This window comes from Brassica napus, chromosome C5, assembly GCF_020379485.1.
Source record: "Brassica napus cultivar Da-Ae chromosome C5, Da-Ae, whole genome shotgun sequence".
Taxonomy (NCBI): Eukaryota; Viridiplantae; Streptophyta; class Magnoliopsida; order Brassicales; family Brassicaceae; genus Brassica; species Brassica napus.
The window spans coordinates 15025812-15169990 of NC_063448.1; the positions used below are offsets into that span (position 1 = coordinate 15025812).

The window sequence follows — 144179 nt, forward strand, 5'->3', positions numbered from 1 at the left end:
TCCCCGCTCGTCGACTAAGTCTATCGCTGTTTAACTGATTCATCCAAGAAACCTGCAAAAACGTTTCGCGACTAGAACTCGGTGAAATAACCTTTGGTAAAACTCCATGAGTGACTCAAAGAAAGTTTCACCGAAGAATTGAAACAAAAGCGGAAACGTTTCTCAAAAATCTGCGGAAACATCGTTATTTTGACATCTCCATACGTCGCGTCAATTTAATAAATTCGTAAAAACCGGTCGCCCATTACTTACGCAAAAATCCTTCGTATATCAGATCATGTCATACGAAGTAACTTTCAAAAGTAAACGTAACAGGTTTTACGAAAAAGTACTTTCCTTATAGCAAAAACCTAGCTGTATGATCCGACATTGGAGGACCAATATAAACTTTACTTCCTCGCACCACGATCTGAAGGTCTCATTCTTTAGCCCCGCGACTCACTGGCATCCGCTCTCATTCCGCTTGGTCACGTCCGAACAGGAAATCACCCCGCAACTGACCCTGCACGGGCTCTGTATCAAGCTTCTTAGGCTTTATCTCCCTCGGAAACAAAGGAAATAACTTCTATACGAATAAAGGAAACATTATACGAAACTTTCATCGTATAAATTAACCCTAAAGTGGAAAAACTTTTTCTACCACCATGGGCATACTCGGCCTATCAATCTCGATAAATGCCATTCGTCACTCGCCCAATTACGCCTTTCCTTCGAAGCCGAACTAGGTTACAGCATCCCCTTTAAGGACAATTCTAACCGACTTGACCTTATTGACAACAAGAAAGTGTCATGGTCTAATCCTTTGGCAACAACGTCTTTGGCTATAAAATTGAGCACAACCTTCTTTTTTTTTTTTTTTTTTTTGAAAGAATTTTAAATTTATTCATCTCAAAAAAACTTTTGTACAGAGAACTCCTATGTTTCTTTAATAAACAAAAAAAATCAAACTTTACTCCTATACTTATTCTCTTCCAAACCAAACCTCCATTGCCTTTTCATACTTAGCTCCATTTTTTTTCCTAAGGGAAGTTACTCTGTTTCTCACCAGCTTATCCATTCTAGCAATGAGCACAGCCTTCATGCAAAGCCAAAACAATTGAGCAACCACCGCTCCAATAACTTGACGGCTAAACGGTAATCTGGAATTTGTCTTGAAACGCCAAGTAACAATTACACAAACAATTATCGTACCACCCAAAAACGGGAATCATACGGTAAATTCGTCATAACAAAACTCAGTCCTAACAACCAAACAGTTAACGGAAAGGTTCCACTTGTCAAAAATCGACCCAGTTCCATATACTACGATTCACTTTAAGCCCGCTGTGTTTTACTCGTAAAATGCGGCATGTAAGGAAAACTCGTAACAGAGCTCCTATAGCTATACGGAACATCCTCAAATAGACACGAAAGAAATTTCGGAAGGCCAACACCACACAAAGCATGGTATAGGAGGATGCCTCTTTCCGGGAAAAATTTACGCGACCCCTTGGTCCTAACTTCTCGATCGCAAATCAAATCCAAACAGGAACAACAATTCTGGCTGCAAACATTCGTAGTCAAACCAGAATGTTTCCCAAACACAGGGCTAAGACTAATCACTTGCAACATCGCGAAACATCTTCAAGCCCGCGAACATTTCAAGCACGAAACACGGCATACGAAAGAATAACAAATCTTCAGCATCGCGAGACGTCGAAGATGCCTGAAGATTCGTTCTTTGACGAAATTTCTTTCCTCGATAAAAACACTTTCTTGGAAGACCAGACAGTCATACGCACTAACATCTTCTCAAAACATATCCTTCGCGAAGACTCAAAACGGTAATTTTAACCATTAAGTTTGTTGCTGATCACAACAAACTCTTAACGTCCTAAACAGACTTAGCCATCTCTTAGAGATGACTCTAGTACATCCGACACAAGGATAATAGCGCTATAAATGAAACCCAAAATTTTTGGTCAGCACTTCCAGGAGGCTTAAAAATTGTCCTTGGAGAGATGCTTGGTTCCAACCATACAAGTCGTATAAGCCGAGAACCTATCGCGGACTTTAAATCGGTATGGAATCAGGATGAAACTGAAACAGGATACGTAAGTCGAATTAGTCATCGCACCCTCTAAAACCATGAGTAAACCTAGGTCTTGCCCTAAACCCAGCGCACTGGTCTCTAACATCTCTAGGCATAGTTTCAAAAACCTTGATACGAGATCCCAAAATTTGTCTCTTTGCCAATATTCGAGCGTCTTCAGAAATCCCGCAAGTTTACACACTGCGGAAAACTCTCGAAACAGATCACGAATATAGCAGTTCACACAGAGTTAGATAACGAGATGACAACTCGTAGTCTTCCTTCTACACCCATATAAAATGCCATCGGCAGCAACACGCCTGATAACCTCTACATAAAAACCAGACCGTAAAGGTCTCGCTGGAAAACTAGTCATACGAACCTTAACTCCAAGACGAACTACGAAAGGCTTGATCCCTTCGACAAGGGTACGTAGGCAGCCGTCATAAGGCGCAACCGTCATAAGGCGTAGCCCCAATATTATCGTGTTCTACTTTTAGAAGAGCGAGAAGACCACTTACCACAGACCTTTTCGACCATTAATTCCGCCTAACTCATCTAACTTGCCAAGCCACTCGCTAAAACCTCACGCTAGAAGCTCATGGTTCTAACGAGCTGGAGGGCTAACTGTTGGGGTCAAAATCGGTCACGACGGAATCAATGTCTGAAAGTCCGTAAAAATCGGCATGAACGTTTTTACGAAAAAGAAATCTTAGAAAAAGATTTATTTTTACGAAGAATCTTGCGGACAAAACACATTCATGAAAAATCGGAGAAAGACTCGAACAAGGTTGCCGCGTAGCAACCAACGCAAAAGCTTGTCGCTACGTAGCGACCGAGCTCTCACCGAAGCTCGGTCACTACGTAGCAACCGAGCACGTACACGGCTCGGTCGCTACGTAGCGACCGAGCACGTACATGGCTCGGTCGCTATGTAGCTACCGAGCACGCACACGACTCGGTCGCTACTTAGCGACCGTGCTTTCTTAAAAATCGATACGACACGAATCCATGCATTCTCGTCTACTCTTTAATGCTATCTCCCAAATATCGTAGCCAACCCATTTCATGTTTCTCGTCATTTGAAGTCATCAATCGAACTTTACGATAAAAACCGCGGAAAGTTTGTTTTTATCGAAAGAAGCCGTAATAAACGTTTCGAGTCAAACAACGGCCCAAAGAGACCTAAGACGTGACTCGAAACCTACTTACGATTTCTTAACAAAAGTCCATAAACGCTTGGTTCGCAAGGAAAGATAAATGTCAAGTTTCCGCGGATAAATACGAAGTATTCGAAGATAATTAGAAAAATCGGGAAAAACGGAATATCTCCATTTTTAAGTTATGACGGCTTAAGGGCAGAAGAGGAAAAAGCGTAAACCGACCTAGAAGCGAGTATATAAGGAGTCCTAGGCGAGAGGCACGGGGGACAACTTTTTAGACTCAGAACTCTCGGCACTTAGAAACTCTGAGGCATTATTCTCGACATGCTCTGTTTCCATGACTGGCACCCGATTAGTAGACGAACGCGCACAAGCAGTTCGATCACTTAGAAACTACGTTCAGCTTGATCCTCGAAAGGGGTACGTAGGCAGCCTTTCATAAGGTTCAGTCCGAAATCAATCAAAAACATTTTTTGTATTTTCTTCGTCTTTTGTTATCGAACTGATACTCAACTAGGTTTGAGCTTTTAGGCCTCTAGAACTAGGTTACTCGCTGACAGCATTTGCGGCCAAAGCTTTTATGATCCCTTGTAATGATCGCAACGCTCTTACACAGACTCGAAAAAGATCTACTGTTTTCTCTAAACTCATTTGTTATCTTTTCACGATTTCCGCGTATATTTGGTCACTTGCCGTTGGCTCTCGCAGAGATCCGGGACCTCTGGGAAATTAGGGTTTTCCTAGTTTCCTAATTTAAACGTAAATGGACAGTGCGAATTTCGGTTCCCACAATAGCTCTTAGGCTACTCAGTCAGAGACTTAACCCGTTTGAGAGAAGTTGCGTAACTTGCGTTCTTGAATCAAAGTGTGTCTCTGGCGTTGAATTTTTTTAAGAAAATGTGAGAATGATAGTATTTATTCAAATTGTAAGTTAGAAAACACAATAAATAGGATGATTGTCATTAGGCCAAGTACACAAAAGCGAGACAAAATCTAATCTATTAAAAGGGAATTACATTTTGTACTTAACTAAGTTTTCTACAAAAATTACTTTCGCCACATGTACTAAACACAGTAGTTTTATAATTTAACAAATCTTGCATAAACTTAATTGTCTTTGTAACGCAAAGATCATTTATTTATTAAAAAAAAACTCTCTCGACGAAAACCTAGCCGTCAGAGGTTTCCCCTTGCTCTCCTCCTCTCTCACCATGGATTTCGGTCAGTCGTCGGAGCCTGACTCTCCAGAACGTCCCGACCAACCCTCATCTCCCGTTAGACCTTCCTCTTCCGACAGATCTTATACCCCTTCAAACTTTTCACCTTCTCCAAATCTTATTTCATCAAAGGAGCTTCAATCTCAAACATTACCATTGTTTTTTCTTCGATTTTCCATCTTCTCTCATCTCCTCTTAGTGTCCTCTTCACCAGAATCATTCCTAAGGCTACATCTAGACCTGAGATTTTCTCAAACTTCACTGTACTCTGTCCCATAAGTTTTTGGCCTTCTATTCTCTCTCCTTTTCAAGCAAAAGGAACTCTTCTCGTGCAATCTCGGTGGATTCGTTGGTGCTTGGTTTTGGGTCTTCCAGTGACCTTATTACAATAGGCAGTTTCTTCTCCTGTGTTTTATCATTTTCAGTTCATATCTATTAGATCTATGCATTTTTGTCCCACAGCCGTCACTACATGTACGAGTTGCTCAACCTCATCACCACCTCATACCGTCCAATTTCATGCGAAACACTAAAAAGACCTAATATAAATATATTATGATGGACTTGGCTACATTCTTCGTATGCTCAACAACTACAAAAATTAGAACTTTCATAGTTAAACGATGTAAATATCCATCTAATATGTTTTTTTTTTAAATGGGACTTAGCTACGGATTGATACCTAAAACAAAGATTGGTCTCAAATTACAAAAGATTATGTCGAGTATAACATAACATTTTCATCAGATAACTAGATTTAGCCTTTTTTTGGCTCGTCACCGGAACTTGCCTTTTTTATTGGAGTGTGTTTTGGTTGGGTTTTGCTTCTCCTTTTTACGGTGGTGGGCCGGTTTCAATTAGAGTTTAATACTAAATTTCGAGGCTTCCTTTTTTATTGTTTGGTATCTCTAATATTTCCTTTGTGGCTCCGCTGTTTCTTTTTTTCACTAATCTCAGCTCTTCTCCAGTCCCCGTTTCCTTTTCTGGGTCTCCTTGATTGCTCTGTATTTCCTTAAGTCTCATGTATTCTCTTCGAATAATCTCAGAATATTACCTTATTAATGGCAATTATTGCTCATTAAGTGCTGATTTGGCTCCTAAACTCTCTTTACGCTACACCCGTAATTCCATCTCTGGACGTCCGCCACCGCTTTCAATGTCGGACAATCTTCACGAAGCTATTGGGGCCATGAGTATTCGTGATGATGATCCCATCGATTTACCTGACAATCCATGTTTCTCGGTCTTTGAGGAGAACGCCACGAGTCTTCTGGGTCGTCTGCTTAACCCGTCTTGTCAGCCAATGGATGAGATGATAGAGACGATGCCTCGGGTTTGGAGGGTCTACAACAGAGTCAGAGGTATAGCTCTATCTAACGAACGCTTCCAGTTCATGTTCCAAAGGGAGGAGGATTTGGTAACGGTGCTAAACGACAGACCATGGTCCTTTAACCATTGGATGATGCTGTTGGATCGTTGGGTTCCAATTCCTCTGAAAGATTTCCTGACAACAGTGGACGTCTGGGTTCGGATCAGTCGGATACCAATGAATCATTATAGGTTGGAAACGATGGATTTCTTAGCTAGCAAGGTGGGAAAGGTTCTTGAAATTACGTATGACCCGAAGTGATCACAAAAAGAGGCTTTCATAAGAGCTCAAGTGAGATTGGATATCACCCGGCCAGCTTTGGAGAAGAAGGTTCTAAATCTTCCATCAGGGGGGCAAGCCGTGATTGAGTTTGAGTATGAAAAGTTGAGGAAACGTTGCTTTCACTGTCTTCGGTTGACTCATGAGAGACCCAACTGCCCTTACCTTCGGGAGAAAGTGAAACCAGTGTTTAAAGAGGTGGTAGTGTCCTCTAATGGCGGAGCCTCTAACCTGAAAGACCTTGTTGGGACTGTTCCTCCACCAGGACCTGCGGTGCCGCCTGGTTTCTCTCCTATGTTTCCACAATTGGCGGAGGAGGAACGTAATGCGGCATTGTAGTATGTTTCTCATAGTGATCCTACAGAGCGTTAGGCCCGGATCATGCGTGTGCAACAATCTATCATGGATAAGGGTGCAGTAGGAGCTAGGCATATGCCATTGATTTCGCATAATCTTGAGAAGGGTAAAGGCCATGTTTTTGGATATGAGAGACAGAGGAAGATTGGTGGAGACGAATTTTGCTCAAGTAAGTTTATGCCTTTCAAGCTGACTACTGGTCTGGTTGTTAGTTGTGGAGCAGACGATCTCGAGGTGTCCTCATCTTCCTCTCCTGTTGGTCCTACGGTCTTCAGGATTGGTTCATCTACTATTAACCATCCTACCGGGACCAAGAGTGATGGGAAAAGTCGAGGAGACGTCCGCAGAGGTGGAAGAGGTTGAGTCAGACGAAAGCTTGTGTTGTTGGTGATGGTGATGGTCTTGTTGGAACTGATGATGCCCTAAAGAAGTCAGTTTTGGTTATTCATGGTGAAGATACAGTTGCTTCCGCTGGTTTTTCCAAAAGGAAAGCGGTCTCGTGTGTTGGCGATCACTCTACAAAATCTCCAAAAATCAATACAGAAACGGTGGCTTCTGCTTTGAAGCTGCTGCCTCTCCAATGAGTATATTGAGCTGGAACTGTCGAGGAGCTGGAAGCACTGAGACAGTTCGCTACCTCCGGAAGCTACGCAAGATGTATTTTCTGGATTTTTTATTTTTAATGGAGACTAAGCAACGATTTCAGTATATGATGGGTGTGAAGAAAAAATTGGGGTATAATAATTTAGTCACTATGGAGCCTGTTGGCTTGAGTGGTGGCTTGGCGGTTCTGTGGAAGAAAAGTTACAAGGTGAATGTTCTGTTTCGAGATAAGAGAGTGATTGATATAAAAGTGGAGGTGGGTTCTCTCAGCTTTTTCCTGACTTGTGTCTACGGTGACCCTATGGTGGCAAGGAGGAAAGTTGTATGGGACCATTTAGCTAATATAGCAGTAAGGAGAGATGAGGCATGGATTCTTACTGGTGATTTTAACGAATTGATGAGCAATGAGGAAAAATTAGGTGGTGCGGTGAGGAGTAAAGCATCTTTCTGGGATTTCAGGAACATGGCTTCTACTTGCAAAATTCGTGAACTAAGAAGCTCTGGGAACCGGTTGTCTTGCGCAGGTGTTCGAGATAGAGTTTGCGTTCAATGCAGACTGGATAGGAGCTTTGGAAATGATGAGTGGTTTAACTTGTTTCCAAGAGCTCACGTTGAATACCTTAAGATGTGGGCTTCAGATCATCGTCCCTTATTGATTAGTTTCTCTCTAGAGAACGAGGATTCTAGTTGGGGTAGATTCTATTTTGATAAGCGCATGATAGGAAAGGCTGGGTTTGAAGACGCGGTCAGAATAGGCTGGCAAGTAAGCGATAGTTCTGCTGATATTGGTATTTTGGAAAGAATTGCAAGCTGCAGGAAGGAGATGGCAAAATGGAAGAAGTCAGCTGGAGTGAACTCAAGAGATAATATCTCTCGGCTTTCAAACTCCTTGGAGGCAGAGATCGCTCTGTTGGACCCTGATGCCAACAGAATGAAACAGTTGAGGTGTGAACTGTCGATGGCTCTTGGAGAGGAGGAGTTGTTGTGGCGCCAGAAGAGTAGAGAAGAATGGCTTCGTGCTGGTGATTTGAACACGTCCTTCTTCCATAACAGTGTGAAAGGCAGGAAGATTAAGAACATAGTACTTATGCTACTGGATGAGGATGGTGTTGAACATTTTTCGGAAGGGGCTAAAGGTCATATAGCGACAGAGTTCTTTCGTGACCTTTTTATGAGTTCGAATCCTCATGACCTTGATTCACTCTTTGAAGGTTTCCACGAAAGGGTGTCTGAAGAGATGAATATTTCTCTGGTTCGTCAAGTCACAGATGAGAAGATAAAGAGGGCAGCATTTGCGGTTAAAGGCAATAGTGCACCAGGGGAAGATGGTTTAACTGGAGTGTTTTACCAGAAGTTTTGGCACATAGTTGGACCAAAACTTTCAGATGAGATTCATGAATTCTTTCGCTCTTCAGTTCTTCCATCTGGATGGAACCACACGCAGATCAGTCTCCTTCCAAAGGTTTCGAATCCAACCTGCATGAAAGATATGAGGCCTATCAGTCTATGCTCGGTCCAATACAAGATCATCTCTAAAATCTTATCGTAAAGACTGAAGGTTTGCTTGTCGGAGGTGGTATCAGACACACATGGTGCCTTTGTTGGTGGGCGTTTGATCACTGACAATGTGATAATAGCTCATGAGCTGGTACATGGGTTGCGGACTAATGCTTCGATCGCCAAGGACTTTATGGCTGTGAAAACTGATATGTCTAAGGCATACGATCAAGTAGACTGGAGCTTTATGGAGACTTTATTGGAGAAGTTGGGCTTTGATAGGATTTGGATCCGTTGGGTGATGGCTTGCATCTCGACTGTGTCCTATACAGTTCTTCTTAATGGTCGTCCTCACGGGTTCATCAAACCGGAACGTGGAATCCGTCAAGGGGATCCTTTGTCGCCCTTCTTGTTTATCCTCTGTGCGGAAGCCTTAGTTGGGACTCTTAACCAGTCTGAAGCGGCTGGTAAACTTCAAGGTATCAGATTATGCGTTGGTAGTCCTGCGGTCCATCATCTATTATTCGCAGATGACAGTCTCTTGCTTTGTCGAGCTAATGTTGCTGATAGTGAGGAGCTGGTAAAGTGCTTGGAACGGTATGGTGATGCGTCTGGTCAGCTCATTAATCCAGCCAAGTCCTCCATTATCTTTGGAGCACAAGTACCGGAGGAGGTCAAAGATGAGATAAAGGTGGTGTTAGGGATTGAGAAAGAAGGCGGTGAGGGTACTTATTTGGGATTGCCAGAGTGTTTCAAAGGCTCAAAAATTGAGTTACTTAACTTCATCAAAGAGAGGTTACAGGCGCGGCTACTTGGGTGGTTTTCAAAGGCTCTATCTCAAGGCGGGAAAGAAGTTTTGATCAAATCTATTTGTATGGCTTTGCCTATTTACGCAATGTCTGTCTTCAGGTTACCGAATACTTTATGTGAGAAGCTCACTAGTGTCATGTGTGAATTCTGGTGGAGTAGTAGAGAATTAAGGCGTAGGATATCATGGGTTTCCTGGCAGAATCTGTGTAAAAGTAAAGAGGAGGGTGGCCTTGGGTTCCATGATATAGAAAGATTTAATCAAGCCCTTTTGGCTAAACAAGCTTGGCGGGTGTGGTCTAGACCAGACTCTCTTGTCTCTAGAGTCTTGAAGAGTAGGTATTTCAAAAACGGTTCCTTTCTGGAGTGTGGTCTGGGATCACGTCCCTCATATGCGTGGCGAAGCCTTCTTCATGGGCGTGAACTCTTGAAAGAGGGGATGGTTAGAGAGATAGGAAATGGCAGAGACACGAATGTGTGGGCAGAGAAGTGGATTATGGATAAAGTTCCAAAATATCCCTTGTATAGAGATGATAGTACCATAGACCTCACGCTGACGGTTGCTGATCTTTTGTTACCAGGATCTTCCTCGTGGAATGAGGCTCTAGTGCGTCGCACTTTCATTTCTACTGATGTTGAGATTATTCTAAAGATCAGGCCTAACTTACAGAAGCAAGACAGTCTTAAATGGGGACTTACTAGAAATGGATGCTATTCTTCTCAGAGTGGATATAGATTCTTGGATACCATGCGCATTCTCAATGGTTTGCAACAAGGTCTTCCTCCGGTGGAGAAACAAGTGTGGAAGAAAATATGGAAAATTGGAGCTCCTAGGAAGATTAAGCAATTCTTATGGAGAGCTTTATCTGGTGCCCTTCCAGTGAAGGAAAGGCTTAGGTCCCGAGGTATTCATTTAGACACGACATGTTCTGTTTGTTCTAATACGGCTGAAACTGTTTGTCATGCCTTATTTACTTGCCCTCGGGCTCAAGAGGTATGAGTCAAGTCTAATATAAGACTACCTACTAGAGGTTTTTCCAGAAAATCTGTTTTCTTGAACCTGCATCATCTGGCTGTCTCTAATGGTGGTTCTCGGAACACTGCGCTTAATGGTACTTTCCCATGGATTATTTGGGAAATTTGGAAGGCAAGAAATGCTCTTGAGTATGAAAAGAAACAAACAGGTTCAGAAACGGTGCTTAGTATGGCTATTGAAGCTGCGGAGGAATGGAGACATGCTAACATTAGAGACCCTTCAACGTCATCAGAGCCACCTGTGTCATCGTTCGAAAATAGGTCCAGTCAGAGTTGGCAACCTCCACCTTCTGGAGTCCTTAAGTGTAATATTGGTGTGTCGTGGAACGAAGCTCAGTCTATTAGTGGTGCGTCTTGGCTTCTACGTGACCACAATGGAGCCATTCTTTTGCACAGTCGTCGTGCTTTTTCTGGGGTTTCCTCGCACATGGAAGCTGATTTGTTGGGTTTTCATTTTGCAGTTGAAAGTATGAGATCAACTCATCAGCGGAATATTATCTTTGAATCTCATTACACCCTTGCCCATGATGCGCTACTCAACCCTTCAATGTTTCCGAGATTGCGCTTGGTGATAAATGAGGTTTTATCGTTCCTTCCTTGTCTACAAACCTGGCAAATGACTTATGCATGTGAAGCACAGAATCGTCCTGCAACAAAGATAGCTGAAAGTGTGGTTTGTGACAGGAGATTCTCCTCTTATATTGCGAGAGGTGGGCCTAGTTGGCTACTAGCACATTTGAATGCTGAAGCGGTGAGTAACTGAAGTCGCAGGGTGGAGTTTGGTCGTTTATCAAGGGTTCTATACCTTTGCATCCTCTCCATTATGCTTTTGACTCTTTCCTGGATGGGCATCTACTGATTGCCTACTTCATTTTGTTCTTTTATCCCTGTGTTGTGTCATATTTTTCTCGTTTTCTCTAATTTTCTTAAAAGTGCTCCTCCTACCTGTGTGGGAATTTACTTGATACAATCGGTTATGTGCTTTCAATAGAAATAAAAGTCCAGTGTTAAAAAAAAAGATTGATCTTTTTTTCTTTCTTAAATCCACTTATAGATCTCATAGATCAATAAGTTTTCAGGCCAGTGACATGTTTAGAATATAACAGAGAGACTTTCAAATTCAATAGATATAATATAAGATTAAAAGATTCCATTTGAGCATTTCCTTGAGCATTCCAGTACCATCTGAAAGTTTTCACTGTCAGCCATTTTCTACTTTCTGCAAACAAACAATAAACATACACACCGATTTGACATAAACAAGAATAAATTAAAAGCAATCAAATGATCTTTTTATCATATTATATGCTAACAAACCAGTGAGAATATATATCTCTCTGTCAACAAAAAAATCAAATTTGTATAAATAATAATAAATATGTTTTATATATTTTTCACGTTTTGATTGATTTTCTTGTATAAAACGTAATTAGAAAAATAGACATTTGCAAATTAATATTTTCAAACAATAATACATTTGCTTAAAGAAAGATGTTTTTCTGATTATTTATGCAAAAACACTAATTTAGAAGATTTATAAACAAATATAACACATGAATGACCTAAATACAATAACAATGTTATGTAACCATATGTTATATAAAAATATGGAAAATGTATTTTATATCTATATATTAAATATATATAAATTATAAATTTTATAAAAAAATAAATCCGCGCGGACGCGCGGATCAAAAGCTAATAATTATTATCACATTAAATTACGCCAGAATATTCTAACAGAATATGAAAATATATCTCTTTTGGTTCTTGTAACAATTTTCCTTAGGCCTGGACATAAAATCAATAATCCGAAATCCGAACCGAACTCGAACCGAAAAACTCGATTCGTACCCGGTCTGAAATGTAAAAAATACCCGAATGGATCTCGTAAGGTGGTACAAAACATATCCGAACCCGAAGTGTTATTAACCGAACCCGAACGGGTAATCCGAACGGGTAACCCAAAAACCCGAAAAAACCAAAAATCCGAAAAGATATCCAAAGAAACCGGTTTAAATGTCCAAACTAATATACAATGTAATTATATGAAACATGAATATATACTTCAAATATTCAATTTCATATTTATTTTTATATGGTATCTAACAATAAGTATTTAAAATTTAAATAACTACTTTAAATACTTAATTATATATAAATAAGTATATATTTCTTATGTTTTGCTTTTAAATTTTAGATTTTATTTCGGGTATATCCGAACCGATCCGATATAACCCGAATTCGAATGATATATGGTTACTTTATGGGTTCTATGATGTGATACAAAACCGATCCGAACCCGATGTGTTATATCCGAACCCGATCCGTACTTGCAAATTTACTAGAATGAGATTTAGGAGGTGTTATAAAAAAGAACCGAAATCCGAAAAACCCGAAGCGGACGCCAACGGGTACCCGAACGCCCAGGACTAATTTTCCTATGGGCTAGAATTTTGATCCAATTGTAGTTGACAAAAAAAAGGAAACATTTTGGAATGTTACGCAAGGAAAAAGTAAATGCATAGATCCAAAATTCAACGGCTGAGATTTCTTATGACTGTAAAACTGTAAAAGAGTTTTTTTTTTTTTTTTAAAGTAAAAAGGAGAGAAACGTTCCACTTCACTCGGTGGTTGGGCCAAGGTGAAAAAGAGAGGAGCCACACGTGTCACTGTCTCGTTTAGCTTGAGCAAACTTCTTTGCGTCGATCATACTCTCTCTCTCCGAAACAGCTATATATCATCATCACTCTCGTCTTTCTTCTCAACCTCTCCAGTCACTAATCGAAATCTGATCTTCTTCTTCTTCACCTCAAAGAAGGGATATGGTGTTCAAGGTCTCTCTCGTCTCAACCTCCCCTATCGATGGCCAGAAACCTGGCACCTCTGGTCTCCGTAAGAAGGTTCGTCCATCCAAAATCTTCGATCTGGATCCGATCCTCCTGACTAGATTTTAACAGAGATTAGCATTTCGTTTTAGATTTGAATTTTTTTTTCCGCAATCCGATTTAGATTTGATCTGTGCATTGATCCCATATGATTTATGAAGATAGCTGAATGATTGTCAAAAGCTTGCGTAAATCTTTAGGATTGGTTTTCTGAAAATTGTTTATTTGGATCAAACGTGGAAAGTATGTTTAAATATGAATCGATGAGGCTGGGTTTTCAGATCTTTAATTGATCTTTTGGATGGATAAGCAAAGCCATCGTCAAAGCTTTTAGCATCTTTTTGGTATCTCTGATTGTCTAACTGTTGTTTGTAGGTGAAAGTGTTCAAGCAACCCAATTACCTACAGAACTTTGTCCAATCAACTTTTAATGCTCTTACTCCAGCGAAAGTCAAAGGTTAGATTTTTTTTTTTCTAATTTGAGTGGCTGCTTGTAACGTAGCTAGATATCTGCTCATTTCAATGAGTATTCGTTTTAATGTACAGGTGCCACACTAGTGGTTTCTGGTGATGGCCGTTATTACTCAAATGATGCTGTTCAGGTTCATTACTCGTCTTCCAAATTTTGGTTGTATGTTGTCGGTGGGATATATTTATTTGTGTATTGATGTTCCTGTATTTACAATACTTTTTGAAGGAACTCACGTGTTACGTTGCTACTTGCCATTGGATAGTGAACCTTAATTTATCAACAAAAACGATATCTTTGTGTCTATCTACAAATTTGCATTAGAATGAACTAGAGAGCGTAGGTGCAATGCTTCTGTTTGTCTTGGAAGATTATCTCTGAAATTTGCTTGGAGGCTTTTTCTTTCTTTTTGACATGTTCCTGTTAAAATCCTGTTCCTGCTATTCCAGATTATTCATACAAATTGATTTCCTATCTGAACAGATCATTATTAAGATGGCAGCAGCTAACGGTGTGCGACGTGTGTGGGTTGGTAAAAACACTCTCTTATCAACTCCTGCCGTATCGGCTGTGATTCGTGAAAGATCAGGAGCTGATGTGAGATTTCTTTCTCTGATCTCATTTTTATAGTGATCTTTGGATTTATTTTTTTCATTGTTTTGCCTGAGCGAAAAATGAAATGATGGTGATGAGACACTAACCTCAGTCCCCGGTTACAGGGATCGAAAGCAACGGGAGGATTTATTTTAACAGCAAGTCACAATCCTGGTGGCCCTACTGAGGTCCGTCCTGTTCTTGTTCTGTATCTTTTGTCAGCTGCCCCTTTCAGTTGAGATAAGACTAATAGTTGATTCCGGGATACAGGATTTTGGAATCAAATACAATATGGGAAACGGGGGACCTGCTCCTGAATCAATCACTGATAAGATTTACGAGAACACTAAGACGATCAAGGAGTACCCAATAGCAGAAGATCTACCCATTGTAACTAACATTCTGAAGAATCCGCTTACTTAGACAACATTTATTCCATCAACTGTTTTTTCATTGAATCGTAACTGTGATTAACTGAAACAGGTTGATATATCTGCCATTGGCGTATCCAGTTTTGAAGGACCTGGAGGAAAGTTTGATGTTGAAGTTTTTGATTCCGCGGATGACTACGTTAAACTAATGAAGTGAGTGCTTCCTAAATTTGAGAGCATGATTCCCTCTGTGGTCTATGTGCAATCTCTGTGATCTTTCTAAAAATATTTTCTCACTCCTTTAAGGTCCATCTTCGACTTTGAATCCATCCGGAAGTTGCTTTCATCTCCAAAGTTTTCATTCTGGTATGTAGCTTGAACTGGTTCCTTAACCTTTTCTACTGGAGTTAACTTCAGTATAATATTTTCCATCGCTCTAATGTTATATTTTACCCTGTTCTGTGAAGCTATGATGCAATGCATGGAGTTGCTGGAGCCTATGCCCATCGGATCTTTGTCGAAGAACTCGGTTCGCAAGAAAGTTCTCTATTGAACTGCGTACCCAAGGTTTTATTTTTGTCCAACCAATAAATGCTATTCTTAAAATGTTTGCAAATACATCTACAGCCTCATATTTACCGCTATACAACATTTTGTAGGAGGACTTTGGTGGAGGTCATCCCGATCCCAATCTGACCTATGCTAAGGAGCTTGTGGCACGAATGGGATTAGGTAAATCTGACACCGGAGTTGAACCTCCAGAGTTTGGTGCTGCTGCTGATGGTGATGCAGACCGTAACATGATCCTTGGTAAAAGGTAGCTTGCTAATGCTCTTTTTAAGTTAGATACATACATGGAACGGTTATATCAAGTAGTGTTGAACTTTAAGCATCTCTCCTCTTTTGCAGGTTCTTTGTAACTCCATCTGATTCGGTTGCTATAATTGCTGCAAATGCTGTTGGGGCCATACCTTACTTCAGCACTGGTTTGAAAGGTGTTGCAAGGTATTTATACACTCGGAAGCTTTCTTTAGTTTTTGCAGAATTCTGTGTATATAGCGCTTTTATTACTTACTTTTGGCTCAATTGTTAACTTCCGTTTCTTATTGTAGGAGCATGCCGACCTCAGCAGCTCTTGATGTCGTTGCAAAGAGCTTGAATTTGAAGTTCTTTGAGGTACATGTCACCGTGCAACTTCCATCCAGATCATTTTCCTCCTAACTCCATCAATCATCAATTCACGCCTCTTATAAAATCGAATATCAGGTTCCAACAGGCTGGAAGTTTTTTGGTAATCTGATGGATGCTGGAATGTGTTCTGTTTGTGGGGAAGAAAGTTTTGGAACTGGTTAGTTTCTCATTTCACACTCACGCATCTGGTATTAACTTAACAACAACAGATACAGTTCTGAAAGATTTGATATTTTTACAGGGTCGGATCATATCCGTGAGAAAGATGGGATTTGGGCAGTTCTTGCGTGGCTGTCTATACTTGCTCACAAGAACAAGGAAACTCTTGATGGTGACGCTGAATTGGTGACGGTTGAAGACATTGTCCGCAAACACTGGGCTACCTATGGCCGTCACTATTACACTCGTTACGACTATGAGGTAAAAAGTTGCCAAGTTTGGTGATTGTAATATGCGGAACAACAAGCAAGCACCCTTTTGTGATATCTTGAAATTCTTGTCTCCCAAAAGAATGTAGATGCAGGTAAAGCTAAGGAACTGATGGAGCATTTGGTCAAATTGCAATCTTCAATCCCTGAAGTCAACAAGTACACACACTTCCACTTCTCTGAAATCCCTTTCACTCAGCAGTTTGGTACTCTGTTTTCATGACATCTTCCTCTGTCGATTTTATTCAGGATGGTGAAAGGAATTCGCTCGGACGTGTCGAATGTATCCAGTGCCGATGAATTCGAGTACAAAGATCCAGTTGATGGCTCCATCTCCAAGCACCAGGGAATCCGTTACCTGTTTGAAGATGGATCACGACTTGTAAGTCACACTTACTTCTTCGTTCTTTTATGAGCCTTTAGGCATATCAGCTAAAGCAAAGTGATAGAGATATACAACAAAGCATGTGGATACTGTATTAAACATGAAAATCAAAAAAGTAAGTAATCCTCTCTTCTATATAGGTTTTCCGTCTGTCTGGAACTGGCTCGGAAGGAGCAACCATCCGACTCTACATTGAACAGTACGAGAAGGATGCTTCTAAAACCGGACGAGAGTCCCATGAAGCTCTGTCTCCTCTGGTCAGATGTTTAAGAAAACCCTTCAAAACTACTAATACTTAAAAAAGAGTAAGGTTTCATCAAATACTAAATTGTTGTTTGATTTGTGTGATTCACAGGTGGACGTAGCTCTGAAACTGTCCAAGATGGAGGAGTTCACGGGCCGATCAGCCCCCACCGTCATAACATAAAAAGGCGGGTCAAGTTCAACGGTCTCAAATCATACACTTCTTTGGGACGCTTTGTTTCTTCTCATTTAAATGAAACTATGAATAATTAAGAGTCTCGGGGAGGCTTTCATATTTCATGAGTTATCGTGAAGCTTATACTTGGATTTGTCTTTCTCGGTTTTGTTATTTTACATGTATTACGTACATGATTAAGATTTGTTATTGCAGTTCAATGATTTTGCAAGTTCCGTATCTTAACATCTAACAACTTTATTGATAACTCAACGTGTTAAGATTGGTTATGCTTTAAGCTTCTTTATATGGATGCGATCCACTGACAAAAATCTCATAGTTTTATTTAATAAAATAATATTATTGTAACCAAGAGGAATAAATCCATACAAGTATACAACACAATCTAAATCGTTCAATTGGTTATCTAGAATGGTGGTTGACCAGCGTCTCTGCATGCTTTTATTATACCACAATCTATGGACAACCCCATTTGTACTTTCAAGTTTCAAATAGCAAAAAAATATAAGGAGAGACGTCGATCTTAAAGTCGAGAGGGAGTAAAGGATCTGAAAGAGAAGACGAATCATTCAAAACATATCTGAGTTGCTTTCGTAATGAATATAGAAAAATTGAATAAGGAAACCTTACGATTGGTAGAGTCGTACAAAACCCGAATTCTCCTACCGGACCTTCCATATTTAGAATGCAGCTTCTGCCACCTTTCGACTCCACTTAAGGACACCATCCATTTTATTTCCTTTTGAGTATATCTTTCTTACGATCCATTTTCTCTTTTTTTTTTTTTTTTAAGTATCAAATATAGATAATTAAATTATCCAATATTTCAGAATTCAGAGCCAAATTACTCAAACATTCTCAGATACGACTTGAAAATAATTGAGTGGACGTGCATACACATGACCATGATAAAGAAAACTGGACTACAGTCAGTACAAATCTGTTATATGATCCACATGAAAACGAAACATAGTGACCATATACAGCAATTACATAGCGATTGCTCTCTACAAAGATTTAATAGTACTTTTCACGATAAAAAGCAATGCATATGAAAAGGCTAGCTAGTGAGAGTCTGAGAGAGTTAACATATTTTCTTGATAAGTCCAAAAGAAAACACCAAACTCATCTAACGAACTACCACTACCACCACCCGCACTACTGTCTATCACATTCATAAACACACGATAAGCAACACACAAAGCCTTTTGTCTCAAAGCCGCTTCTTATCATTAATCATATAAAAAGTAAATTTCGTCGGTTTCTACGTAACAAACCATTCGACCTGACTGAAGACAAACTCCCGCTCCCAATAGTACCTTCCTGATCTATCATCTCTATATACGTGCGTCATGTCGGTAAATATAGTTTTCGGTATATATGATCTATTTTCTCTTAAAATAGCATATTTTATAGTCACTTTTCTGGTTCCTAGACAAAACTTTCGTAATATCTATGTAAAAATTGTAGTTCATTCACTTTCGTTTTCAACAATCTCCTTCGTATTTAAAATCGATTTGGATATCTTTGAATATACCACCCAATCTTTGACAAGTTACGTAAATAAACTCTTTGTACAAAAAAATATGATGGACGACCAAACAACAAGTTCTACCGCCATCTATCACTTTTGTATTTTAATTAGGGACAGATTATTTCCATTAGTGTGTCGTTTTTCTTTTCTTGTGCACGTATGACCATAATTAGATATGAAATGTGACATAATCATTGGACTATAACTGTCTTCCATTGGCACTAAATGTTCGTAAGCTGTGTACCTAATGTAGAATCATCATCTAATTTCCACGCTTATGTGATATGTTGTGAATAAACAACAAACGCCAACTAACTTTCAATAAAGCAATCGAACTTAAGAGCAAAACGCTATTAAACCAAATATATTTTTTAAGGTTTTTATTGATCAGGTAAATGAAAAAAAGATTTATAATCCTTCAGACATATATTAATATATAGTAGTCTTAAAACTCGATTTTTTTTTTCATTTTAGGAAGCATTCTTATTCTAGTAAAGGTAATTTTTCTAATTATAAAAAGTATACCGTACCGCGGAAAACCCTCGATCCCTGCAGCCTCAAGATGTTGATTTTGATTGCGAGTAAGAGATTTAAGACACTTCCAAAATTAACACGATAGAACTTTGAATTTCTAAATGCTTAACACTACAGAAAGGCATTTCATCGACTTTAGTTATTTTTGTTACAAAAATGTATGTATGTTATATACCTATATATACATACTTTCTTTTTATTCTTTTTACTGTCAACAATGTATGTTAGAATTTAAAAACTTGTCATATTTATATGACTTCCATAGTTTCTTTTGGAGTTAAACGCATGACTAATTGTTATGATTTAGCTACGTGACAGAAAATTGCAGATCAAAGTGTCGTTTTTATAGACCTAAACACATTAATTAAAGGATAAAGTAAGAAAACTTGTAACAACGAGGAAACAAATGATTTCCACAAAAGACGGATTGAATCAACTTTCGAATACTTTAATTTGGTCAAGCTCACACGAAACTCATGTGAGTGATCAGAGTCTGAAAGCCTTCGACCTCTGATTTGGATATGTACTTAAAACACTTTCTGAGAAACACCCTAACGCTTGGTTGGTGGATTTCACATCATAACAATTTTAGATTTTTTATTGGTGATATGTGGTTTTGTGGTTGGAGAAGCAGAGTTCTAATAACTTTATTTCATCATTATTCACGCAAAATTGTATTGTACCAGTATAGGCATTCTCTTAGAAAATACAAATATATAATTTAATATGCAATTTAATGGTGTAACGAACACACGAAAATTTAGCTTTTTTAGAAGTTAACAAATCATGTTATATACAATAGTCAAAACTTTGCTAATTATCATATAGTTTCACATCATTTTCCAATACTTTTATACTTATTACGCTAAATTTTTGTAGGAATTTTTTGATTATTTAGGTTGCATCTCATTTTTAATATAGAATTTCTAAACCGTTTTTTTTCCTTCTTTTCATCATCTTTTCTAACCATTCATCTTTACAGTCTCTTATTATATATGACTAGATTTTTTACTCGCGCTACGCGCGAGTCTGCTTTAATAATTTAATTTAATTTTACAATATTTTTTAAGAAAAAGATGAATTTCGTAAAAATATTTTTATTAATATTATTAAAATATTATTTGATTTCCTATTTACATTGTTTTTATAAATTTGTTATTTTTGAACTTAGCTGTTTATTTGTTTGTATTATAAAAGTAAAATTACTGTTATTAAAGTATTTATAGTTTCTTATAAGTACATAATTTTAATATCACATAGATTTCTCAGTACATATACACTACTATACTATGCTATACACTACTATGAATACTTTATTAATAATTAGTTTTATTTTTTAATAATATTAAGATAATATAATAGAAAATTGTTTTATATACATTTTTCTATGAAATTTATTTAAAGTGTGCTTTATTATTTTTCATAGTTAAGTTTTTAGATTTAAATAACTAATATTTAGATATCAGTTTGTTTGTATACGTAAATGTATAAATGTATTTATAAACATGTGTATATTGTTTCTTAATAAAAAAATTAAAAGCGTCATATAGATTGTTCCATGCTTATTAACTAATACAACACTATTATAAATATTTTATTATAATTTTATATGTATTTCTATTTGAATGACATAAAAGATTAATCCTTATGCAATATATCTAACTTTTTTTTATTTACCAAATTTTTAGAATGAATGTATTATTATATACTTATTTTATGCATATTTGTATTTAAAATACTCTTATTTAATTCTTTTAAATGCATATCTAATAGTTTTATATGTTTACTTAGGTCTAAATCATAATAAATATTTTGATGAAATTTAAATAATAGTAACTATATGTTTGTTAGATATAAGAAAAGGAGAATATATATATATATATATATATAATTTATGCTAATATTAAATAATATTTTATTTATTAAAATAAAAAAATAAAAATCTAAAAAATTAAATATATCTCCTACTTGATATAGTTACAATATAAATTAGTGGTGGGATTATGATGTTTTAACGGTTCACAAAATGTTTTCCCCGATTGAGAAGTTACTTTTCTCGGAAAAAGGTTACCATATACTTCGGTTTATTATTATTAGTGACCAAATTTAAAAAAAAAATATTTTAGATAATAAAAAAAATTTAGGTATGTTTCATAAAAACATGTTTGGTTAGTTAAATGAATATTTGGATTATGACTTTTTAAAAATAATTGTCTCAAAATTTATTAAAATCTAATTGTTGATGAGTAAATAACTATGTTAATTTATTTAATTGATAAAAGGCAATTCAAAAGCATATAAACAAACTGTTTAATCAATAATATGTGTATTAATTGTGGATTATTCTTACCACATTTTATTTTTAATAGAACTTTGTAAGCTTATTATAAGCCAAAACTGAATTGGCCCGGTAAGAAAGAAACGAAAATTGACCAATGTTTTTAAGAACCTTTTATAATCTATTATAAAATTAGATGATTTTGTAGCCAACACCAATATAAAAATACTAAAAATTTATTTTTTACTTATTTGATTAGGTTAATTATTTTAATATTAATTATATATTTTATTTTTATGTATATGCTATTTTATGTTTTGACATACTTTATGAATTTTTTAAATAAATTTTAGTGTTATGTTTTAAGATAGTTAGCATATATATCAAGTTAGTTAATTTTAGTTCATATTTTGAAATTAATTTATAGATTTACTTTAGAAATATTAAGATTTATAAAAATATTAAACAATGATACTGATTTGGAATATTTTTCGTATTTTTATTTATATATGAATATTTTTAATAGTATATAGCCCTTATCGTAATATTGGTTGTGGACATAATTTGTTTTTTTCTTGTTAAACTCTTTTTATGTTAAGTTTTCAAGAATTTAGTATAAATACCAATCTAAATTTTAAGATAATTAATACATTAGTTAATTTATCATTTTTGTAATTTTGTATTTATTTTTATTTTACTTTCACATACATGATTATTAGATTTATGTTGATTTCTTTTTTAAAATGTTATTTTTGTTCGATAAAATTTTATTTTTAATTTTCAAATATTTAGTTTAAAAATAAAGTTAATTATTTCTGGCAAAAAAATTTAAACTTATTTAATTTTATTTTGAGAGAAATAAAATATCTGAAATTTTATATTTAAAAATATCAAATTAACATTTTGAGGATCCATATTATTAATAATAATTTTAGCTTCTATGTGACCACTTTAAATAACATATAGCCTCAATTTTAAAATTCATATGTGCTTTAGATTCATATTTTCTTTATTATTTCAAATTCTTTTATTTTTTAATATTATATTTTGTACGTAAAATTTATGATATTCTTCCAAATATTTAGTTTATATATCAATATGATTCCTTTAATGATTTTGGCTTTTTCTAAATTTTACATTGATTATGAAAGAAACAATTTTTGAAAGTTCTATAAGTAATATATAAAATGGTGATTAACATATTTTTCTTGGTGCTTCAAGATAATATATGGATATTGTCAATAATTTACGGCATCAAATTATATATAGTATATGTTATTTGTGAATATTTTCAGTTATTTCTGTTTTTTAAAGCATATAGTCCATATCATATTAAAGGTTACATACATAATTATATTTTTAGTAATAATATGCGATCAATACCAATTCCTATAAGGTACGTGAACAATCTCTTATTATATTAACTTTTCAATAATTAGCTACAAATATCAATCTAACTTTAAAGATAAGTTTTACAAATTTTAATTTATCTTTTTATAGTTTTGTGCTGATTTTTATTTATTTTTACATACGTGATTATTTATAAATATGTTTTTTAAAACTTTGTTTCTTTTTGAATATTTTTATTTTTGTTAATTTTTTTGTTTAATTTCAAATATATAATTATTTTATATATCAAGTTAATTATCTTTAATAATAATTTTATTTACTTTATCAAATTAAGATGCTGACTTTTATATTATTATAATGATATTTTTAAGTTCTATGTGAACACCTAAATAATATATATCCTCAAATTTGAAATCATATGTTATTTAGATTCATATGTAATGAAAAAGTGATTTAGATTTACATTGTCTTTATTATTTTAAATCCTTATATTTTTAAGATTATTTTTGTTACTTAATTTTATGTTGATCTTCCAAACATTTATTTCTTATAATAAACTGATTCTTTTAGTTATTTGGCAATTTTGCGTACAAAATTTATTATTGATATTTTTTTGAAAGAAATAGCTTCCATTTTGAAATCATATTTTGTTAGATTCATATGTAATGAAAAGTGCTTTAGATTCATATTGTTTTTATTATTTTAAAATCTTGTATTCTTTAAGATTTTTTTTGTTAGTTGATTTTATGTTGGTCTTTCAAAGGTTTACTTTATATATCAAATTGATTCCTTTAATAATTTTGCATTTTCACTAAATTGAATAGTAGTTTCCTTTTTTATTTTGAAATAAACATTTTTTGAAAATCTTGAAATTTTAAAATAATAATTAAAATGGTAATTTGACATATTTTGGTGCTTTAAAATAATATGTGGATATTCTCAATGATTTATTGCATAAAATTACATATAGTACATATTTTTGTTGAATATTTTCAGCAGTATATAACCTAAATTTTGTAAATCATGTGTTTTAGATTTATATAGTAATAATTGTTTGAAAGTATTGCATTTTTAAATTAACTATTATATTTGTTTGTTATTTTTATGTTAATTTTCGAAACTTTATTTTATATAGTATAGATTTGTACATGATGTTTTTAACTTTGTAAGTTTAACTTATTTGATAATTATTTATATTTTATTTTGAAATAAAAAATTTCGTAATATTAACATTTTTAGAAATACCAAATTGAAAAACGATTTGGTATATTTTTGGTGCTTTAAAATAATATGTGAACACTCTCAATGATTTATAATATCAACTTATATATAGTATATCTTAGTTTGAATATTTTCAATAGTATATAACCTAAACTTTGAAAATCATGAGTTTAAATTTAGATTTATATAGTTATACTTGTTTGAAAGTCTTGTATTTTTAAATTAATTATTCTTTTCGTTATTTATTTTTTAATTTTCGAAAAATATTAAACATTATGTTAACTTAATATAGTATTTATATTTTTATAAATTTACCTTATTCGATATTGATTTATATTTTAGTTTGAAATAAACATTTTTTTGGTAATATTAACATTTTTAAAAATAGTAAACTTAAATAATAATTGTCATACTACGATTGGTCGTTTAAATCCTACGTGGACGCTTTCGATGGCTTATAGCCTCAACTTTTATATAGATCATCGAAAACCAAAAAAGTAGCAGAAGCGACCATATCTCTTTTCTCTTTTCAATATCTCTCTCTTTCTCAATGTAAAATCTTGAAAAATTTTAGAACTTTAGACAATTATTTATAGTCACCCAATACTTCATACATTAGAAAGTTTCTTATTTTATGTATTAAGTGAATTTCCCTTTTAGATGTTTTAGTTTATTGTTATTCAACTACTTTAACATCAGTTTTCCATTTTTTGTATTTTTGTAGTATTTCTGTTTTGCTTATAATTTTCATATATAAAGGCAATATAGTATTTAAGGATATTTTATTACTTTTTTAATTTTGATTTTTAAATCTAATAATTATATATCGACACTAAATATTTAAACTTCTATTTTATGTTAATATTCATAAATTTGGAAAGCTGACAAAAAAAGTTGACCAAAAAAATACATAAATTTGGAAATCATGACATTTTTAAAACTAATAATTATCTTTTATTAGCCTACTTAATTATTTAATAGATTTTTTAAACTATTTATTTAAGGATATTTTTTACTTTTTAAAGTTTTATTTTTAAATCTAATAATTATATATCGACATTAAAAATTAAAACTTATATTTTATGTTAATATACATAAATTTGGAAAGCTGACAAAAAAAACTCACCAAAAAATACATAAATTTGGAAATCATGACATTTTTAAAATTAATAATTATTTTTATTAGCCTACTTAATTATATAATTTTTTTTAAAAAAACTATTTTTTGGAAACATTAACATATTAAAAAAATGATGTGTCATAATCCAATTGGTGGTTTTAAATCCTACGTGGACGTTTTCGATGGCTTATAGCCTCAACTTTTATATAGTATAGATTAGTTTATTTACGCACTTTATTTACTTCGTCTGTTCCTTTCTATATATTAAATTTGTTTCATAATAATCGAATTTCTATCACCATTTGAAGTCTCAGGTTTTGTGACATTTGGCATTACGGGAAAGGTCCCATGTATCTCAAACTTCTTACACATGTGGCAAACCATCAGCCTCGTGCATTTGTAAAATCAAAAAAGTTAGTTTATTTACATGGTTTGTGTGATATTTGAGCTTCCTTTCCTACGTAGTCGCTTGTGTTAAGTTCAAACCAATGGCCATAGCTAACTTGGATTCTTCAAATATCTTCTTACTTCATACATATGTCTAACATTGTTGTTTCATCTTATAAGTTATTAACTAACCACGTAAAAATGTTTCTACATTGTATTATAACAAAATAAACCATAACAATGTGAGGATACAAATTAAAGTTACAAGTTTTCCTCAAAATTCAATCATACATCACACACTCTTACGTGGTTGCATACGTGTATATGCATTTATGAGAGCTAACGAGTATCCATTCATTTGCATATACTTTCATACGTTTATATATAACTCTTACTTCCTTATGAAACCACAATATACACTTTCAAATCCCCAAATGGATCACAAACCTCCCAGATGTTTATACACCAAATACATTATACCAGTGATTTACGTCCTATCAATCTCTCATACCAACGCCTATTTCATCACTTCATGCAAACAAACTCCATACCCTAACGTCTGCGCCCACCACATATCTAATTCACCTCTCAACACTTTAGACTACCAAACCGATGGGCTCGCTTTCCACGACCTTGTGGTTAGCTCGACCATGGACCAGGCCGTTCACCTACACCGCCTCGTCTCTAAGGTGAAACGGCGTCGTTCTTTCCACAAACATGCCAAGTCAGCTTTGCTCGACTGCTTGGAGCTTTACGAAGACACCATAGACCAACTCAACCACTCTCGGAGATCATATGATCTTAACTTTTCAGCGCATGATAGACAAACCTCGTTAAGCGCTGCCATAGCTAATCAAGACACTTGCAAAAACGGGTTTAAAGATTTTAATCTAACGTCTTCCTATTCAAAATATTTCCCTATACACGTTCACCGAAACCTCACTAAATCGATAAGCAACTCTCTGGCGGTTTCAAAGGCCGCGGCTGAGGCGGTTGCCGAGAAACATCCAGCGACAGCGTTCACAAAATTCAACAAGCAAGGAAGTAGCGGAGGAGGAGGTGGTGGTGGTGGTCGGAGATTGATGTTTTGGGACAACCAGTTTCCTTCGTGGATCCCTCTTACCGACCGTAAACTTCTGGAAGGTTCAGTAACCACGGCTAAACCCGATCTTGTGGTAGCTAAAGACGGTTCGGGTCACTACACAAGTATTCAACAGGCGATAAACGCAGCAGCCAAACTTCCTAGGAGAAACAAGAGACTTGTGATATACGTTAAAGCCGGCGTTTACCGAGAAAACGTGGAGATCAAGAAATCAGTCAAGAACGTGATGGTTATCGGTGACGGCATCGACTCTACCGTCGTCACCGGTAGTAGGAACGTTAAAGATGGCACGACGACGTTTCGGTCCGCAACTTTTGGTACGTCGTCCGTGCTAAATATCAAAAATACCTTTTTTAAGTAGTCTTTATTGCTAACTATATCGATTGTTCACACATATACATAATTTTTTTTATATAAAAAATATTATTATAAACTTTTACTACTAAATAAAATTACTTTTAATCATGAAATAGCTACTAGTTAATAACTTTTCGCCAAGTATTATTTCATAACTTTTCAATAATTTTTTATTTTCAAAGTATAATTTCTTCTGCCAAAAATATGTTTTTTAATATGTTAATATTTTGCTCTCTTTTTTAACGTCTAAACACATAATTTACCCTTTAGATATAACTCTTGAATTTTGAACCAAAAATATATAAATGTATATAACTCTTGAACTATTATTTAGCAACATGATATATTTTTTGTTTGGTAAAACAAATGATATATTTTATTTCTTTTAACCGGTCAACAGCTGTTGCCGGCAGCGGTTTTATCGCACGAGACATAACATTCGAGAACACTGCGGGACCGCAGAAACACCAAGCGGTGGCTCTCCGGTCAGGCTCAGATTTCGCCGTCTTCTACGGCTGTTCTTTCAAAGGCTACCAAGACACTCTCTACCTTCACTCCCGCCGTCAGTTCTTGAAAAACTGCAACGTCTACGGAACCGTCGACTTCGTCTTCGGAGACGCAACCGCAGTCCTCCAAAACTGCAACATCTACGCTCGTAAACCCATGAGCGGACAAAAAAACACTGTCACGGCTCAGTCCCGCAAAGACCCTAACGAGAACACAGGTTTCGTCATCCAGAGCTCGACGGTGTCTACAGCGGCGGAGACTTACTTAGGAAGGCCGTGGAAGCAGTATTCTAGGACGGTTTTCATGAAATGCAGTCTGGGAGAGATGGTGAATCCAGCGGGGTGGTTGCCTTGGAGTGGTGACTTTGCTTTGAGGACTCTTTATTACGCAGAATATGGTAACACCGGCGCCGGAGCAAGTGTCTCCGGTAGAGTTAAGTGGCCAGGTTATCATGTTTTGAAGGCGGCGACTGAGGCGGGAAAGTTCACGGTGGAGAATTTCTTGGACGGGAATTATTGGATTACTGCTGCGGGAGTGCCGGTCAATGCTGGTCTTTGACTTTGCGTTTCATTAATGTTGACTTTGCTTGTGGAGACTTTGGTTTTTGTTGGCGTGTTGATGTTTATATGATATAGTTTTATTGTCCATGTGGATTGGATATGGATCGTTTTGAACACAGAATAAGAAAATCAATGTAATGTGGGGTTTGGTCGGAGGAATTGGTATACTATACATGTATGTTATCCTAGGTAATAATCCGCGTCTTGCGTGGAATGTGATTATTAGTTTCGTTATTTTTTAATAAAGAGACATTAATCTGTTTAATCTGGATATCAATTCGGTTTTAGGTTGTTTTTTTGTTTTTAATCTCCTAAAATATAACTATTATTTTAAATCAATATTTATTTGGTTTATTCGGTTAAAATGTTTGATTTTTTGGTTTTTTTTTTCCTGTGATAATAAAAAATTACTATTATTTGTTTGTTTTCATGTTATGAATCTTAGATAGCCGTGATGTCGAACCAATGGTTTCATATTATAGTTTCTAAACGGATAATAGTTAAAAAGAAAAAAAATTATTAAGACAAATCATTTTACTAAAATTTAGAAGCATTAAGAAAAATAATATTTTAACTTCCAAAAAAATTAGATATTTCAGTTGTGGTAAATACTTAGTTATAAGGTGCTCACGTCGATGTGCACATGTATGTGTATGTAAAAGTATATAAAGATGGTTGATAAATATATAAAGATACTGTTAATTAATATTAAATAACATTTTTTAAAAATAATACATGAAAAAAAAATTCTTAAAATGAACCAAAAATAATCCGGGTTGGGTTAATGGTAAAACCCAACTAAAATCGAACCAGTTAAAAACTACTATCGAACCGTCGAAAACCCAGGAACCGGCGACCCAATGAACCGGCCAAACCCCGGTTCGTATATAAGCCAAAATTTTGTTAATGAAACAATTAATTTTTCTTCTATTTAAGTAAAAATAAGATTTATCAAAGATTAATAAAGTATTGTCTCTCGCCTTTTTCTTTTGTCGTCTCTACAACTCATAAATTACAAGAATCACAAAGTTTAATATTCACGTCAAGATATTGTTTTTGTCTACTTCTCACTTTTTAAAAAAATTTCTTCCATGATCACTTCTTTTGAAGACTTTAAATAATTGAAACATTTTCGTTTCTGAAATTTGTATTTCAAAATATAACTTTTACCTAATGTGTATATAATTTTTCTTAAAGGTGATGAAAATTTAGAGTTTAAAATCTGTGAATAACATTTAAATGTGCTTTTCATATTGATTTTAGATTTTAATTGTTATTTTTAAGTTTTTCTACACATTATGGATATTAATTTAAAATTTTTATTTGATATGATCTATTATTTTTTAAAATATACATATTATTTATAAAATATCATTAAATTTAGTTTAATCTAAGTAAACCCATCGAACCCGGTTCAGACCCGGTCGAACCACAATGACCCATGACCCAAAAACTTTTCGGTTCGCTGGCCGGTCCGGTTTTAAAAATACTGCATTTAATATATAAGGGATAAGCTTTGAAAGTTGAAATTGCAATTGTCATTAATTAATTAGATCATGGTTAGCTTTAGTATATTAAGTTAGTCTCATTGTGATTTTAGATGGATCTATGGTGCTTAAACGCTTAATTATGTAGACTTTGTAACAGTTAAATTAAGTTTGAAAAAAATTCTATATATATGTGGATACTATGCTCTAGGTAATGAGATAGCACTCCTGATTTTCTTTTTAGTGTTTACTTTGTTTTTAAAAAAAAACTTTATGGAGGACTTGAACACTTATATACATATATTATACTGTAAAAAACAATAAATGTAAACTTAGAAAACTACATTATATTTATGTTTGCTTGATAATCAACATCGCAGGTTATTTTAGAGCGTTCGTTGTCCAATATAGAAATATGGGAGGGTTAGAGATGCTCTAATCCACCTCTATTTTAGAGATAAAAATATGGGAGGGTTGGAGATGCTCTAAGAAAGTAAACTAAAAACATTTTCACAAGATGAACACGTGTCAATCAGTAAGCAATAAATTACAGGTATATCCACAGAGATAGGCCCTTGGGACTGCGACAAGAAACCGAAAGGACTGTTGTCTCAGTGCGTCTCGTGAATCATTTCTTCCCTAAGGCTTCGAATGGTAAAAACAAATCAAGCGGGACAGATCAAGCAGATCATGCAGATCAAGCAGGACAAGTGCAGATCAAGCAGGACAAGTGCAGATCAAGCGGATCATGCAGGAGAGAACCAGATCAAACCGATCAAATAATTTATTATAACTTATAAATGACAAAATCATTTAAAAACTATATATCATATATTAAAACAATAAAAATGACACCTAGATATCTAAACAAATATCTTAGATGTTATAGTATCGCCCGAAATACCTGTAAATGTTTTATAAGATGCTTATACTTCTTTTATTTTCTTATTCAAAAAATTAAAAATTATTTGACAAAAAATAATAAGTAGAAAATAATAATTTTGTATTGTTAAAGTTGTAAATAAAATAAAAATATTATATTCATAAAATTAGATAAATATATTTTTAAAGTTATGTGTTGTAACAAAGTTATTTATTGACCAAACAAAAAAAAAAGCAGATCAACACTACCAAATGTTGGCGGGTGAGATCTGCATGCAGATCTCCTGCTTTTTCCACAAAAAGACAAAAAATATTGAACTGCATGCAGATCTCCCGCTTGAACTGCTTTTACAAACAGAAAAGAGTGAACGGTAAATGCAGTGCGGGAGAACTGCACTTGTCCCGCTCCTCCATTCGGACACTAATTCCGATACCTATTTTCTCTTGTGGTTTTCTTATTTTTCTCTACTTTTTCTCCCTCAATGGTAGATACTACGACGACACTTTGACTCTTTTTTTTTTTTAAACCATTCAAAATTATTTCATGCTTTGGATCTAGGTTTCGAATGGTAAAAGCAGTTCAAGCAGGACAGATCAAGCAGGTCATGCAGATCAAGCAGGACAAGTGCAGATCAAGCAGGACAAATGCAGATCAAGCGGATCATGCAGGAGAGAACCATATCAAATAATTTATTGTAACTTATGAATGACAAAATCAGTTCAAAACTATAGATCATATATTAAAACAATAAAAATGACACTTAGATATCTAAACAAATATCTTAGATGTTATAGGATCGGCCGAAATGCCTGTAAATGTTTTATAAGATACTTATACTTCTTTTATTTTCTTATTTATAAAAATTAAATATTATATGACAAAAAATAATAGGTAGAGAATGATAATTTTGTATTGTTAAAGTTGTTAATAAAATAAAATAAAAATATTGTATTCATAAAAGTAGATATATATATTTTTAAATTTATGTGTTGTAACAAAGTTATTTATTGACAATAAAAAAAACAGATCAACACTACCAAATGTTGGTGGATGAGATCTGCATGCAGATCTCCTGCTTTTTTCACGAAAAGACAAAAAATATTGAACTGCATGCAGATCTCCCGCTTGAACTGCTTTTACAAACAGAAAATGGTGAATGGTGAATGCAGTGCGGGAGAACTGCCTGTGCAGGAGAACTGCACTTGTCCCACTCCTCCATTCGGACACCTAGAGTGTGAATGGTGAGGCAGATCGTTAGCAGATGTCCTGCACATTAGTATTTTTTTTACTGCCACAGCCAATCACAGTTTTTAACTTTTCCAGAAAAGAAAAGCAGGATACCTGTCCAATGGTAACTTTTTTTGTCTTTATCTGTGTAAAAGCAGATGATCTGCATGTCCTTCTACCCTCTCAACTTTTGATGCAGTTCACGGATTCCACCATTTTTTCATCCAATAGAATTTTTTAGTAAAATTAAATTAATTCTGAAAATATTAATAATTCACCACTTATAAATAAAGAGAGTAAGAACATACGTAGTTCCATACTTCTTCGATTAAAAGAGGTTCTAGACAACAAAAAAAATTATGTGCACTACCATTCTTAGAAAAAAAAGTGTTGTAGTTCTTTTATACTAGTACTGTCGTAAGCTTCATTCATTCTTACAGTAAGTTTCATTCATATATATTAATTTGATCACATATATAATACATATATTAATAATTCAAAATATAGTATAGTTAATTGGAAAAAGAATCTTGTGTTGTAGGGTGGGAGATAAAAAACGAAGGTGCAGTAACTTTGTGATGTCTTGTGCCTCAATCATTATTTTCAGCTTAAGGTAAAAATAATTTTAATAATTTTTAATTTTTAATTTAGTTTTATTATATTTACGTAATTATATAAATATAAATATATATATACATATATGTATTAGTTTTTGTCAAATATAATATATTAAAATTGAAAATATAGTATATGAAATTCGAAAACTCTATATGTCTGATATAAATTTTATAGTTTTTTGAACATTTATATTTTAGAGTTTTAATCTATAAAATATGCATGTAAATAAATAATAATTATAATTGAAAATATAGTATAGTTAATTGGAAAAAATTCTTGTGTTGTAGGGTGGAAGATAAAAAAGGTGCTGTAACTTTGTGTTGTCTTGTGTTGTACCTCAATCATTACGAATTACTAGTTCTCACACATACGGTCACCCAAAAAAAATTTTTTAGACAATAAAAATGAAACTCTCGTGTTGTGTTCTGTATTGTGGAAATTAAAACAAAAGTGCAGTAGTTTGTGTTGTGTGTACTGGTTAGGCTGTGTTGTGCAATATTCATTTTGTCTAGCTTAAGGTTATATTATCTTTTATGGAGATCATATGACAAACATTAGAGACAACATTGCCGATATGTTATGGGCAAATCATTAAATTATTTTACCTTTGTTTATGTATTTTTTATTATGTGTTTTGATATTTTGGTGTAATCTTTATTGTTTCAATAAATGATCTGCACTTTTGAACTGCTTTTGCCATTCATAACTTTGAAACATAACTTGTTCTGCTTGATCTGCATCTCTCCTGCATGATCCGCTTGGTCTGCACTTGTCCTGTTTGATCTGCATGATCTGCACCGCTTGATCTGCTTTTACCATTCGGAACCCCAGGCTTCGAATGGTAAAAGCAGTTCAAGCGGGACAGATCAAGCAGATCATGCAGATCAAGCAGGACAAGTGCAGATCAAGCAGGACAAGTGCATATCAAGCAGGACAAGTGCAGATCAAGCGGATCATGCAGGAGAGAACCAGATCAAACCGATCAAATAATTTATTATAACTTATGAATGACAAAATCATTTAAAAACTATATATCATATATTAAAACAATAAAAATGACACCTAGATATCTAAACTATATATCAAATATCTTAGATGTTATAGTATCGCCCGAAATACCTATAAATGTTTTATAAGATGCTTATACTTCTTTTATTTTCTTATTTAAAAAAAAATAAAAATTATATGACAAAAAATAATAAGTAGAAAATAATAATTTTGTATTGTTAAAGTTGTAAATAAAATAAAAATATTATATTCATAAAATTAGATAAATATATTTTTAAAGTTATGTGTTGTAACAAAGTTATTTATTGACCAAACAAAAAAAAAACAGATCAACACTACCAAATGTTGGCGGGAAAGTTATGGAAAAAGCAGGAGATCTGCATGCAGATCTCACCCGCCAACATTTGGTAGTGTTGATCTGTTTTTTTTTGTTTGGTCAATAAATAACTTTGTTAAAACACATAACTTTAAAAATATATTTATCTAATTTTATGAATATAATATTTTTATTTTATTTACAACTTTAACAATACAAAATTATTATTCTCTACTTATTATTTTTTGTCATATAATTTTTAATTTTTTTAAATAAGAAAATAAAAGAAGTATAAGTATCTTATAAAATATTTACAGGTATTTCAGGCGATACTATAACATCTAAGATATTTGTTTAGATATCTAGGTGTCATTTTTATTGTTTTAATATATGATATATAGTTTTTAAATGATTTTGTCATTCATAAGTTATAATAAATTATTTGATCGGTTTGATCTGGTTCTCTCCTGCATGATCCGTTTGATCTGCACTTGTCCTGCTTGATCTGCAATTGTCCTACTTGATCTGCATGATCTGTCCCGCTTGAACTGTTTTTACCATTTGAAGCCTTAGAGTAATCTTATGTTTTCTTATAAACCTATAATCTACTAAAAACTTTATGCATATTATTTATATTCTTGTAAAGAAAAAAATATTTTTTTGAGTTAAAAGGTAAAAAAAATTCTTATAAGAAATATGTACTTGGTTTTATGGTTATGTACTACTTATATCACTGGGAATCTTTGAAAATTTTAATACCAATTAAAATTGTATTCATGATATTTTATGGGAATTTGATGGCATGTTCTACCAAACGAACATTATTATTCAGTGTAGCTTATATAGAACTGCGTAGTTAGATATGAATGCTTTACAATAGACGTGACTTATGTGGTTGAACAATATATTAATCGTTATCTTATAAATTGGAATAGCATGAGACCTAAGTCGGCCAAGTGTGACAGAGTTTCTATTGTGTCCTGTGTGCTATAGCGACAAAGAAATGAGATTGTGGTCAATTTTAGAGGGATCACGGGTTCTTGTTTCATTAACACATACTTCCAACTAAATATAAATGTGTGTATAACTTTGGTTTCTATAATGAATTTCCTTTTTAAAAATGGACCATACGTTTGGGGTTCATATATACTGTACGGCAGCGTAAACAAATTAACTAAAGAACGCAGCGAAATGAAGAAAATGAATGCAGAATAACAATTAATCAAAGAGTGATGGTTCACTTTCTATTTTCTTGTTTAAATATAACCGTGTTGGACGCATAGTCATCTAAAGAGTGCATGAACAGCTAAACTATCGGTTTATAAGATTCATTGCTTTACTAACTAAATTCTCAGCCGTAGGTGCCACTAGTCTCCATGAAACTCAGATCATTATATAATTAAGCCATGAACCAAAACGTATCATTTATTGCTTTTGAGTTTGAATTCATAAACTTTGATACTACTATATATGTTAATGAAGATCTTCCCACAATCATATATATGTACTATTATTGATAATATGCATAAAAGCACTTACGGTTGGTGTATGAAAATTATGAATAATCATATGTACACGAATCTGCGTTTGGTGAACCAAACACTATATTTTATGAACCAAACACTATATTTTATCATTTATATTCTCACACTTGATTGGAAATATATACATGTACTTACGGTAGTGACACAAATATAAATAAAATAAATTCAAAATGGGAGAAAAAAGGTAAGCATATGCATGTGTAACGCATATACATGTTGTAACCCATTGCAATAGCTCTATAGATTGTCGGCCATTGACATATAACGTCCGCGTAGTAGTGGCGGAGTTACAGCGCATGCATACATTCGCCATATTGTATACTTATTTTTGTATCATTACCATTAGATATCAATAATATGCGACTTATTGATTGCTTCAAACTATATATCCAAAACATATATCGTGTGATATAGGTTTAGCTGGTAACTGCTGACTTGCGTTTGAAACCAATCAATTGTGTTTTTAACTCGTTTTAACTTGTTTATTTTCCTAGCATTATTGAAAATCTCTTTTGCCCAGATTCTTCTAAATTCTTGTATTTTTTTCAATATTTTGTTATCAACATTTAAACCACACAATGTCAAATACTTATGTTATCTACCACTGAATTTAAATTGAGATAAAGGCAAATTTATTTTTCAGTTCATATAGTTTTGTACCTTAGAAGTTCTGAAACGATTTATATTTGGTAAAAAGACAAATTAATATAATAAAATTAATCGACTTCTGTAAAATAAAATAATAGACTACTAATAATTTCCACACTTTATTTTAGTAATTTCCACTAACGAAAAGCGTTAACAAGAAGTTATATTCAGCCAATAACAAACAGAATTATCTTATTATACATCTCTATCATGCACGCGTGAGAAACAAAAGCAAAAACAAACCAATAATTTATTTTAAAAGTAAAAAAAAAAGAAGTATATTTGATTAATAATAATCAATGTATCGCGTTATCAACACATCGATTAACTAGGGCCAGCGCATTACTAGTCAACTTCTTGACGCCATCGACCCGAGCGCACACCTCATCTTTCCTTGGCTCATCTTGAACGTCTTTAAACCCGTCTGTACAAGTCTCCTCATTGGTTAAAGCCGCACTAAGCCAAGTCTGCACGTTACTCATCTGAAACCTGAAAGACTCGAGCGAGCCAGTGGTGACCAAATCCCTCATCTGTTTCATAGAGTCTCTCATTTCATCGACTGCGTCTTTGAGGGTCTCGAAGCAGTCATGAAAAACAGCGGCTGCGGTTGGGTGGGGGACACCATCTTCGTGGATTTCAAGGAGAGTAGAGACGTTGGAGAGGTATTTGCCTAACTCGAGAGCCTTGGAGAGAGTGACGGAGATTGCGGCTCGAGCCAAGAGTGCTGGGTCGTTGTGGACGTAGGTTGAGAAGTTTGAGAGAGAGGAGACGCAGACGTCAGGGTATAACGTGGTGTTGCAACTCCTCTGGATGAAATCTGAGTCGTCTGATGGGGATGGGGATGGGGATGGTGATGGTGATGGGGATGGAGAGGGTTGAGAATGGACGGTCAGGATTAGTGGGAGAAGGGTTGCTAAGAAGAAGAAGAAGAGAATTGGTTGATGAAGAGAAGGTTTCTTCATGATTTCTTCTGTTATATGTGTGTTTCTTTTCTGTGACATTGAAGTGTCTCTCTTTTGGGTTGTGGATTTTGTGACTTCAAGTTGATATTTATAGAGAGAAGGTAACACAAATAGCCATCCCTTTTGTGCCGTAAAGCGAAATAACGATTTGACGTTAATACCTAGGGGTGTTAAATCCGGATATCGGTTCGGTTTAGGTTCGTTTTTTTTCGGTTTTCGGTATTTCGGTTAGTAAAATATAACTACCATTCTAAATCTATATTTACTTCGGTTCGGTTCGGTTTATATACCATCGGTTTTCGGTTTATTCGGTTTTATACCAAAAAATAATTATTTAGTTTGATATCATATTATATGAATTTTAGAGTCATATTGTCAACACAGTCATTTATTAAAAATATATTACATGTTCAAATAAATGAATAAAAAAGTAAAAATGCTTCTACCATCAAATAAAATAATCAAATCTATAACTAAAATCAAATCTTGAAATTTTGAAAATAAAAATATGAAACAAAACAGACACATGAAAGAAAAGTTTTACCACTCTTCTATATTTAGTGTTCATTAAAGTTATGCTTTTTCAATTGAACACGAAACTCTGTTTGTTTACAGATAAGAAAAAAGTTGTGAAAATTTTTCATTAATTATTGTCCATGAAATTTATAATCTTCGTATTAATTTAGTGAAGACTAAAATAAAGAAAAAAAATCAAAAGAAGACTTAGAAAATAAGATGTTTGAATTGCGATGTATTGTTATTTAATTATAGTTCAAGTGTTTTACAAATTAATGTTCTTTATTACTATAAAATTATAGTAATAGTTATTAACACAAATTTAACTTATGTAACAAATAGATTTTCATGTATTGTTATAAAATAGATACATATTTACATGTTTCTACTGTTAATCGGTTTTGTTCGGTTTATTCGGTTTAATCGGTTATATACCAAACCATATCCAAATCCTACGGTTTTTATAAAATTATATCCATTCGGTTTATATGGTATATACCAAAACCAAACCATATTGTCTATTTCGGTCCGGTTCGGTTCGGTCCGGTTCGGTTTTACCATATTGAACAGCCCTATTAATACCTTATGAATTTTTTTGATGGGTTTTGGAAAAAGTTGATATTTGTGGCTGTGTCCATATGCATAATGGGCCAGGCTGAAATTGTGTGTATTGCTTTTGTTTGTGAAATAAAAATGCAAGCTCTCTTAAATGGGACGAAAGCTATGAGTAGCATCTAACTTTGTGTTAAACAATTCCGGAGCAAAGATACATACAAACGAGAAAACGACAATGTGTGGATACCAACTGTTCTAGCTAACGGAAATTTATTGGTAATATTCCGGAGAATTCGATCGATATTTTATTTCTTAAAGTAAAGGTTCCAACTTAGAATGTACTGATGATAGATGGCCACCTTTACAAGTTTTCATTGGATGCTTGATATTGCTTGAGATATCTAAGAACCATTGATCTAGCATCCGATGGGTACATAGCCGAATAAGCATATCTAACTGATCTACTTCAGCTATAACTAATAAACTAATATGGAATTAGTGGAATAAAAATAAATGGAATGATACGAATGAAATACAGTAAAAAAATAGAATGAAATTCATGAACGAATTGGTTACATAATAGTTATCTTTGTATTTTATCTAATTATTTTTGGAATTGGTAGAATGACCATTCCATTCTATTCATAGTAAATAGCAAACCTACTATGAAGCAAACCTACAAGCAAGAGGCATGATGACTAACACCAACTGCCCTCACTGCGGAGGCACTGAAACAGGAGTCCATCTTGTCTTCGAATGTCCTTTTGCCCAACAAGTATGGGCCCTAGCCCCCATCAAACCGAACCCGGACTTCACCAGCTCTACCTCAGTTCACAGCGCCCTCACCGCAGCCTCGAGACTGGTCTGTCTTCCCTGGTCTGTCTTCCCCCTTCGGGTATTGCATCTGATTTCTTCTCTTGGCTATGCTGGAATATCTGGACTGCTAGGAATCGGCTTCTCTTCGAGAACAGAACATCGCCAGCCATCTCTATTGTAACAAACGCCTTATGCAATGCGAGGGAATGGATGCTGGCTCAGGATAAAAAACCCGACTCTCCACCACGAGCTTCTTCCTACCTACCATCTATATCCTTTCCACTGGAGACAGCGCTCTGTAACTCTGACGCAGCTTGGACTACAACCACTAAGCGGGCAGGCCTGGGATGGATTCTAGGCAACACCACTACCTCGCCACAAGTGTCGGGCTCCTCTGCTTCTTCTTTTGTCTCGTCACCACTCCTCGCAGAGGCCTTGGCCCTACGGGAAGCAATCCGTGCAGCACACGCTGCTAACCTCCCCAACGTCTGGATGCGATCCGACTCTCAAGTGCTCGTTAGAGCAGTCAACTCGAAGAAATTTCCAATGGAGCTCTATGGAGTTTTAATGGATATCGAGTATCTATCTTCCCGTTTTATGTTTTTTCTGCTTTCCTTTATTCCGCGAGAGCAGAACTCTGCGGCTGACTCGCTAGCTAAATTTGCACTTTGTATTGAACCGGCCACTCTTCAGGCCTGAACCAACCTTCTAATATAAAGTTTGTTGTTGATAAAAAAAAAAGTAAATAGCAAAAAAATATGTGAAATGAATAGAATCAACCATTCCACATCATTGCATTCCAAAAAAATTGGAATACAGTTACAATCTTCATGTCTACCATGATTGTGTCGTATTGATATATACTTATAGGCTGTAACTGGTAAAATAATAAGGAATTGGTGGAATTAAAATAAATAGAATTATAAGAATGGAATACATCAAAAAATGGAATGAAATTCATTATATTCATTCAGAACCAAATTTTTTATGGGATCATTCATCTTTGCATTTTACTTATTTTATTGTGGAATTGATGGAATGAGTATTCTATTTCATTTATGTCAAATGGTGATTTTTTTTTGGAATTAATGAAATAAGTCATTACATTCCAAAAATTAGGTCTGGGTATTCGGGTCATCGGATCGGGTTCAGGTCAGATTTTGTCGGGTCCGGGTCCTTTGGATCTTAGATATTTAGAACCAATAGGTGATTAAAATTTGTCGGTTCGGGTTTGGTTCGGGTCATGTCGGGTCCGGGCCGGTTATGGTCTTAGATAGTTGGACTCAATAGGATAATTAGAAGTTTTCGGTTCGGGTTCGGTTTGGGTCAAGTCTAGAAAAATCCAAAAACACAAAAAAAAACTGAAAATATTTAAATACCCGAAAAATATCTGAAATTTTACCCAAAATCTGACCCGAAGACATGAAAAGTACCCAAAATTTTATCTGATTATCTGAATTATATTTTCTAAAATCTAAAAGTTTACTTGAAACCCATAACCATGCCCCAAAACCCAAATCCAAACCTTAAAAAAATACCCATACTCTAAAAATATACTGAAACGCCCATATATACCTAATATATACTAGAAGTTTTGGGTATTCTGGGTACCCATCAGGTTTTGGATTCGGTTTGGATCGGGTCCAAGACCCGCAGGTCCTCCACAACAAGACCCAGTAGGATAAAAATAGCAGTTCGGTTCCTACCCGAACCGGGATTTTTCGGGTCGGTTTTGGATTGAATCTTCGGATCCGGATAAAATGTCCAGGCCTACTAAAAATCAACAATCCAGTTGCAGTCTTAGATCTCATGGTTTTCAAAATCAGACTTTATAGCTTTTTCAAGTATCACTAAAAACTAACTCGGAAGATCTAGCAATAAATTCCCCTTATCTAAATATGCTGATTCTCTAGCACCCAGTTTCATAATGTAAAATTGCAAATCTATAATAATAAAGGGGACTTTTTTTCTCTCCTTATGAAGCCACATCAACAAAGTGCATAGGGCAAAAGGGGACACCTGTCATCTATTATTTTCGTTGAACAAACATCATTCTTTCTATATGGGCTCAGCACTTCTGTATTTTTATTTGTGTGTTTGTTGGGTTTTTCCATAAAATATCACATGGCCCATCTTTTATTAGGGCTATTCTTATTCTGATCACATACAAACTCCGCTTTTCCTCCTTCACTCTTCGTCTCCTTAACACTCCGGCCATCTTATGTAACTTCAGCCGTTTTGGTGTTACATCCCTTTAATCTCACATTTATTTTGAATCCACTACTCATCCCACTATCTATTAATTAAACATGTTATTACCAGTAAAGGTAACCGTTTGAAGCTCAATAGTATAAATGTGTTTCTTCTATGCGATGAAAAGCCACACTGCTAAGAAATCTCAATCTCCAGACATAGTAAAGCTTCGATTCCAGATTCAGGTTTTGTACTTACCCTAGCATTTCCTCTCACTCATACAAAAAATAAAAAAAAACTCATGGGGTCTCAGAGAGTTATCATCACTTCTCCGTTCATCTTCCGCCAGATCTGCCGCCAGATTCGTAAGCCGACCCTGGGCTCCCGTCTCCTTCCCCAGGTCGATGCGCTGCTTTTTTTTGGGGACATCCTCGGTCGCGTCGCAGGAAATTCAACCTCTTCATCGGCTGCGTAATCGTCTGCTCCAGCTAAAGATGAGGCGAAGAAGACATATGATTGCGGTGGCAAAGGTGTGATCGGAAAGGTTTGTCAGGTCAATGGTGTCATTTTTTATGTGAGATTCGAAGATCAGGAGGGATTACCTCCGATCATGACTTCTCTGGAGGTGCAGGATCATCCCACGAGATTGTTGCCTGAGGTGTCACATCACTCGGGTCAGAATGTCGTCAGGACTATTACCGGCATTAGGAACTTGAGCATCTGAAAATGCATTTAGAGTTCATTGTGCAGCGTTGTTGTAGATGAATATTAACATTTGGAACTTAATTTACACTAAATTGTTCTCCACCACTTGCTGCTTTATTAGCCAATCAAGCTTTTATGGCAGCAGCAGCCATCTGTTCTAAATAATATGTTGATGGTACAAAATATTTCTTACTTTATGTATCAGTCACCAGAAGAGTCAATTGGTTAATCAGATTTTTTTTATGCACCTGTCGATTAGAGTTCTTCACGCTGCATTGTAGGAAAGTAGTCAGTTAGATATATTAATTACTAGTGGTATTCCGGCGCTACGCGCCGGATTCATATGTGTTATTTTCAGATGAATTTACAATTTATTTATGGTCTTAGTAAAGAAAATATGCTCAAAATATGAAAATAAAAATATGTTGAAAGAAAATGATATTTTTTGATCAATTTGATATTGGTTAGCGACCGTAGTATATTATTCTGTTTTGAAGTTGCTTAATTCAAACTAGAATATAATAAGTGGTTGTGACTAATTGTCTGGTGAGAGAACTCATAAGAAAGAAGCATATCGTTATTCATTATTTGGTTGTTTGTGTGAGTTCAAAGTTGTAAGCAGCGTAAGGTGTTATACCTATGTTTTATAGATGGTGAGTTTAAGTTATAAATTTTCTTGGCTTCTTGTAATATTTTGTTTAAAAGACCATTTATTTCAGAAGTGTTTGATTTATTGAATCAATGGTTTGTGATGAATTGATTGTTTGCTTACGTTAGATTTTTAATTTTTATCAAGATTATCTATAAATATTTATATTTTGTGTGGATTTGTAAGAGAGCATCATAATTTTGAATTAGTATTTTACTTATTATGTATGAATCATTATTCTTGTTTATTTATCATGACTTCTTTCTATTGAAATTGTTTGATGGTAAAATATTTAACTTTATTTTGTTGAGTCAAGTTAAATTTCCTAATGAGGTTGTTAAGATGGCTTAATAGAGCTATGTTCTTTTTTTGCTGGATTAGTCTTTAATATATTTTCTGTTAAGTCATCTACTTTTATTTATATTTTATGTGTTTCTTGTCAAAAAAAATTATAATGTGGTTTTCCGTTTAGACTCTGCATATATGTACTATTTTATATAAATATTAAATTTATGCTTGAAATTTTTTAAAAAAATCACATTTATTTTGTGTGTTATATATTTTTTTTTTATTATATCATATTTTATTTTATTTTCTCAACTTTGAATTTTTTAATTTTTTTTGTTATAATTATGTGTTAATTTTGGGTTTTGGGTTGAATCATTTTCTTGTTAATTTTATTTAAACTCGATGAAACTAAAAAGACAATATCATAAACAAATTTTCCACCCTTTTGTTTTTATAAAAGTTTATTTTATTATTGGAATTTTTACATTATTGAATTATATTATGTATTGTCACTAAATTATTATTTGTTGGCTAATTATATATTTTTAAAACTCTGTTGACTAATTTTGCATTAACCTTTTTGTTCTTATAAGAAAAATCAACTCAGTATATATCAATGAACTCTTATTGTTTTAACTTAGATACAAAATTAAAATTATAGTGCTCTCAATTGCATTTAATTATTGTTGTAAATATATAAGGTCGAAATACTGGTTTTGTCCATCATGATGTCACATCTAATATTGTGAAAAATTATACACTTGTTTAGCATAATATTTCTGCCAAAAAATTATATATATTTGTGCCAAAAATACTACAGATATATATTAATCATACAAATAAAATTCTTTTGTGTGATTTTAAATTATACACTTTATTATTATTATTATTATTATTTTGCTAAAAAAATATAACACTTTATTATTTTATGTAATACCAATATAAATAATTATTAATTACAAATATGATTTATTTACATATATAATATTATAATAAAAATAATGAGAAATTCCCTAGGATATACCTAAAAAGGTTTTTGTCAGAAATATAGACCTCAAAAATAAAAATGACCAAAATAGACTTAAATGTTTTATCAAAAGAAGTAAATATACACTTATACTCCTAGGGTTAATTAATCTACACATTAGGGTTTGGAGTTAAGGGGGTGGAGTTTAGGGTTTAAAAATAAAAAAAAATGTTAAAATTTTCAAAATAAAAAATGCTATTTTGGTCATTTTAGTTTTTGAGGTCTATTTTTGTGACAAAACTTTAAAAAAATCTATTTAAGATAATTGCCCAAAAATAATTTTCTATTAAATATTTCTTGATCTGTGAGCAATCTCAGGCTTTCTTTTCCTTGATAAACTGTAATGCAAGATTTATAAGAGATAAAGAACAAAGCAATAGTTTGTAGCTGAAGGCGAGAAGAGTTTTGTAGAAGTTGGAATCTTGTTGATGTGTGTGTTCTCAAGACCGTCAGTGAAGATGAGTGTAGTTGGCGGTTGTTTGTTTTGTTAATGATCATCGTTAAATAACATAAATGTGGTGTTATAAGCTGACGGGAATTTAAATCATTAGAATCATAAGTTACATCGAGTCTAAAGCAGCCAAATGAAAGGAAAAAAGTGAGCTCATATGTTATTACAGAACCAAAAATCATTATCGCAGAAAGCAGAAGAGATCGATTACTAATACTTGTAAAGAAAATCAAGACTGCCAGAGATCTGTGATTCTAAACCCAGCAACTCCACCAGGCCCTCCCATTGCTGCATGTTAAAGTATGAACTAAAAAGGGCAAATACATAAGAAAATATGTTTGGAGTATGACTTGGAGAATATATACTTTGAGACTTTTATTGGACACTGATTTTCCAACATAACAAAACAGCTTTTGACAACCATCACTTTTAGATAGTGCTCGGCCCGGGCTTGCTGAAGCCGAAAAATCCCTGACCCTTTCTCCACATGTTTTCAATGATGCACTTCAGAGATCTAAGCATCATAACTTAGTTTTTTCAGCAACTTTTGAGATAAGAAAACACAAGTGTAAAATATATTTTGAACATGTCAATACTGTTATAAGTTTAGAGTTGGCATTACTAAATTCATATAGATTGCAAATCTCTAGACTCTGCATCAGGAGAAACGTAATAACCATGTGAAGCCTTCAGACAAGATCTTAAGAATTAAAGCAACAATAGAGAATGGTAATAGGTGTAACTTAAATAAGCAACTGATTTTCTTTACCTGGCTGCCAACAGAACAACAGCTCTGATAAGCGTAATCCATGTTTCTCGCAAGATGGTAGATAAGCAGGAGTTATCTGAAAAAATCCAAACATAAAGAATACACAACAGGTACCAACATGGATAAGTTCTCTGCAACTTTAGATTGATATTTTTACAGGAAGAAGGTACATGATAAGTGATAAAAGAAACGGTACCTGACAAGTCAAAGAATGAGAAGAAAGACTTGATCATAGACAACTCTATGGAGCTCTTCCATGTTATTTCCCCCAAATTCGCTGCTAATCATGTGTAAGAACTTCTGCTTCATCGCTTCCATATGTGAATAAGTTCATCATGTGTGACAAAAAGTATTGCCATGGATCCGATAAACAATATTGCATTCTCAACTGAATCAACAACCGCCTTGCCTAGCCGGACTCTTTGAAACACACTGCTAGCGCAACTTGCATCGCTTCATTACACAATGCCAAATTGCTGAGAAAGTTACAGCTTTGGTTAGGATTAAAATCCAATGGCCTCAACTTCACAAAATACGACGACATGTAATCACCACGGAGCTTCTGCTCCGCCTCCTCTGAAACTCCTCTCCGCCTTGGAGTCTGTAATCCGCCATCTTGATTGAATCCTGTCAACATATGAAAACTAAACCGAAGGTATATCAAATGTCTAGATCTCTTAGACTTTATAACTGTTTCTTACGATCTGAATTTTGATTCATTCTTCTGCGTTTGATACTAATTGCTGATCGTCTCGGATGTACAGTAACTGGTTGTTAGAACAAACTATTCTTCTCGATCTCGTTTGAGTTGTGGTGGCCATCGTCGCACCTTGTAACCTTCAGCCTGTTACTGTGGGATGGAAGAGGTCGTTTTAGACGTTACGGGGAGGTGAAAGCCATCTCGAAAGTTTAGTCCGTAAGAAGAAGAGGAACCAGAGGAAAAGGAAACCTAAATATTGACGTCTTTTTCCATTTTGTTTAAGTCCATCTGCAATAAAAAAATTTGTTTACAAAGTCCATCGGCAACAGAAAGCCTAGTACAAACATTGGGAACAAAACGCAATTTCAGCTTGTGTTTAAGAGTGACACGTGTCCAAAAATGTCTCCTCCTCTTTGCTGACGTGGCGGCACGTGGAGAGAGGCAAGTCAACTTTATTTATAAAGATCTTCACTAACAATTCAACCGTAAGGGTTTTTTACCTCTCTCCAACACCCCACCTCTAACCAAAAATCATGAGAAGATATCTAAATCAATTTCACTTCTTTCCTTATGGTTTTAAGAAGGAAACAACACCTGGATGCACATTAGTTTTCTGATCTGAACCCTCAGCTGCCGTGAACGTCTAAGACATTCAGTTATACTTTCAGCATCAAACGGCAACCAAATTGTATTCTACAAACAACCAATAATATTAGGTTGACTGAAAACTGTTAACTAAATTTCAGTGTGTGGTTAACAGTTAACTGATACAAGTAAAATTCTTTCACAGCTTTTACCGGCATTGCAACAAAAGAATTCAAATAACTTGCATGGTTAAGCAGGGAAACGATAGAACAAGCAGCATATATGAACTTTGTTCCCCCATCGAGCAGAAGCTCTCTATACTGATACAATCATTGTAAACATACTCTTCGGATAAAAATTTTGTAACTCATTTTGAAAATTCTAATTAGTTCTTTTCGGTTAACATGATTTATCGATCTTCAAATATGACAATATATACATACTCTATATATATATATATATATATATTCAAACAGTAATGATCAAAAAGTATTAGATTTTTATGTGTGTACCTAACTTAAAATATTTTTTTATTACAGTGAATCGGATATATCATATAAATCAACAATTTAAATAAAAATGTATAAAATAAAAAGTATAACAAACATATAAAAGGAAAAATAACATAAACTAACACAATCAACCGCAATTGTTTTTTTTAATATTATTCTTATTATCATAGTCAAATTAGAAAACCATTTAAAAAAATAAAACAAATTCATTTTCATGAAAAACATTAATGGTCGAACAAGTATATAATCCCTAAATGGAATAATAAAATAGATAGTAATTTAAAAAAACAGTAATATTTAATACTATTTAAACTAAAATTTCAAAAATTTGTTAGATTTGATTATTTGTTCACCCGTAGGACGGGCTACACCCTAGTATATAATAATCTAAATGTTACAAATCATAATACACTAAAAGTATAAAACTCATCATGTCTAAAACATGGTGAAGAGCTCAGGGACGCAAATACTTTTTTTTCGGTCGGGCCAATCGTTCTCTATTGTGTGTATGAGTTCGAAATTAGATATGCTTCTTTAAGATTTTTCATTGTTACCAAGCGGGCATGAGTTTTGGTGCTTTTAGCATTTTGCTGGATCTTATATTTTAAATGATTCCAAGTGGCAATCGTTTCACTCCTTTGATCGTCTCTCTTTCTCCTAGTGTTGGAGATTTGAAGGCTTAAATTATTGTCTTGAAGGACCAAAAGTTAAGAGACACATAGATGATGGAATGTAAACTACTTCCGATGATGGAAACTTTAACTACTTCCACTGACATTAAACCCAAATTAAATTAAAGGCCCTTAGTTAAATTAAACCAAAGTTTAGCAATTTCTTCTTTTCAAACGAATGAAAGGGAGAAAACAAAACGTAATTTTGTCAAAAAGTTTAGCAATTGGTTATACTTTGCTTGCATGAGAAATATTCTCTTTATGTTTTTGAATATTGTAATTTGTTTCCGTACATTGTTGATTTCCCTTAGTTCTAATTTGTTGACCAACATCTATGAATTAGGAAGCACTTTACTTCAAAATATTGCACTAAAAGAAACACACAATTTGACTTTTTATATTCACATCAAAAATTAACAAACTGTAATTATGGATGTATATAGGTCTATAAACAACATGTTTCACCAAATCTAAACTTGCGTAAGGTCTATAACCTTTACTTTTGCTCTCTACTAATAAAACAAACTTTCCATCTGTCTTATGTTTCAGAGCTTCTATTTTGCCTATGGCCTGCATGATTGGACCAGCTTTGATTCATACGTCACTCATTCCGTTGGAGGTTTCATATATTTCAAGATCAACAATATTTATGTTCTTCTATTAAAGACTGCTGTAGAATCTTTAGATCACTAATGAGAAAAATGATCCACAAAAGGATAAAGAGCATTTTCAATTAGCCCCCCTCCCTTTCGAATTTCTCTGTCCTTGTCATGTATTCACACCCTATATTTCAATGTGTTTATATACAGTAAAACATATATAAATTAATACTCGATAAATTAATATTTCTATAAATTAATAAATTTCGCCGGTCCTAACTTAGACCAGTTCAAAATTTGACACAAATCAATAAAACAATAAGATAATATTTAAAAAAAACAAAATACTACGTAAATATATGGTCCCATTAAAATTATAAATTAATAATTTATATGTATACATATTTTATATAAGTAAAAACTTATTATTATAGTATTTATTTTATATTCAAAATTGAATTATATTTATAGTTTCTTAACACTTAATATATTTTTGATTAGATTTAGTAGTATTATTTCTAAAACACACATTTAAGTTCTATGCAATATATATTATATACACCAAATAATATAATGAAATGAATATAAATGTCAAATTTGAAAAATAACAATTATCTTAGAATAAATATATATTAAAATAATAAATCTAAATAAAGAAATTTTTTTAAATTATATTTCTATAAATTAATAAAATTTTAAAATTCTAACATTGTTAATTTATAAAGTTTCTGCTGTGTTTGACAACATCTTCAATTAGCCCCCTTCCCTTTTTTCCGTATTTTTTTTTTTTTTTGAAACATAAAAGACCGTATATTAATTTGTTGACTTCCCAATAAATTTGGCTCTACATTTCTTTTCGGGAAAATGAAAAAAGAAAACAATGTGGAAAATATTGAATGGCGCATTGAACAAGGAAGATTTAAATGCGCCGGCTTTGTAGTTTGTGCAAGTTGCAACATCCCGCGCGTTCCAAGTCAACCTCGTATTCCACGCAAATCGTATCTTAATCAATATGGCTATCTCGTCTCATTTATTCTCTCTCTTCTCGAAAGTAAGATGTTTTAATTTTTTTCCATAAATATAAATTTTCTATATGTTTAAAATATTTTTTTATACTTTTAAAAAACATTAAATAAAAATATTTGAATTGATTAAATTTCATTGGTGAAAAGTTATTAGAAAATGTATAATAAAGTAAAAAAAAAATTAAATTATAAACATTTATTGAATTCTTAATAAACGTGAACACTTTAGAAAATCTTACGTTTAGGAACAGACGTAGTATACTATATGTCAAATTGTCAACGTTTCTTCTCTTCTGTCTCAAATTTATAACATTCCCACTCTTTCATTATAACGGCATTTTTATGGTCATGTAAGTTTGTATGACTCAAGTTTAGACTCTTTTTTTTTGTTGGATTTCAAAAATGTAGGAACAAAGTTATACATATTTGTTTGGATTAAAATAATTTCAATAATTCGATAAAAAATATATGACAATATTACGGAATAACATTTTTGAAGTTAAACATTAAGTTTTGGTTTAAATCATATGTGTTTGAATTCTAATTAGTTTTCTGATTGTTTAAGCTATATGATGATTGGTTAGCGGAGTTGAATTCGGCACATTACTCCAAGTATAATGAATACATGCATTATATACATTTAATCATATATAGCGTATGTTTGAGTTGAACCGGTTCAATGATATGACCAACATAAGTTTTGAAAATTGCTATAAACAACTAGTATATCAAGACGTAACTCTTGGTTTAACTTGTCATGGATAGGGCAATACGGAAAAATCTTTACGTATACCCTAAAAAGCCTAAATTACTGGGAATCGCTCGTCAATCACGGGTCACAACCCGACCCGATCAACCGTATCTACCCAACATGGTCCACCTTCGTCCAATCAATTAAATCCACGTAGGAACTATCCATTGTCACTTGTCTCGTGGAATCCCAAATGACTCTTTCTTTTTCGAGTATAAAAGAGCCTACGCACAACGAGTCTTTCATATCTCTCCCGCTATATATTACAAATACAAATAAAAAAAGAACAGAACCAAACTCAAGAGTTATAAAAATGGCGGGAAAATCGTTAACTTTGTCGGGACTGGCGGCGGCGATTATTCTCGTTATGCTTCTACTTTCACCGGAGATCTGCACCGGACATGACTATCGCGACGCTCTCAAGAAGAGCATCCTTTTCTTCGAAGGTCAACGCTCCGGCAAGCTGCCACCAGATCAACGCCTCAAGTGGCGCCGTGACTCCGCATTACGAGACGGTTCCTCCGCCGGCGTACGTCCACCGTCTTCAAAACCCTCTCTTTATTAATAACTCGCAATCTTTTACTGATATTTGTTTTTTTTATTTTCAGGTGGACTTGACCGGAGGCTACTACGACGCCGGAGACAACGTGAAGTTCGGTTTCCCGATGGCCTTCACGACGACCATGATGTCATGGAGCGTCATAGACTTCGGGAAAACGATGGGACCGGAGTTAGAAAACGCCGTGAAAGCGATCAAATGGGGAACGGACTACCTCCTCAAAGCGACTGCGATTCCCAGCGTCGTGTTCGTACAAGTCGGAGACGCTTACTCCGACCACAACTGCTGGGAACGTCCTGAGGACATGGACACGCTACGAACGGTTTACAAAGTCGACAAGGATCATCCTGGTTCTGAAGTCGCTGGCGAGACTGCCGCCGCTTTAGCCGCCGCGTCGATCGTGTTTGCGAAACGCGATCCAGCATACTCCAAACGCCTGCTGGACCGTGCAGCAAGGGTACTCTACTTTAATTTTACTTTAACGTTCTTAATTTTCTTCTTTTTTAACAAAAATTGCATGCTTTGTCCAAAAGTTTAAACAGATAATTATGCTTTGCTTGCGTGATTAATGCTCTCTTTTATGTTTTATTATCCGTACACTTTTGATTTCTTGTTCTAACAAATTTTGACAAACATGCAATTTACGCTACTGTTAACTATAAAGCACTTCACTTTAAAATAAATAAATAAATAAAAACCACAAAATCTGACTTTGTTTTTATTTATTTGTTTGTTTTGGTCAACATCTGGCTTTCTTTAATGACTTTCAAAATGTTAATTCATTAAATCATGGATGTAGGTGTTTGCGTTCGCTAATAAGTACAGAGGAGCGTACAGTGATAGTCTTCGCCAAGCAGTATGTCCTTTTTACTGCAATTTCAACGGTTACGAGGTAACTAAAGGTTTTAATTACCACAATTAGATCTCATAATCAAAAGAAGTAAAACGTTAACCAGATGAGTGTGCGTGCAGGATGAGTTGCTCTGGGGAGCGGCATGGCTACACAAAGCTTCGAAGAAACGAGTATATAGATTGTATATTGTGAAGAACAAAGAGATTCTTAGAGCTGGAGAAACTATTCACGAGTTTGGTTGGGATAACAAACATGCTGGGATTAATGTCTTAATCTCCAAAATGGTCTTAATGGGAAAAGCAGATTATTTTCAGAGCTTTAAGCAAAACGCTGACGAGTTTATCTGTTCTTTATTGCCTGGGATTTCTCACCCTCAAGTGGAATACTCACTAGGTAAAATAAAAAAAGTTTTAATTAACTAGTTTCTCTTGTTTCAAAAAAATAAAAATAAAAATAAACTAGTTTCTCTAGTGACTTTATTTGTACTCATCATGTTTGATTTTTACTGGGTAATTTAACACAAACACAGGAGGATTACTAGTGAAAAGTGGAGGGAGTAACATGCAGCATGTAACATCTTTGTCATTTCTATTATTAACATATTCTAATTACCTAAGTCACGCCAAGAAGGTGGTGCCTTGTGGCCAATTCTCAGCTTCTCCAGCTCTTCTCCGTCAAGTAGCCAAGCGACAGGTAACTAATTAACATTCTTACATTTCCCTGTTTCAGCACCGAGATGGAGTGAACATAATAGTATTTTCTGTGCTTGTGTCGTACGTTAATGTAGGTGGACTACATACTAGGAGATAATCCAATGAAAATGTCGTACATGGTTGGGTATGGTTCGAGGTTTCCACAGAGGATTCACCATCGTGGAAGCTCGGTTCCTTCGGTCGTGGATCATCCTGCTCGCATAGGGTGCAAAGAAGGATCTCGTTATTTCCTCAGCCCGAACCCTAACCCTAACTTGTTAATTGGCGCTGTCGTTGGTGGGCCTAATGTCACTGACGATTTTCCTGATTCAAGGCCGTACTTTCAGCTGACTGAGCCCACGACTTACATCAACGCACCTCTACTGGGCCTTCTTAGTTACTTTTCGGCCCATGCTTAATATTCCCAAAGCATAATGATGAATAGTAGTCTGCTTGTCAAGATTTTGTCTAGAGGTGTGCTGATAACTCGTCACCACCCTAAACTACCAGATGTTGAATGTTTATTAGTTTTCTACACCAAGAGAATTCAGCCGATAGGGGAATTACTCACAAAACATTATTTTTACTATACATGTTTATGTAGCACACAAATGATCAATTGTAATTTGGAATTAAATAGTAGCTGAAATGCCTTGCTTTATGGATGATACATGTCCGTACTTCTTATTTTTTTAGATAGCATTTTATTTAAATTGCAAGGAAGAAGAAATTACAAGGTTATGAGTCATCTAGTTCAAGAGAATAGTTTGGGGAACACAATTGCTCATTTGAGATATTTACTATTTTGAACCACAACTATATCTTAACTTTAAATTCGGTCTGAAGGTGTTTCTCGTAGATTTGAATGACATAATCTAAATGATTTTTAGCAGTGTGCTGACCCATAAAAAAATCATCTATATTATTAAAAAGAAGTACCCGAAAATATTCTTACTTCATTAATTAAACTCTTTTTTTTTTGTCTTTTCCAGTTGCATTTATGAAATATCATAAAACGAATAAAACTGTCTAATTTATTACTTGTCTTTTCAGTTACATTAATGAAATATGCTTAAATGAATTTAAACTTCCTATTTTATTGTTTGTCTTTTTCAGTTACCTTAATGAAATATCCTTAAATAAATTTGGGCATAATGTCATTTAATCAACCAAAAAAATTCATGAGTTATCCTTACCTGCATAATTTTAATAATGGAGATTTTAAAAAACGTGCATCATTAAAATATTACCTAAAACATGCAGCACTAATATATAACATGCATCAATAAAACTAGAATTTGATTCACACAATTGTACGGATATTATTTTCAGTTGATTAAATTTAAAAATAATTATTTATTCAAAAAATATTTAATAATGGCTATGTTTTTAAAAATTATATGGTATTATTTGCTCATAATTCATTTGTCATTTGCTAAATTGTTAGAAAGAAAAATTTAACATAATATAACTCAGTTGTCATTTGATAAATTTATGGTTTTTATTTATATTTTTTATTATTTAATTATAATATTTTCATTTTATATTTGAAAGATAAATGAATTTTCTTTCAAACAATATTTTTGTAAAGGGCAAATCTCCAAAATAGCACATTTCTAAGTTTATATCACAAAAATAGCACTCAAAAACTAAAATGACCAAAATAGCACATTTCTAAGTTTATCCATTGAAAATTTTAATTTTTTTATTTTTCAAAATTTGAAATCTTATCCCCAAAACCTCATTTCTCAACTCTAAACCCTAAACCCTAAACTCTAAACCCTAAACCCTAAACCCTAAACCATAAACCCTAAACCCTAAACTCTAAACCCTAAACTCTAAACCCTAAACCCTAAACCCTAAACCCTAAAATCTAAACCCTAAAACCTAAAATCTAAACCCTAAACCCTAAACCATAAATCCTAAACCCCACCATTTAACTCTAAACCCTAAGTTTGTGACTTTTGATAAAACACTAAGTGCTATTTTTGTGACTTTTGACCTTGAGTGCTAGTTTGAGAACATAAACTTGATTTAGTGCTATTTTTGTCTTTTTCTCTTTTGTAAATGCATTTTAAAAAAATAATCAATTTAAATTGTTATTATCATTGAATATAATTATTTTTGACATAATTTGAGTTTTCGTTTACACCAAAATTTATCATATTTTAGGATAATTTTAATTTAAAATGTAATTTTCATATTTTTCAAAAAAAATCTTAAAATTTTTTTTAAATATTTTGTTATAATTTTTTAAAAAATATTGAGTAAATATTGAGTTACATTTCAAATAAAAAGGTAAAGATATTAAAAATATTCTAACTAAAATATGTAAAATTTAATATAGTTTTAAGGAAATGGTCAAAATAAAAAAAAATTACGCATAAAAAATCATGATTTTTGTTAACTAGACGGATCATTATTTATATGATATCGCACACGAAAGAAAAATTTCTGTTTTTACAATTATCTAATTAACTCTATATACTCATTTTTTTATATTTTTTATATGATATCACACATTCGTAAAAAAATAGATAGTTTAAGATGCAAAAAAAAAAATTACTTAACAAATATAATATGAACGAATATTACAAATACATCATTTAATAAAATAAATAATTAAAAACTGAAAATTTATACCTGCACTAGTGCGCGAGTCAGGGACTAGTTTTATTTAAGAGAATAGTTTGAAAGAGAATAGTTCATTTGAAAAAAAAAGTTCATTTGAGTTTTTTACTATTGTGGACTACCAACAACTCTGAAAATGCTTTACATAGATTTGAATGCATATAATCTTAATAGTGTATTGGTCCGCAAAGAAATTCACTGTGTCTTTCCATTGGTGTAAATCTTCACAAAATTTGAAATTTGAAACTTTGCTAAGAATATTTTAAAGTAAAATTTTATAAATTTTGTGATTACTCTTTTTATTTTTAGATCATAAAAATTTAAAATATATTTTATAGATGCTTACAATAAAAATGTGAGGAGGTTTTTTCTATCAAAGAAATGTGAGAAGGTTAAGTTTGCGCAGATTTTTATATTACTATAATAATAATAGTGCAGATTTTTATTTATTAGAGTTAATCAATATTAACTTTGTGTCAATTATAAAATAAAAAATGTAAAATACTGGAGTTTTGCATATGGTTAAACGTTCGGTTTAGTTTGTTTTACTAAATTTTTATTTATTTATTTTAGTTTCAATTTGTGAAAAATTACTTAGCTAAAAAATAATTCAAAGACATGTTTTGTGAATAAAATAATAACTTAAATCAAAATAATAAAAATGTATTACATTTATTATCACTTAATTTTTTTACTCTATATAATTATTTTACTAAATAATAAACTCTTTTTGTTTCACTTAATTTAGTCAAACACATATAAATAGTCTTTTTATTAGTTTATAAAATCAGTTAGACATGAACATTGACTATTCATTTAGGTACGAGTTGTTCTTTCGGGTATCATTTTTTTTTATATTAAGTCCGCTTGAATATTATAAATTTATGTGTGTGTTTTGAGTTGGGTCATTATGGGTCTGGATGAATTCGGTTTTGATTTATAAAAATCTAAAAATATCTAAATAACAAATGTATATAAAACGGGTTTAGATATTTATACCAAAAATAACCATATTACTCGATTCGATCTATATCTTTTGAATACAATTAGTTATATTACGACTCATCTAAAATATATAATACTAATTATGAAAAACAAATATCAATGTATAAAATTGTAAGAACTAATATCCGCGCAGATGCCCGGATCATTCTCTAATTTTATTTAAGAGAATAGTTTGAAATAGAATAGTTCATTTGAGTTTTTTACTATTGTGGACTACAAACAGCTCTGAAAATTCTTTCCATAGATTTGAATGCATGTAATCAATATAACTCTTAATAGTGTATTGGTCCGCAAAGAAATTCATTGTGTCTTTCCATTGGTGAAAATCTTCACAAAATTTGAAATTTGAAACTTTGCTAACTACAAAGAAAATTTTCTTGACCAGTAACTCCATTATTTTTTGGCTTATAAATAATTGAGAAACTTATCCAATAATTTGTTCGAATGGAATATTTTAAAAGTGAAATTTTATAACTTTTGTGGTGAGAAGGTTAGCTCCGACAAAATCTAACTATCTAAGAGAAGGCAGGAAAAGGGTAATAATTAATTTGAAGACCAAAGACCAAGGTGTAGAATTATGAACTTGTCTTTGGTCGGCTGGTTTACGCTAACACAAGAACGCTATTTTGTCCTACTCTCTCTTTCTCAAAAAGATCATTCCTTTTTTCTTCATTATCTCTCTCTCTCTCTCTCAGACATTTTTGTCAAACAGATGGTGCTCGCTTAACGAACTAACTAGCCCTCCGGGACTCTCTCTAGCTTTGGTTTTCTTCTCCGATTTAGAAAGGAGGAAAAAAGCGAAAACGAGATCCTAATGCAAGTAGAGCGAGTGACATGGAAGGAGTAGAGCTGGAACTAGAGAGAAGAAGCAAGTTCTTGAACAGCTTGATACAGCAGAAGAAGAAGGGTAAAGAGCAGCATGACCTTAAAGACGAGTTCAATGTACGTGTTAGAGCTTCCGATATGCCTCTGGTTATGCAGAACAGGGCCTTCGGTTTGTCGCGTGAGGTCTTGAACGCCACTCCTGGAAAGGCCGACAACAAAAGACTCGCTCTCTCCCTTAAAAAGGTCACACATCTTTTCTTTCTTTTTTTTTGTTTCTCTCTTCTGATTTCTCTGTTTATCTCTTTAAAAATCGCATATTTTATTGAAAATTTGTAGTGTACTGCTTTTGGGTCCCTATAGGGCTACCGTCTCAAGTCGCATGCTTTCTGTAGATTGTGTTACTGTCTTCTCGATCTTGCTTGACTTGACGAATCTGGAATCTTTTCCGTTTAGGATTTGGGGGGGGGGGGGGGGGGGGGGGGGGGGGGGGAATAAAGCATGAGTCTCTTTGTAACTAGTCTTGAAACTGGATGTGTTATATTTGCTTATTTGAGATGGTTTTTTTTTTTGAGCTGACTAAGGAAGGCCATGACTTATGAGACCATTTAATATCCTGGATTTTATAGAAGCTTCTTTTTCTCTTCTGTTAGTGTTAGATGGCTACTGGTCATGATAAATCTGTAGCAGGAGCCCTGTCCAAATGGAAACTTCTTTCTTCTGATAGAGACCGGTCAGGCGTTACTACCACCATATATAGAACTTTTGTACATGGGCTCAGGGTCTAATGATGGACACTTCTAAAATCTGGGGATATTGTTCCTACGTAGAGAGCATTGATTGTTAGCTTTTGAATTTGTAAAATTCCTCATATTTGACTTGAGGTATGTCAGATATTTTTATTAGAGCTTGAATTGTGGATCCAAGTCTGAGTTTACATTGGTGGTTGAGATAAAAAAAAAGCCAGTATTTACTTTACTTGTATAGTCTTTTAATAATGGCGGCCATTCTTAGGTTTTATGTTTGGCATGCGATTCAGAATCTGCTGTTTTGCCTTCTTGTTCTGATAATGGATCTCTTCTCTCCGGATAGACCTTCATATATATATTTCTCATCTCTTTGAAATTTTCCTAACTTGTTGCATAGAATTTAAACTTGCATCAAAATGTATATAAACTTTCCATCTGATCTTTACTGTTTTTCAGGATTTTGATTCAGCCTATGGCCCTGCATGGCACTGCATCGTTGGGACCAGTTTTGGTTCATACGTCACACATTCCATTGGAGGATTCATATATTTCCAGATCGACAAGGTTTATGTTCTTCTTTTCAAGACTGCAGTGGAGCCCCTCACCAATGAGTAAATGTTGATCCATCTAAAAAAGACCATCTTCAACTAGCCCCCCTTCCTTTCTGTTTTCTCTGTCTCTTATTATTCACACGCTATTTAATTTTGAGTTTGATGCAAATCAACAACAGGTTTTTAACTCGTGGCGTATAAATTTTCTTCTCCTGTGAATTGTTTCAAACTTCACAAATGCAACTTGAAATCGCCTTGAGAAAATTTCTCTTTTTCAGTATCCATCCGAAGTAAGGAGTTTCAAGCACATGCGTATGTTTGGGTTGGTGAAAGAATGTAGCAGAAGCCTATTCGGAGATTGATAAGTCTTTTCTGAGCTGTGATATTTTTTTTTTGTCAAACAACTACTTGCATTTCAGTCTACAATAATAAGTCGATCAAGGCCCTGATCTTGCCAAAGAGTCGGCCTGATAGTTTTCTAAACGAGGAACAAAAAAAACATAGGATAGTGGGACAGAAGAGAGTGGCAGATTAGCCAAGAAACGATTGAAAAACCTGTGAATCGGTTTAACTACAAAACTAAATTATACTCTCTCCGTTTCACAATGATAGACTTTCCAGCGTTTTCACGCATATAAAAAAAATACATTAAATCATTATAATAAATGTATAGTTTTCTGCAATTTTCAATTTTCAATATCTTTTAACCAATAGTAATTCAATAAAATCAATTAATTTTTTTGAAGTTTACAATTTTTTTCATAGAAAACACAAAATATATATCTTTGTGAAACAATTTTTTTTTTCTAAAACATATATCTTTTTGAAACGGAGAGAGTATTGTTTTATTTGGTTTAAAATGGTTTCTAACATTTTTTATAGCTTATTTATATTTTGCTTAACTTATATGTTTGTAATTTTCCCTTAAGAGTATCTCCAAAAGAAATTTTATAATATTAAATATAGAATTTATTAATTTCTAAAAAAAAATTTTAAAACTTCAAAATTTTGCCAGTCAAGTTTCACTACTCAAAACTTCAAATTTGAAATTTCATCTTTTTATTTACATTTTGATCCTTATAATAAATTAGACTTCACATTTATGATTCTTACGTATTTTCTCATTTATCATTTTAATACTTAAAATTTTTATATATCAAAAATATTTCAATTTTGTTCTTATAAATTCGAATATAATAAATAAAATTAAAATTAAATTAAATAAATTTTAAAATATTTTAAAACTAGAATTAGACAACAAAAATACTACAAAAGAAACTTAATAAAAAAACTTTTCAAAAAGATACATGAAGACATAATTATTACACAAATTTAAATATTACAACAACACTAATAGTCTGGTAAATTTACTTCGGAACCTCCAAAATTTCTAAAATATATTTCAAATAAATTTGTGTAACAGAATTTATGGAATAGTGTAATATTTTGGTTTTAGTTAAATATTTAATTATGTATTTCTATTTATAATTTTATATTTAAGTGTAATATTTTATTAATTAATATTACTATAATATTTTAATATTATTATAATATAATATTATTATAATATTTATATATATGTGCCAGTTATTTATAAAAGTTTTATGAATTTATATTAGTTATAATAAATATAAGGACTATAGTGTACAATACAAATAATTTTGAAGTTAAGTTTGAAGTTTTGCTTTTGGAGATGGACACCTTTAAATTTCAAATATAGAGTTTTATAAATTCTAAATTTGTGAATCTTTTTTTTGAGGTGCTCTAACTACAAGATTTTTGGTCATATACTCTTTTCCGTTTCACATGATTTATATTTTAGAATTTTCAGACATATTAAAAAATTACAAAAATATATATTTTATAAATTTTCACTAACCAAAATTTAAGAAACACAATTAATATTTTTGAATTCTAAAATTTACGTAATAAAAATGTATTGAAATATATAAAAAACTAGGTGTTTTGTCCGCACCAGCGAACGTAATTATTTTTAAAATATTTATAAATAGATGCATTATCAAATAAAAAATCATTAAAATAAGTTTATATTCATGCTTTTAAAATATTCTATAATAATGAAAAATAAATCTTTATATAGAACAATCATCACACGATATATTGTTATTACGTAAAATAAATTTGAAAACACTCATGTGTTTAAAATATTTTTAAAAAATTAAATATCGAATTTTGACAAAGTTTTTCATTCTAAGAAATTATTTTTATTGCAAAAATTAAACTTAAAACATTAATGTAACATACAATTATATACAATTTATATAGGGATTTATCTTTCTTTTTATTGTTTTAAAAAAAATTATGATGTAAAATTATTTTTTGGATAACACAATATAAACTATTTTTAAATAATTATAATTATTAAATTACTGAAATTCGTTTTAAATTTATGGTTAACTTTATTAACAAAGCTAATTATTTCTTAAGGGTTTATCTTTTAAAAAAAATTAAAAAAAATTATGATGTAAAATATTTGTTAGATAGACACAATATAAACTATTTTCAGATAATGATGATAACAAATTACTGAAATTCGTTTTTGATTTATAATCATGTATTAACAAATCTAATTATTCATTAAAAATATCATTGACTTTCGTCATTCTAACTCTTTCAACGTGGGAGTTTGATTGCCAATAATCACTTCGCAAATAACAATAACAGTATAGATATGTCTTTTGGAAATAAATTATTTTTCTAAAAATAGATCATCTCGGAAAAGAGGGATTAAGTCAGCGAAAGATTTTCCTAAAAATCCTTCTCTCCTAACAGCCAAAGCTTGTATGGAGAGTTTAGTTGACAAAGCTTTGTTTGTTCTTTGTGTTCTGCTGAACATTCTTGTCTCTGTCTAAAGCAAAAAAAAAAAAAAAAAAGAGATACCGTTTAAACCGAAAAACCTGAGAAAGATCACAAACGAACAAAGTGACAGAGAGAGCAAATGGATCAATCGCAGCAGGAGCGCACAGTCGGTGCTCCTTCATCTTCTCGATCGTATCAGTTCCATCCAGCTCGTGCTGCAATCGTCGATCTCTTCAACCTCTACTTAGGGGTATATTATATACAATCTCTTCCTCCATCTCCGACTTCTCGAATTTCAATTTCGCTGCTGATTTCACCTTTTTATTTCACAGAGAGGAAACCTTCAAAAGCCCGATGAGCCCATACGAGATCCTCCGTATGTTTCCACGATCCTCCTTACCTTCTTCAATTAGACAAATAAAAATCTAATCTTTTTGTTCACAGGAACAAATCACAGAAGCGTGTTCATGCTCCTGTTAGAGACTTACCACCTAGAAACGACCAATTCATTGTTGATTTCGAGAAGCTTCAGACCCAATTCAATGTAAAGCTTCCACCTTTTTCATCTCCTCCTCTTGTGGGTTCTGTTACATAATTGGTTTTTGCTGATTATATACAGGACCCGGATCAGTTGAGGGCAATCACGGAGTCTGTTGTGATATCTATGGTGTTGCAGTGTAGCAATCACGCACCTAGGGCTGAGTTTCTTCTCTTTGCCCTGCGTACATTGTGTAGAATTGGTTGCGTTAACTGGGATACCTTCTTACCTTCCCTTCTCTCTTCCGTCTCCGCTGCTGAGGCTTCACTAAGCCAAGCAGCAACTGCTGCTGCTACTCCTTCACAGTCTTTAGTTCCTGTTGGTGTTGGCTCTCCAGGAAACGAACCAACTGCTTTGTCAAAATCTTTAGACGTCTCCGCGAATGTGCAGCAGATTGATATGAGGAATAATAGTCAACGTGTAAAAGCTGCAGCTATAAACAGTCTGCGTCAGCTCAGCTGCAAGATCATCTTGATCGGCGTTGAGTTCAATCTCAAACCCGCCACTCACGCCGAGATCTTCCAGTGTATGATGAGCTGGCTTGTGAACTGGGACAAGAGTGATGACTCTCCCGGGAAGACGTGGAGATCTGAGAAGAGTTTAGCTGAATGGTTGAGGAGCTGTTTGGAAGTGATATGGCTGTTGGTAGATGTGGGAAAATTTAAGATTCCGTTTTATGAGTTGCTGCGGAGTGGTCTCCAGTTTATAGAGAACATACCTGATGACGAAGCCTTGTTCGCTCTTGTCATGGAGATACACCGGAGGAGAGATGCCATGGCGATGCACATGCTCATGTTGGACCAGCATCTTCACTGTCCGACGTTTGGTACTCATCGTATATCGTCTCCAACAACTGCTAATGTTTCAGCAGAAGCTGTGGCTCACCTTCGCTATTCTCCGATTACGTATCCAAGTGTGCTTGGTGAACCTTTATCTGGAGAGGTGAATAGTTTTTCGTAGCTAGGCAGACAATTTGTGTGTGTTTTAATCTCTCTTTTTTTTTTTTTTTTTAAAAAAACTGGTAGGATTTGGCAATGTCTGTTCCACAAGGAAGCTTAGATTGGGAAAGAGCAGTGCGTTGCATTAAACATGCGATTCGCACTACTCCGTCGCCAGAATGGTGGAAGCGTGTTCTGGTTGTGGCCCCTTGTTATAGGCCTTCTGCACAAGCGGGGCCCATCCCTGGTGCTGTTTTCACTTCTGAGATGATTTGTGAGGCAATCATTGACAGGATTGTTGAGCTTCTCAAGCTCACCAACTCAGGTAACGTTTAAGTGTTGAGATAACCACTATTGACTATACTAGGATGATTGTTTTGGTATTAACTTGGTATATGTTGCTTCTCTCTGTGCAGATGCAAATTGCTGGCAAGAGTGGCTTGTTTTCTCAGATATATTCTTCTTTCTAATCAAGAGTGGGTGTACTGACTTTGTTGATTTCATTGATAAGCTGGTCTTACGCCTTAACGGTGATGATAACCATATTCTTCGAACGAATCATGTGACGTGGTTGCTTGCACAAATAATACGCGTGGAGCTTGTGATGACTGCTTTGAACTCCGATCCTAGAAAGGTATTTGCACCTGCAATTCAATTACTTTTCTATGAGCTTGACATCTTGAGTTTTCTTTCAGGCGGAGACGACTAGGAAGATCTTATCATTTCACAGGGAAGATAGAGCTGATCCCAATAATCCCCAGAGCGTGTTGCTTGACTTCGTGAGCAGTTGTCAGAATCTACGGATTTGGTCACTAAGCGCAACAACTAGGGCATACCTAAACAATGAACAGCTGTTGAAGGGGAAACAGATTGATGAGTGGTGGAGAAGCAAAGGTGGAGTAGATTACTGACAACTCCTTACCGATTATGAGAACTACTCCCTTTCTCTCTCTCTCTCTCTCTCTCAATTCTGTTTCTTGTTTCAGGAGAGCGGATGATGGATTATATGAATTTGGATGATAGGTCGATTGGCATGTTCTGGGTTGTCTCCTATACCATGGCGCAACCGGCTTGCGAAACGGTTATAAACTGGTTGTCTTCAGCTGGCGTGGCTGAGTTGTTGCCTGGAGTACCACCAAACGAGAGAACGATGATGATGCAGGAAGTGAGCCCGTTGCCCATGTCATTGTTATCTGGCTTTTCCATGAACTTGTGCTTGAAGTTGGCCCTTCAGATGGAAGAAGCCTTGTTTGTTAACCAGGTTTGTTTAGTACTTTGTCTCAAAATGTTAGGCTGTAGCAAGTCTGTTAGCTTTAATTTACATCTATAGCTATAAAATTCACCAAGCTTTATTTAGTTTTTAAGGCTAAACCCAAAAAATAAAGAAATAGTTGTAGAAAGCTTTATTTTCTGTACTAAGCTGTAGGAAAAAATATTTGCTGTAGGAATATCTTTTTTTTATTTTCTTTCTCGTTTAGTTTTTACGACCACATCATATACAATTAAAGAAGGACTAAATTCTACAGTAACATTTGGACAGCTACAACCCAACTAATCATCCACATTATATATGTTAAGTGATGCAGTGGTCTATGTTGCTTTACTTAGTGACCTGTTTTCTCCACGGTCGATTGTTCAGAAATGTTATAGTAGATTTTAAAATCCTAAGTAAAATGAATTTATGTCATATTAAAACATATGGCAGCTGGTTGTTCCTAGCATTGCAATGGTAGAGACATACACAAGATTGCTGCTAATTTCCCCTCACTCTATGTTCCGTTCTCATTTCACTGTAAGCTAGTTGGTTCTTTTTTATTCCCTCATCACCTTTGTATATATTACTGTTTTTTTAAAAATAAAATTAATCATAAAGCGATTCATGAGATTGCCTAACTTTCTGTAGCAAATTGCCCAGAGAAATGCTTCTCTGCTAAGCAAGCCTCCCGTGACTTTGCTTGTTCTTGAGATTCTCAACTATCGTCTGCTTCCGTTATACAGGTAAAAAATGAACAAAAAAGTTCTCAAGTTGAAGTAGATCCTTTTATACTGACCTCACTAAATGCACCTTTTTGCAGATACCAAGGAAAAACCAAAAGTTTAATGTATGATGTTACTAAAATACTCTCTGCACTGAAAGTAAAACGTAGCGACCACCGTGTATTCAGACTAGCCGAAAATTTATGCATGAATCTCATTTTATCACTCAGAGACTTCTTTTCTGTAAAACGTGATCAAAAAGTAAGTGCGTGTGTGTGTGTTTTTTTTTTAATTTGGTGTCAGGATTAATAATTGTTCTTATGTTACCTATCACTAGGGGCCAACTGACTTCACCGAAACACTAAGCCGCATAACCATCATGACTCTAGCCATCACAATCAAAACACGTGGCATCGCAGATGCTGATCACCTGGTTTATCTGCAAACCATGTTGGAACAAGTCCTGGCGACGAGTCAGCATACCTGGTCCGAGAAGACGCTTCGCCATTTCCCATCTCTTCTCCGTGACGCTTTGATCGGACGGGTAGACAAGAGGGGCCTATCGATTCAGGCGTGGCAACAGGCTGAAACAACTGTGTTGAACCAGTGCACACAGCTTCTCTCGCCTGCTGCTGAACCCTCTTACGTTATGACGTACCTCAGTCACAGTTTTCCTCAACATCGTCAGTATCTATGTGCTGGTGCTTGTCTGCTTATGCAAGGCAACCCTGATAAGATCAACAGCGCAAATCTGGTTTGTTTTGCTTACTCTCTCTATCATGCTTCTAAAAATCCTTTTCAAGGTATCAACTCGGTTCTAGCCGAAACGATTTTATTAAACTCCGATTTATATGCTTCAAATCGGTTTATATAGGTTAAAATTGATCTAAATTAGTCGAAATCTGTTAAATTAAGCTGTTAGTACAAATCCACAAATTTATCTTTTTTTGTACATTGAATTTTGATAATTCATCATAGTTATTTTATAACTAAACTCAAAAACTAAAATATCTTATATAAATGTAATATATATATATATAACAAATCAATAATATGTTAAGGTCTAGGAGTCCCCGAATAGTTTGCCTAGGCACTAGTCCTAGCAATTTTTTGAACCTTGGTCTCTATTCAAACTTGTGAACAGATTTTTATTTGATAGTGGTATGATTTTCTCTTTGAAACGATTACCAGGCACGGGTGCTGAGAGAGGTTACTCCTGACGAAGTCACTGCTAACATATACACTTTCGTGGATGTCTTGCTTCACAACGTTCATGTAGACCTTCAGCGAGGACACGGTTTAGAGGTTCTTCTTCTCTTTGTCTGAAAAGATCGACCTCACTTTTTGTTCCTTCTTGTTAAATTTTATCCTAATATTTTGTTTCTCAGGAGATTCTAAACAAGAACGATGCAAATCTTGCATTTTTCTTCTGGACACATGAAATGCTTCCTCTCGACATTTTTCTTCTAGCGCTCATTGACCGTGATGATGATCCGCACGCCTTGATAATTGCAGTATGTTCCTCATGCTTTTACCTGAAATAAGCGTAAAGATCATATTAAAGTTTACAGATTTCTTTTCTTTTTTCCTACAGAAAAGGATACTCGAAAGGCCAGAGCTTCTACAGAGGATTAATGTGTTCTGCGTAAACCGTGGGAATCCTGAGCACTGGCTTTGCACGCAGGTGTTCAAACGCAATGAACTCCAAAAGGCCCTTGGTAACCATCTTTCTTGGAAGGACAACTGGTAATGATGTGTCTTAGACCATTTTCATGAGAACTTGGCAAACTTGTGTGTGGCATTTTTCTGCTTTTTTTTTGGCTATTTTGTGTCGCACTCTGTTAAAATTTGGGATTGTTTTGATTGCTAGGTATCCAACGTTCTTTGATGATATTGCGGCACGTTTGCTTCCAGTTATCCCACTAGTGGTGTACAGGCTCATCGAGAACAATGCGATGGATACAGCTGATAAAATTTTGACTGCATACTCGAATTTTCTGGCGTACCATCCTTTCAGATTCACGTTTGTCCGTGATATACTCGCCTATTTCTATGGTCATCTCCCCGGGCAGCTTGTTGTGAAGATTCTTAGAGTGCTTGGTCTCAGCAAGGTAATTGAAAAACACCACCAATCTTTCTTTGATTCTGAAAATCATTGAGAAATCATTTTCCATTTTTCACTGCAGATTCCATTCTCTGAATCATTCCCGCAGTACATCACACACACCGGTCCTGCCACGTGCCCACCTTTGGATTACTTTGCCAACCTCCTACTTAACCTCGTAAACTACGTTATACCTCCACTCAGCAGCAGCAGCAGCCACTGTAGCTCAAGGTCTGGCTCAATGGCCGACATCTTAAACACCTCATCGAGACCTCCTCACGGTAAAACACCAGGAGCATCCCAGCCCGGACCAGCAAACGCCTCCGAGGGACAGAAAGCATTCTACCAGATCCAGGACCCAGGAACCTACACTCAACTGGTTCTCGAAACAGCCGTGATCGAGATCCTCTCTCTACCCGTCTCCCCCGCTCAGATCATCTCTTCTCTTGTCCAGATCATCGTCAACATTCAGTCCACACTTATTCATTCTGGCAACGGCTTCCACGGCGCTGCAAACGGGGTTGGGCAGGGCTCGTCAGTACTGCCTACGTCTCCCTCGGGAGGGAGCACGGACTCCATGAGCGCGAGCCGGTCCAGCTGTATGAACACGGCGAGCTTTGTCTCTAGAAGCGGTTATACGTGCCAGCAGCTGTCGTGTCTGTTGATTCAAGCTTGCGGGCTTCTCTTGGCGCAGCTCCCTCCGGAGTTTCACACGCAGCTTTACGTTGAGGCTTCGCGTGTGACGAGGGAGACATGGTGGCTTAGCGACGGGAAGAGATCGCAAGGTGAAGTGGACTCTGCTGTTGGCTATGCTCTGATGGATCCTACATGGGCTGCTCAGGATAACACCTCCACCGCCATAGGTAACAACACTATATAGCTTCTGAATCCTTAGGTGAATGGTTCTTTGTATTTTTTGAACATGTTAGATTGTTGTGTGTGCTTCCAGGAAATGTAGTCGCCTTGCTTCATGCTTTCTTCAGCAATCTCCCACAAGAATGGCTTGATGGCACCCATCTCATCATCAAGAACCTCCGGCCTGTGACATCTGTCGCAATGCTCAGAGTCGCGTTCCGTATAATGGGGCCACTTCTCCCGAGGCTTGCTAACACACATGCACTCTTTAACAAGGTACTCTAATGAACCTCTGACTATATGTTTCTTTATTGTCAAATTTTTTTACTTTGTTATTCTTTTCTGCTCCTCAACAGACTCTAGCCCTTCTCCTGAGCACAATGGTGGATGTTTTCGGAAAGAACTCGCAGACACCGGTCCCTGTTGAAGCATCCCAGATTGCAGATCTTATTGATTTCCTGTAAGCTTCTTCTTAATTACCATACCTATAGATTCATTTGTCTCTTTATCCCAATAACAATCATATAATTGTTCAAATGACTTAACTGTGTAACACTTTCTTTAATGGAGTTTCTTTTTGTGTCGTTTTGTAACGGTTGCAGACACCATGTTGTTCACTATGAGGGACAAGGAGGAGCAGTGCAAAGTAGCAGCAAGCCGAGACCAGACACTTTGGCATTAATCGGAAGAGCAGCAGATTCTCTCCGACCAGATGTACAACACCTTCTCTCTCACCTCAGAACCGATCCCAATTCGTCTATATATGCAGCTGCTCATCAGAATACCGCGAAGACCAACACCTCTTAGAAAAAATAAGATCAGATAATATTGGTTGTATGACTTGTATCAGTGGTGGATGCAAAGTTGGTAGAGCGATAGAAAGAAGCACCGAAGCTGATACATCTAGCAACTTATTCACTGGTAAATTTGGTTTGTGGTCACAACTAATTTTATGTGTACCTGTATATTATTATCAATGATAACGTTTTGTTTATCATTGAAGCATAAGGATGAGAAAGTGCAAGTCCACAACTATTCTAATGTCACTTTCCTTTTAATAGTACAGATAGCAACCATTTCTTCAGTACACGGTACTATCAATTAGAACCTATTTACTCAAACTTCCTATTTATTAACTAACAAAAGCAAAAACTAGCTCCCTTTTTCACAACAATTAAAGCATCCAAGCAGAGGATACTGTTAAATTTACACCAGTTAATAGAACAACTTAAGAACTCGTACACGAATTGAGAATTAAGAAGAGAGTAAGTTTATTAGGATCATTATCACCTGTTTTTGGTGGACATATATATATATAATCTCAAACAACACTATAACATTAAGTTGCAGGCAATTTCCAAAAGCTTCAAATGATGTTTTATATACATTGTCCTTTATATTAATACAAATTGTTGACAGCCTCAACCTCTCTCTTCACATCACACAGCATTTAGCTGGTCCCTTTGGATCTGCCCTAGCTTCCTCGGTACCTGGATAAAAAAAAGACTTTGATTAGAAGCCTATTGGTCCTAAGACTTATCATAAGCAAACACACACAATCCAATAAAAAAACAGCTATTGTCAAAGTTTGTCTTTATCATAGAAGGATTGTAAACCGAGTTTGGTTCTGCTAATATAGAAATTACTTGCCTTCCGGGGGCTGAGCTAACTTCCGGTTATGAGAAGTCATCATTTCTTTTTTCAGTTTAACCAGAATGTCCTCCATTGTGTATTCTCGCCGCCAGTTAGTGAGCATAGGGAAGAGACTCGGTTCAACCTGAGATCATACAATTCCTTGTTATAATAAACTGATACACATATACATAAAAAACCAACAATATTCCACTCATGAGATGTCACAGAGCTTACCACTCCAGTCTCAGGGTTAACGCAGGCCATGTTTATCCTGGTCTGGAACTTCACACTTGGTGGACTTTCTGGGTACTCCTTACCACAGAACAACTTCAGCTGGAAGATCTTCCCTTCGTATGCAGTCTGATATTTAGTCATATCACCAAACAAACATCATCACAATCTTCTCAAAACCAAAACAATTTATTTCTTTATTTCTGTCCACCCCTCAAAAGTGGTAAGAAAATGTAGCTGAAATAACCATCTGGAGTAAAGCGGCGTAAACTAAAATTAATGGATCATTTGCAGTAAAAGGTAATTACTTTAGGGCACAAGGATATTACCCAAAACATAGGGACAAAAAAAGACATGATTTTTATTTTGTTTAGAGCACTTAAAAGCTTATCTTCTACAAGTTATTTAAACTTTGCATGTTAATCACTCAAACAAAGAGAATGTAAACAAGCTAATTACTTTAGGGCACAGAGACATTACCCGAGAACATGATTTTTAATTTTGTTAGAACAGTAAAAAAGCTTATATTGTTAATTCAGCTAATTACTTTAGGGCACAGAGACATTACCCGAGAACATGATTTTTAATTTTGTTAGAACAGTAAAAAAGCTTATATTGTTAATTCAGACAGAGAATGTAAAACAAGGGTTGTGAGGAGAATACATTATGAGGGCCGAGAATGGTGCCAGTCCAGGATTGCATATAGATATCATCAGCGTCGTCCATTCCATAGCTCACCGTACCATCTCCGATACCTTTCTCACCTCTCTCTAGCTCTTCCAACAATCTAAAGTTCCTTGGCACTACAAAAACAAAATTAATTAGAAAACTTTTTTTTTTGCCTAACCAATTTTTTTCCAGATCAGAAACGTGGATCCGGTCACATTCTGTTGATTAGGAAACCCTAGATCCCAAATTCAATAGCAATGATTAAAATAGAAGGGAAACGGATCGGACATACCAACGACTTTGGCTTCCTCCGAGCTCATCGTAGACGGAATCGAGATAAGATGATAAGGCAAAGGAACAATCAGAGAGAGAGAGAGAGAGAGAGTTGGAGTTTAGAAGAGAAAAGATTGGAAGAGGTGAAAAGTTTCTGGTAGAGGGGACTCCAATTATTACCCGGATCCAGGATCCGCTTCCATAACACTCGGATCTACCACTGTAGAATTTTAAATTTAATTTATTTAATTTTGGGTATCCATGATCAAATTTATAAGTATTTATACATAAAATAACTTCTAAAACAACTTTATTATTTTATTATATTTTAAATTTTATTTTATTCGTGTTAGTATTATTTTCTTTATTTTTTAATTTTTTTAATAAATTTCGATTTGAATATTCACAAATATTTCAATGTTTGATATCCAAATTTTAAATATTCACGAAACAATAGATTTATATTGGGATAATTAAAACATGGATCCAAATAGAGGTTTGAATAACATCAAATGTATGAAAATGTATTTTCATCTATGCTCCAACTTGACATGTAGAGTCAAAACTTTCATTGCAGCAATATTATTCTTGTATTAAGACTATGGCAGAAAGTGTTCCAGCTACCTTGTAGAAAATTAACATCTTATGTATAAAGTTAGGTTTGCTTCCCTCCTATGCTGTTCACGTAGGCGGATACGTCACTAATTCGAGTCTTGAGAAGCCGATACGTATCCGCGTCAAAAACGCGGCGTTTCATTAACTTGGAGTTGGAGATCGTGTGAGCTTTTGGTGTAACTCATAAACATGCATGAATATTTTCGTGTGGACTTTAGATCAAATTAAAATAATAAATTTAACAGTATACTTTTATATTTTAGTAAACAAACAATGTCATGTTATTCGTCTTATGAATACATCATAAAAACAGCTCTTATGATATTGTTGATATTCAATCCGATGATATACCGGTATGACAAATTAATGTAAATCAACATAACCGAGTACCATGATTTTAATTAGATTTACATGTGTTGAAAATACAATAAAATGTTTTTATTTATTTTAATGTGTAAAATAGCCCGTAAAAACCAAAAAAAACTAGATGAACCAATAGGTTTATAGTATATTAGTGAACGTATATATAAAATGTATAATATTATATAGTGAATTCAAAATTGAATTTACTAATTTGATATACATATACTTAGCATTTAACATATAAATAATGTCTTACAAAAAAAAACATAGGAATACTTATTTGCCTTGCCCATTTACATCAATTTATTTTTGAAGGTCCATGATTTCACGATAAATAGTGCTCCTATAATTATTTGCTTTACCAATTTACATCAATTTATTTTTTAAGGTCCATGATTTCACGATAAATAGTGCTCCTAACTTCTTCTTTTATTTTTTTTCAAACATATTATTATATATTACTCCTACTTAGCTATTTGAATAAACAAACATTCTGATATTTGATAATTTTGAACATTCTCTTCGTACGGTAAACGGTTTTATTTCAAAGTATTAATACACCAATGCAAAAATATATTTTACAAGATAATTACACGCATCTGCAGCATAAACTCTTTGTTAGATACAATCATGAATTCTATAAAAAATGTCCATGCAATATTATCATTTAATTTAAATATATTGTTAATTCATAATGCAAGTTTCCACAGTATTAATAACTTCTAAATTAATAATAAAACCTATCTAATAAATTCTAAACTTATTTAATAACGATAGAACATATTCAATTTAAAGAGTAGCAGGGAAGTTGAAGTATGATTTTCATTAGGAGAAAACTATCACATTTTAATTAAAATATACACAAACCAAACTACTCACACTAATAAAATGTTGTTTTGGCTTAGATAATATAAGCTTTTTCTTAACATAATTATCTGGTATGATCATTGCATAATTATATGCAGACATCATTAATCTTATTATATTATATTATTCGTCGTAGAATAATGAAATTTACTGTCATTTTAATTCAGTCAAAAATATTTATTAAAAATAACAACATGATCTCCGAGTTTTATATATTTATTTTCGTTTATAATATCGTTTTCAATCTGCAATTTTTTTTTAAAATGCTTCATAAAATTAATGTAAATTCATATAAAATAGTTTTTTTCTAACTTTCCGCCCGTAGGGCGAGCTGACCCTAGTCGTTTCTTAAAAAAGTATAAATAGTTAACCAAATGTGAAATCTTATGGAAATATTTGTATGGAAGTGGGGGTATTCCAGACTGCGAACTGATAGACAATGGATTTGACTCATTTTCATCCATAGTTTATAGGTATTTTTACTAATATTTATATTATTATAGAGTCTATTTATTATATTTATAAGATCATGAATTTTTTGGATATAAGTGATGATTTTGGAGCATTTTGGAGATATTTGGAGTAAGCACCCGAAATGACCATCGAGATCGACAATCAGTAGACATTGGAGAGCTAGAATCGATCGATACACAAGTCATGGTGTCGATCGATATCAAAGCGCGCAGAAAACCCGTTTGGTCACAGCCGACTTGAAGCCCAAGATTTCACTATTTTACAAAATTGCCCTTGACGAGTTTTACCCTAATTATATAAGCTTTGCCGCCATGTCAGAGGCAAAGTGTACTTTCTTTGTGTTTCATTGTTTTATTGATAGATAGGAGAGAAGATCCAAAGTTATAATTTGTGATTGGAACTCCATTGATATTTATCTTATTTATTCTATGAAGTTTTTATACTTAAGTGTTGTTATGAATTGCTTAGTCATGTCTGAATAGTTCACTTGTTAGATTTTAGGGTTTAAGTAGGTTAGGAGGGATTGGCCCCAACTATAAATTGCTGAGTTGTGATAATCATTTTTAGAATTGTTCATTAATGCATGTGTCTAGATTAGCTTCCTAGAACTTGCCCTGGGATTGATTGATAAAAACCATAGCTAATTCTCATCCTGAAAACATTCTAAATGAACTTTGTTTCTTGCTATGAGCAAGGCGAGAGCTGATCTAGTAAGCTTAGTAAGCATTCATTCAACCTACGCATAAAGCTTGACTAGAGCGCGTCGATCAATATCACACTTGAATAATCGATCGACGGTGCAAAAGGTGTATCGATCGATACGCCCATTTGGAATATCGATCGACACTTTCTATAGATCAATATAACAAGAGTTGAGATCATAGATCTAGTTAATAGTCAACAAGTCAATGCTCGCAAAGGCTGAAAGACTTGTTGATCAAATAGTTGGCTTTACATTATCAAGCGTGCAACTCATTAGGCATCTATAGGATTATAATTCCAACTTTCCTAAATAAAAACTCTAAGTCTAGCTATTTCCATTTTAGCACCAAAACCCCAAAACTTGCTAATGAACAAATACTTGTTCAATATAAAACTGCAATTTACTTTTAAAACTCTTAAAACATCTTGCTTAACAAATCATATTAGAATCTCTAGGTTCCCTAGCTCCCTGTGAATTCGATCCCTAAGTATTACAACTCGACCTCTTATTTGAGAGAATATAAATCACTCCTTTGGGTAATTTGAGTGGTATCAAATTTGGCGCCGTTGCCGGGGAGCTTTGATCGCATGTTTTCTAATTTTTGTTAAGTATTCTGACATAAAATTTTTTCTTGGATTTTTAGGTGCATGCCCAACAGTACCAGAAGCAACAAGAAATCCCAACTGATATTCTCACCAGATCCTGCAAGTTTGGAACACACGATCCGTAAGGACGCACGCTCCCTATCGACCGACAACAACACTTTCGTGTCGCTCAATTCTGCTCAACCACCGTCGACCCAGACACCAGTTCCGTCGACCGATTCTCGCTCACCCCTGTCGATCGGCAACACAAACCTTCCGTCTACCGATACCCTCCACCCGACATCGATCGACATTCCGTCTCAGAGATCGATCGATACTGAACTGCGAGCAATGGTTGCGCCTTTGATACTTGTTCGGGACAACAATGGAGATCTGCATGACCAGGAGGGTCATCTACGTAATGCAGCAGGTCAGAGAATAGACGCTTAGGGGGCTGCAATCCCTGAGCCTGATGCTACTACTACAAGTACTACCTTACCTGTAGATGAGGCTGCGCAACCCAGGACGTTGGCTGATTACAACCATCCAGATCGCTACTACACCAACAGATCAGCCATCCTTCTTCCCACCATTGAGAGGGATTTTGAGTTGAAGGCGCAATACTACACACTTGTGGGACAGTTGCCCTACCATGGACTATCCTACGAGCATCCTATGGACCATCTGGAGAGGTTCGAGGATCTGATTTATGCTATTAGAGTCGAGGGAGTCTCTGAGGACTACCTATTATGCAAGCTTTTTAGATATTCACTTGCTAGAGAAGCTCTGCATTGGCTCAAGCAGTTACAACAAGGATCTCTTAAATCCTGGAGCGACATCAAGAATGCATTCTTATGCAATTTCTTTGATGAGGCGTGTGCTGAAGACTTGAGAAGCAAGATTGCTACATTCACTCAGAAGCCTACAGAATCATTCATAGGCCCTTGGATCAGATTCAAGTCTTACCAGAGAGACTGTCCACACCACAGATTCAATGAAGTACAACTACTCAGTACTTTCTACAGAGGCATCGCGGTGCAATACCAGATGGCTCTTGATGCTTCCAGCAATGGAAACTTCAACACCAGGAATCCAGAGGAGGTAGTCAAGGTGATTGAAAACCTAGCATCCAGCAAAAGCACCAAGAACACTGATTTTGAGAGGAAGAGATCTGCCACCATCCTTGGGAATGATCAGATGGATGAGGTGAAGGCAAAACTGGACAGTGTTCACAAGCTTATCAAAAAGCAGGTTAGCTTTGTTGAAGATGCAGAAGCTGTAGAGGGTAGAACAGATGAAGAAGAAGTAAACTACATTTGTGGAGCTAGATTCCAAGGAAACCATGGAGGAAACAGAAACTCCTATGGAAATAGGAGTAACTTCAACCAAAATTCACAATACCAGAAACCCTACAACAACAGCTACAGCAATAGCAGAAATTTTGGAAGTTCCTACTACCAGAAGCCACTGCCGCCTACTCAAGAGAACAAGATTGAAGAGATGCTCGATAGGGTTCTTGAGGCACAACATCGAATGACAGTGGACTTCAATAGGAAGATAGATTCTGTCTACACCAACCTGAACACAAAGTTTGAGACTTTGAGCTCTCATGTGAAGAAGATGGAGATACAGGTGGTGCAGACAGGTGATGCTATTAGAAGGCAGGAAGCTTCAACAAGAGGAGTAGGGGATGATGTGATGAAGCACCACGTGAATGCCATTATTGAGGATGACTTTTGGCAAGTGGTGAAGGAAGAGAAGCTGCAAGAAGGCGACTTCGAGGTAGAAAGTTTGATGAGCTTCGGCGGGTCACATTGGTGTCGATCAACACCAGCCACCAAGCATCGATCGACATACACCAACTCAAATCGATCGACGGGAGTACCAGAGCATCGATCGACAACGCCTACAGAGTAAACCGCATTTTGCAATGCCGTGAAGATCCTAACTCACGAGGAGTTTGCAGCAAAACACCCACATCCGCCCAGCCCTGACAAAGTCCGAATCGATCGACATGCGAACAATAACGTCGATCGACACTCAGAAGCTATTATCGATCGACAACCATCACCGCCTATTGATTGACGAGCCCCTATCACCTACCGAGTGCAGATGCCGAAGATAGATGTGGCACGACTTAACGCACTCAGGCCCAAACCTAAACCTTCAAAACAACCACCGGAGCTTGTCAGGACACCTTCAGATGATGGAGATGATCCTATGAAAGAGGATAGGGTTTCTAATTGAAGCACCCTAAGGAGAAGAAAGGAAAAAGTGGCAAAACATCTGAAGAGGGGGGCTAATGAAAAGGAAAAGGAAAATTTCCAAAAGAGAGTCTTCAGGATTCCTCTACATAAACCATTCGAAGAAGCTTATTACAGCCACAGATTGTGGATGTTCTTCAGAGAAACCAGAGAGAAAGAAGAAGACATTAGGAGAATGTTCTGTGAAGCCAGAGAAAAGATGAGGAGAAATATTACATTGAAGAAGAAGAGTGATCCTGGGTAATTTGCAATACCATGCACAGTGCAGGGTATTGAATTCCCACATGCCTTGTGCGACACAAGAGCATCAGTCAGCATCCTACCTAGGTTATGGCAGACCATCTGGGTCTGCAGGTGGAGCCTTCGCAAGAATTGTTTACTTTTGTGGATTGTTCCCAGAAGAACTCAGGAGGAATTGTGAGAGACCTAGAGGTGCAGATTGGTAATGCCCTAGTTCCAGTTGATTTCCATGTCTTGGACATCAAGTTAAACTGGAACTCTTCTCTACTACTTGGGAGAGCCTTCTTGTCAACAGTGGGAGCAGTGTGTAACTTGCAAACCAATCAGTTGTGTCTAACACTCATCGATCCTAATGCCCACTACGACCCTATCCAATCAAGAAGCCACAGGCGATCTCCAGAAGAATCAATGATCCAGGAATCATTGCAACTTGCCACTGTGGAGATGAGTACGAAACTGAATATTCAGAATCGATCAAGACTCACACAGCAACATCGATCGATAGTGGTCACAAGAAATCGACCGACACTGCCGCCTATCCATCGATCGACACTGACTTCAACCGTGTGCGAGAAGGAGACTACTCAATTGGTAGTTGGGCAGATGAACACCATCACGAGAGCTTTGCAGTAGAAACAATAACCTACACAACAGGAGCAGATAAACTACAAGATAGTTTCATAGACGAGTAGATGCTCAACATGCAAAAGCGCGATGATACAGATCAGTTTCCAGCAAAAGCTGCTTGGGAAAGAACTCGTTCTAGTCAATCGATTGACACTCGTCATCCAAAATCGATCGACAAGATTCCTCAACAATCGACCGACATCAACAATACCACGTCGATCGACAACCATCCAATACCGAAAACCAATGAAAGCGAAAAAGATAAATCAGATAACCAGTATATAACTCCAGACGAATTTGGTATTTTCAGGGACCCTAATGGCTACGCAAAAGCCATAGACGGCCGCACACTACACGTATCTAGGGAAGATATTGCAGATATCCTTCAGACAACCAATGGACCAGACAATTTGTTCATGCATCCACGCAGCAACCGCGAACAAAAGACTACAAAGGAGTTTTATGACGCAGATGGTGGCATAGAAAACAACTTCAAACAACGATCTCACCATACAACCCATCCATCGATCAACATAGACGTCCCAACGGTCGCCAGACAGCCAAAATTCGGCAAAAGAGCTTATGACCTTTATGGTAACATGAAATTTTACTGGGAAGAGAAAGATGAGTATGGAGTCTACAGAGATGACCGCAAATTTGCCAGAGATCTAGAGGGACACACCATTCCTGTTCACACCAAGGATATCAGAAGACTTCTTGAAAGAGCTTCAAGAGATGAACCAGCCTACATATGTCTTCCTGAACATGCTAGCTCATTCACACAGACACAGTGGGTACCAGAGCTCTACACAAAAGATGAGATCAATGAGATGTTCTATGGAGTCTGTGGTGAACATGAGAAGAACAAAGAAGCCTTCCAGATGAAGCTTGATGGTGTCTACTATCCATTGAATGATATTATAAGTTGGTTAACTACTTGCATGGAGGAGATGAAGAAGGACATAGCCAGATTTCAGAACGCGACCGACACTGCTCGACCTCCATCGATCGACAGACGACACTCCCAATCGATCGATAGCAGACAATCACCATCGCTCGCCAGACGCCATCACGAATCGATCGACAACCGTTTGGCCGCATTGATCGACACCAATCCGCCATGCCCACACACGATGAAGTCTTAACCAGATTTCCACACCAGAGAAGATATAGACAGTTGGTAGAAGGGATCTATGGAGCGCTGGAAACTATAGAGGAGAGGCTTGATGGGAGATGTGATGACATCTATTTCCCAATAGATCTTACAATCAGTGCATTGACCTCCAAGGTCGAAGCTATACAAGGGGAGTTGGTGGAGATTCAGAGTTCCATTGCGCGTCGACCGGAAGCATCGATATCCATCGACAGACGCAACAACAAATCGATTGACACCATCAATTCAGCATCGATCGACATTGATACACACCGAGGCAGGCTAGTACCAAAGACGACATCCGACATGTCCAACACACTTTACCATGGAAAAGAGATCTCAGCTGACACTTACACCGCACTTACCAGACATCAATTCAACCTTGAGAGTCTTGGTGAAAGATTGCAGAGGATTGAAAACACATTTGCATCAATGAAGGATAAATGGCGCAGAGGGGATGAAGCAATGAGAGACTTCACTGGTACATGGTTCAACAAGAGCAAAGAAGAGATGGATACTTGTTTTCCAACAAGTCCCAGTTCTCAACATTACTAGTCAAAACATCTCCCAAGTCAAGCTAAATGACTATAACAAAGCGCTGAGTGGGAGGCAACCCACTATTAGGTAATATTTCTTAAGTTTTTATTAAATTACTATTTATGTTGGTTTTTAATTATTGCAGGTCATAAATAAAAAAACAAAAAGAAGATCCGAGTAGGCGATTGCCATCTGTATCGACCGACGCGACCAAGTCAACATCGATCGACATTAACCTACCTACGTCGACCGACATCAACATCTTTACATCGTTCGACATCTATTCTGGTCTGGTATATCGTTCCTACTTGTTACATTGAGTCCTTATGATTTATTTTTCACCATAACTCCGACTATTTACACTGGGGACAGTGTAGTTTAAGTCTAGGGGGAGGTTTACTGATATTTATTTACTTATTAGTCTTATTAAAAATCTTTTCAAATTAAGTTATTATTGAGTCAAGAAGGGGGATTATGAACTTATAGATTTTGCTAGATATCTAACAACTCTTTAGCACCATTCTAGACTTACTGATTGCAGATAGTACTAATGATACTAAAATGGATCAACTTGTCAACTATCTACTCTTGCTAAGATTGTTTTGAAGGAACCAAAGCTGACCTCCAACACTAAACCTGACACAACTGCTTGTCTTGGGGCTTGGTATATATGGGATCGGATTCTTCAAACAAGTCTGGATGGTAAAGCCTTGTGTATATAGATTTATCACCTTTTCTCTCTCTATTTTTGAAATATAGATTTTATACTTAAAAAAAAAATATTATATTAGAGATTTATTAGGAAGGAATTCGAACAGGACTTGGTGGTTACAACCATTAAGGCTTGCTTCATAAGAATTTCATAGGTAAAGGATTAGAACAAGACTTGGTGGCTACAACCATTAAAGCTTGCTTTACAAATAATCATAGGATATATGTCAAAAAGAAGTGAACCGGACTTTGTGGCAATCACCATTAAGGCTTGATTCATGGAAGCCTGTCCAATCTTGGTTAATGATCTTGCATATAAGCAGACTTTGACCAAGAGAGAAAATTAGTAGATAGAGAGGATATTAACTAATGTTTACCTGCAGGTCCAGATACTTGTTTGAAAATCCTAGAATCATGTGATCGATACTCCCAAGGTAAAGCCTTCACTTTTATTTTATGCTAAGAAATGAGGTTGGTAGAGGAGAATGAAAGACAAGATTATGTTAAGTTGTTGGCTAGATGAATTTGGTTGCTAAGTTAGGATATGGTATGATGTGCTATTGTGATTAGGATTTTTTAGATGTGGATTGCAATATTGTAGAGGTGATGATTCTAAGTTTTAAACCATGTGATCCCTGCTGTTCTAAAACCTCTTTCAGAGAGACTGCTTGTTTGTTTTGCTTGAGGATAAGCAAAATGATAAGTCTGGGGGAGTTGATAGACTATGGATTTGACTCATTTTCATCCATAGTTTATAAGTGTTTTTACTAAAATTTATATTATTATAGAGTCTATTTATTATATTTATAAGATCATGAATGTTTTGGAGATAAGTGATGATTTTGGAGCATTTTGGAGATATTTGGAGCAAGCACCCGAGATGACCATCGAGATCGACAATCGGTCGATATTGGAGAGCTAGAATCAATCGATACACAAGTCATGGTGTCGATCGATAGCAAAGCGCGCAGAAAGCCCGTTTGGTCACAACCGACTTGAAGCCCAAGATTTCACTATTTTACAAGATTGCCCCTGACGAGTTTTACCCTAATTATATAAGCTTTGCCGCCATGTTAGAGGCAAAGTGTGCTTTCTTTGTGTTTCATTGTTTTCTTGATAGATAGGAGAAAAATCCAAAGTTATAATTTGTGATTGGAACTCCATTGATATTTATTTTATTTATTCTATGAAGTTTTTATACTTAACTGTTGTTATGAATTGCTTAGCCATGTTTGAGTAGTTCTCTTGTTATATTTTAGGGTTTAAATAGGTTAGAAGGGATTAGCCCCAACTATAGATTGCAGAGTTGTGATAATCATCTTTAGAATTGTTCATTAATGTTTGTGTCTAGATTAGCTACCCAGAACTTGCCCTAGGATTGATTGATAAAAGCCATAGCTAATTCTCATCCTGAAAACATTCTAAATGAACTTTGTTTCTTGCTATGAGCAAGTTGAGAGCTGATCTAGTAAGTTTAGAAAGCATTCATTCAACCTGCGCATAAAGCTTGACTATAACGCGTCGATCGATATCACACTTGAATAATCGATCGACGGTGCAAAAGGTGTATCGATCGATCACGCCCATTGGAATATCGATCGACACTTTCTAAAGATCAATATAACGAGAGTTGAGATCATAGATCTAGTTAATAGTCAACAAGTCAATGCTCGCAGAGGCCGAAAGACTTGTTGATCAAATAGTTGAGTTTTACATTATCATGCATGCAACTCATTAGGCATCTATAGGATTATAATTCCAACTTTTCTGAATAAAAACCATAAGTCTAGCTATTTCCTTTTTAAGCACCAAAACCCCAAAACTTGCTATTGAACAAATACTTGTTCAATATAAAACTGCAATTCACTTTTAAAACTCTTAAAACATTTTGCTTAACAAATCATATTAGAATCTAGAAGTTCCTTAACTCCCTGTGAATTCGATCCCTAAGTACTACAACTCGACCTCTTATCTGAGAGAGTATAAATCACCGCAATTTGAGTGATATCACGAACATGTCATTTTGTTAATACATATCATGCTATTTATTGAACTGTTCAACAATTGAGTATAGTTTCTCGTAACAAAGTAACCAACACAAGAACGCAATATCCTTATAAATAGAACTCGTAAGAAAACTACAACTAGTGAAAACTACTTTAACTAGAGATATTTTTTTTCATTACAGTTTTTTTTTTTTCGTCTCAAATCCGAACATATAATCTTTTGTTTATTTCAAAATCAACAAACCAAAACTAATAAAAGCCCATAGAGCTCCGACTATTTAACAAGTATGATTATCATTCTTCAGCAGTCAATTATACTCAGGGATCATACGATTTGCTGCTGTTCTTGATTGTGTTTTTTTTGTTGTTTGATGATGACGCTATGCTTGGAGAAAATAAGCAACCCATGGCTCGTGATGGTGCTAACTTGTCAAACCACGAAACTAACAACTTCGACTTTGGTTTCCGGTTTGACGGTTTTTCTTGGTCTGGTTCGGACGATGATGGCGGCATTAAATCAATAGAGGCAGACGAAGCTGAGCTAGTTCTTGATTTCTCTTTAGAAAGTAGCTTCACTGCTTGTGTTGTTGTTGTTGGCGGCGACAAAACCTTACCATCTCGAGATTTTACACTCTGGTCGCGTTTGATACTTCCCGAGAAAACCCGAGTTCCGTCAACAGATGAAACCAACGGACGAGAATGCACACTCGGAACATGTCTGATTCTTCCGGAGAAGTTCCTTTTCTCATCAACGGAAAAAGCAGAAGCAGAAAACGCGTTTACGTGATTCTTCTCGGCCATGCTCTTGGAGTGGAAGAGAAGCCTCTTGGACGATGAAACCGGGTTGGGTTGTCGAGAAACCGGGAGAGATTTGAGACGGCGGAAACGAGTTTCGAGATTAGTGGGAAGAGCAGAATCGGTGAAGCCAGCAAGGTTGATGGCGGCGACTTGCTCAAGATCGTAGAGATCCTTGGCCTGTGAAAGAAGATCCTCCACAGCTGAAGCGTCTTTACTAGAAAGATATCTGAAACTCGACATTATCGTTTTTTTCTTTTTTTTCTTTTTGCGATTCTGTGAGGTTTTCTAAGAAGGAACGATGAATTAAGCTTCTTCTAATACCCAGCACAACGGCTACTTCATGCTTTTATCGTTGCATTTGTCCTTTTTCATGCATTTATAAAATGTTAAATTTCCTTTTTTGTCCGCAAAAGATATGTTAAATGTCCATGTTCATACGTTACAAGTTAATGTACATATAAGTATTTTTTTGCTACGTGGAATTGTAAACTTTTATCTCCGAAGATTTCCCTTTGCTTTTTTATCCTTTTACCCAATTCCAATAATTGATTTATTAAGTTTATACCTTTCCTCTTGCCATATACATTATACTTGCCTGTATAAATCCATTTGCATCCAATAAAATGTTTATCTAATGTCAAGTGTTCAACTATCTATGGTTTGTTTAGTTCAAGGCGTCTTTTTCCAGTTTTCTGTAACAAATTCAAAACAAAAAGTTTATCTTCAAATAAATGGTTTTGATTTAAATATAATAACATATTAGCTTTTACAATAACTAGTACAAAACCAAAGACTAAACGTTCACCATTTTTTATGAAGAGTATTAAAACTTTCAGTTTCTTCTCAAAGCTTCAGGCTTCGTAGGCATTGCCTCATGTCTCCATCCTCTTGATCAACCTGAAAGACGTTAAAAAAAAGAAGATTTCGAAAATCCTAGACATTAAGTATATATGCCCAACATATAATAATAGTACACACATTTGCAGAGTTAATTTTTGGGTTAGTGAAAACTATGTGTGTTTAATACAAAATCATGATGGTTACAATTTAAAAATCACAATGAACGCAAGAAAAAGATGGATGGAGAAAAAGACTTTTGATACGATACCGTTTTAGTTCACATATCATTGGGCCTAAAAATCCATAAGGCCAAAGTTATTATCGTGCACATTAAAAAGCCCAAAACACACAAAACATTTCTTGCGAACCTCTTTTATAAAACCCTAGCCGTTCAGTCCCTATAAAAGCCGAACTCCAAACTTCTCAGGAAAAACCTAGCAGTAGATCTAACGAAATGGCGACGGCGTTGAAGAAGAACAGGAAGAAGAGGGGCCACGTCAGCGCCGGTCACGGACGTATCGGGAAGCACCGCAAGCATCCAGGAGGTCGCGGTAACGCGGGAGGTATGCATCACCACCGTATCCTCTTCGACAAGTACCATCCAGGTTACTTCGGAAAGGTGGGTATGAGGTACTTCCACAAGCTCCGCAACAAGTTCTACTGCCCCATTGTCAACCTCGACAAGCTCTGGTCTCTCGTCCCCGAGGATGTGAAGGCGAAGTCCACCAAAGACAAGGTGCCGATGATCGATGTGACGCAGCACGGGTTCTTTAAGGTTCTTGGGAAAGGTCATTTGCCTGAGGGCAAGCCTTTCGTTGTGAAGGCTAAGCTTATCTCCAAGACTGCTGAGAAGAAGATCAAGGAGGCTGGTGGCGCCGTCGTGCTCACTGCTTAAGTTAGGTCGAGTTTCTTTTTTTTTTTAATTTCTGTCTTTTGGAATCGTTTTTGTTGTTGCTTTTTGGAATGAGAGATCTTTTAATTAATATTAATGGATTTTATAATAGTCGTTCGGAGTTTGATTGTGGTATTGATGTGTTTTTTTTCGAATGTTTGGGATAGATTGTTCACTTGTTTCATTGAGTTGTTGATTTGATTCATGGACGCCCGTGGGGAAGACACTTGTGTTAGTTCATTGCTTTCTATGCAAGTTTTAACTTGTTTGGTCTTCATATAGTTTACATGGAAAGGATTGTTTTTTTTGGATTTTTTGAATTTATTCTTCACTGGTTTCATGGATTTTCTTAGGGATCATTGCATTGTAAATTTCTGTGCTTTCCCGTTTCATTTCCACGCTGAGGCTCATTTCTCGTACAGTCTTCTTCTGTGTCAGTTCCTTGCTTGCTGTCTTCTCAGTTGTGAAATGAGTCATTACAGACTGTATTAGCTCATTGTTTGCTATGCAAGTTAGGTTGGTTTCGTCTTCATATAGATCTTTGTATGTGTAAACATTATTAGGTCGGTATAAATGGTGACGAAGGAACAACCGGTAATAATGCATTCCCTAATGTTCCTTAAAAAAAAAATTTCTTTTTTTTTTTTTTTGAGAGAATTGAACAATAAAATTATTCCTCTCATTTAATAATAATTTCCTCTCATTCTTTTTTTTTTTTTTTGAGAGAATTGAACAATAAAATTATTCCTATTTAAATTTGAGAAGGAACAATCATTTCTTTTCATTGCTGCTATTTTAGTTTCGTACATTATTTTTCTGTTTGTTTTTTTTGTTTCCCGAATAGTTACCAGTCAGATGTTCCTTAGTATCACATTTTATGTTAGATTTTTATATATATATTTTTTTTCCTAATGATGATGAGAGGCACTCTGTTAATAGCGAAACTACAATGCTTCAATGATCCTACTTTGATTGTTTTCATCACCTCAATAGTATCACCTTCACGTTTTATCTCAATATCATCTCTGCGACAATTATCTTTAAGTACACACAAAATTTCAGATCCAGTCCTGGTTGTGTAATGTACCTAACAGCAAGCCAAATGCCACCATGATTGGCCATCCGAGTATGTTCACGCTGTAATCAAACCATTAGTTCTCTTATTACCTGAAATGAAAGCCCCATAGGGACTACTAAGAACTCACCATATTTGAAGGAGCAGCCACATAGACTTGAGGGTTCATTGGGTAACACGCAAACAGTCAACGCCATGAAGTACCAAACCTCTAGTCTGAAACCAATAACATAAGTCACTGAAAACCTTCATCGATGAACCATTCTGAAAGGTTTTGATATCTCACCAAACCATGACCGCAGAGGCAAGTTAGAGTTTTGTGAAGCCTCTGAGATTCTTGAAAGCCTTCCATTAGAGCCCTGACCAAGCTCTGCCACAAAAAGCTCCACAGATATAAACTATCTGAGCTCCATCTATCAACCACCACGACATATTCAGCCCGACAGCTCCTCCAGCCATTCCCCAACCGAGTTTCAGCATCAGTAACCAACTCAACTCAATACAGCATGCTAAAACAGCATGGTCGCTGCTATAGCCGCCATTGCAACCACTTTGGTTTGCGCCTATAACAATAAACTCATGCAAATTAGTGTAAGTTATAAGAAAACAGTATTTGAGCTAAACAAAGTTGAATCTTCAAGTAACTATCGTTACCTGCAAGAACTTGGGGTTGGCGAAGTTGACGGCGTAAGCAAAGAGCTGAGGGATCATCCCAGAGGGAGAATCTTCGGGCGGCTTTGGAGATCTCAGCTGGGGACTGTCCGAGGAGACTCAAAAGTGGAGTGGCAGAAACGTATAAAGGCAAATTAAGAAGAAAGGAAAACGTGTTAAGGATGATCCAAGATTTTTGAAGATATATCCCCATCATCTCTAGTTGCCCTGCTCCATATGCTTGCCCACATATCGTCGCCTCTCGCCAGTGTACTTCCCAATGGGTAATATACGTATAAGAAATTTACGTATTAAAGTGAGTAATATATATTTCTTTTAAGAAAATCAGCAATTTATATGACCACACAAACACATGTTAATTAATCGGAGGGATATCGTTTTAATGTGAAATAATGGAAACTTTTATTTTTTACAATCTCACTGATGGATGAAACGAAGAAGAAATTGTTGAGTATGAAAATAAAAGGAAGAATTATTTATTCAGCAAGGTCTGCCAAGATCAATGTTAGCAAGGCTTGCCAAAGAAAAATAAGCAAGCGAGCATGAACATTACACGCAAAGCTACAGTAAAAACAAACAGATATTTTATTGTAGCTTCCTTAGTCCGCTAAGTGTGTTTGGTATCTTGTGTAAGACAGTTCTAGTTTATTTTTTTTTTTCTTTCTTATAATCTATTGTAATGATACTTTTCAGATCTAAGAAAAGAGGAGTTCTCTTTCTTCATTTTCTCTTTACTCTCTCTCTCTCGTTCTCACTTGTTCTCTTCATTCTCTATTTTTTGAAATCAACCATACTTTGTTACTTCATTACTCTCACATCATAATCTATCATTTCTAACACTCATGGTGTTGTAACTAAGTCGCATCTGATTTGATTTAAATTTCGATTTCTTAATTCCTTTGGTGTATTGTTTTGTATTCAGTTTCAAGTTTTGTATTATATTTCTATCTGGTTCATGTTTAATCTCCATATAATATATGTACTAGGTTAAAACCCGCACCTTGATTGGGATAAATATTATATATATAAATAAGTTTTATTTAAAATTAAGTTGTCAATGTTGGTTCAAAGTTTTTATCAAAAAAAATTATTCAAAGTAAATTTCAAAATTAAAATATTTATGTATTTTATGCGGTATATAGTTTAATTTAAAATGATATATATATATATTTTAATCTTAATAATTAATTAATTTAGACTTTTATTTATATGATTTTGTAATCATTTGTATTTTTTCATAAAAAATTTTAAACCATGGATCCCAAAATTTGAATGTGAGACTTTTAGCAATATTAGTAATTCATAGTCTGTCTTTTATAAAAATTCAAAATATAAATATACAGAAAAAATTAAATTTTTATTATATGGTTAACGTGGTTATTTAATTTATTTTAATAGTTTAAAATTAAACAAACATGATAGCAGAAAGACTAATTTTTATCAAATATTTATTATTCAAAATCATTAATGCCATATATATTTTTGTTTCATTAGACAATTTCGTAATTTTTATTTAAGAAAATAACAAAGAACATTTATAATGAATTTATAGTTAGTTTATTAAAATCTTATTATATAATTAGATAGACAAACATATTTATCTAATGATTATAAGAATCATCTTAGTAATAACATGTGACTACAAAAAAAAAAGTTGTAATGTTTCTCAATTAATATATAGGGAATATTGATATTACTTAATAAACATACATAATTCTTAAAATTAACAACAAGTTGATGAAATAATTTTTTTTGTAAATTTCATGTTTTCTGGTGTGATTTCCTAAGCTAACAAGGAGAAGAATGGATTGACATAAACCGTGTGGTACTAGGATTCTACAAAAAGACATATAAATAAATTGCTAGCGATTGGCTTCTTGCAATCTGGGATAAACAAAGAGATAGAGAAAAGCAATATCAATACAAAAGAGCTAAGAGTTTTTGGTTAAAACCTCGTGATCTCTATTATTAGCTAGGTTTGCTCGTGAGAAAAGATCTTAAACATGGCTAACAAAGCTGCAACTTGTCAAGAAATTAAAGAAAAAGTTTGTGAAGACAGGATTAGTGTTTTACCTGATGCGTTACTTGTGCAAATATTGTTGCTTCTTCCGATTAAAGAAGCAGTAGCCACATCGATTTTGTCAAAACCATGGAGTTGCATCTGGACGTTGATGCCTAAACTCGTTTGCAAGGATACCAAGCACACAAACAGCAAAAGCTTCTGGTGGTTTTTTGAACAGTCATTGCAACTTCACAAGTCACCTATACTAGAACACCTAGAAGTTAAACTCGGTTCAAGATGTCCAGCTGACGTAGATGTCGGAAAACTGATTTTAAAAGCTGTTGAACGCAACATTCGATTGCTAGACTTCAACCTAAAGTGGTCAGCAAAGCCTATAAGCTTGCCTAAGACACTTTATACTTGTAAAACGCTCAAGAAATTGATTCTCTCAAACAAGATTCTCATAGAGCTTCCTTTTGAAGCTTTCCTCCCCTCGCTTATTAAACTGGAGCTTTTCAATGTGGCGTATAAAGACGAGGGTTCACTTATTAGGCTTTTATCAAGTTGTCCTGTTCTCAAAACTTTGATTGTGGTCCGAGAGAAGAATGACAATGTGATCAAGTTCAGTGTGAAAGTGCCTTCTTTAAATAGTTTAGTTTATATTAATAATAATGATGACGATGGAGTATGTGGTTGTGGTTGTAGTAGTAGTAGTGGGTCTTTGATTATAGATTCCCCACAGTTGAAGTATCTTCGCGTCAATGATTTTTCTGAAGATGGTTGCTCGATAGAGAGTATGAGTCCTAACCTTACCATGGCCAGAGTAGACGTTGGTTCTCCCCCTAATGAAAATTTCTTGACATATCTTTCTTCTGTCAAGTTTCTCCATATGACTTGGATCGATGAAACGGTAAGTTTCCCTCTCTCAGTTTTGTGATCACATCGTTGCATCTAATTATGTGAAACTGTTTACAGGAAGTATTCTGTAGTTGCGTCAACTACTCTCAACTGATAGAGTGTATGCTACGTCCATGTCGCGCGGAATATTGGGTAGAATCAGTTATGCTGTTGCTTGACAACTCTCCTAATCTTAAAGTTCTTATGATCGACACTGTAAGTATACTCCCTCAAGCAGGTTTTGATTTTTATTATGCGTTTATTAAATTTATACATAGTACTTTTTTTTTTTTTTTTTTTTTTTTTGTTGTTTCTCAGAAGGGCATAGGTGAATCCGATGATCTCCGTCGTTGGAGTTATGTTCCAGAGTGCTTGTCGTCTCAACTCGAGATTTTGGAATGGAAAAAATATGGAGGGACGAGAGACGAGAAGCAGCTCTTGGAGTATATCCTTGCAAGCTCCAAGTGTTTGAAGAGAGCAGGAATCTCCATGAGGTATAGCAAGGACTGCAATGATAAAATGAAAAAGAAGTTGAGGAAAGAGTTAAAATCCATGCCTAGGGCTTCAGTATCTTCTGAGCTTTTGTTTCCTGCTAAATTTAAATGGAGATCATCAGTGGCACAACATTGTCTTTTTGACCTGTTTTAGTTTTACATTGGTTGACTAGACAAGTGCTTGTGAATTTTAGTTTTGGTTCGTTATCTTTCCTTTTTTTTAATTGATTTTTGCAGTGACATTTAGTCCGGTTTTCAACAAAAGTCTTTCTCTTCTTCAATTCAGCTCAAGAAAATATTCCATATTCTTTTCTTCAATTTAACTGCACAATCTCAAATATATACCTTACCACAAAAAGAAAAGATTTTATATCAGTTTGCAAAAAAATATATATATATATTTTTTTTTAAGTAGAGGCAGAGAGAGTTTATATAGATAGAGAAGAGAGTGTACTACAGAGATTTAGCTTTTTAAAGAGTGTAGCAGAAACACAATAGTTGTTCCATCATCATCATAACAAGAAGAAAGAAGTAATCACATTCTGGAATAACCAAAGCTATTCTCATACTGAGTCATGAACTCGTCGTTGAACTTCTTGAAACTGTCCATGATCTCTGGCATCTCTTCTTCCGCAGGTAAGATTGTTGTCCTCAGATGGAACACACTGTCAAAAAATAAGAATCTAGTTATAAACATCAAAAATAAATAAACGAAAATTAATTCTTAGTTGTTTGTTTGTACCCTTCTTTCTGTCCAAATCCAGAGCCAGGCACTGTGGAGATTCCTGTGGCTTCTAAGAGCTTTAGACAGTAGAAAACGTCTGGCACTTTTCCTGCTTGTTTAGCAGCTTGAAGAGCTCCCGGTGGTAACTTTATTTGAGGAAACGAATACATTGCACCTTACATATATTATATACACACATGAATCAACAACAAGATGCATTCATGTCTTGATGTTTATGGTTCTTTGGTTATTACCTTCCGTGAAATTGCAAACAACGTTTTTGCAGCTGTTGAATCCATCAGTCATGATCTTTGCTCTTCTTCTCAAAGATTCAAGAATCCCCTTGCTACAAAATGGGGGATATTATCAATGATTCAATCCAGGGATGATGCTTAAGTGGCTTTTATGTATATATATACCTGTGGGAAAAAAAGAAAGAAGAAGAAGTATATATACCTTTCACGGGCGAACTGGTCATATGAAATGTCTCCAGGCTTTGGAGGACTAACCATCAAACCCATCTGCACCATTCATACCACTCTCAATACAATTCAAATGATTTCTGCAAATACAAATCCACATTAGTTTAAGTCTTTTTTGACTTACAAAGATCTGTGCAGAGACATTCGGGCTCAGGGCGATTGATGCAACCTTGTATATCTCTTCAACAACCTGCATAATCAAGAAACCATAGTAAATCAATGATCATGTTATGTTTTGACACATAACATAATTAGCTTTAAAGCAGAGAGGTTTAAAGACGAAACCCTGGGAGGGAAGTTGGTCATCTCAAAGTATCCACCTCGCTGTCCACATTCTCCCCAATAACCTTTAGAAACAGTGTGGAAAGATACAAGCTGGACTTCCTTGCTGAACGGCGAACCCATATCCATCAGAACCTTTTTTTTTTTATAAACAAGAATGTTCAATGTTAAATGAATGATCACAAGTTTCACTGAAACATGAAAAGCAAAGATAGAAGCTGACCTTCTTGGAGCTGATAAAAGGACGCTCATCCTGGTATATGTTCTGCTGATAAACCTCATCTCCCAGAAGAACCAACTTCTCGCTGTGACAGAACCGCAAGATCTCTCTTAAGTTAGCTTCGCTTAGACACTGACCAGTTGGGTTCCCAGGGTTAATGATCACCATTGCCCTTACCTGTATACCCACATTCAAGAAAAATCAGTACCTGCATTGATAATTGCAAGAGAAGAAGAAGATTGCTTACTGATATTCCTTGAGAACGAGCCTGAGCAACGGATTGGCGAAGGTTATTAACATCAAGCCCCCAGTTTTCAGACTCATCGAGATAGTAAGGAACAAGAGAACCGCCTAAGAGTGATATGGTAGCTGAGTAGAGAGGATACTGTGGAACCGGAACTAGAATCTGCAAAAACGGGATAAATGAAAGAAGTGTCACGTCAGGAGTTAAAATATCATAGCAGATAACTATAAGACTTTCTTGGAGGAAGAGAGAGCATTTACCCCGTCTCTCTCACCGCGTATAACACAGTTCAAGATCTGCATCACACCTTTGCTAGCTCCATCAGTGAGAAATATGAGCTCTGGATCACTGTGTTATGAAAAATAAGAAGCAGAAGGCCTGAGCTGGCTTTGCTTATATATCATTGTGAGGAAGATAAAATGAAAACAATCACCTTGGATAGCCATCACGTCTTTGAATGAACTCTGCAACCTCTTTCCTAACTCCTGGAAGGCCTCTTGAGTCACTGTAAGCACCTGTGAAACACACACACACAAAAAGGGAAATAATTGTCTGATAAAAACAGCTAATTAATGAGTTTGCTGAGCATAATAATAAATACCTAATCCGCCTGAGGTCAAGGAAAGATAATGCTTAGCTCTTGCAATAGCATCAGCTGGGAATATCATTCCAACGTTCGGGTCATCTAGTAGAAACGGTGCTTGACAGAGCGCAACCACCTGCATCAATTGGTTCTTGTTTTTTAATATCTAAGCTCAAAGGTCGATTGAAGTATACTATAAATATATATACCTGGCGAGGAAATGTCAGTGGCTTCTGTCCTAAAGCATGAGGGTTCCCAACGTTTGTGAAAATAATCTGTTGTTATGTAACATTAAACCACAAGTTAACAAAACAAAAAACAAAAAACAAAAAACAAAAACTGAAACACTGTCAAGTCCTAAACCAAATAAGAACCACAGGTCTAAATAGCAACCATTTTTAAAGAGTTAAAAGTGTGTGACCTTTTTGCCTTCTTTCTGAAGCTCAGAAGCTCGGAGATAGAGTTCACCTCTTACAGCATACTGACACTTCTTCACGTTTTCGTTCAGAGACTCGTACTCTAAAGCCATTTTCTCTTCTTCTTCACACTTAAAAAGCAATCGCAACCTTACTTTCAGCCTTTACGAAACAAAAAAAAAAAAAAAGATTTCTTTTTAAATGGGTTTTCAAAATTAAAATAGAAATTGATCAAAGGAGAGAGAGAGTTCATGATCAAAACGATTGAAAGAGAAAAACAAAAGGCAAATTGATCAAACACAAACCTTCGAACTCAAATGTTGTGACTCTGAAGAGTCTCACGTTCCGCAAGAACACGAGTAGGTAGGGATTGTATTGAACGCTAAAGTGTGCCACTTTAAAAAAAAAAAAAAACTTAATAAATTTTTTTTCCTGAAGCAGATTACAATTGTGTGTCTGAAATAGATTTGGATCCGATCATGTGGCTTCTTAACGAAGGAAGCAGCAGAGCCACTTAAATGGACGAACGCGATTTTTCAGACAAAAACTCTTCTTCAACAATATCTAATCATTTTTTATGCTCCCTTCTGTGAGAATAAATGTGGCGGAGATTATTCATGTTTCAACTTCTTCTTCAGATTAAATATACTTTCGGTTCACCACCAATAGGGTACAGCCACGTCTACACTGACTTTTTTTTTTTTTTTTTTCAAACTTCTACACTGACTTAAGGCCTCAAAAGTGTTAAACTATAAAATTGAGTTGATTCAACACTTCAATTATAAAATTATTATTTTACGGAGGTATCATTTTTATACCATAAAAGGCCATGCTTAAAAACGCTGCCGCTTATGGGTTATTCAGAGTTTGACTGCTGCGAATATTCACAAATCGGTATAGCTAGGCGTATTTCCGCGTTGACCGCTTAATTTCTGCGTTAACCACCTAATTTTCGTTTAGACCGTCTAAGTTTTTTTTTTCCGTCTGTTTAAAAGTTGAGACACAGTTTGATTATTCATTACTAAATAATTATAATTAGCTATCAAATCCAAAACAAACACATAATTACTTCATTAAAGGGATTTTTCGTACCAACCACACCATAATCTAAATATTCGACGAATAAAAAATAAGTTGTCTAAAATTGTATATAAAAAATTATATAATTGTATCTAAGAACATGTGTCTTCATGTTTTTTTTTTTTTTTGTAACACAAACTTTTCATTAAAACTTAAACTCCAAAATTCAGGGGAGCCATTACAGAGGATTCATTCCAGAGAGTCTGCTTTGCCAGAGCATCAGCATCTCTATTCTTACAACTTTTGATCCAAACAAAAGAAATAGATTCAAAGGCTTCTGATAAACAGAGTATATCAGCAACAATGCCATACAGTTCCGCCGTCAGAGGTCCTTTGTTGAGCGTTTTAACCAGTTTGAGGGAGTCTGACTCGCAGTATACATGAAGGATTCCCTTTTCAATGCAGCATATTAGAGCTTCGGTGTGAATATGGCGCTAGAACCAAAAGTATCAGACGAAGAAAATGAGAGGTTGATACAGATCCCGAATACTGAAGAAATCAGAGCTGCGGTGTTTTCGATCCACGCGGATAAAGCACCGGGACCGGACGGCTTCTCGGCTGGTTTTTTCCATTCCAATTGGGAAACGATTGGGCGAGATATTGTAGACGAGATACAAGACTTCTTTGTCTCTGCAAAGCTTCCAGCGAAGATCAATGAAACGTTTGTTCGCTTAATCCCGAAAGTTCACAGCCCTCAAACAGTGGCGGAGTATAGGCCGATAGCACTGTGCAATGTCTACTACAAGATCATATCCAAGATCTTGACGAAGAGACTTCAGCCTCTCCTCTCCTCTATCATCTCAGAAAATCAATCCGCTTTTGTTCTCGGGAGAGCGATCTCCGACAATGTGTTGATCACCCACGATGTTCTCCACTACCTCCAAACCTCCAAAGCCGAAAAAATTTGCTCAATGGCCGTTAAGACGGACATGAGCAAAGCTTATGACAGGCTTGAATGGGAGTTTATCCAACTTGTCCTTGAAAGATTGGGATTCCATCCGACATGGGTAAAGTGGATTATGGAGTGTGTCTCATCAGTGACCTACGCCTTTCTCATTAACGGCTCGCCTAGAGGAAGAGTTAAACCGAGTAGGGGAATCCGCCAAGGAGACCCCCTTTCACCATATATCTTCATTCTATGTGGGGAAGTTCTCTCGGGGTTGTGTAACCGAGCACAAGAAAGTGGAGAAATGACGGGGGTTCGAGTGGCACGGGGAAGCCCACACGTAAACCACCTCCTCTTCGCGGATGATACGATGTTCTTCACTAGAGCAAACGAGGAGAGCACATCAGCACTAAAAACCATCCTGAACCGGTATGAAACTGCATCGGGCCAGTCCATAAACACAGAAAAGTCGTCGGTTACTTTCTCCCGCAAGACTCCGGTCACACTGAAGACAAAGATGAAAGCGATATTGAATATCCAGAAGGTGGGGGGGGGGGCTTAGGAAAGTATCTCGGTCTACCCGAACATTTTGGAAGGAAGAAGAAGGACCTATTCTCCTCGATAGTAGACAAAATACAAGTTAAAGCGAGCGGATGGTCGAACAGGTATCTTTCACCAGCCGGGAAGATGGTCATGCTCCACAGTGTGCTGACCCCTATCCCTTCCTACTCCATGACCTGTTTCAAGCTACCCGTCTCCCTATGCCAACGGATACAATCTGTGCTGACACGCTTTTGGTGTGGGGATAAGGATGGAAATAGGAAAATGGCTTGGGTCTCTTGGGATAAAATGACCCAACCAAAGGTCAAAGAAGGCTTGAATTTTAAGGATTTCCAGAGCTTCAACGATGCTTTTCTAACAAAGCTCAGCTGGAGATTAATCCACAACCCATCATGCCTTTTGAGTCGGGTTCTGATGGCAAAATATTGCCCAAAAACCTCTTTCCTGCAGGCCACACACAAATCAGTGAAGTCTCACGGCTGGCGGGGACTTTTAATTGGCAGAGACCTTATCTGCAACAACTCGGGATGGGCCGTGGGCAATGGCAAGTCAATAAAAATCTGGAGCGATGCATGGCTAAGCTACACAGAGAAAGCTAGACCTATGGGACCAGCGCCGGCAAATAAATTGGACCTCACAGTAGACTGCCTCCTCTTACCCGATGGGTCCGACTGGAACAGAGAGGCTATAAGAAGCTTGTTACCGCACGAAGAGAGCAGAATCCTAAGCTTAAAGTCGAGCAGAACCGGCGCCCCAGACAAGCTCATCTGGTTGGGAACTGAATCAGGAGAGTACACGACCAAGTCAGGATACCGAAAGGCACTAGAGAACTCAACAGACCCGAAAGAGGTACAACCTGCAGAGACGTTTGACTGGAACTCTGGAGTTTGGAAACTGCATACAGCACCGAAGATCAAGATGTTTCTATGAAAATTTTTCCGTGGAGCTCTACCTGTTAGAGAAAGCTTGGCAATATTCACAACCTCTGATAATTTATACATCACCGAAGATACTTTTGGTTCTAGCGCCATATTCACAACTTCTGATATATATTTATAATACAGTTTTAAATCAAAAATCATGGTTAAAATTAGCTAAATATATTATAAATATATTAAATTGCATTTAAAACTAGGCCTCGCGTAATTCCCGAGTACTATCCGATTTTTCGGTAACTGCTAGGTCCGGGGTTACCGCCCGACTAGCGCCTAGGGTTGATAAAAGGTAAATTCATCATGTGATGAATCTATACGTATTTTTATCCAATTCGTTCAAATTACTTATCCATATAGAAAAGTTGACATTTTTAATTTAACACTCAATGATAGAAAAACCTTTTAAATTATTATTATAAAATAAAACTTCAGAAGAAACGGAAACATCACAATAGCATTGTGTTCAACATTACTATTGGAAATGTCATATGGAAAATAAAAAAATATGCCCTTTTTCAAAAAAAAAAATAATAAAAACAATAACTTAAGGCTCAAAGCAGGGGATCCCCTCAAAGCAGTTAGGATACTTGATGGTGAGAAGCCTGTTGAGAAAGTCCTCAAAGTCTTTGTTGGGTCCAAGCATGTTGACGCGTACGTACTTCTTATCACTGCCACATCGCTCTCCTCCTCTTGTCAAAACGTATTTTTCCTTCAAGAGACTTTCGAGATCCTTATCTTCGTTACACCCCAGCCATGCAAACGCTGCAACAAACATTTCAACATATCCAAAACCATTAGTGGACGACCAAGACCGTTTCATATTCATCACACACAAAATGCTTTATGGTTTATTACCAGGATAAGTTGAGCTGCTTTTGCCAAAGAAGTTGCAAAAGGCTTGAGGGTAATCAGGTAGAGTGAATGTGTCACCGGTCTTATCTACGACCCAGCGTAGACTCTCCCACCGTGACTTCACCTTCTCGTTACCATACTCGAAGAAACTCTCCGATTTGATGCGACAACTTTTGGTGAGCTCATTGAGGATCACGGTGGCTCGAATCTGCGACTCCTTAGAAACACCAATTGAGTTGATTGTTAGGTATTGCACCATCTTCTTAGCCACCTCTATGTCCTTCACTAACGCCCACCTTCACTCAAAAAAAAGTAAATAATTTCAATACTAATGCATGTATAACGAATTGCATAGATAAGGACCAACCTCGTTTCAGTGATTGTTTCTCACACATAAATGAACAACCAAAGTGGAGCAAGTACGTTTATCAAACTCTCACACTATATATCGACAAGGATTCAGGGTCAAGTAACTTAAAATGATTTTAAACTAAGTAAGTGGTTAGTTTGACTCACCCGATGCGGGACCCAGCGTGACCGGCGATCTTAGAGAAGGTGAAGAGCATAATGTCGTGGTCTTGACGGTGAGTGATAGGAGTGTAGTGTGGCCAGTAATACGCAAAGTCGTATATCACTTTCCCCCCACGGTTCACCACCGGCTCTCTGATGGTCCCATCAGGATTGTTCGGTGATGTCACCATCTCGATGTATGGTCCGGGTTTGTTGAACGTTCTTGCGTCTCCTTCCCACTTGTACAGCTGCGACTGAACATACGATGCCTCCTCCTCGTATGTCTGTAACAAAACGTATAACATAGATATTAAACGAAATTTAAAGGATATGAATGTGAGACGTGAGCATTATTAATATTAAAGTTTAATTTATGTTTTTTATCTTTGGGATGTCATGTGTTGTGTGCTCATGAAACATGTATTTGCAGACCATCATAACATGTTTTGTAGCTAGGATATATTTAGGTTATGGATTTCGATTTCCAAATTAAATTGTGTGATCTACTATGCTACAACCCTAGTACTAACAAGTGATGATGCAACAACTAGAACATTTATGTTTTTATCATCTCTATAGCCTAAGTGCCATTTCTTGAATATTTTATGTTGTTATCAATAATGTTGTTTAAAATCTATTCAGTGAGTGAGGGCTTACGGAGTAGTAAGGAACCGCGGCGACAATGCTGAGAGGCTTGTCCTCAGAGAGAGAAGAAAGTGCAAACAAAGCGGCTTGACAAAGCTGTGAAGAGCCATTACCCACCACGATGTAGCGTTCTTCAGTCGCTGCGTTGCCGATCTCACGGTGCAACGCCTTGATCGCCTTAGGAAGATCTTGCCGCAGGAACCAACACACGTTCGTCTTATCGCTAAAGTAGCTCATCAGTTCCCATCCTGGTATCACCACAACACACCTCTCCTTCATCTTCGTACTCATCCAATACTCTTGGAATGCCGTCGGATCTCCTCTGAGAATGATTAACACAAGCAAATTTATCATTCTTTTTTACTTTTATTTTATTCGTTATGGATTCTTTTTAATCTTGTTTCTGCGTTAAAGATATCTTTCACATTTATACATTATACAAAGTAGTGTATTGTTTCTCAAATATGAAATCACAACGCTTAGGGTTTTGCAACAAAATTTATTTGACAAAAAAAAATTATTTGACAAAAAATATATTTGACGATAGTGTCAAAGACAAATACTAGAGAAAAAGTAACATTTGAAACAATCGAGAATCGAGACTTTAGTTTCAATTGTGAAAGCAAATGTGTGTTTGTTCAAATCAAAATTTTGATGGCAGACGTCAAGAGATTCCAAACTTATTGTTCATATAAAATTTTAACGGAAAGTCATTAGCCAATTATTAATATAATTTCTCTCAAAGGAAAAAGCAATCACGCATATATGTTACTTGGAATTAAAACGAACTTAGCCAATATTTTGGTAAAATTAACACATACTGATCGAGATTGATGACCGGGTTGGTTGCATCACTGCTGGAAATCTTCATGTTTTCAAATCCAAACATCTTCTCCCCTGATTTCGCTCACTATGTTGCTGCTATTGTAACTAATGTGTTTGAAAACCGTATGGACTATGGTGCTTTTTATAAGGACGCAGAAGGTGAAAGATATGTGCTGTGTATCTGTCAGCTTATGGAAAAAGATGCGCCAATTTCTGTGGTCAATATTTTGTTTATTCAACACTTTTGGGTCAATATGTATACCATAAATATCATATTATCTTCACTTTTTAGTATGCCAAGTGTCTTTTTTGTTTCTGTTTTTTTGTCATCCTTGCCAAATGTCTTACTTGTGTACAGAGTCAATTTACAAAAGGGAAAATGCAATATTTAGATAATGTTACCAAAATACATACTTAATTAGATTTACTTACTGTGTAATTGATTATAATGTAAACATGCCACGTAAGAGATAAGAACACAGGTTTTACTGTAGCTGTATAAGCAACGTGTTGTGTTATATTTCGACTAGCAATTTCCCTTTTATTTGTTCTTATTTTGAATTTGGAATAATTAATTATTTAAGGTATTTTATTATGTATGTAAGATAGAGAATTATGAAAACTAGTCTTGGTAAATCTTTGGAGTGTAAATGGGATCCGTATAGGGTTTTCCGAACATTGGAAGCTATAGGGGTTTTGTGAGAAAGTTTCCCGGTTTGGAGAAAATTCTCTGTTCTCTGAATCCGGAAATTCTAAGTCTGAAACCTGTTATTCCAGTTTCACATAGGGGTTTTGTGAGAAAGTTTCCCGGTGAACCAGTGAGAGTTAGGACGCGAGCAAGGTGTCTCTGGAAAGATCTAGCTGCAAGTAATCTATATCTGTTAACGTTATCTTGTTTAGAGGTAAGGACAAATACTTATTCGCATTGCTTCCTGGACAAGAACCATCTTGTTCTGTCAAAACCAGAAACCCTAATTCGCTTCAAACACAAACGCAGTTTCAGATCACTAGAACAGAGTGTCAACCCGCTAGTTTCAGAACCCACTTTAAACCTTTAGTCAAAGGTGAGGGTGCGATCTGTGGACTTTTATTATTATTAGTCAAGTTGTATTCTTGAATGCTAGGAATTTTGTATGTTTGATTGTTTGATGATTATTTGTGATGATAATGTTGATGACGATCTGTTAGTTGATAAATGTTAAAGCGATAAGTGATGAAGTTGTTAGGTAAATATTAAATGTGGAAAGTCGGACTGGGGACGAGGACATGGCGATCCCGTCAAAGCCGACGAGCCCAAGGTGGCGTACGACCTTTCGAGGTGACGGCCAGCCTAAGTTGTCATGTTATTATTAATATTGGAAATGGTTATGAGATGACAAATGTTAATGCGATTAATGAATGTGTATTGAAATAAATGATGTGTTATGTTTGTTAATTGCTTAATATGTTGGGTGATGAATGTTCTATGACTAGTATTTTCGCATGCAAGTTGGTTAATAATGTTAGGAGTCATGTGGGCAGAAATGACCAACCTCACTGAATGACTGTGTGTTATTCACCCATTTCCCTCTTTCCTTTTCAGTGTATGTAGGTGTTTCTTGTTGTTCAAGTTAGGGCACAAGAGTATGATTTGGGGGACGGGCATTACAATTTGGTATAAGAACCTAGGTTAAAGGCCACTCCGGTTCTGACCCAGAGGGTCATAATAGAAAGGGAAAGGGGTAGAGTATTCTTGAAATGTTCTAAATAAGTTTAAAAAAAAAATCTTTTTAGGAGATTTCATCAAATTTAATTAGTAATAATTGTCTAATCTTTAAGACACTTATGCATGCAAAAAAAAACAAAAATTAGGTTATCATTAGATTAAATGTCATAGTAGATTCATTATGATCTCGATGATTCAAGAAGAAGAGCTGTTAGCAAAGAGAAATGAAGCTTACCTAGCCATAGCACCATGAAATGTGGCGAAGTAGATGCACATTATTCCAGTTGCACTAGAATACCAGGACGTTTCCAAACTATTCAAAGACCACCACAATCAAGGAGAGATGCTTTCACCATTGAGATAGAGTCAAGGGTTACTCCAGTGTCTAGAGCGGCCAATCGCTTAGCTCGCGTAAAGCTGACGAAGTTGAAAAAGAAGTTAGAGGATTTAATAGACAAAGGGTTCATCTGACCAAGTAGTTCGCCATGGGAGCACAAGTAGTTCGCCATGGGAATGGGAGCACAAGTAGTTCGCCATGGGAGCACCAGTTCTACTTGTGAAGAAAAATGCTGGAAATTTTAAAAATTTGATTCTCGGAGACTGAATAAGGTCATATTTAAAAGCAAGTACCCGTACCGTATGTTGAAGAACTGTTGGACCAACTACAAGGAGAATTTTTGTTTTCAAAGATTGATTTAGTTTCTGGCTATCATCAAATATCTGTAGCAGAGGAGGATGTGAGGAAGATAGCTTTTCGAACACGTTATGGATATTATGAGTTCGTAGTGATGCCTTTTGGGCTAACTAATGGGCCATCAGCCTTTATGAAATTGATGAACAACGTGTTTCGGGAGTATTTGGATAAGTGTGTAATTGTGTTCACTGATGATATCCTGGTTTATTCGAGGAGTAAAGAAGAGCATGAGTGGCGTCTGCGCGTGGTGATGAATAAGTTGCGAGAACAGCAGTTATTTGCTAAGTTGAGCAAGTGTAGTTTTTGGCAAAGGGAGATAGGATTTTTGGGGCATGTAGTTTCAGAAGGAGTGGCTGTGGATCCTGTAAAGGTAACATCAGTCAGTAATTGACATACGTCTAAAAGTGCCATAAAGGAAAATAAATAAAATTTGAATGGTCTGGGCAGTGTGTGGAGAGCTTAAAGAAGCTCATGAGCGCCATAAACGTTATGCAGACAAAAGAAGAAAAGATTTGGAGTTTGAAGTTGGAGATGCAGTATACCTGAAAATGAGAACGTTTAGAGGGACTAATGATCTGAGGAAGTTGAAGAAAATGAGACTGCGGTACATGGGACCATAAGTCATAACTGAAAGGATCAGGGATGTAGCATATCGGTTGGACTTACCCCAGGAGTTGGCAGATTTTCACAATATCTTTCACATTTCAGTATTGTGCAAGGTGGTAAAGAACCTGAACTGATTATTCCAGCAGTACCTAGAGAAATCTTGTACTGTAAGGGAACTAAAGTAAAAGGAAAGAGTATTTCTAAAATTCATCTTGTTGGCAAAGAGATTGATCAAGTTCAAAAGATAGACTAAGTATTTGAGAAACCGGTTAAAGGTCGATTAACCGGATCTCTTTACGAACAAGAGTGAATACCTGGCCCAGCAGTGAAATTCGAGGACGAATTATTTTTAAGTGTGGGAGAATTGTCACAGCCCAAACTCATCAAATTTTGAAACCTTAAACGTAAAGCCCACGTTTTAAGCCAAACCCTAAAAAAGGGTATTTTAGTAATTTTGAATGATCTGAACCCTAAACTCTTCTACAAATATATTGAGGGTACGACCTAGAGGAGAGGGAGAGATAATTTTTACGGCGAAGCTCTGCCAAAATAACCGACAACACAGCCTGCAGTTACTCTGAGATATCAGTGCCAAGTTGGGATTTTGGAGAGAAGTTTGCGACCAGATACGAAAGTTTTAGGCAAAGAACTAAAGTTGGATTGATAGATCTCGTTGCAAGGAAGACACAGCAACTTTCGGATCTCAATTACGAGGTAATCTCAGTTAGTTACTCAATCTACAAGTTGAGAGAAAACCATTACGTTTCTGAAATCGGTTCAGATCTTGTTTTTCTGTTTCACAGAGCCATATTGGGAAGAGATTTCTGGTTGATACAAAAGGTGTTAGGTGACGTTCGTGATATTGTTAGAAAGCTGACGTTACTAGCTTTCTATATCAACTAAGAACGCTTCATTACGAGGTAAACTCTGGAAGTTTTTCGATCTTCAATTTGGAAAAAATAACTGTTCTGAATCCAGAAATTCTAAGTCCGAAACCTGTTTTTTCAGTTTCACATAGGGGTTTTGTGAGAAGTTTTCCCGAAACAGAGGGAGTTAGGACGCGAGTAAGGTGTCTCTGGAAAGTTCTAGCTGCAAGGAATCTATATCTGTTGACGTTATCTTGTTTAGAGGTAAGAACAAATACTTATTCGCGTTTCTTTCTGGACAAGAATCATCTTGTTCTGTCAAAACTAGAAACCCTAATTCGCTTCGAACGCAAATGCAGTTTCAGATCACTAGAACAGAGTGTCAACCCGCTAGTTTCAGAACCCACTTTCAACCTTAAGGCAAAGGTGAGGATGCGATCTGTGGACTTTTATTATTATTAGTCAAGTTGTATTCTTAAATGCTAGGTCTAGGAATTTTGTATGTTTGATTGTTTGATGATTATTTGTGATGATAATGTTGATGACGATATGTTAGTTGATAAATGTTAAAGTGATAAGTGATGAAATTGTTAGGTAAATATTAAATGTGGAAAGTCAGACTGAGGACGAGGACATGGCGATCCCGTTAAAGCCCGTAAACCGGCTGACGAGCCCAAGGTGGCATACGACCTTTCGATGTGACGGCCAGCCTAAGTTGTCATGTTATTATTAATATTGAAAATGGTTATGAGATGACAAATGTTAATGCAATTAATGAATGTGCATTGAAATAAATGATGTGTTATGTTTGTCAATTACTTAATATGTTGGGTGATGAATGTTCTATGACTAGTATTTTCGCATGCAAGTTGGTTAATAATGTTAGGAGTCATGTGGGCAGAAATGACCATCTTCACTGAATGACTGTGTGTTATTCACCCATTTCCCTCTTTTTTTTCCAGAGTGTACGTAGGTTTTTCTTGTTGTTCAAGTTAGGGCACAAAAATATGATTTGGGGGACGGACGTTACAAAACTAGTCTTGGTAAATCTTTGGAGTGTAAATGGGATCCGTATAGGGTTTTCCGAAAATTGGAAGCTATAGTTTCAGTTTCTGACATTATATCGTGAGTAAAAATTTGGTTCTCCAACTATCGGTTTGTCACAACGTTTACATTCCAAACTTAATTCATATTTGTCAAACGTTCATCATTCCAAAAATTGTCACAACGTTTACATTTACATGTGTTTTGTGTAATACACCATTTTTCATGTATGTTTCACTTCATTTCACGAATCTTGCAACCTCCATACATCAAAATCATTTATCTTTAACGGAAAATATACATACATAAATTATATATTCTGTAAATTAGTGAAACAGAATATTCTAACCACCTATATATAGATTAGTTCAAATCCACAGTAACTTATCTATATTTATTCTTATATATTTTCTTAGATATTCAAATTAAATCTGTTATTTAAAATATTTTTTCGCTGCTATTTCGAGAATCCACACCATGTGCGGTTAAGTCTTATATTTATCATTAAACATTCATTTTATTTTATATATTGTTTGCTTTCACATTTTCTATCTTTTAGAAGGATAGTAGGTTGTCACTGGGCTCTAAAAGCCAAATATAAATCATTGTATGTGTCAGCCAGAAGTCCACAACATCTCTAACTCTAAGTGAGTCACCTATAACTACTAACCTTAATCTTAATTTTCCATCATGTTTTAAATGGTTTGAGATCTTTTGGAAAAGTAAATTTTTAGAGGATCCATTTTGAATTTGTTATTTTGGCGCTTTTATTTTGGCGCTTTTGAATTTATAATCGATTAGTTTTTTTTTTGAAAAATTATAAACATTAATGAATGTAAAATATGTTATTTACAGATTTGATGAATGAAATCTATAGAAATAATATTAAGATATTCTTTAGAAATATCCCAATTTGAAAATTTGTTAGTTTATATATTTGGGAATATCTTATTTAATAAAATATAAAAATTTATAATAATTACAACGTTATGAAATCGTATATATTATGGTATATTTATTAATGATTTTCAAAAATAAAGTATATAAAAAGCAGAGTTATTATATAAATATGGATTTGTAATTATATATTATGTAGAATGATTTTTTGATTAATAAAGTATATAAAAACTGCTCAAGAAATCTAAAAGATTTAGATGAACATGTGTTTGGTGGTCCAAGATTAAAATATAAAACATTAAGTCCAAAATATAACTTTAATTTAATAGATTAGATATATTTAATATCTATATTTTTATTTGAAATATAAATGAATATTTTAAAAATAAATTCTAACAAAATATTTTTAAATTTTAAATTGTAATTATCAGTTAAATATATTAAACTATTTTATATGATTTTATTTATGTTTTGAAATGAAAACTTAATTAATTTTATGCTAATTATATTTTAATGATAATTAGAATTTAAATTAATAGTGAAAATAAATTTCAAAAAGATTTTACAAAGATTTTGTTCGAATTTAAAAAAGAAAGTCGTCTATACTTTAAATAAAATATTAAGATATTAAAATATATTATAACTAAATTATGTATAATTTAATTAAAAATTTAAGGGATGGTGCAAATAAAAAATCACACATCAAAAAGTCATAGGATTCTAAATTAAATAAGCAATCTCTGTAATTATTAGGAAAATTAGTCTAAGCAGGGCGGATTATAGTATCTAGTTATTATTATAAGATAGATTCAGAGGAAAAGAAAACATCACAATACCATTCTACTCAACAATACGAAACGAACAAACATTATTGGAAATGTCATATGAAAAAAAAACAATAACTTAAGGCTCAAAGCAGTTAGGATACTTGATGGTGAGAAGTCTGTTGAGAAACTCCTCAAAGTCTTTGTTGGGGCCAAGCATGTTGACGCGTACGTACTTTTTTTTTTTTTGGGTCAAACTTTGAATTCCATATAAATATGATAAAGGTTTGTAACTTGTTACAAAAGCGTTAAATCAGCTAGGGTAAGCCCTGGACAAAAAAATAAAAAACAAGGATAGCCTAGAACAAAGATTAGAAGCAGAGTTATTCGTGCCTCAACCAACAGAACATGAGGTTCATGAAATTTTTCCCGTTCCTCCTGCCCAAAATAACATCACGGACATGTCTGTGGATGAGTTTAAAAGTAGGTTCCGGTGTTGCCATGACTCACTCATGAAGCCTTTTGTTTCTCTCTGCCCAGATTGAGTAAATGGTTGCCTGCGCAGCCAAGCGTTTTAGAGTCCGCGGTGATGTTGAGTCCTTGCGGGAGAGCCATTGCTGAAGCGATGTAAAATATTTGTGAAGCAGATTACAATTGTGTGTCTGACATAGATTTGGATCCGATTTTGGCATCTTAACGAAGGAAGCAGCAGAGCCACTAAAATGGAAGAACGCGATTTTTCAGACAAAAACTCTTCTTCAACAATATCTAATAATTTTTATGCTCCCTTCTGTAAATGTGGCGGAGATTCATGTGTCGACTTCTTTTTCAGATAAAATATACTTATGGTTCACCACCAATAGGGTGCAGCCACGTCTACACTGACTTAAGGCTCTCAAAAGGCTTAAAGGCTCTGTCCTCATGAGTTGATTCAACACTTCAATCATGAGGGCTCTCAAAAGGCTTAAAGGCTCTGTCCTCATGAGGGCTTACGGAGTAGTAAGGAACCGCGGCGACAATGCTGAGAGGCTTGTCCTCAGAGAGAGAAGAAAGTGCAAACAAAGCGGCTTGACAAAGCTGTGAAGAGCCATTACCCACCACGATGTAGCGTTCTTCAGTCGCTGCGTTGCCGATCTCACGGTGCAACGCCTTGATCGCCTCAGGAAGATCTTGCCGCAGGAACCAACACACGTTCGTCTTATCGCTAAAGTAGCTCATCAGTTCCCATCCTGGTATCACCACAACACACCTCTCCTTCATCTTCGTACTCATCCAATACTCTTGGAATGCCGTCGGATCTCCTCTGAGAATGATTAACACAAGCAAATTTATCATTCTTTTTTACTTTTATTTTATTCGTTATGGATTCTTTTTAATCTTGTTTCTGCGTTAAAGATATCTTTCACATTTATACATTATACAAAGTAGTGTATTGTTTCTCAAATATGAAATCACAACGCTTAGGGTTTTGCAACAAAATTTATTTGACAAAAAAAATTATTTGACAAAAAATATATTTGACGATAGTGTCAAAGACAAATACTAGAGAAAAAGTAACATTTGAAACAATCGAGAATCGAGACTTTAGTTTCAATTGTGAAAGCAAATGTGTGTTTGGTCAAATCAAAATTTTGATGGCAGACGTCAAGAGATTCCAAACTTATTGTTCATATAAAATTTTAACGGAAAGTCATTAGCCAATTATTAATATAATTTCTCTCAAAGGAAAAAGCAATCACGCATATATGTTACTTGGAATTAAAACGAACTTAGCCAATATTTTGGTAAAATTAACACATACTGATCGAGATTGATGACCGGGTTGGTTGCATCACTGCTGGAAATCTTCATGTTTTCAAATCCAAACATCTTCTCCCCTGATTTCGCTCACTATGTTGCTGCTATTGTAACTAATGTGTTTGAAAACCGTATGGACTATGGTGCTTTTTATAAGGACGCAGAAGGTGAAAGATATGTGCTGTGTATCTGTCAGCTTATGGAAAAAGATGCTCCAATTTCTGTGGTCAATATTTTGTTTATTCAACACTTTTGGGTCAATATGTATACCATAAATATCATATTATCTTCACTTTTTAGTATGCCAAGTGTCTTTTCTGTTTCTGTTTTTTTGTCATCCTTGCCAAATGTCTTACTTGTGTACAGAGTCAATTTACAAAAGGGGAAATGCAATATTTAGATAATGTTACCTAAATACATACTTAATTAGATTTACTTACTGTGTAATTGATTAAAATGTAAACATGCCACGTAAGAGATAAGAACACAAGTTTTACTGTAGCTGTATAAGCAACGTGTTGTGTTATATTTCGACAAGCAATTTCCCTTTTATTTGTTCTTATTTTGAATTTGGAATAATTAATTATTTAAGGTATTTTATTATGTATGTAAGATAGAGAATTATGAAAACTAGTCTTGGTAAATCTTTGGAGTGTAAATGGGATCCGTATAGGGTTTTCCGAACATTGGAAGCTATAGTTTCAGTTTCTGACATTATATCGTGAGTAAAAATTTGGTTCTCCTCTTATCAAAAAAAAAAAAAAAATTTGGTTCTCCAACTATCGGTTTGCTTGGTTTTAGTTGTTTTCCTACCCCTGCTCAAGACCCGGTTGTTGAAACATGACGACACAAATACAATAAAAAAATGTTCCAAGATCAAGAAACACTTTTTTTTTTCTTAGTTGACAAAAAAAAAGATCAAGATCAACAATTATAAATGTGATTATCCTAAAAACATATAATGTATCTACCCCATGGTAGGCCAGCTTCGTATAGGGTTTCCGAGTCTTCCGTTGTTATGTATACATAGAGATTCTGAGAGACAAACAAACAAAAACCTACTTGCAGGTTTAATTAAACAATGACTAGGATCTCCGATCTTCCGGTAAATTTGGTAGAGGAGATCCTCTATAGGGTTCCCTTGAAATCAATGAGAGCAGTGCGATTAACTTGCAAAGATTGGGACACTTTATCCAAAAACAGAAGCTTTTCAAAGATGCATATTGGTAAACTAAGGGCAGTAAAAGAAGGTGAGAGTCTCTGATGATCGCAATGATAGATTACAATCTATATCTCATGAAGGTCACTCTCGTGGTCAATGAAAATCCATTTATAGAGTGTAAAGGTAAACTTAACAAACAAAATAAGATATCTCAAGTTTTCCACTGTGACGGTTTATTGTTATGCGTCTTGGACGATGATGATACCAAAGCTATTGTTTGGAATCCGTATTGGTGTCAAACAAGGTGTTTAGAATTTAGATATTCTCATCGCCCATATAGACGGGACATGTTCAGTTACGCTCTAGGATACGAGGACAAGGGCTCTTGTCGTAGCTACAAATTCTTGAGGTTTATAGATCAGTGCGTTGACTATAAGACCAGAGACGAATTTTTATGGTATGAGATTTACGATTTCGACTCTAGTTTATGGAAGACTCTTGATATCACTCAACACTGGCGTATACTGTGTCATCAGCCTGGCGTGTCTCTCAAAGGAAATACTTAGTGTTGGAGATGGGCTTAGCACAGGCCCATTAAAAACTAAGCCCAAAATCAGGTCCAATCCGTTAAGCAACAATTGATGATTTCGCTAGAAGACAAAACGTATGTCACTATAAATAGAAGACGTCAGACTCATTGAAAGGACGATCAGAAACGTATAGAAAGTACATAAAAGGAGAACATCGCCTCTTCATCACAGACAAAGTCTTGGACGATCTCGATCACTAAGCGAGCTCGGCCCAAACGACCTCAAACCATAAAATAGAAAGATACTTGTTTAGACGAACTGTTTAGACGAGCATCTTTAGTTCTTGTAATTGTCCGAGCTTGTTTATTCTTGACTATTAATACGAAAATCTCCACCCCTTTATATCATTTATAAATATTACATCATCGACCAGATATGGAAACAACAATTGGCGCCCACCGTGGGACAGGGATTCTTCTTCACCTCAAGACAGCTCGGCATTCACAGAACCCACAGCGCAACCAGACGCCCCGATTTCTGCAACCACCAACCATCCTGGAATAACGAGCGCACAACTAGCTGCAATGACAATCTCGGACCATCTAGCCAAAACCTCGACGCTAGTGGCGACGACCTCAGGCGAACCATCAATGGTGGCAACCTCGGACCATCTGGCCAACACCTCGACGCTAGTGGCGACGACCTCGGACGAACCATCAATGGTGGCAACCTCGAACCATCTAGCCAACACCTCGACACTAGTAGCGACGACCTCGACCCAGCCATCAATGGTGATAACCTCGGCCCTTCCAGCCAACAACACAACGTCTATGGTGGCGACCTCGGCCCTACCAGCAGCAGTTACGACCTCACGTCATCTAGCCGGCACCATGTCTCTCATACTGACGACCTCGGGCGAACCACCAATGGTGGCAACCTCGGACCATCTAGCCAACACCTCGATACTAGTAGCGACGACCTCAGACAAACCATCAATGGTGGCAACCTCGGATCATCCAGCCAACACCTCGACGTTAGTGGCGACGACCTCGACCCAGCTATCAATGGTGACAACCTCGGCCCTTCCAGCCAACAACACAGCGTCTATGGTGGCGACCTCGGCCCAACCAGCAGCAGTTACGACCTCGCGTCATCTAGCCGGCACCACGTCTCTCATACCGACGACCTCGGGGGAACCATCAATGGTGGCAACCTCGGACCATCTAGCCAACACCTCGACGCTAGTGGCGACGACCTCGGGCGAACCATCAATGGTGGCAACCTCGGACCATCTAGCCAACACCTCGACGTTAGTGGCGACAATCTCGACCCAGCCATCAATGGTGACAACCTCGGCCCTTCCAGCCAACAACACAGCATCTATGGTGGCGACCTCGGCCCTACCCGCAGCAGTTACGACCTCGCGTCATCCAGCCGGCACCACGTCTCTCTTACCAACGACCTCAGTCCAACCAATAAATCTAGAGACTTACGCTCGGATCACAACTCCTGTGCAACCCACAAACAGGACAACACCTGTCGTAACCCCAGCTGCAACACAACCACCTAACACAAGAACGATGTACTCCACTCAGCCAGACATCTCCATGATCTTTAAGACCCTTCTCGGAAGGATCGACGAGCTCGCTCGAGGAACGACCTCTCGTTTGGACGACCTCGCGCATTCTCATATTTCTTGCAACAACCGCATCAATGAACTCCAGTCTGTCGAGATTGGCGCATCAAGATCACAACAAGTTGATATCACTCCACGACTCCAGCGTGTTCTTTACAACGATTTACCAACACCAATGACCGGTTCAGGAGAGCAGCGATCAATCCAAGCCAACGATCTACGTGCACCAATCACAAGTTCCGGACAACAACATCAAAATCATGTGAACGAATCTTCAGCACCGATCATCGACTCTAGACAGCAGCGCCCAAGTTATCTAAATGATCAACATCTTCAAAACATCAATTTCCCGCAGATCACCAACAGGGAGACCCAACACAGAGACGACGACATTGAAGAAATGAGGGCTCAGCTGCAAAGCATGAACTCCAAAGTCCCTCAGGCAACCAGCACAGCACCAGAGATCGATCGTGTACTCCGCGAGACCCATAATACACCTTTTACAACCGTCTCCTCAGTATCCATGTCCGACATCAGAAGAACAAAATCAAACTCCCGACTTACAACGGAACATCTGATCCAAGAGAGTATCTCACCGCCTTCAGCATCGCAACCGGGAGAGCCAATTTCTCACCAGAAGAACGCGACGCCGGTCTCTGTCAATTGTTTGTGGAAAATTTGAGCGGACTCGCCCTTGGTTGGTTCTCACGCCTTGAAACTCATTCTATCGACAACTACAATCAACTCTCGACGGTCTTCCTCAAACACTACTCGCTGTTTATCCAACAGAGTGCAACTAATGCCGACCTATGGACTCTGGCTCAAGAACCTACGGAAACACTACGCTCGTACATCGACAAGTTCAGAGCCATCGTTTCTCGCATCACCGTACTCGACGAAGCAGCAGTCCTCGCACTCCGAAACGGTCTTTGGCACGAATCACCATTCCGAGAAGAGCTCATGAAGTATAAACCACCGACTCTGGAAGATGCACTCCATCGGGCGATAACTTTCATCGAAATCGAAGAAGATAAAGCTGCATTCAGCAAAAAACACGCAGCCACCGAAAAATCATCTTCGAAAGATAAAGAGCCTGACGAATACTACGAACCTAGACAACATTATGACAAAGCGTACAGAGATGGAAAGAGCAGAAAAGCATCCAATTATCAAATCAGCGACCAACCATCCAATCGCTCCATAGGAAAGCACGCTCGCAAAAGTCAAGGATCAGAAGATGCCCATGCATATTGCAGTTCTATAAAAAAATATAAAAAATATACCTAAGAAGAAGGCGCAAGCAAGAAGACCGGCGCGCCCCTAATGTACAAAAAATAAGACTCCAGGAGGATCCACCCTTTTAATCCAAGCATTTACTTTCCTTGTAAAGGTGAACTACGGTCGGCTTGATCCCCGCCTTTGGGGTACGTAGGTAACCTCTCACGAGGCTCAGCTAGTTCTATAAAAAAAATCTATATTTTTCAAACAAATATCAGGATACGACCATCTCTCACTTAAAAAAAATACGAGATCCGTTCTCAGTGCTGCAGCTCCGCGCTCACACAATCAAATTTGCAAAAAATACGAAATCCGTTCTCAGTGCTGAAGCTCCGTGCTCACACTTAATCAAATTTGTAAAAAAAATAATAATACGAGATCCGTTCTCAGTGTTGCAGCTCCGCGCTCAAACTTAATCAAATTTGCAAAAAAAATACGAGATCCGTTCTCAGTGTTGCAGTTCCGCGCTCACACTTAATCGAATTTGCAAAAAAAATATATGAGATCCGTTCTCAGTGCTGCAGCTCCGTGCTCACACTTAATCAAATTCACAAAAAAATATACAAGATCCGTTCTCAGTGTTGCAGCTCCGCGCTCACACTTAGTAAAATTTGCAAAAAAAAAAAAAAATACGAGATTCGTTCTCAGTGTTGCAGCTCCGCGCTCACACTTAAACCAGCAACTAAAAAAAAGTTCTTATTTTCAACCTGAGTCAATAAACGGGATGCACTGCCAAACCTCCGATCGCCTCACCTCAGTCCAACCCCGAGCCCTTGTCGCTTTGAAGTATTCCACGCACTCACTATCACCAGGAGCAAGAGGAACACCAACTAAATGAGAGACGAGCTCGAACCAGAAGACGAAGAGCTCAACCCCACCTCACCACGACACGGCTCCGTCGACTAACGGCAAGCTCGGGATAGCAAGCGACAAGCTCGAACCAAGGGACGAGCTAGGAACGACAGGAAACAAACTTGGAACAAAACTGAAAAGCTTGAAACAAAAGCCGAACACGAAGCCACCATTAACAAACTCAGAGCATCAGATGAGCTCGGAACATCAGACAAGTTTGGGATCTCCAGCAACAAAATTGGAGCCACCATTGACGAGCTTGGGACGACAGGAGACGAGCTCGGGATCTTCAACAACGAGCTTGGAGCCGCCATTGACGAGCTCGGAGCCGCCATTGACGAGCTCGGAGCCGCCATTGACGAGCTCGGAGCCGCCATTGACGAGCTCGGGACATCAAGAGGCGAGCTCGGAGCCGCCATCGACAAGCTCGGGACATCAAGAGGCAAGCTCGGAGCCGCCATTAACGAGCTCAGAGCGACCAGCGACGAGCTCGGAGCCGCCGTCGATAAACTCAGGACGACAGGAGACAAAATCGGAACCTCCATTGACGAGCTCTTCTCAAACCCAGCTCCTCCTTCGACGAGCTCAGCCTCTCCCAACGAACTCAGAACCACCATTGACGAGCTCTTCTCCAGCTCAGCCCCTCCTTCGACGAGCTCAGCCTTTCACCGGTGACAAGCTCAGCTCCTCCTTCAAACGAGCTCAGCCTCTCTTCCCCACACCACAGACCAAGACCAAACAACCCTTCCTTCAAACAAGCTCAGCCTCTCTTCCCCACACCACAGACCACGACCAAACCTTTAAAAAAAAAAAAAAAAAGCTCAGCCTCTCTTCCCCACACCACAGACCACGACCAAACAACCCTTCCTTCAAACAAGCTCAGCCTCTCTTCCCCACACTACAGACCATGACCAAACCTTTTAAAAAAAAAAAAAAGGAGCTCAGCCTCTCTTCCCCACACCACAGACCATGACCAAACAACCCTTCCTTCAAACAAGCTCAGCCTCTCTTCCCCACACTACAGACCATGACCAAACCTTTTTTTTTTAAAAAAAGGAGCTCAGCCTCTCTTCCCCACACCACAGACCACGACCAAACAACCCTTCCTTCAAACAAGCTCAGCCTCTCTTCCCCACACCACAGACCACGACCAAACCTTTTTTTAAAAAAAAAAACAAGCTCAGCATCTCTTCTCTCACACCACAGACCACGACCACTAGGCGAGAACAGCCTCTCCAACAATTGCTTCCGCCTGTTTTCAACGAGCTCAGCCTCTTCTTTCTTACCCCTCAAACCCACGACCAAAACCCCTCTTTCTTTTTTTTTAAAAAAAAAGTGTCGACAGGGAGATAAGGAAAGAAGGAGGACCACCCAAAAATAAAAATAAAAATACAAATAAAAAAATAAGAAAGAGAGAGAAGGAACCACACAAAAAAAAAGACACAAGAAATTTTTTTTACCTTGCTACCAAGTGGGGGAGAAGAACTAAAAAAATAATAAGACCCGACCATCACTTATATAGGAAAGGAAAAATGTGTTGCCCAATTTCCCGACAATTCCCGAACCTGACCTGATTTTCTCAGACAGAAGAATCCAGAAGAATTCACCAAAACTCGACACTTGGCGAACTGTTGGGGGGGGGGACAATTGTTGGAGATTGGCTTAGCACATGCCCATTAAGAACTAAGCCCAAAATCAGGTCCGGCTCGTTAAGCAACAATTGATGATTTCGCTAGAAGACAAAACGTACGTCACTATAAATAGAAAACGTCAGACTCATTGAAAGGACGGTCAGAAACGTACAGAAAGTACATAAAAGGAGAACATCGCCTCTTCATCACAGACAAAGTATTGGACGATCTCGACCACTAGGCGAGGTCGGCCCAAACGACCTCAAACCATAAAATAGAAAGATACTTGTTTAGACGAACTGTTTAGACGAGCATCTTTAGTTTTTGTAATTGTCCGAACTTGTTTATTCTTGACTATTAATACGAAAATCTCCACCCCTTTATATCATTTATAAATATTACATCATCGACCAGATATGGAAACAACACTTACCGGTCTGCTTCACAAAGAAACACAAACGATGTGCTTGACGATCACATTATCTGTTTCGATTTTACAAGTGAGAGTTTTGGTCCTCTTCTGCGTCTCCCGTTTGACGCTGGTGATGAAGACTATGTGACTTTATCATTTGTTAGAGAATAGAAGCTTGCTGTTTTACTTACGCACAACGAAGCAGGTCCAATGGAGTTTGAGATATGGATTACTGCTGGAGCAAGTTCTTGAGAGTGTTAGAACCGGATCATAACTCTCTGATTACAGGTGATAGTTTCTTTATTGACGAGGAGAAGAAAGTCGCCATGGGTTTTGAAGAAGACTACTCCAAAACTTTCAACATTGCTGGAGAGGCTGGATACTATAAAAACTGAAATTCGTAGAACGTTTAGGCGGAAACATACACTGTACGGCAAAGGCGTGTTCTTATGTTCCAAGCCTAGTGCAAATTAAGCAACCTGCTGCAGGAGGTAAAAGGAAACATCAAAGCGACTTAGAAAAGCAACGATATGATCAAAACATGTCGAGACTTGTCTCACTTAAAAGGGGTGGCACGGTTTGGTGGTAATCTGCAGGAGGAAAGCAAAAGGAGAATAAACGAGATGATTAGTCTTCCAACTATGTCTTTCATTTACTCTTCTGATCTACATTGCAGGAAGCTTCATCGGACGTCCGCTTCCCGCTTTGGAACCGAAATCGGAATCGGAACCTTGTGGAAGCTTGCGGAATCTCGCCTCAAAAACGCTTCTAAAAAATTTTCTTTAAAAACACGTTGGAAGCTTACGATTTTTTTTTTGGAATTACGCTTCCGTTTAAAAAAATGCAATGTATATCAATAAAATATAAAACTATAGTTTTTAATCTATATACAATAATTTTTTAATAGTAATGAATATAGAGTTAGAAATATACAAATATTAAAACTAATACTATAAATTATCTTTATGCATTGAGATTTTTTATTAAAGATATAGCACATATTGAAATATAATGTGTCAATTTATATGAAGTATTAAAAATAATTAATAAAATATTTTTTTGTAAACTTAATTTATGTGTATTTTTACAGTTTTAATATAAAATCATTTCAAAATTATTATAAATGAATAAATACTTTATTTAAAATTAAAATCATATAATTTTTAGTCCTAATTTTTTTAAAAAAATTCTTATATATATATGAATATACATTTCCAACACGTACCCACTTCCTAATATTTTAAAAAATCTCGCCTATGCGCTTTTTTACACTTCCAATTCCACGTACCCTCTTCCGTTTCCATGTAACATAGCTTCTGATACAGCGTGTTTTTAATTGGTTAAGATGTCGTTTTGGTGTTGGTTTCCTCTTTTATTTATATGTTACAGTTTTTTGGATGATTAGTTTTATTATAGTTTCGTATTCCTTAGGTTTTCACAGATAACAGAGATCATTATAGTGACGACATTCCTACTCCTCCACAATTCTCTGAGTCAGTAAAGGAGATGATTAGTCTTTCAAGGATTTGAAAGGATTTTTTTTTTTCAAATCCTCTCTGATTGTATCTAGCATTTATGGGGGTTATTAGATGAATTTTAGATAAATTATAAAATTTTAAGATTCCATGGTTATTAGTTTATGGATTTTAAAAATTTTAGTAAAATCTCTTGTTATTGATTTAAAGAATTTTAAATTTCATTCAAAAATTTTTATTATTAAAAAATTTAGATACCATTGATTTTGTAATTCTATTAAAAATCTATTGTTATTGGGGTGTAAATTTTTTATGTTTTTATTTATGAGATTCAACTTTGAAAATATATGTATATCCCTTAGATTTTTAAAATCTATGTAGTGAAAAAACACACTTTTGACATTGTCCATCGACTTGTATTCGTTCCGATTGTTACGCAAACAAGTGATGATTTTTGCATTTAGTCCAAAGTTGTAATGTGAAGAACATAACACCATTAGACAATTCTTTCTGAGTGTGAACCAATATCAGAAGAACAAGAATCAAGCCATGGGAAAATGATAATCGCCGAACCAAAAATAGCTGTTTTCTTTATCCATTTGTCCTACTACCTATTAGCAAGGCCCAAGTAAAGACCGCAACCCATTACCTAAGCTCATTGTATCTAGAGTTTCTAGCATATTGAGTTGATATAAATATCTGTGTAAGATTACTTTGCAATGTAACCAAGACTGCGTCTGTAGCAGCCAAACCTTCATCTTTATGATTATCAATCAACAATATATTTGTGCTCGGTGACAATCTCAAGTCTTCTTCTCTTTAGTTTCTTAGTCATTAAATAAAGCTATCTGAGCTATTTCTATTTCAATAAAGCTTTACAAAGCTATAATCTTTCTAGGTTTCTCAAATGTTATCACTACCAAGTACCACCATCATTTTCTTACATCGTCATTTATAAAAACTACAAAACTAGATCTTTCTAACCTCAGCATCTAGAAAGCAAAACTAGCTAGTGGAACACAAAATATGGTGTAAGAAATGGTGTCAGAATAACTTAAAACATCATGATATAGGAAGCTCACAAAACATGAACATCATATATAATTTGTGTAGCAATGTAGGAAACTAGTTTTTGTCGAAAGCTCACGATGAAACTTTGCATCAATGTCAATTAGTTGTTGGTGATATATATGTTATATTAAAATTTTTTTGGAAAGATTCTAAAAGGACCTTATATATTACCTAAAAGGAGATTTCTTTGAAAAACAAATGTAAGAAAATCTATGAAAATCAGTAATTATCAATAAAAATACATATAAATATTTGTTAAGTTTACTTAACTTATAGAAATCCATCAATTTTTTAAATTGTTAAATTCCACACAATTTTTTGTTCCAATAATTTTATATGAAATCCAAGCTTACTGGATCAGTCATTTAAATAAATTCATTCAAATTTAATCTTATTGGAAAATATAAATTTTTTCAATAATATCTATCCAATAGGATTTGGTGGGGTTTAGATGATATTTTATAGTGGAAAACAATAAATCGAATTACCACCTCTTATTATGGTATTTGATTTTTTTTAAATAAAAAAATTTACTGCACATTATTAAAAATAAAATAAACTATTTGAAATCAAAAGAAAAAAATTATTTGAACATCGATTTTTAAAAACGTTTATATATTTTATATATTTCATAAAACTATAACATATCAAATTATAGTAATTTAAAAAAAAGTCATTAAATTAATTTTAAAATTTAAAAGGTTTTTTCAAAAACTTTGAAATTTCTTAAAAAATAATAATAAACTTGTAACAAATCTTTACAGGATTTACACAAATCTCGGATTTCGTGGATTTTTTCAAATCTTGAATTCTCTCAAATTCAATAAGCCCCACTAAAGCCATATATATGAATTAGCAAATATATTATTTTATAAGAGGAAATATTTTTGTAAATATTTTTTATATATAAATATAATTATAAAAAAAGTTTCTAAATTATAATAAAAGTATAAATTAATAAAATATAATAAAAGTATAAACTGAAACTCGTAGAACGGCCCCTGACCTTCTCCTTTGTTTCTAAACTAGCTGAATCGTGTAAAAAGTGGGAAGTTGATTGTTGGTTTTGAGTCCTCACTCTCGTCCCCTGCAGAGAGCCGGATGAGAGGAGACCTTCACGTCGGGTTCGGAGGGCGGGGATATCCCGACCATACTATCATTATGCCTTTGAAATGTTACTTGGTTCAACTCTCGTAATGGCACCGAAAATGAAATAGAGAGTCCCTATATCCTTGTGGTTTGTGGAGAACAGCCATCCTGTTAATAGAGCGACATATAAATACAGGATCTCGAAGACCTTTGGCAGATTTCTTGCTCATATATCTTCTCTTATTTCTATTTTCTCGAAAAGGACTCCCTTGCCCCTGTCCTTGTAGCCTGCCTATGGTCAGCTCAGAACTTTTGGGTGTCTCTGCTATGGTTCTACATCCTCTGGATGCTTGGCGCTCCCGTGGTTCGCGAGAAGGAAAAAGGACTCATCCTTTGTTGCATCTGGCACGAGATGATAAAGAGAGAGCTTCATCTATCGACGAACTGAAAATTGACGGAGCTCTTGGCATTGCTTTGTTTTTCTCTCCTTTCCTATCAAGTACGGCCGGCCTATATTTGAACGAGAATGCTGTGTCGTTCAGCGGAGCCTAAAAGAAGGTGACTCACGCAGACAGCTGACTCCTTTTCAATAGAAAGGAATAATTCACCAACGTTACCGACCGCCATGTATAAAATAAAAATCGAGACCTCTAAGAGTCAAGACCCAAAGCTCTGTATTCTGCCTCTGCAGATGAGCGAGAGACAGTGGCCTGTTTCTTAGATCGAGTCATGACTCGAGCACTTGTCTAGAAAAGGGCATTAACTCAACTACTTACGTGGAAGACGTGGGCTATCGGTCTAGGCGCAAGCGGTCTTTCTGTATGCAAGTGCTTGTCTTGTTATATATATATTCGTGGATTCTGTATCGACTGAATCACTCTTTTGGTCTAGTCAGTAGAACCGGTGAACCACTCGAGCTGGTTAGATGTGTTAGATGTGTTGGGGGGGGGGGCGTTGTAGGTGAGAAAAGCTTTCATGTATTTGTGTTGATAAACATAAGACTTTTCTCCTTTTTAATAAGTAGGAAATCAGAGAGGATACTATTGGTAATATAAGTTAAAATATCTATTTAGTAAATTTACTTTTTAGCAACTCTTTTTTGAGCAACGTAATAAATATACTAAAAATTATATTACTTTAGTTTTATAACTAATTATAATATAAAAGAAGATTTTTAATTAAGGCTATTGCAATATCACAGAAACCGTAACATTATAAAATTATTATAGAGTGTAAAATGATTGATGAAGATTCACTGAATTCCATGATATGATAATTAAATAAATAAATATTGATAATTGAGAAAACATAATGGAGTATATTTATTGAGTCTTGTGTACAGTAAAATTTATAAATTGTTTTTAAAACATTGAGCTACTTTGACATACAACATTCTAAGCTCTTTATATGCGTTAAATCTTATTTTCTCCATTTCATATTAAGTATCATTATATAGTAAAATTTTTGATACAAAATAAGTATTGTTTTAGAATTTTAATTTTAATTACTAATTTTATATGTTCTATGACTCTTTATATTCTTCGGTTTATTAAATATGATTAGGTGTATAAGTAATATTTTTCATTAAAAAATATATAAAAATTATTGTTTTTAATTTGTGTGAAAAAAAATCTAAAATGACACTGCAAATGAAACGGGAAGAATATTTATTTGCCGATAATATTTACTTAGTCCTTGATTGGAAGAGCTGATGTAAAATTAGTAGCAATATGCTATAGGTTGTTATGTCATAGAAGGAGTATGCTCTTATAAATATAATTAATAAAATGATTGGTAGAGAAATTGATGACTCATATATAAAATTATCATATAAAATTAATATATAATATATAATGGAGAAATTCGCTAGGATAGCGTTTTTAAGTTTTTGTCACAAAAATAGCCATCAATGAAGAAAATGACCAAAATAAGTTTTATTAAAGGATAAAAATGTATTTTTACCCTATGATTGACAAATCTAGACTTAGGGTTTAGAGTTAAGGGGTGGGGTTTTGAGGATATGGTTTCAAATTAAAAAAAATATATTAAAAATTTCAAAATAAAAATGAACTATTTTGGTCATTTTCGTTTTTGAAGGCTGTTTTTGTGACAAAAACTTAAAAAGAGCTATTTGAGAGAATTTCCCTATACAATATGCTTATTTTATGAATAATATAGATATATTATAATCATATATGTATATTAATTTTTATATTTTATTGACAATAATGAATTATATTTAATTATATTTTAAATTTAAATATTTATTTTTTCTTTATTTTGAAACTAACAAAATATTTTTTGGATATTAAAATAATTTTTTGATACTGCTAGATAAAATAAATAAATTATTTTAAATTTTTATATATTCCAAATGCAAATGCTATACCAAAAACTTAATTTGAAAACATTGGGTAAATAGCATTTCGAGAGCATTTGTACATCAAATGCTATTATAAATGTTTTTCTAAAATTATTGATTGTATAATAAAGAACAAAATGCTAATGATAATATTCTTTCAAACTTTAAAACATTTAATGTATAATTTAGTGTTGTTATTATATATTGAAATGCAATTAGAGAAACTGATTCCGGAAAACAATTTACAAAAGTAATGAATACCCGGAAGAGGACATGTCGTGAGCAGCATTTCCCACCCCCGGGATTAAATCTGATTGTTTCCAACGATGAAAACCCAAGTTTAAGAAAAAATTAAGAGCGAATGGAAATCCCAGAGAAAGACAAAACATTAGCGAGGTAGATAATAATAGTTCAATAGTGATGAAGCATCGATGGAGTTGAGAGGGCAACTGTGGGATGTTTTAGTTACTGCGTTTTGGACGCTTCTTCTCTCCACTCGCACTATTAGGAGCACTTGCCTCACAAGGACCACCGGAGCAGGTTGAACCTAAGGCAGACTCACATGCTACACTTGCCCCAGGAAACTGGTCAACATCATCACCTGAATTACTGGTATCTCAACGGCTTGTGGTAGAGGGGGCAGGAGAGCAAGGGAGACAATCTTGGTGACAGTTATTGTGATAACCCATCCTTCGGGATAAGAATGGTCGAGACAGAAGATTGGCCGAACATCAACTTGGTGGTCGAATCGCGGGAGGTAAAGATCGATCGCGAAATTTCGAAGAACGAGGTGGTCGAAGAATTGATCGTGAGTGAACTATGAGTCGAATAAGCTGGTCGACCATAGTAAGAAGATCTCTTAGATTGATCGGACGGACGTTTTGGAAGCATCACATTTTTGGAAGCACGACGGTCTAGAAGCTCAACGTTTTAGAAGAAGGACGTTTCTTCAGCACGAAGTTTTCCGCGAAACTTTGTATCAGCGGAATATTATTTCAAATACATTGGAAGCAGGACGGAAATCAAGCAGGACGGGAATCAAGCACGACGGGATCGAAGCACGACTGGAAAACCCGAAATTGGACGAAACCCTAATTTTGGTATTCTGTAATATTTTTTGGAGAAGCCGGAGGCTCGGAAAATATTACCGTCAAGGTTATAATGGAGTTGGAAGTTTATTAAAAATATTCAGAACACCAAAATGGGAGTAGAAAAATATTAGGGATTGATCGCGGGTCAGAAATTTGCCGGAAGTACCGAAATCAGACGAATGGACCGAGAAGCACGAGGTGGCTTGGTGTGAGTGTTCAGAACGTGGTGTCAACCATCTAAAAAGCTGAGTGTCTACAGAATATCAAGGTGTCACCGTGCATAGAAGCTGTACATGCAGCCTGACATGTAGAAGCACGAGGTGGATCGACCAAGCACGAGGTGTCTTCGCGCATGCAACCAAAGCATGCTGATCGACATGTGTGTGCTGCTGTGGCGCCTTGCATGAGCTCTAGTCATGCCGCCTGACATCTGGGAGGAGTGGTGGCGTCCTGCATGTGTCCTGGAAATGCAGCCAGCCATGTGGAGCACGAGGTGTCGCCGCGCATGCGTCCTGAGCCATGCGAAGCGACACACGGGCTGCCACCAACCTGAAGCTGATTTGTTGTTGTCTTCTATAAATAGGCAATACCTCCCTTCAGTTTCAACACATCCAGACCTGTCCAAACCAAGTTAAAAACGTGAGAGAAAAGTATAAAAAGAAAGCAAGTGATTCCGAGCTATTTCGAGAGTTTTAGAGAGTTTTCGAGATCAGTTCTCTATTGATTTCGAGTCAGCGCCTAGGGAAGGTTCTGTCCAACTGAAGGTCAATCAAGTGAAGATCAGTTCAGATGGGAAACAAGTCAATGTGGCTAGAGAGGGAGAGAGAAACAAAGTGGTCGACTTAGAGTATAGTCGATTCTCACCGAGAAGACCAGTTCCGTCCAATCGGCGATTCTATACGATTGTGACGCAGAAGCTCTGTCCAAATTATTCTTTCCAAGCCAGTCATATTACCCTACAATCAAGTGGAGGTACCGTCCGGAGTTAGTTCAGATCCACGGGTTCAGATAAGTCGAAGTTCTGCTCGATACTCCGCCGGGAAGTCCGAAGAACTGTCCAGAAGCTAAAGGAGGTTCTGTCCGAGTCCAGATCAGTCTGTCGAGGCCTGTCAGTTTCTTCATGGTAAAGCCGAGGTTCTGTCCAAGTTGAGATCAGTCCAGTCCAGTCCAGTCAAGTCGTCCCTTGGGTTTTGGCCAAGTCATCTCCGATCATCCAGCTGCTTCTCGCCTAAGAACACTGTGAGTTGGTTTTGTGTGAATTCCATTTGGAATTTAGGGTAGATCGAGTCGCATATAGATTAGAGTGATCACGCTATTGAATTGTAGAGTCCTTAGGGTTATTTTATTTATGGAACCGGACTCAGTTTAGCACGGGCTAAGCTGAGATGAATGGAATTAAGGCTGAGTTAATAACCAGACTAGGACTAGGGCTAGGATGCATCATGTTTTCTATTCTTGTGTGTTGATATGGTTGAGTGCAGGTTCCCATTATCTTTAAAGATAGTTTCATAGCAGGAGGCTGAACTATCTGGGTAACGGTTTGATTGAGTTGTTTAGTATTGATATTGTTGTTTAGTAGTTGGTACTAAGGTCTTAGGCCATATAGGCCGGACTACTGGTACTATTGGTTAGTCTTGTTGAGTCAAGAGTCTAGTTAGGATCTGGAACTTTATCTCTAGGTTAAGTTTTAGATTGAGTTTGTGTTGTGTGAGTGTGCCGACAGTATGTGCGTAACCCGCCCATACTAGGCTTGTTTAGGGGTGATTAGTGTTTCCTCGGCCTCGTACCCAGCGGGTTCAAGGAAACCCCTTATTCGCTGGATCGGGAAGACTCAGACGAACGGGGTCATGTCCTATGGCTGAGTATTACACGACGGTGTAATGTGGCAGTGACCCGAAGGACTGTGGGCTGTCGCGCGGTGACCCGAAGGACTGTGGGCCGCGGTCGGTTGAAAGTTCCTTCGTCTGGCATTTGTGGTAGGAAGATAGGATATTGCCGATAGAGAGGAGGAACACGAAGTCACCAGGGCCCAAGTTAGAGTCTTGTGTTAGAGTATCATTAGCCGGTCGACCAACAATCAGACAAGAACATGATCGGCTAACCAATGATACCGCATAGATTTAATATCCACCACCCTTCACAAGCAATCCCTCAAACACATACAGGCCAACGCCAGGCCTACAATAACGAAATACACACCAAGCCTAATCCGGTACCTACACCAGAATTAGGACTTAATGTCAGAACCTGCAAACAAATCAATCAACAACCACAACTACAACAATAATAAGATACTAATTAATTAGGGATTGGTTGTTGACTTGTTTTAAAGTAGGTTCCCGTTACTTGAAGCTAGATCATGGCAGGAGGCCAAGTCTAACTTAGTAACGGTTTGCTTAGCCTTAGCTTTTATTGCATGCTAGGGCTAGATTGATTGTTATTTTGAGTTGTCTGGGTTAGAGTCTAGGTTGCGGGTAGAGGCCGCCAGCTCACTGAGTAATACTAGATTACTCATCCAACTCTGTTGTCCTCTTTGCAGGTCACTTTAGGTAAGGATGATCAGATAGCTTGGAGCTGGACGTTAGGACCGCCGGTGTAGATTTTCATGTCTTTTGTAAACGGTATTGTGAATTGTATTTTGTTGACTCGATTTGGCATTAGGCCGGGCCCAGTCTTGAATTATTCATTGTATGAATATTTCCTAAATCAATAAAAGTAATTGTGTAATATGTCGTTTCATGAGTACTTTGATATTTGATTAGTCCGGTCTAACACAACGTTAGGTCGTAGTACGGGTTGAAAAGCCTTAGGCCTCGATCTAACGGAAAACGTTAACTCTAGGTACAGGTTACAAAGCCTTGTGCCTTGACGCAGCGGGACGAGTTAGTGGATGAACTGGTCGAGGTCGTGGAGTAAATTTTGTGACTCTGACTGGATCGTCCCTAACCCGTCACGAAGCGCTTCCGGACCATGGTGTTGGGTTGGATAGTCAGTCATGTTCTTGTTTGATTGTTGGCTGGCCGGTTGGCTCATTCATCTCTAACCCTGGGTGTTAGATGGTCGATCGGTCATGTTCTTGTTTGATTGTTGGCCGGTTGATCGACCATATGTCTAGGACGGTTCGGGGGTGTTACAGAGGTGGTATCAGAGCAAGGTTTCGTCCATGCTTCCGGAACTCATGATTTAGTCGGTTTTCGAATATTTATCGAGTCAAAATGAGTCACAAAAGGCATTAGGGAAACCGGTCACGTCAAGCGATAAGATTTATTGTTTTAGGAATTAGGATTGAGATAGTGGAATCTAGAACTGTTAGGTTGCTGGTTAGCATTGCTAGGTTGTTTGATTAGCATTGCGATTTGGTTGTTGTTAGTATTTGTTGGGTTAGTTTTTGACTAACTTGCGTGTGAGGTGTTCTCTTGAGTTGCAGCGAGTAAGTATGTTTGTTGATCAGAACTTTAAGGGATGAAAACCTTAAAGTGGAAGGATTTCGAGGCCAAACCCAAACCCGAAGCGAAAGAGGAGAGACAGATACAGAGAACTGGCTGTGGTATGGACTGGACATATGGTGAGGAACAACACTTCGTTTGGAAAGGACTTCATCATTAGTTGGGAAGATGAGGATCGAGAAGGATTTGAGGAATCTGGACAAGGATGATATCTATCGAAAGGACAAGATAGTATCATGGGCAATGAGTGTGTTATGGCAGAGTAAAAGCAAGCGGACGACTCAGTAATCATTCCAGTGAAGAGATATGAAGACGATTGTGGAGACCTTGAGGAGGATATTCAAGGAACAGTTGTGGACAGCTTAAATATATATGGAGATGAGTGGAGAATGTCAAGAAGATGAGCAATTGCGAAACTAAGAATTTGAGGACGAATTCTATTAAGGGGGAGAGAATGTGATAACCCGTCCTTCAGGATAAGAATGCTTGAGACAGAAGATTGGCCGAACATCAACTTGGTGGTCGAATCGCGGGCGGTAAAGATCGATCGGGAAATTTCGATGAACGAGGTGGTCGAAGAATTGATCGTGAGTGAACTATGAGTCGAATAAGCTGGTCGACCATAGTTAGAAGATATCTTAGATTGATCAGACGGACGTTTTGGAAGCATCACATTTTTGGAAGCACGACGGTCTAGAAGCTCGACGTTTTAGAAGAAGGACATTTCTTCAGCACGAAGTTTTCTGTGAAACTTTGTATCAGCGGAATATTATTTCGAAGACATTGGAAGCAGGACGAAAATTAAGCAGGACGGGAATCAAGCACGACGGGATCGAAGCACGACCGGAAAACCCGAAATTGGACGAAACCCTAATTTCGGTATTCTGTAATATTTTTTGGAGAAGCAGGAGGCTCGGGAAATATTACCGTCAAGGTTATAATGGAGTCGGGAGCTTATTAAAAATATTCAGAACATCAGAATGGTAGTAGAAAAATATTCGGGATTGATCGCGGGTCAGAATTTTGCCGCAAGGACCGAAATCAGACGAATAGATCGAAAAGCACGAGGTGGCTTGGTGTGAGTGTTTAGAACGTGGTGTCAGCCATCTAACAAGCTGAGTGTCTATAGAAGCTCGAGGTGTCACCGTGCATGGAAGCTGTACATGCAGCCTGACATGTAGAAGCACGAGGTGGATCGACCAAGCACAAGGTGTCTCCGCGCATGCAACCAAAGCATGCTGATAACCATGTGTGTGCTGCTGTGGCGCCTTGCATGAGCTCTAGTCATGCAGCCTGACATCTGGGAGGAGTGGTGGCATCCTGCATGTGTCCTGGACATGCAGCCAGCCATGTGGAGCACGAGGTGCCGCCGCGCATGCGTCCGGAGCCATGTGAAGCGACACACGGGCTGCCACCAACCTGAAGCTGATTGGTTGTTGTCTTCTATAAATAAGCAATGCCTCCCTTCAGCTTCAACACATCCATACCTTTCCAAACCAAGTTAAAAACATGAGAGAAAAGTAGAAAAATAAAGCAAGTGATTCCGAGCTATTTCGAGAGTTTTAGAGAGTTTTCGAGATCAGTTCTCAATTGATTTCGAGTCAGCGTCTAGGGAAGGTTCTGTCCAACTGAAGGTCAATCAAGTTATGATCAGTTCAGATGGGAAGCAAGTCAACGTGGCTAGAGAGGGAGAGAGACACAAAGTGGTCGACTTAGAGTATTGTCGATTCTCACCGAGAAGGCCAGTTGTGATGCGGAAGCTCTGTCCAAATGATTCCGTCCAAGCCAGTCATATTCTCCTACAATCAAGTGGAGGTACCGTCCGGAGTTAGTTCAGATCCACGGGTTCAGATAAGTCGAAGTTCTGCTCGATACTCCGCCGGGAAGTCCGAAGAACTGTCCAGAAGCTAAAGGAGGTTTTGTCCGAGTCCAGATCAGTCTGTCGAGGCCTGTCAGTTTCTTCATGGTGAAGCCGAGGTTCTGTCCAAGTCGAGATCAGTCCAGTCCAGTCCAATCAAGTCGTCCCTTGGGTTTTGGCCAAGTCCTCTCCGATCAACCAGCTGCTTCTCACCTAGAACACTGTGAGTTGGTTTTGTGTGAATTCCATTTGGAATTTAGGGTAGATTGAGTCGCATATAGATTAGAATGATCACGCTATTGAATGGTAGAGTCCTTAAGGTTATTTTATTTATGGAACCGGACTCAGTCTAGAACGGGCTAAGCTGAGATGAATGGAATTAAGACTGAGTTAATAACCTGACTAGGACTAGGGCTGGGATGCATCATGTTTTCTATTCTTGTGTGTTGATATGGTTGAGTGCAGGTTCCCGTTATCTTTAAAGATAGTTTCATCAGGAGGCTGAAATATCTGGGTAACGGTTTGATTGAGTTGTTTAATATTGATATTGTTGTTTAGTAGTTGGTACTAAGGTCTTAGGCCATATAGGCCGGACTACAGGTACTATTGGTTAGTTTTGTTGAGTCAAGAGTCTAGTTAGGATCTGGAACTTTATCTCTAGGTTAGGTTCTAGATTGAGTTTGTGTTGTGTGAGTGTGCCGACAGTATGTGTGTAACCCGCCCGTACTAGGCTTGTTTAGGGGTGATTAGTGTTTCCTCGGCCTCGTACCCAGAGGATTCAAGGAAACCCCTTATTCGCTGGATCGGGAAGACTCAGACGAACGGGGTCATGTCCTATGGCTGAGTATTACACAACGGTGTAATGTGGCAGTGACCCGAAGGACTGTGGGCTGTCGCGCGGTGACCCAAAGGACTGTGGGCCGCGGTCGGTTAAAAGTTCATTCTTCTGGCATTTGTGGTAGGAAGATAGGATATTGCCGATAGAGAGGAGGAACACGAAGTCACCAGGGCCCAGGGTAGAGTCTTGTGTTAGAGTGTCGTAAAGGGGTTATGGAACCCTCGAGTTAATGTAGCACCGATATACAGTGTTACGAGTTAGATCGAGTCGTTGGTAGTTAGTGTCTTATTATTGTTGTGGTTGTGGTTGTTGATTGATTTGTTTGCAGGTTCTGACATTAAGTCCTAAGTCTGGTTTAGGTACCGGATTAGGCTTGGTGTGTATTTCGTTATTGTAGGCCTGACGTTGGTCTGTATGTGTTTGAGGGATTGCTTGTGAAGGGTGGTGGATATTAAAGCTATGCGGTATCATTGGTTAGCCGATCATGTTCTTGTCTGATTGTTGGTCGACCGGCTAATGATACTTGCATAGTCTAAGTGTCTAACACTACATGAGTACAGAAATCAAGTGTATATATGGTTAACTAGGGATTGGTTGTTGACTTGTTTTAATGCAGGTTCCCGTTACTTGAAGCTAGATCATGGCAGAAGGCCAAGTCCAACTTAGTAACGGTTTGCTTAGCCTTAGCTTTTATTGCATGCTAGGGCTAGATTGATTGTTATTTTGGGTTGTCTGGGTTAGAGTCTGGGTTGCGGGTAGAGGCCGCCAGCTCACTGAGTAATACTAGATTACTCATCCAACTCTGTTGTCCTCTTTGCAGGTCGCTTTAGGTAAGGATGATCGGATAGCTTAAAGCTGGACGTTAGGACCGTCGGTGTAGATTTTCATGCCTTTTGTAAACGGTATTGTGAATTGTGTTATGTTGACTTGATTTGGCATTAGGCCGGGCCCAATCTTGAATTATTCATTGTATGAATATTTCCTAAATCAATAAAAGTAATTGTTTTATATGCGCTTCATGAGTACTCTGATATTCTGATATTTGACTAGTCCGGTCTAACACAACGTTAGGTCGTAGTACGGGTTGAAAAACCTTAGGCCTCAATCTACGGAAAATGCTAACTCTATGTGCGGGTCGCAAAGCCTTGTGCCTTGACGGAGCGGGACGAGTTAGTGGATGAACTGGTCGTGGTCGTGGAGTAAATTTTGTGACTATGACCTGATCGTCCCTAACCCGTCACGTAGCGCTTCCGGACCATGGTGTTGGGTTGGACGGTCAGTCATGTTCTTGTTTGATTGTTGGCTGGCCGGTTGGCTCATTCATCTCTAACCCTGGGTGTTGGACGGTCGATCGGTCATGTTTTTGTTTGATTGTTGGCTGGTTGATCGACCATATGTCTAGGACGGTTCGGAGGTGTTAGAGTTATGGTCTGCCTCATTCCTGTGAATTTGTAGTCTGAAACCTTCCCTCTGAACTTGTGGGTTTGCCCTATTATATCCAGCAGATATTGTGGTGCTGGCATCTCATGATGAGCATCTATGTCTCCATTTGCCTGGCATTAACAACATCGTTAAACTGAGTCCAAACAACATGAGAAAAGAACATTAAGAATAGTAAAATTAACCTCTTTTAAAAATAAAGTTTGTTGTTGATTGTGATTATTATAAATATCAATCTCTTAACCAGGATTTGTGGTCTGGTGGTGATTAACTTGAGGAAAAAAAACCCAATACGTTGAAGCCACCAGAGTTCGAATCCCGGCCACTGGGAAATTAACATTTCGACATCGCCAGAGACAGGGGACCGACACGTGGCAACATGTAACTAGTCTGGACACTTCGATACCCCTGTATAATTCAAAAACAAAAAAGTTAACTGATATCACTCAAAGTACCCTAAGGAATGATTTATACTCTCTCAAATAAGTGGTCGAGTTGTAGTACTTAGGGATCGAATCCACAGGGAGCTAGGGCACACAAAAGATCTAATAGTTATACGATTAAGCTAGACTAATAGTTTATAAAGTAGTAAATATAGATAGCAAAACAGTAAACAGTAAACAAGTTGAACAAGACTATTGTTCAGCTTGGCAAAGATTTGTTTTATGGAAGGATGATTTGCTAGATCTAAGGTTTCTATTCAGGTAATCAGGATTATAATGATATAGAGGCTAATTGTTGTTTGTAAGATATTATAGAACTCAAACAATAACAATAATCTACCAGCTCTCGCTTGTCTAGATTATTTATCACTATATCTAAGATCTCAGCTCTCGTATGTTGATCTGTAGAAAGTGTCGATCGATTATTCTATAGGAATATCGATCGATACACCTTTCACAATATAGATCGATTAATCTATTGGATCATCGATCGATATTGCTTCTAGCAAGCTTTACGATCGGGTTGAATATGTGTTTACTAAGGTTCCTAAATCAACTCTCGTATGTTTCTAGCAATCCTAGCTCAATAGAATTCAGTTCAGAGAAAACACCAAGCGATGACATTGTGCCTAATGATTCTAAGATCAGGGTTCTAGTTCATGACTCTAGAATACAAGCAGTAAGAACAATCCTATGATGAATATCACAACTTACCAGTTCTATATTTTGGGCTAATCCCTCATAACCTATCTGAACCTTAAACCTAACAGGTGAATTTATTCAGACATGAAGTTTGTCACAGAAATCATGGATAGAATAGATGAAATTGCAATAGATATAAAAACCAAAGACAATTGAGTTCCAGGAGGAATCTGAAGGAGTTCCTCCTTTCTCTCATAACTAAGAACAATGAATTAAAGAAAGCTTAGATAGCATAGCCGTCAACAATGGCTTATAAATAACATAAATAGGATTTCTGGTCGTCCAAGGGTATTCTGGTAATTTGTGGTTGCTTCTTGGATTCAGTCGGTCATCCGCTTTCTGGAACCCATATCGATCAATGTCAAGAGTTCTGCATCGATCGACATACGTTCCTCTTCTCGACAGCTTCCTCTCGCGAGGCAGACTGACCACTCCTCAGTAAAACAGGCATAACTTCTTTTACAGGGTGTTGATTGACCTCGTACCGGTGGCATTGGAAAGGTAACTCAAAGATCTATCTTATGCAAAATTATGGGCTCAATATAACGGTGGGAAGATCTCCATCCATAGCTAGACATCTGACGCGTCTGTGCAGTTCTGCACCTCAAAAGGCTCCAAAATCACCATATTTCTCTAGAACGTACCTGAACATGTAAACACTCTAAATAGACTCTATATAGTAATAATTATTTATTAAAACACTTATAGACCATGGCTAAAAGTGGGTAAAATCCATGGTCTATCATTAACCTCGAAATAGTTGCCAATTAACGCTAACACCTCCTTCCCGTGAGCTCAGGACCAGCATCACCAAGTCTTACAAAATGGCCTTCTTGCCTTTGTCGTAAGCCAACATTTCAGAACGATACCTGTATTGAAGAGCAGGAGACTTAGAATTAAAGGATAAGCGATGAAGAAATGTGAGGATTATGAAAGCTAACCTCGCAACTTTAGTTGCATTCACGTTATCACATTTTGGACAGATCAATGAGGCCAGACCTCTGTTCACTTTAGTTTGGCAATCACTACATGCGATTTTATAACAACTAGAGTCCCACACAACGTTATCAATGGTGGCTATGCAGTTAAAACGGCTGCATACAATTAGGAAAGAGTAAGAGCATTGTACGTACTTAGTATTGTATTGAAACTAATTAATAATTACCTGAGCTTGTTCCTGTTTCAAGAAGGCAAATATCTCACGAATGGTTAGCGTCTTGACCTTCGTCACCTCAGATGCATTGACCATAGCAGCAACGCCCTGGTTTTGAGCCAACCTAAAACATATTTTTGAGTCAGATGGATACAGACCAAAATAGATACTCAATGGTCGGAGGCACATCGTTCTCAATAAAAACTCTAGATAAGGACATGAACCGAGAGGGGCATTGACTGCGTATTTTGAAATTAGGTTAACAAAGGGGAATTACAACGATAGCTAAGGACTGGCTTGTAGAAGTGGAATCTAATGTAGTATACATCACTAACTAATAAGTGAGAAATCGTGCAGGATGACAATAAGTTACAAAGTGAGTAAAAAGGGTGTATGCGTACCTCCTATACGTTTTGTGTTGACTGTTGTGACTAATGGATCGGTTGGAGTTTGTAGGCTATCGGTGAATTTGTGATAAAACTCATTGGCATCACGATCCCACAGGTAAACATTCAGCACATGGCCACTGCAAAAGTTCATCAAAAGTTTGTTAGAAGGGAATAAATATGTATGTGTCAATTGTTAAATGAGTTTGCGGGTAGAATAGTTTCAGTCAGTGAAATTGAATCTTAAGGAGCACAATAGGCGTCATGGAAATATGAGTTCATACCTGTTCATCAATAAGAAGAAGCTCCAGCCCAAACAAGCAACAACGTCATTGAAGAAGAGAGCCATGAGGCCTTGCCGATTGATTTTCCTGTCTAAGTTGCCTCTCTGATAAATTCATTTATCTGAATGTGGTGAAGAAGGGAAGGAAAAAATAGATGAGGGATATATATAGTATAGAGGCCATGTTCGTTTGTACATCTGAAAGATGCATCATCTAGATGTCTTATCCAGATGCTCCATCTGGGTGTTGTTCTGTTTCTTCATTTCGTCTATGCATCCAGATGAATCATCTGAATGCAACTATGTTCGTTTGCTTTTCATTTGTTAACTTACATATGCATCCAGGTGGACTTGTTAATAAAATGACTAAAATATATTTTTTTACGTTTCGGCAGAAAATATCATTTTTACGGTTTTGGCGAAAATATTATTACAGTTTTTGAGGAAAAATGTATTTTTGACGAAAAAATGCATTTTTGTGGTTTTGGCGGGAAAATACGTTTTTGCGGGTTTGGTAAAAAAAATGCATTTTTGCGGTTTTTCGGAAAATGTGCATTTTTGTGTGTTTTGACAGGAAAAGTGCATTTTTTGCATTTTTGGCGGAAAATATTGTTTGTGGTTTTTGCCGAAAAATGTGTTTTGACAAAAAAAAAGTGTTTTGCGGTTTCGGCTGGAAAATGCGTTTTGTGGTTTTGGCGGGAAACTGCTTTCCAGTTTTGGCGGGAAACTGCTTTTCCGGTTTTGGCGGGAAAATGCATTTTTGTGGTTTTGGCGGAAAAATGTGTTTTTGCAGGAAACTGCTTTTCAGGTTTTTGCGGGAAAATACGCTTTTGCAGTTTTGGCGGAAAACTGCTTTTCCGGTTTTGGCGGGAACATGCGTTTTTGCGGTTTTGGCGGGAAAATACGTTTTTTCGGTTTTAGCGGTTTTGTTTTTGGCGGGAAATGCGTTTTCAAGTTTTGGAGGGAAAATGCAATTTTGCATTTTTGAGTTTTGGGCGGAAAAATGCGTTTTTATGGTTTTTACGGGAAAGTGTGTTTTACCGTTTTGGCCGAAAAGTGAGGTTTTATTGATTTGGCCGAAAAGTGTGTTTTTATAAAAATGTGCGTTTTTACGTTTTTTGCGAAAAAACGCATTTTTCGGCTTCGGCAGGAAAGTTTGTTTTTCAGTTTTGGCGGGAAAATGCATTTTTTCTGTTATGGCAGAAAAATATAAATGCAAAAAATAGAATTTTTGGTTTGAAAATAATATTTTGATTTTAAAAAGTCATTTTTGTCATTTATCATTTTGGACTGAACTAGATGCATCTGGGTGAGAATTTGAAATGAATTTTTAAAAATTCAGCTGGATGATCCACTGGATGTAGCATTATAATGTACAAAACGAATATCGATTTGCATATTCACCCAGATAGATCACCTGGGTGAGCAAACGAACATCACCAGAGTTGGTGGGATGGAAATCAATTCATGGCGTTAGGATATCTGCAGTTAATGATTGAGCTTTACGAGGCTTAACATGTTGAACATATACTTTCAAAAGGAGAAGGGGAAGCGGAACAGATGTAGGACGCGATAAGATGGGATCGAAGACGAGGATGTCGGAACTCTCTTTGACATATATTAGGTTGTAGACAGAGATTGGGTCATTGTTGGGCTAAGAAAAAGGATATGTAACCAAAATAATACGAAAGACACGGTTTTTATCTTTAGTCGACAAAAAAACAGCAACCTAGCAACTTCACTATTGGTAGATTTTTTAGGGTGATTTGGACACTTTCTCGATTGAGGATTACCGACTTTTAGTATTGTAAGATTACAGCTACAGCTCAACTAAATAAAAAGGCGAATGATTCAGGTGGACACAGGATGTTTAGAAACAAAAAAACATAACTAACAACTAAATCTCGACCCGCGCAACCGCGCGGGTGTTATTTTTCATTTTCTATGTTTCACAGTTATGGTTGAACATAAGATTTAATTGTTTGTAAATTGTATTTGTTGATAAAATGTGTATTGGATGTTTAAACAATTAAGTGATATGTTAAATAAGTCATTTATTATTTAATATTTTTAATAAACTTACCATTTTGAAGTTTATTTATTTATAAAGCATACAATTTGGATGGTTTGTGTATATTAATACATATATGCTAATAAAAAAATAATTTTAATAGTTTTGGATTTGATATGTTTTTCATTTATATAGATTGTAATTTATTTTATATCCTATTTAGTCATAACAGTTGTAATATTTGATTAGTTAAAACACAGAAATCATAAAAGATAAAATATTATTAGGCTAAATTAACAACATATTGTTAAATATCATGGTGCTAAAAATAAAAAGGCCTATCTATTTATGATTTTTAAATCTACAACCAATATATTATGGATAAGCATAATATTCTCTTTTTGAATGATATTGCATAATATTGAAATAGATTTTCTTTGGTATTATCATGATTGTTTAACAAAAATTGTTACAATCCCGAAATTATAGGATTATTATACCATTATTATATATTTTTAACCTTTGAACAATACTGTCGCTGTTAAATGTATACACCCGTATTTGATTTTTGATTTTTTTTAATACACTCAACTTCATCTTCTCCAAATATGTCTGTGTTTTAGTATATCAAAGGAATCATATAATACAAAGAGAACATTCATTAAAATAAGGTTAACCCAAGTTTAACAAAAAATTCAAAGAGCAATAACTCAAATATGAGCCGAGCATGATTACTGTTACTAAACCTCTGTCAGTAGAATATTAAGTATGGTCGAACGTGGTCATAGTGAATTGAAAATGTATGGTCATTTATGAAACTAATATATTCTTTTAGTAACAGAATCTAAAGACACAAGTCATTGATTTATATTTAGAAAAGTAAAGTCATCACACAATCAAGAAAGATCGGTTAATAATGGGGAGACTTAAGGTGATACTATTAATTTGAAAATAAATAATAATACAATTAAATGTGATGAATTTTCTAGAAGATGGTCCAAAATAAAATATCAAACATGAATAGAAGTTGTGACTTCTATTTTAATAGAATAGATGAAATCTATTGTAAAATGGTCCCATTCGGATGTTACAAAAAAATAGGATTGGATTCAAGTCGAATCCTCCCGGATCAGGGTGGGTTCGGGTTTTAACACTAATAACCAAACTACTTGATTTGATTCAATTATTTTATATCCGAACTACTTAAACATACCTAAAATCAAACAAGTAATAAAAGGAGAATATGCTCAACAAAGAGGGTGTCCACATCAGCAGATTAATTCGAGCCAATCAGATTCTACAAATATGTTATGTCAGCACGACTTTAAAAACTTTCAAAACTTTAGAAAATCGTTTATTTCCAGCCCATTATATTATAGATTCGGTGGGCCATTTATAACCCATCTTATACGTTTTTGTTTAAACTGGCCGAGACCCAAGTTTATTAAACCCCTACCCAAATAAGCTTCCAAGTCGCCTAATCGTCATCTTCATCTTGCATCTAGGTTTTCTGCACTGTAGCGACTCACCTCGCTCACATACGTATCTATTTCCACTTTCTCCACTAAATTCATTAACTCTTCATCTTCCTTTGTCTCTACATTTTCCAGTGTTAACTCATACCATCATTAATGGTGGGTTTCGTAACCGACTCGGAGTTCCTCTTTATATATAGTTCATGTTACACGCCGGAGATGAATATCTCATATCTACTCTCATCCCCTTTGAACCGGCGCAGATTTCATTTGATCCTCGAGAATGTCTTCATCTGCTGCTAATTTTGCTCAATCAGCCATCCTTCGACGACTTGGTCGGACTTTCTGCTTCTGGGATTGGCGTAACGGTGAATTTGTGGTGCGGCTCCATATTGACATGTAAGCTTAATATGTATCCTCCACCTCCAGTGACTTTGTGTTCAAAACTTAAAACTGTGTAATTTAGGATCTCAATTTGTCTCACTTTTGTATTTATTTATAATAAAGGAATTATCAAAAAGGGTATTTCATCTATTGATCCTATTGATGTGATTTGCCAGATTGCAGGGCAAGAGAATTTTTATGATTTCATACCAGTCTGAATGCTTCTTTGATGGTCTTTTGACATTGATGGTAATAACTCCTGCGTTTGTATTGTCTTAATTTGTTTAAAGTACAAAAACTTATGGTCTGCTTTATAATCCATTTTTTGTTGATTGACTGATATATAGTTGAATCTTCCCTTAGATGAGATGAGGAGAAGGACCCACACTCAGTCACCACTGCCGGGCTATTTGAGAGGCTGATATGGAGGCCTTCGCAAGGACTTCCCGATAAGCGCTTTGGTTTGCAATATGCGGCATGAATCATGGCCTCTGATTGCAGGTTTATATAGTTGAATTATCTTTGATTTGCCACAGCCATTTTCTTTAGGAAGAAATTACCTTTTTGATACCTTTTAAGCAGCTAAGCAAGAGGTTCTCTTATAATAAGATTTTCAGAAAGTTGATTAATGTCTCATACTTCAGTCCATATGTTTATTTAGTGAACGTTTATTTTATAATAAAAAGAATCTAAGAGAAAGATATGAGATGGGTCTTTTTTTCCTGGGTCATCTAGACTATTAGTGCTATTTAAACGGATGATTTTACAGAATCTCAAAACAAAGAAGAAAAGCCGGCGAAATAATGATAGTTTCTGGAAAAAAACCGACTGAAATTAGCGTTTTATATTTTTATCCATCTATTTATATTTTTGGCGTTTATATAAACTGTAGAGATCTTTGTATAGTCGCCGTGACTCAAATTTTTTTCATTTTCTGCCATTGGCTTTATCTGCTTCTCCACTTATACTCCTTTGTTTCACGAAAGAAGATTTAGGAGGTCACTTATTTTTTTTTAAAAAAATTGAAATTCATTAAACCCTTTAATGGAGCATCGGAAACAGTACAAAATTCCGATTACCGGAGAAACAGTCTCTCCTAGGTTACAAGGGCAAAGAGAAGCTATACAAACATTTAAATAGCTCAGTCTCCTCAAAAGACATTTAAATAACCTTTTTACTAAATTTTAAATGCATGTATAATGTTAACTGTGTGTTCAAAGAAACATTACAACGGCTAAAGACCCGACCAACTACAGGTGTTAATAGAAATAGCTTTACTATGCATGCTGTTGCTAATAGAACCAGAGATGATCGCCTTCTATGATGATGCGAACAGATACATCTCTAACATGCCTATGCAAATCTGAAAAGCCAAAAGAACATAAATAAACGAAAGGAATTATCAACCTATTATTATCTACTACATAAGTAAAATATAAATGTGGCTAAAAAGTAAAATATAAATAAAAACAAAGAAAAAGCCGGCGAAATAATGATAGTTTCTGGAGACAAACCGACCGAAATTAGCGTTTTGTATTTTATCCATCTATTTATATTTTAGTCATTATCTCAATTCATGAGTTCTTAAACTTGGTTTTATCAGTCGTCACTGCTAAACTATCATCGCCGTAATGTAGATTTGGAGTCCGCACGCTGTCCTCCTCCCAAGGGGTAATTTCTTACTACATCTGTTGCATCTAAAGGCGAGAAGAAACCAGCTCATAGTGACAACAACGATGCACCAGCAGTAAAACTGCCAACGGAAATTGTAGAGATTACAAGTGACCCTCGGACATCGGAAGAAGATAAAGTTGAAATGCCAGCCGATGCATATGAAAGCACTCAAAAGGGACGGTTACTATGAAAGAAGCAACAGTCTCGGAGATAAATACGGAAGCTCCCAAGAAAGAATGCAGCAGCAGGTTGTTACTGTCAGGTAAAAGAGATATGGTAAAAGAGACATATGTTATCTTGAAAGTAACTTTACGGTTCATTGTGAATAGCTTGTGGGGCTGATAGATATGCTCACATACCCTTAGAAGGTTAAAGTTTGACCATGTCCACGTAGACTCCAGATATTTTCATCGAGCATTCTGCTCTGCTTTCCTAAGTTATCACGGATTCAAGCAGACACGAAGAAGTCTATAGTCAAATATTTATGTTTCGTTAGTTAAGACCGAGGGACGTTTATTTGTGTACTTTTACAAGACAATTCCCTCACCAACAACTTTATATTAATCAAAGCATATTAACTGCATATATTTATATACAAAACGCTTTTCTTTACAATTATATACAAACCAAGATTTCAATATATCTTGCACACGCATCAACTCAACGCCCAAAGAAAAACACAAACACAACCTCTTCACTATCTTCCTACACCAAGCTAACATTCTTCTATCATATTAAAGCTAACATACAATTTAATTTTTTTCATGTTGATTATTCCATGAATGTCTGTAAGTTTAATATTGACCCTAGATTATTATTAGTGGCGTTTTGTCATTTAACATATATACCTAATCATAATATACATTAAAAAAGCAATTGAGTTTTCCAACAAGTTTTTAAGCAAATATAAATATACTATCTCGAGTCCTAGAATTACATTATCTGAATGAAACATAATATTAACTAACTAAAATACTGCCCCTGTTCTAAAATAATACATGTTTTAGAAAAAAATGATTATTTTAAAAAGATGCATCTTTTATTTTTTTCAATGCAACTTTTAATAGATAGTAATGGTAAATTGTAAACTTAAAAAAAAATTGTATTTACTAAATTTTGATTGGTTAAAATTTATGCAAATAGTTGGTCACAAAAAAATATACATATCATACCAAGATTTATTATGCTTTATTGATAAGTGTGAAAACCTAAAACATGTAACATTTTGAAACAGATGGAGTATAAAACATGTAAAATATAAAACAATTTCATGGCTTAACTTTCACACATAGTGAATTACAGCTAATTATCACATCTTATTTATTTCATACATTAGTTAAATTTTGTTTGATAGTTAATTTTTTTCGATCTTCATTTACAGTGATTATACAATTACGTTTTATAAATTAGACATGCAATTTCTATTTTTGATTACACAAAAATCTGTAATAACAATAGTTAAATTAATTACCAATAAATAGCAAAACACCAAACAAAAAGTGGGTCAAAATTAAGTTAAAATTATCAATATATAACTAATAAACTTTTTCTAAAAACAAACAAATACAAAAAGATAGCTCATATTGTAATTAAACATCAAAATAAAATGTATTTATAGTGATTATCCGCGCGTAGCGCGGAAAAAGACTCTAGTAGTTTTAAAACCCAAAAATACTCAATTTATATAGTTCAAACTGATTATTTTTTGTGTGAAAGTAACCATGGATATAATGTTATTTGAGTATTTTTATCTAAAACATATGTTTTTATCTATAAATACCAAAATAACTAATATATTTGATTTATCATTTTAATTTTAGGTATTAATACTATTGTAAATAGAATTTAAAATATTATATATATATATAAATGTTTGGATATGTTATACTCATTCGGTTTTTGGTGCGGGTCAGTTTTGGTTTCAGTTTTTTGGGTTTTGAAAAATAAATTTCATTAAAGAGGCAAAATAAACATTTATGGAGACTATATTTGTGACAAAACATTTTTAGGAACCTAAATGTTAGGAACCTGGTGATCAAATAATTTTAAATTAAATTATAAATCTAACTCCCAAAATTATACTAACCTGATGATCTAATAAATTTAAACAAAATTTATTCAATTATCTATCAACAAAAATTCGATTTAATTACTATTAATTTTTTTATTTGATAATGTACACTTACAATTAATTTTAACTATATATATATAATATATGTTGGGGTCGAAAACGGTTACGACGAAGTTAACGTCCAAATCCCCGCATAATACAAGTATGTCTTTCCGCAACAAATCATGCTCGGTCAAGAAAATGTCGCAACGTATGTTCCCGAGATAAATCTTCGTTCGAATTCTATTTATATCAAACATAAGCCATCGGAAACATACCCAGACCAGCTACGGATAGGTCCTAGTGACGATCAGAACACGGACGAACCAAGCTCGGTCATTACGCAACTACCGCACATGCACGCTGTCCGGTCGCTACGTAGCGACCGAGCTCGAGCCAAGCTCGGTCGCTACGTAGCGACCGAGCGTCCGTCCCGCTCGGTCGCTACGAGCTCTTCTGAAACGTTGATACGACATTAGTCCATGCATTCTCGTCTACCCTTCGATGCTATCTCCCGAAGACCGTAGCGAACCCATTTCATGTTTCCCGCCATTCTAAGTCATCGATCAAACTTTACGGTAAAAACCGTGGAAAGTTCGTTCTTTATCGAAAGAAGCCGTAATAAACGCTTCGAGTCAGAAGACGGCCCAAAGGGACCTAAGACATGACTCGAGGCCCAACTTACGATTTCTTAACCAACAGCCCGTAATCCGCATGACGGTTTACGCTTGGGTTGCAAGGAAAGATAAATGTCAAATTTCCGCGGAAAAATACGAAATTTTGAAGATAATTACGAAGATCGGAAAAAAATGGAATATCTCCATTTTTATGCTATAACGGCTTAAGGGCGGAAGAGGAAAAGCGTAAACCGACCTAGGAGCCAGTATATAAGGAGTCCTATGCGAGAGGCATGGAGAGAGACTTTTTTTCGGAGCAAACTTAGCACTTAGAGCGATTTAGGCATATTTCCGTTTTTGTTATTTCGAGCTGCGACTCAATTAATTTTAGCCGTCTTAGGGTTGCTAGAACTAGGAATCTCGCCGACAGCTCTCGAGCCCAGGCTTATACCTTGTTGTAACGCTCAAACACGGATTCGGAATAAGATCTATTTTGCTCTCTTTTTACGATTTTTGTACTTTTTCGTTGATATCTCGTGTTCTGATTGCTTAGCGTGTGGTATTAACAGATCTCCGGGACCTCTAGGAAATTAGGATTTTCCTAGTTTCCTAATTTAAATGAAAATCGACAGTGCGAATTTCGGTTCCCACAATTTATAACAAATATGATATAGAAGTTAGATGTAAAAAATACTTGAACTTAAATTAAGTTTATTTCTATTAAACTGATATATATATATATATATATATATATATATTATAATGGTGATATATGAGTTATTAGTTATTAATATATTTGAAAAAAAATTGCTAAAAATAAATATTTATATAGAATGTTATGATATAAGAGTTATTAGTTATTAACTTATTTAGAAATCATTGTCAAAAAAATATAAATCTTTACAAAATAAATATACATTTTGTAAATAATGTTTATGGGATTATGGCTAAATTTATATTATTCTGGATTGATTGGATTGTGGTTATGGTTTAATTTTCAGATTGTTTTTGTAATATTTTTCTTCAGCTTTAATTTTATATAAAAACTTAAAAATATTTATATGAAGATTTCTTTAGAAAAATATCTCAAAAAAAGTAAAAACTTTTAGTGGAAAAGTTGACAAATGTATTAAAGTATTATAAGTGAAGAAAAGAAGAGGGGAATTGGTGTGTCTTATTTCATGAATAATGAGTCATTTATATAGGATTACAATAGCTTGAGGACAAAGTATAACTTGGAGAACAAATAGACTTGACAATCAAGTATATCTAAGACTTTCCATATGGACATCACATAATATTCATAACACTTCTCCTTGATGTCCACTATACCGAAGTGCTTTCAAAACGCCGTAGGTGTTGCCTCGTTAAAAACCTTACCATGAAAACCTAATGGAAAAAAAACCGTGGTTAAGGGAAAAAGAGTGCAACGCGTAATAACTTCCCCTCATGTGTACATACGTCAAGATCTTCGAAGTGACATAATCCGATAAGATGAAATAACTTCTTGGAAGTAGCAGGTTGTAACGTCTTGTTGAATAAATCAGCTAAGTTGTCACTTGAACGAACATGTAGGAAACGAATATCGCCATTCTTCTGCAGTACATAGTCTTGCTATGATTTTGACAATTTTCATCGATTCTCGTGATCTCAAAAACTTTAGAACGTTGATAGACTTTTATCATTGGAATTCTAATATTCCCCTTGGGTGTCTATCATATATGTGCTCTTTGTTGCCTCGTTAAAACCGTGTCATGGAAAAACCCAGTGGGATAAAAACCATAATGAGGGAAAAGAGTTAAACCACACATATTTCACATTTCTTCTCTGGAAAGAAATATCTTCAAGATATGCATTCCAATCAGATAAATCTCCTTTTGAAATTGAGAATATCATAATAGTCTTTTCATTAGAGTATTCATGGTTTATAGACTTCTGGTCCACAATTCTTATTTGAAATAGACAATATTTTCTTGGTCTATTTGGATTTCAAACCAAATTTCTTACATACAATTGTCAAGGCATTCGTCTTGTACATACGAGTAACTCATTCGTAACTATGAAAGTTACTATTATGACTTTCTTTCTTGCCATATGAAATTACATCTTTTAGTTATGAAAAAATATTAGTAATTTGTTCAATAACACTTTAAATATGATATTTCAAGACCAAACATATATGAGCATCTTAAATAAAATCCTTCAAGGATGTTTACGATAACATCTCATTTTAGATCTCTAGTTTGGAATATATAAAGACAATATGGTATTGTCAAGAGTTTTCTTCAAAAATACAACTTTTCTATAATTCTTCAGGAGTTTTTGATTATATTCAAATCAATGACTCTATTGATCTATAATCTCTTGATAAATATAAAGATGTATTGAATAACTTCAAATATTTCATATATCCCATAAAACATATTTTGATCGAATAGTTAGAGTTCTCGGGAACATGATTTTGATATCATCAATCCTTCAGGGATTCTAGGATTCTATCTCTTAGGAATTCTCAGTTTCCAGTGGGTAGTATAATTCAAGTTTTTCCTTTATTGCCAGACTAATAAGGAACATGAAAGTAGTTGCATCTACCACATGACACTATTTCTCTTCACCATCAATTCCATATTGATCTTTCTTTGGTGCAACGACTCATTTACATCCCATTGTTTTACACCTTCTAGTGTATGGACTACTGGTCAAAATACCTCTCTCTTTCACAAGAGTTTTTATCTTTGTCTATTGCTTCTTTCTGATTTGGCCAATCATCTCTTTGTGTACATTTTTCAATATACTTTCTTTTATGATCCTCTTTCCCATTAATCATATCAACTGCCACTTTGCATGCAAAAATATCTTTGACATCGATTTGCTTATTGGTTCCATTTTATTTCGTACATGACATAGCTTATTGGGATATCTTCATTGTCTCAGGTACCTGGATTTCTTTCAGTCATGTTTAATGTCTCTTCTGGAGATCATTCAAAAACTTTATTGCCTCGTGTTGACCATTATCAATATATGCTCCTTTTTATATACGAGGATTCTTATCTTAGGAACCAACATGTCTACCACGCTGCAGGCGTGACTAGCAGTTTGATATTGTTCTTCTAGAACATATATTCTTACTAGAGCATTTCCAGCTTCTATATGTGACTTAATCACTATATTTATTTGGGTCAACAAATGTGTTTGGCAACTGCTTTACTGAATATAGCAATAAATAAAACAAAACCTTAATAAATTAATATAATATAGCAATATATCGACTCTCAAAGAGACAAGATATGTATAAACTTCTTTAATCTCTTTTCTTAATCATGTGTCTGCTGGACAGCATTACTTGTGTGAAAAATATATTTTCCAATATATATGCATCATAAAAATAAAAAATCGAGAAATTTTGCTTTTAAACTTAACATCCAACATAGTTGGCTTTATTTACAGACTTCAGTTCTTTGTAATCTTTAGATACAAAATACAAGATGAGCTTTAGCTAATCAATTCATGTGATAATACTTTTTTTTTATTATTCTCGAAGACTTATGGATCTTTTAAGGTCAAGCCTTAAATTTAAAACTCTCATATATACAATGGTAGTGAAATATGATAATCAAATTATATAAAACATGTATTAACAGAAGCATCTTATTATATCAAGAAATAAATAATACTTCTCTAGTAATTATTATATGGACTAAATTCTTCATTTCATGCTATTTAACAAGGTTTGACCAATCAATTAATTTAGTGAATAAATTTCATATCACATGTATTAACTTTCATGTATATTATTATATACCTAATCAGGTTTTAATTAACATTATATATAAACATGATAAATAAAAATACTTACCTTAGTAAGGAGGAGTGCAACATAGTTCCGAAGTCCGGCCGTTCATGTTTCTCAGGCTATAATCCTGTTATGATATCTCCTCTTTTCTAGAGAATAAATAATCGATGAATCCCACTACCCCTCTCCTCATATGGTTACTCAAGCTGCAGATCTGGAGTCCTCTGTCTCAGTTGTAGCGTTTGAAGCTACAGGTGCTGTTACTCTTTGTGTATCTATGACTCGAGATCTCCCATCATCCGTACTTTCACCGGTGTCCAACGTCTTCAACCTCTCTCTCATGTCGCATGGTGTAGAGCTTTCAACCTCTCCAGTCTCTCATATGGTAGCAACCAGTTTTAAACCTTGCTCTATTCTTATAAATCAACTTCTCAGAGTAATCACCGGTTTAGTTTCCCCATCACTTCTGGCCCCTCTCCTGCTCACCAAAAGCCCCAAGCCAAGTTCTGCTTTCTACAACCGGCTCAGACTGATCTTCGTTGTAGCTCCCTCATCAAAAATAGTGAAGGACATCTCTATTGTGTGGTTTGATGAAAGAATCATCTCGAAGCTGGTGTCTGTCCAATACACAACAAACCAAAGACTTGAGGACTGGTCTTTGTTTGTCAAAATATCGGTGGTGATTTGCCTAAGGAATGGTCAATTCTCACCAATATGCTATTGCAGAACGTGGTTTCGTTTCTCCGGCCGGCTTGTTCTCTACCTCCCTCCATATACCATCGTCACACCACAGCATATAACTTATGCTTTCACTGAAATTTTGCTCCAGAGCCTACGCTTCACCACCTGCTCTTCTACAGTACCTTTAGGACTTCATCACCGATCTCGACAACAGGAAAGCCGGCAATACAAGGACTTTATAATATGTAAGAACGACGCGGCCTGGAACAAGGATGGAAAGAAATCAGGCTACGGTTGGATCATATTAGGGGGTAATCTGGTGTCTCCAGTTCACGGAATGATAG

General features: G+C 35.9%; 12 protein-coding genes, 1 long non-coding RNA gene and 1 pseudogene across 16 annotated transcripts; 8 read left to right on the forward strand and 6 right to left on the reverse strand.

The window, feature by feature from the left end:
- The first annotated feature begins 13048 nt into the window (after positions 1-13048).
- Positions 13049-17374, forward strand: LOC106401373 (probable phosphoglucomutase, cytoplasmic 1). The gene is made up of 18 exons (XM_013841878.3): positions 13049-13301; positions 13662-13743; positions 13833-13888; positions 14239-14352; positions 14475-14537; positions 14620-14739; positions 14833-14933; positions 15027-15086; positions 15188-15287; positions 15380-15537; positions 15630-15725; positions 15833-15896; positions 15987-16068; positions 16153-16331; positions 16422-16498; positions 16589-16721; positions 16865-16981; positions 17080-17374. The coding sequence occupies exons 1-18, from the start codon at positions 13224-13226 to the stop codon at positions 17149-17151; spliced, it is 1752 nt and encodes a 583-aa protein (XP_013697332.2). The 5' UTR covers positions 13049-13223; the 3' UTR covers positions 17152-17374.
- Positions 17375-25978: 8604 nt separating this feature from the next.
- LOC106402149 (probable pectinesterase/pectinesterase inhibitor 6) lies at positions 25979-28382 on the forward strand. Its single transcript, XM_013842823.3, has 2 exons — positions 25979-27006; positions 27447-28382. Exons 1-2 carry the CDS (start codon positions 25989-25991, stop codon positions 28109-28111), a joined length of 1683 nt encoding a protein of 560 aa, XP_013698277.2. The 5' UTR covers positions 25979-25988; the 3' UTR covers positions 28112-28382.
- A 7608-nt stretch (positions 28383-35990) lies between these two features.
- LOC125587790 (21 kDa protein-like) lies at positions 35991-36923 on the reverse strand. Its single transcript, XM_048758966.1, has one exon. It carries the CDS (start codon positions 36843-36845, stop codon positions 36141-36143), a length of 705 nt encoding a protein of 234 aa, XP_048614923.1. The 5' UTR covers positions 36846-36923; the 3' UTR covers positions 35991-36140.
- A 12610-nt stretch (positions 36924-49533) lies between these two features.
- Positions 49534-52383, forward strand: LOC106399750 (endoglucanase 4). Its single transcript, XM_013840206.3, has 6 exons — positions 49534-50147; positions 50227-50634; positions 50977-51069; positions 51150-51423; positions 51560-51723; positions 51818-52383. Exons 1-6 carry the CDS (start codon positions 49812-49814, stop codon positions 52139-52141), a joined length of 1599 nt encoding a protein of 532 aa, XP_013695660.2. The 5' UTR covers positions 49534-49811; the 3' UTR covers positions 52142-52383.
- Positions 52384-55989: 3606 nt separating this feature from the next.
- LOC106397893 (dynein light chain 1, cytoplasmic) lies at positions 55990-57757 on the forward strand. The gene is made up of 2 exons (XM_013838519.3): positions 55990-56426; positions 57386-57757. The coding sequence occupies exons 1-2, from the start codon at positions 56193-56195 to the stop codon at positions 57542-57544; spliced, it is 393 nt and encodes a 130-aa protein (XP_013693973.2). The 5' UTR covers positions 55990-56192; the 3' UTR covers positions 57545-57757.
- A 2466-nt stretch (positions 57758-60223) lies between these two features.
- LOC106398585 (mediator of RNA polymerase II transcription subunit 23) lies at positions 60224-67709 on the forward strand. Of its 2 annotated transcripts, none has more exons than XM_048758967.1 (20): positions 60224-60550; positions 60633-60676; positions 60745-60844; positions 60920-61780; positions 61864-62101; positions 62193-62410; positions 62472-62670; positions 62763-63037; positions 63482-63568; positions 63680-63774; positions 63852-64014; positions 64091-64507; positions 64945-65058; positions 65142-65267; positions 65348-65499; positions 65624-65864; positions 65940-66720; positions 66807-66988; positions 67069-67172; positions 67315-67709. In XM_048758967.1, exons 1-20 carry the CDS (start codon positions 60440-60442, stop codon positions 67517-67519), a joined length of 4713 nt encoding a protein of 1570 aa, XP_048614924.1. In that variant the 5' UTR covers positions 60224-60439; the 3' UTR covers positions 67520-67709. The 2 variants fall into 2 exon arrangements, with proteins under 2 accessions (XP_048614924.1, XP_048614925.1); XM_048758968.1 differs by having other exon boundaries at positions 63692-63774.
- A 255-nt stretch (positions 67710-67964) lies between these two features.
- On the reverse strand, positions 67965-69741 carry LOC106400949 (ubiquitin-conjugating enzyme E2 variant 1A). The gene is made up of 5 exons (XM_013841356.3): positions 69540-69741; positions 69242-69381; positions 68582-68707; positions 68363-68489; positions 67965-68202 (listed from the first exon to the last, which is right to left on the reverse strand). Exons 1-5 carry the CDS (start codon positions 69565-69567, stop codon positions 68147-68149), a joined length of 477 nt encoding a protein of 158 aa, XP_013696810.1. The 5' UTR covers positions 69568-69741; the 3' UTR covers positions 67965-68146.
- A 10962-nt stretch (positions 69742-80703) lies between these two features.
- On the reverse strand, positions 80704-81950 carry BNAC05G18560D. Its single transcript, XM_013839114.3, has one exon. The coding sequence runs from the start codon at positions 81700-81702 to the stop codon at positions 80983-80985; it is 720 nt and encodes a 239-aa protein (XP_013694568.1). The 5' UTR covers positions 81703-81950; the 3' UTR covers positions 80704-80982.
- Positions 81951-82671: 721 nt separating this feature from the next.
- On the forward strand, positions 82672-83305 carry LOC106402304 (60S ribosomal protein L27a-2). The gene has a single exon (XM_013843013.3). The coding sequence runs from the start codon at positions 82757-82759 to the stop codon at positions 83195-83197; it is 441 nt and encodes a 146-aa protein (XP_013698467.1). The 5' UTR covers positions 82672-82756; the 3' UTR covers positions 83198-83305.
- A 573-nt stretch (positions 83306-83878) lies between these two features.
- Positions 83879-86277, reverse strand: LOC106400220. The gene is made up of 4 exons (XR_001280268.3): positions 84924-86277; positions 84556-84832; positions 84400-84485; positions 83879-84331 (listed from the first exon to the last, which is right to left on the reverse strand). It is a non-coding gene; the product is annotated as an uncharacterized LOC106400220 (long non-coding RNA).
- A 212-nt stretch (positions 86278-86489) lies between these two features.
- Positions 86490-88885, forward strand: LOC106401319 (putative FBD-associated F-box protein At1g05080). 2 transcript variants are annotated; one of them, XM_013841817.3, is made up of 3 exons: positions 86549-87853; positions 87919-88056; positions 88159-88885. In XM_013841817.3, exons 1-3 carry the CDS (start codon positions 86945-86947, stop codon positions 88486-88488), a joined length of 1377 nt encoding a protein of 458 aa, XP_013697271.2. In that variant the 5' UTR covers positions 86549-86944; the 3' UTR covers positions 88489-88885. The 2 variants fall into 2 exon arrangements, with proteins under 2 accessions (XP_048614926.1, XP_013697271.2); XM_048758969.1 differs by having other exon boundaries at positions 86490-87853; positions 87919-88885.
- On the reverse strand, positions 88747-91827 carry LOC106401320 (glutamate--glyoxylate aminotransferase 1-like). Of its 2 annotated transcripts, none has more exons than XM_048758970.1 (14): positions 91591-91827; positions 91291-91447; positions 91079-91144; positions 90888-91005; positions 90720-90801; positions 90547-90634; positions 90290-90448; positions 90046-90219; positions 89826-89957; positions 89665-89730; positions 89515-89579; positions 89313-89404; positions 89077-89233; positions 88747-88999 (listed from the first exon to the last, which is right to left on the reverse strand). In XM_048758970.1, the coding sequence occupies exons 2-14, from the start codon at positions 91396-91398 to the stop codon at positions 88870-88872; spliced, it is 1437 nt and encodes a 478-aa protein (XP_048614927.1). In that variant the 5' UTR covers positions 91399-91447; positions 91591-91827; the 3' UTR covers positions 88747-88869. The 2 variants fall into 2 exon arrangements, with proteins under 2 accessions (XP_048614927.1, XP_048614928.1); XM_048758971.1 differs by having other exon boundaries at positions 91291-91416; positions 91591-91822.
- LOC106400436 (tryptophan aminotransferase-related protein 1-like) lies at positions 91603-99691 on the reverse strand. Its single transcript, XM_048758972.1, has 5 exons — positions 97576-99691; positions 96767-97076; positions 96116-96393; positions 95603-95895; positions 91603-95509 (listed from the first exon to the last, which is right to left on the reverse strand). Exons 1-5 carry the CDS (start codon positions 97641-97643, stop codon positions 95292-95294), a joined length of 1167 nt encoding a protein of 388 aa, XP_048614929.1. The 5' UTR covers positions 97644-99691; the 3' UTR covers positions 91603-95291.
- Positions 99692-106965: 7274 nt separating this feature from the next.
- LOC106398588 lies at positions 106966-116587 on the forward strand (annotated as a pseudogene).
- The last annotated feature ends 27592 nt before the right edge of the window (positions 116588-144179 follow it).

Excerpts from the sequence above, each read along its gene's own strand:
- LOC106401373 (XM_013841878.3), top strand. The coding sequence starts at position 13,224 with ATGGTGTTCAAGGTCTCTCTCGTCTCAACCTCCCCTATCGATGGCCAG. Across the intron at positions 14,934-15,026 it reads GACTACGTTAAACTAATGAA|GTCCATCTTCGACTTTGAAT; the intron begins GTGAGTGCTTCC and ends CACTCCTTTAAG. Across the intron at positions 15,897-15,986 it reads TGAATTTGAAGTTCTTTGAG|GTTCCAACAGGCTGGAAGTT; the intron begins GTACATGTCACC and ends ATCGAATATCAG.
- LOC106402149 (XM_013842823.3), top strand. The coding sequence starts at position 25,989 with ATGAAACCACAATATACACTTTCAAATCCCCAAATGGATCACAAACCT. Across the intron at positions 27,007-27,446 it reads GTTTCGGTCCGCAACTTTTG|CTGTTGCCGGCAGCGGTTTT; the intron begins GTACGTCGTCCG and ends ACCGGTCAACAG.
- LOC125587790 (XM_048758966.1), bottom strand. The coding sequence starts at position 36,845 with ATGTCACAGAAAAGAAACACACATATAACAGAAGAAATCATGAAGAAA.
- LOC106399750 (XM_013840206.3), top strand. The coding sequence starts at position 49,812 with ATGACTCTTTCTTTTTCGAGTATAAAAGAGCCTACGCACAACGAGTCT. Across the intron at positions 51,070-51,149 it reads GCAATTTCAACGGTTACGAG|GATGAGTTGCTCTGGGGAGC; the intron begins GTAACTAAAGGT and ends GTGTGCGTGCAG. Across the intron at positions 51,724-51,817 it reads GTCAAGTAGCCAAGCGACAG|GTGGACTACATACTAGGAGA; the intron begins GTAACTAATTAA and ends ACGTTAATGTAG.
- LOC106397893 (XM_013838519.3), top strand. The coding sequence starts at position 56,193 with ATGGAAGGAGTAGAGCTGGAACTAGAGAGAAGAAGCAAGTTCTTGAAC. Across the intron at positions 56,427-57,385 it reads TCGCTCTCTCCCTTAAAAAG|GATTTTGATTCAGCCTATGG; the intron begins GTCACACATCTT and ends ACTGTTTTTCAG.
- LOC106398585 (XM_048758967.1), top strand. The coding sequence starts at position 60,440 with ATGGATCAATCGCAGCAGGAGCGCACAGTCGGTGCTCCTTCATCTTCT. Across the intron at positions 62,102-62,192 it reads TCTCAAGCTCACCAACTCAG|ATGCAAATTGCTGGCAAGAG; the intron begins GTAACGTTTAAG and ends CTCTCTGTGCAG. Across the intron at positions 62,671-62,762 it reads TGAGTGGTGGAGAAGCAAAG|GAGAGCGGATGATGGATTAT; the intron begins GTGGAGTAGATT and ends TTCTTGTTTCAG.
- LOC106400949 (XM_013841356.3), bottom strand. The coding sequence starts at position 69,567 with ATGAGCTCGGAGGAAGCCAAAGTCGTTG. Across the intron at positions 68,708-69,241 it reads CCATTCTCGGCCCTCATAAT|ACTGCATACGAAGGGAAGAT; the intron begins GTATTCTCCTCA and ends ACTAAATATCAG. Across the intron at positions 68,203-68,362 it reads GTTAGCTCAGCCCCCGGAAG|GTACCGAGGAAGCTAGGGCA; the intron begins GCAAGTAATTTC and ends TTTTTTATCCAG.
- BNAC05G18560D (XM_013839114.3), bottom strand. The coding sequence starts at position 81,702 with ATGTCGAGTTTCAGATATCTTTCTAGTAAAGACGCTTCAGCTGTGGAG.
- LOC106402304 (XM_013843013.3), top strand. The coding sequence starts at position 82,757 with ATGGCGACGGCGTTGAAGAAGAACAGGAAGAAGAGGGGCCACGTCAGC.
- LOC106401319 (XM_048758969.1), top strand. The coding sequence starts at position 86,945 with ATGGCTAACAAAGCTGCAACTTGTCAAGAAATTAAAGAAAAAGTTTGT. Across the intron at positions 87,854-87,918 it reads TGACTTGGATCGATGAAACG|GAAGTATTCTGTAGTTGCGT; the intron begins GTAAGTTTCCCT and ends AACTGTTTACAG.
- LOC106401320 (XM_048758970.1), bottom strand. The coding sequence starts at position 91,398 with ATGGCTTTAGAGTACGAGTCTCTGAACGAAAACGTGAAGAAGTGTCAG. Across the intron at positions 90,802-90,887 it reads CTTGACCTCAGGCGGATTAG|GTGCTTACAGTGACTCAAGA; the intron begins GTATTTATTATT and ends TGTGTTTCACAG. Across the intron at positions 90,220-90,289 it reads CTCGTTCTCAAGGAATATCA|GTAAGGGCAATGGTGATCAT; the intron begins GTAAGCAATCTT and ends GTGGGTATACAG.
- LOC106400436 (XM_048758972.1), bottom strand. The coding sequence starts at position 97,643 with ATGTTTGGATTTGAAAACATGAAGATTTCCAGCAGTGATGCAACCAAC. Across the intron at positions 97,077-97,575 it reads CCGGTCATCAATCTCGATCA|AGGAGATCCGACGGCATTCC; the intron begins GTATGTGTTAAT and ends AATCATTCTCAG. Across the intron at positions 95,510-95,602 it reads AAGCAGCTCAACTTATCCTG|CGTTTGCATGGCTGGGGTGT; the intron begins GTAATAAACCAT and ends TGTTTGTTGCAG.